The following is a 144179-nucleotide window of genomic DNA, read 5'->3' as shown; positions in this document are numbered from 1 at the left end:
CTGATCATCAGCTCCACCACGAGCGATCCATCGGTTTGTCATTCTCCTGTTTAATAATTGACGAACATCACCAAGAAAGTGGAGTGGAGCACAATCCTGTTGGAAGATGAAGTCCACGCTGTCCTCCAGTTGCGACATGAGCCAATTTTCCAGCATGTCCAGATACACGAGTCCTGTAAAGGATTTTTCGCAGAAGAAAAAGAGGCCGTACACTTTAAACCGTGAGGCTGCACAAAACACATTAACTTTTGGTAAATTTCGAATATGCTACACGATAGCATGAGGAATCTCCCCCCCCCCCTCCAGATTTGCACGTAGTCTCTGTTCACTGCACTATTAACAAAATACATTGCTTCATCACTGAAGACAAGTTTCGAACTAAACTCATCCTCTTCCATACACTGTTGCAACCGCGCCGAAAATTCAAGGCGTTTGACTTAGTCATCGGGAGTCAGGGGTTGTAGCAATTGTACGCGGTAAGAATTCTGCTTTAGTTGTTTCCGTAATATTTTCCAAAAGGGGCTGTGGTACCTGTGTTCAGCTCTCTCCTTGCTCTCTCGGTCGACTTCTGTGGGCTACAAGTGAAACTTGCCTGCACGCGATCAACTGTTTCTTCAGTCACTGCAGGCGGACCCGTTGATTTACCCTTACAGAGGCATGCTGAAGCTTTAAAATGCACATACCATCACCGAATGGAGTTAGCAGTTGGTGGATCTTTGTGGTACTTCGTCCTGAAGTGTCGTTGCACTGTTATGACAGACTGATGTGAATGCATTTCAAGAACAACAAACGCTTTCTCGACTCCTGTCGCCATCTTGGCTCACAGCGTACTGCTCACTGCTGCTGCGCTCTGACGGCAGAAATCAGAAGTGCGACTTCAGCACACGAAAACTTTTTGAGTTTTTCTAAATGATTGTTGAGTTTCATGACCACATGTCAATTCATGGAGCTACAGTGAGTTTATGAAATCGCCTCAATCATTTGTAATAACCCTGTACATCTACCAGATAGATGTACAGTATGCCTTCAAATAAATAACCTAATTGATGTCATTCGCGGTAAGCATGATTGCATTGTTGGTGAGTTTAACGGATAATTTTTAAACCCGAACAACCACAAGCCAGAGCGTGTCCACCTTAACTCCGTATTGTATTAGAAATGTTTCTAAAGCACCTTTTAAAATTTAATAGTGAAAACTGTAATTCATTACGTACATTATGAAATTATTTGAGGTTGTAGGCCTCTTTATCGTATCCGGTCAAAATATGAACGTAAATAACTTATTCCTTACAACGTAAATTGAAAATGACGTGAATTTCTGCCCTCTTTCTTTCATTATTTTCTGTCCTCATTTCAAACTCGAGTATTGCAGCAGTGATCGAGAGTGACTGGGAGAACTTCGCCCAACCTTCACGGCCTGTGACGTAGTCGCCACAACGTCACTGTGGTTGAATAGCATACGCTGCGCTCATCGCCTGCCAGCCCGCTCACATACAGTGCTGGACGCCCGCGGACGGCATGCGCAGCGTGAGCACCTCTGCTCTTCATAAGGTTCGACCATCGAGTGGGAAGTCGTCCACGATCTCTCTTGCCGGGAGCATTTCCAACAGTGATCAGTTTTCTATACTGTCATTCCCACGTCGCATAGTGTGTCCAAAGAATTGTCAAATTCTTTGTTTGCATATTGATGATAATCTGATTCTGAGATTGAGCTGGTTTATAACGGAATCATTAGTGCGAAATGCTATCCAAACATTCTTCGCCAGAACCACATTTCAAAAGAATCAATTTTCTTCAGTTGTGTATTGAATTCCGGATGCGCTGATGTATCTCTGCGACGGCGGATTAATGCTAAGGGAGGGTATTTTGAACCTTTCATGTAACAGAGAGTTGCATGTGGTAGTTAATACGTTTTGTTCCCGTGTGTTTCCCAGGATTAACGCACTATGTAGAGGTGTAGAAAATTAGTTCTAACGTGTAAATAAAGCATTTCCCGACCCATGTCCATATAACATATTGTATTCTACTACGTGTGAGGAATATGTGCTGGAAATTTGGCCTACTTTATTGTTACATTCTGTGTACAACATATTCTTCTATTTCATTTCTGTCATCAGCAACGATGTCAATGGAATTGACTGAAGGTGACGTGATCTATAAATATATCCAAATATAGTACAGACAATACGCGACACTCAGCGATATATCGAGAGACAGATATTAGAGCTCTCTCTAGCGGATTGACCTGAGAACTACTGATTCTGCCATAAGAGCACGTGTATTTGTGTGTGAAGTTTTTGGTGTTTTATGCGTTTTCAGTGAGTTGACATAACTAAATAGTCGCGTGTGTCATTCCTTGATATCACCTCTCAACCTGAGGGGAAAGGTATGTGCTGTGTTTGGCTGCAGTAACTATGAAGTAGAGAAGAATGCGCGGTCTTTCTTCCGTTTCCCTCGTGACAAGAAAATATAAGTAATATTGTGTTTGCATATATATTCTTCCAGTGGCAAAGATATTTTATAGTACTTCATAATCTTCTGACCTGCTCGACCCATATTTTAACTGGCTTAAAATATAATACGCATATTTTATTGTATAGTGCAGCAGTTAACCTTCAATAGCGATGTGTTGTTGTAAGTGTGATCTGTGGGTTTGATTTAATTAAGGAAGATACATATACATATGAGTGTGGCTGGTTGTGTTCCAAGTTACCCCATTTGAAATGTCGTAATGCGTTGTCAGGCACTGAAAAAAATATGGGTGATTTAAGAAATGTACATATTTTGTTGAAACAATATGATGATGCAAATTTGCTTTACCCTAATGTAATGGCATTATGGCAAGTATTGCATATAGGGAAAGTTTGAATGTTTTTGAGGCTAAATTTATAGATTTTCTTTCTGTTAGTATGCTTCACGTTAAAAGGAAAATTGTTCAGCTCTTAAATGTAAATTCATTGAATCAAGTGTATAAGGTGTGGGCCGATATTTTTGTTGACAAGTGTTTTAATATGATTTTTTAATTTCGTGTGACTATTTCTAGCCGAGTGCAGTCCTTGTAAGGCAGACCCTCCGATGAGGGTGGGCGGCGTCTGCCATGTGTAGGTGGCTGCGTGTTATTGTGGTGGAGGATAGTGTTATGTGTGGTGTGTGAGTTGCAGGGATGTTAGGGACAGCACAAACACCCAGCCCCCAAGCCACTAGAATTAACCAATGAAGGTTAAAATCCCCGACCCGGCCGGGAATCGAACCCGGGATCCTCTGAACCGAAGGGCAGTACGCTGACCATTCAGCCAACGAGTAGGACCTTAATATGATGATACAGTGCTTTTAAATTAGAAAAAAGAAAAATTATACCCGTGAACGTTCAGGCAGGAATTCTAAAGCTAAAAAAAGTAATGCAGAAATGAAAGATCAAGCCCTTTCACAGCAGTCTATTTCACATCTTGACTATTAGTCTAATTTCAGTCTTTAAATAATAACCTATCAAATAATTTTTCATTCATTTATCCAGAATTGTTTTAGCAATTTTGAAGCTAATATCTTAGTAACACTTTCTTTCTAGACGTAATTTATTTACTCATTACCGTATATACATTTCCATTGATATTTGAATTTAGCGCGAATTTTCAGGTCACGTCACTAGGAGCGCCACTTGCGACTTGTCTCCCATTTTAACAAGGCTATAAATCCGGAAGTGTCGCGCGTATTGTCTCTACTGTATTTGGTATATCCTAGCAGAATAACTACATATTTACAGCAATTCCTGAATTAACTGCTTTGGGCTCAAGAAAATTCTCGCAGCTAGTAGAAAGACAGGTATTGTGTGTTAATCCTTAGGAGTTTGTGTTCATGTTGAAGAGCACATCACGCTCGAAATGACAATAAATGTGATCGTAAGATATTGATATAAAGATCTCTCACCGAACGCACGGTTCGGTATAAGTTTATATGAGACAACCTTTGTACAGTATCACAATAGCGGTTCGAGAAGTTTGGTGATGTGCGTTCTAAAATGTTCAACATTACCATACCGGTAGCATTCTTTTCCCGTGGATGTTAATCCCTTTCGAGAAAATAAATTACGTCATAAGGATAAAGTAAACACTCACCTAAGCCCACCTTGTTTGTAGCGAAAATAAAGTCGTGGTGGTGGTAATTATTATTTTAAGAGAAAATAAAACTATGCAACCATCATCTATTAACATTAATCAGAGGGAAAAATGGAAGGGGTCTGACACTTCGGAAAATAAAGGTATCGGTCAAAGAAAAACAAGGGCCGCAAAGGGCGTGAAAATGAAAGACTTCCTAGCCCTCGCAGACCTAGTAGCGTCGGGGTCAGAAAAGAGTTGGCCTAGTGAGGTCGGATAGGATAGATGAAAGCGAGGAGTCTGACACAATTAAGTGGAAGCAAAGCCAGGACTCAGCTAAGGGCCATGTGGTTGCCAAACCACGCTCCCAAGTTAAGGGCCCCTGAGGACCCCTTTTTGTCGCCTCTTACGACAGGCAGGGGATACCGTAGGTGTATAATATTGTATTCTAGGAAAATTTTCTTCTCTTGTTACCGGTAATCTAAAATTTAGTGTTTGACAATAGTGTATTTTAGTGTACCATTTGCCACCGAGGTAGACACCTCATTTGCAAATAAAGAGATTTTGATCTGATTTTGATCTATTCTACCGCCCCCACCCACAGAGGGTTAGCGAAGATAAAGATGAGGCTAGAACGACTAACGTTTGCAAGATTGGTCCTGAGAAATATTCGGAAGCGGCATTCCCAACGCCTGGATTTCAAGTATGTTTCTAACAGAAGACCTGAAATTTTGTTTCAGGAGAACACGAAGACACGAATTTACTAACACTTTTTTTCGCAATTATAACATGCTTTATGGTGTATTCGCCAGTGAACAGATATTTGCGCCATATGATAGCAGTCTTGTAACTACTGGTGATAATGGTTAGAATCCATCGATCTATCCTCTATCCACCCTCTTGTAATAGGGATTGGGCTTATGATTGGCACTAGATGGACAATTCCTATGGATACTATGGACTTTCTAAGAATGAAAAAATCCCAGGCATCATTATTTTAAAAAAATCGCTGGGGGTAGTTAGACACCACTTGTTCTCCCTGACCTGAAATATCATGAACTGAATTTTCGTTTGCAGTGAAATCCGAAAGAGAAAGTTCACGTGATGGTTGAAAATTTCAATTTCAAATCATAACTCAAGTCCTGCTCGCATCTAATTAAAACAGCTGTCTTAAGACGAAGGAGGGCCGTATTTAACATGTTTGCCGCACCGGACCATGAAATTGGGAGTACATACGGGGAAGAAAAAATACACTATTGACAGGAGACAGTGGTGGTGGTGGAGGCGATTATAGTTTTAAGAGGAAGTATAAGTGGGCAACTCAGAAGGCAAATGGAAGAGGTCCGATTCTTCGAAAAATGAAGGCATCAGCAAAAGAAATGGAAGTGCCATGAAGGACGTAAAAATGAAAGATTCCACAGGCCTCGGAAATCTAATATCGTCCGGCTCGGAAAAAAACAAGAGTTGACCAAGGCAAGCACAAATAAGTGGATCAATGCCAGTCCTCAGCCCAGGGCCCGTCGTCACCAAAACACGCTCCCAAGATCAGAGCCCCTGGTGCCCCTTTTGGTCGCCTCTTACGACAGGCAAGGTGATACCGTGAGTGTTATCCTACCGTCTCCGTCCACAGGGGGATAAACCAGAAAAGGCTTCTAAAATAGCCTTAGTGTCGAGAAGTGTAAGGAATATGTGTTTAAAATAAATGCTGGCATCGTACAGCAAGTCGTGGTCCTTGTACTCCCCATCTCTGCACAATGCTGCACTTCTCTGTCACGTAACACCACCCTTCTTTCACGCACTCTGTTTAACTTGCCTGGTACCAGAGTTAAGTTTGTAGCTCAACAACATTTATATTTTTACAGGTACTGAGCTATCAGGTTCCGATAGTTCAATATCGCGCTGAGCCTTATCTATTCAGTCGAAATGAGAAGACAATTTGATGTTACTTGTTTATTAGCTGATTATTCCTATGCACAACTGTTGATTAATTACATCCCTACTATGATCAGAGATCGAACCCGCGATCCGAGACGTACGAAGCCTGAGAGCTTACTAGTCTGTAGCTGACTGGTTGACGAATGAGTAATGAGCCTTATGAGACAGTTGGTTTTATACGCTTAGCTTTCAGGTTACAATCACGTGTCAGTCCATTGGAAAACAATCTTACATGTTTTTGACAAGATGGGTTGGTGACGTACAGTTGAGCAATATTGCAACACACTTGTGAAATATTGCAGTAAGTCGTGAGTGCCACCAAATCTGAACAACACATATTTTCTCAGAAAAGGAGGGTAACCTTGTTATTGTCAAAGTTTGTTATTCTCAAGAAACCCATGTTTCTTGGAGAGTGCTTCCTAAGTGAAATAGTATGAAGCAATATAATTTTTCTTCCTTGTGAAACGACCAAGTATGGTCTTAGTTAGTGGCTTATAATATAATATATGAGGCTATTGGTATCAAAAAGAGCAATCTCCACCTTCCCGCACTTTGCAGGGGGAGTGATTTTTTATCTAATGCATTTCTATTCACTCTATCTGGGTGATTTTTGTCTTATATACACAACAGACAGGCTGTGAGCGAGTAATCAAAGAAAACCTACTATATAAATAATGGTTAATTAGATATTTTAAATTGTTTTTCGGAGATTGTCCCTTTTGATACTAACTTTTAGATTTTCGTGGATATTGCTCTTTTTGATACCAACATGTAAGGAGATTGCTCTTTTTGCTAATAACTTACAGAATTATGATACCTACACTATTTTTCTTTACACTAGATTGAAACGTCAAGAATGTCACTATAATGTACTGTACCGGTACATTCATTTAAGAGTTACAAAAGTGATGAATAATATCACCTAGACTGAAAAACGGAAGACCACCAGCAAGGAACACATCAGTTTAGATTTGCCAGTTTAGATTTGCAAACAATCTTATTACCATAAATTCAATATAGGGTACAATAAAATTTAAAAATTAACATTATCCTTCAGATAGTCAGTAAAAAGAAGGAAGAGAAGTCGGTAAAGTAAGGATAGCTGTTATATTTTTTGCTAGTTGCTTTACGTCGCACTGACACAGATAGCTCTTATGGCGACGATGGGACAGGGAAGGGCTAGGAGTGGGAAGGAAGCGGCCGTGGCCCCAGCATTTGCCTGGTGTAAAAATGGGAAACCACGAAAAACCATCTTCAGGGCTGCCGACAGTGGGATTCGAATCTACTTTCTCCCGAATACTGGATACTGGCCACACTTAAGCGACTGCGGCGGATAGCTGTTATAATAAAGCGCCCTGAGGTTATGATCAGTTCATATGGATATTGACTACACAGGAGTATATCAGTCCATTTCCCAATTGAATTTCTACCTGGTAAGAAAATATTTACTGACTGAATGTTATTGCCACTTTTTTGCAACAACTGATTTTCATTTCCTATGATCGTGAGTCTATTCCCTCACTTTTGTGGGTGACACAGGTGTCACGTTTTGGGGTAGCATGTCCATCACAGAACACACTGAAGAAAGCTACAGTTTATTTTGGTAATATAATATGTTCGTGCACGTTCATATACCTTCAAAACTCCGAAAATACCTCTAGTATTACTCTAAAACTGAAAGATAGGCATGCATAAGCAAGACAGTCTCAATTTATAACTCAGTTGAACCAATATGGCGGCACTCACATGGCGTGAGCAGAAAGAGCTGATTGGTAGTTCTGGAGATTGTCCCTTTTGATACCAACCGTTGGCGGAGATTGTTCTGTTTGAAAGTCACACTGTACTTTCGTGCTCTGAAATGATGGTATTTTGTTCTTTTTGAAAAAGACAAACAACATAGTTTTATAGACAGCTATTATTACAATACAACGGTATCAGTAACTCATTTTCAACGAAAAGTGGAGATTGCTCCTTTTGATACCAATAGCCTCATATATTTAAAATCCCAAGTTCAGGACTGTGAAAGTCCTGGACTCGACACTAGTTGTCGGGATACATAACTCCAGCATAACAAAAGCAAGGTTCGTCTCTGTTCTGTTAACGGCGAGGGAAGAACTGGCCAAGTATTTCAAGGAAGACTGTTCTCACTAGAATTTACAAGGTTGCTTTCCTGTGGAACAGGTTTCTGTTTACTCGTGAACACTGGTGTTATTGGGAATATGTTTTACGTTATTAATGTTCGTTCCATACTAAAACGTGTATTTTATAAAGGTGGACACTGTGCTGTTATGCCTTTGTGTAGTGTTTACAGTGCACTATGTCTTCTGGTATGGGCTAGAATAAATTTGTTACTTTCATTGACAAGTCTCAGTCTCATCCTTGGCTTTGACAATATGGAAGTGACCGAGGTATGAGCGATTCTAGTAGTACCGTTCCTTGTGCAGCCAGTCCCTGTTATGAATGGTGTGAAAATATCGCTCATAGGGTCGGTTAGTGCATGCATTTTAGTGGCCTTGGCAGACTGATATGTAATAGCAACTTCCGGCTTGGTGAGGAAAGCAACGGGAAACTACATCAGTCCTCATTTCCCTAGTATGCCTCTTCAGTGACACCTAGGCTATCTATGACAGCTGTTGGTGGAACTGTAGAATACCGAACATACTGTGCTGTTATTCTCCAGGAAACCAACTTTTCAAGTCTTTCATTAGAAAAAATCTTGAAATTAAGGGTTCAGGAAGGTTGGTTCTACTTCTGAATATTTCACCAGACCTATTTTGTAAAGGTAAATCGTTTTCGAGAATACTGGTATTCAAGCCTCAAAATTATTTTCGCAACAAACATTCAACTGCAACATCATCGACTTCCACATTTCTGGTTTATGTCAGCATTTATTTTATCCTCGTGGGCTGATGTTATGTTTATTTTATATCGAAACGAATTAATAGTCACTATAACAATGCAATTGTAACATTATACATGTTTACAATTAAATTAATTTCCAAGATTTTTCTAATGGAAGACTTCCTGGAGAACAACAGCACAACTCCCACAACCATGACTACTACATTTACACGAGCGGTTCCCGCACACCTAGCAACGGTCATTCTGACAAAGTGGGGTGCATATTCGTGGTCTAAGAGAATAACAGGCGAAGTGTTTTCAGGAGGTGGTGGTGATGATTATTGTATTAAGACGAAGTACAACTGGACAACCATCCTCTATTATTATTATTTAGCCTATGGCAACACATTGGAATAGACAACAATTTATAAATCATATACTAAAATAATTAGGGCGTTATTACTATTAGACATGAAACAGAGTATACAATGACAATGTATACACTTATATAGTGAGAATCAATTTGTCAATCCAGTTAACAGCATCTGGAGTCAGCGATAGAAAGTCCTTCAGATCTCCCGAGTATGACGTAATACACTGAAGAAAATGATAATTGCAACACCCAGAAGGAGTGGTGCTACATTGCTCCAATTGAACATGCAGGGCGAGTGTTCGGTTGTGATTCGATGGTTACACTTTCAGGTCCCTCTGACCGCAAGTTTGGACAACAATCAATACAGGATGTGCCCATCACGAGCTGCAATACGGTACATCGATGAATTTTCGTCGAGGCATGGAGTCAATAAGGCTCTGGATCGCTTCCTGAGGAACTGTGGCCCATGCTTGCTGCACTGCACGGGTCAGTTGTTCCAGAGTTGTGGGTGGCTGAGGACGGTTGGCGAGTTGTCGACCCATCATGTCCCACACATGCTCAATAGGACTGAGGTCCGGGGGTCTGGCGGGCCATTCTAAGGTTGTGATATCGTAGAGAGCTTCTCTGGAGATGCGTGCAGTGTGAACCCGGGTATTGTCCTGCTGAAACATCCCATTAGCAATGTTCGCCATCATAGGGACAACCACTGGATTGAGTACCCTATCAACGTACTGTCGAGCAGTCATAGTGCCATCAACAAGGACTAATTGTGATTTCACATTAAAGCCAATAGCTCCCCAGACCATAATGCTTGGTGTTGGCCCTGTGTGCCTCTCGACAATAAGATCTGGGGGGCCCCTCTCCCCGGTACGTCGGCGCACACGATTCCGGCCGATCACTGTGGGCAAGACAGAAGCGCGATTCATCACTAAAGACGACCCAGCTGCACGCAGGTGATTACCAACTGTTTGTTGTGTAGTGTGGGGTGCCACAGCTTTTCGAATTTGCGCTGCTGTTGCATGGGGTTCCATTCGGGCCATCCGAATGATGCGGCGATCCTCTCTCACAGTTGTCTGTCGCACTGGGCCTGTGCCAGGTCTACGAGTGTGGGTACCTTCATTTGACCACTGCTGCCATACACGTTGTACCGTAGATGTCTGTCGGCCAAAACGTGCAGCGACAGTCCTTAGCGATAATCCAGCCTCACACAGCCCAATTATCCGAGCCCTCTCAAACGGCGACAGCTGTTGATAGCGTGATCTCCTCTGTCATCGAGGCATGTTTGACGGGGAACACTTCATTGCACAGACTGTAACTCAACTACGCTACACCAGAGTCCGTATACTGGAGTTGATTCCTCCGCGACCAATCACGTGGGGAGACCTGTAGCAACAATCCAATGGGTCTAAAACTTTGATCGTTTACATACCTACATGGCATCGTTCCATATCTTGAAAATCAACACAAACGACCAATGCCTTCATGGTGTTGCAATTTCCATTTCCTTAAGTGTACTACGCTGCTGCACAATGTGTTGGATGGTCTGAGGAGTCGCTCCACAAACACAAGATGAATCAGAAATCTTGTCCAATTTGTAGAGGAAGTCATTACATACTCCATGGTTTGTACGAATCCTGTTGGCAGTTTTCCACGTACGTCGAGGCAGATCAAAACCAACTGGTTTATTCTGGGTATTTAAAACAGTTATAATGTCTGGTGGTGCATATTGGAATCCATTTTCTTCCTAATGATCATTTATATTGAAGCCGGTACTGAAAAGTTCAACAGCAGATTTTATTGCTGGATGTCTGGATTTTAACCTGCCAGATATTGCACTTGGAATGTAGTCATGAGTTGGAAGGTCCGGGTGATCCAGTATTTTCTTATATTCACGTAACAAAGCGCGCTATCTTCTCAGTCTAGGTGGATGAATGTGACTTAACGTTGGAAGCCAAAATGTGGGTGTAGTTTTTAGACAACCTGTGATTGTACGCATTGTAGTATTGAGCTGGATGACGAGTTTGCTGGTATGGTTGCTGTTTAGCCAGACTGGAGCACAATATTCTGCTGTACTATAGAGTAATCCCAGTGCAGAGCCACGAAGTGTTTCAGCTGTTGATCAACTATCCTTTATTAACACTAATCAACAGAGCGAGTTGGCCGTGCGGTTAGGGTCGCGCAGCTGTGACATTGCATTCGGGAGATAGTGGGTTTGAATTACCACCGTCGGTAGCCCTGAAGATGCTTTACCGTGGTTTCCCATTTTCACGCCAGGCAAATGCTGGGGTATACCTAAATTAAGATCACGATCAGTATCCTCTCAATTCTAGCCCTTTGCCCATTCCTCCGTTGCCGAAAACCTTCGATCCCCCAGTTCCCTCTGTTCTGAGGATCGTGATCTCCGAGGAGGCTATTGCTCAGTTGTCTCCATCTCTTGCGCTCCTTGGGCAGACGTTGTTCAACCCAGTTATATTCTTGATAATGTTCGACCATCGAGTGGGAACTCGTCCACGATCTCTCCTACCAGGAACATATCCAAGAATGATCAGTTTTTCTATGCTGTCATTCCCACGTCGCATAGTGTGTCCCAAGAATTGTATCGATATGCTGGTGCGACGTTAAAAGTGACGAGCCTGGCAGAAATAAGTGGAAGCAAAGGCTGCGCTAGGGCCTCCGTGGTTGCCTAACAATGCTCCCAAGTTGAATTCCCTGATGGTAACCCCCATTTTGTCGCCACTTACGATAGGCTGGGGATGCCGTGGATGCATTCTAGCATCCCCACCCGCAGAGAGGAAGGATGCGGTCCAACTATAGTGGTTATTTCTCTGGTTAGAAGCAAAAACATAACAGATTATCAACCTCATTTTGCTGTTTCGAAGTCCATACAATGGGAGATATGATAGGAGAGATATAAAAGCGGAGTCTGACACAAGAAGCTATTTCTGACTCTGTTTGGGATCCTTTGGTCGTCCCTCTATATTCCCAAGTTGACAAGTTGGATGATAACAAGAAGGAGCTGTGTCACGAATTTCTCTGCCTCCATGCCTGTTAACGCTATCTGCGTAGAAACAAGTATTGCATGTCATGAAGATGAAAATTCTTCGACGGCCACTTAGACTCAGAAGGCTGGATCATGTTACTAACAGGGGACTTTGCAACACATTTGGCATAGCACCAATCACTGACAAACCTCGTCACATTCGACTGCGACAGTACGGACTTGAACTGCATAGCGACAGCAATTCCGTTTCAAGGAAAACACTCGAACTGAACACCACTGGCCGCCAACCACGAGCTTGACGCACTACGTGACAATATGGCCATGGTGGATGTTACTACTGAAGATGCTGCCGATCGTCAAAAATAGAGGTCAGTGGAACCAGAGTTGACCAATGAAAGTCACATACGAAATACACTGACTGACAGAGCAAATGCAACACCAAGAAGGAGTGGTTCGGAAGGGATGAAAGTTGGGGAAAAAACAGAGACGGCACGGACGAATAATTGATGTTTATTTCAAACCGATATGCAGGTTACACAATGCGCACGGCATCGACTCAGTAGGATGTAGGACCACCGCGAGCGGCGATGCACGCAGAAACACGTCGAGGTACAGAGTCAATAAGAGTGCGGATGGTGTCCTGAGGGATGGTTCTCCATTCTCTGTCAACCATTTGCCACAGTTGGTCGTCCGTACGAGGCTGGGGCAGAGTTTGCAAACGGCGTCCAATGAGATCCCACACGTGTTCGATTGGTGAGAGATCCGGAGAGTACGCTGGCCACGGAAGCATCTGTACACCTCGTAGAGCCTGTTGGGAGATGCGAGCAGTGTGTGGGCGGGCATTATCCTGCTGAAACAGAGCATTTGGCAGCCCCTGAAGGTACGGGAGTGCCACCGGCCGCAGCACATGCTGCACGTAGCGGTGGGCATTTAACGTGCCTTGAATACGCACTAGAGGTGACGTGGAATCATACGCAATAGCGCCCCAAACCATGATGCCGCGTTGTCTAGCGGTAGGGCGCTCCACAGTTACTGCCGGATTTGACCTTTCTCCACGCCGACGCCACACTCGTCTGCGGTGACTATCACTGACAGAACAGAAGCGTGACTCATCGGAGAACACGACGTTTCGCCATTCCCTCATCCAAGTCGCTCTAGCCCGGCACCATGCCAGGCGTGCACGTCTATGCTGTGGAGTCAATGGTAGTCTTCTGAGAAGAGCGGACGCCGGGAGTGCAGGCCTCCTTCAACCAATCGACGGGAAATTGTTCTGGTCGATATTGGAACAGCCAGGGTGTCTTGCACATGCTGAAGAATGGCGGTTGACGTGGCGTGCGGGGCTGCCACCGCTTGGCGGCTGATGCGCCGATCCTCGCGTGCTGACGTCACTCGGGCTGCGCCTGGACCCCTCGCACGTGCCACATGTCCCTGCGCCAACCATCTTCGCCACAGGCGCTGCACCGTGGACACATCCCTATGGGTATCGGCTGCGATTTGCGATTTAACGAAGCGACCAACCTGCCCTTCTCAGCCCGATCACCATACCCCTCGTAAAGTCGTCTGTCTGCTGGAAATGCCTCCGTTGACGGCGGCCTGGGATTCTTAGCTATACACGTGTCCTGTGGCACACCACAACACGTTCTACAATGACTGTCGGCTGAGAAATCACGGTACGAAGTGGGCCATTCGCCAACGCCGTGTCCCATTTATCGTTCGCTACGTGCGCAGCACAGCGGCGCATTTCACATCATGAGAATACCTCAGTGACGTCAGTCTACCCTGCAATTGGCATAAAGTTCTGACCACTCCTTCTTGGTGTTGCATTTGCTCTGTCAGTCAGTGTATGAAAGTGAGGAGCTTCGCATAAGTAAGTAGAAGCAATATACTGTAGGACTTATCTAGAACTCCATGCTTCCGAGTTGGACTAAGGTGGGAGATGCGCCAACTCCGGGGGTGCTACGGAGCTTGAGCATCCCCCAAGATTTTTATGGGGTTCCCAGTGAAAAACAGGGAGAAGAAAGATAAAAAGAGATGATTACATAAGAAAGGAAAAAGTAAATAAAAATAAAAGGGGGAAGTCTTAAGTTTTCGTCGTAGTTCTTAACCCTTGCAATACCAAGGTATTTTTGACCTCGAATTACCAAAGATGGGGGTGAAGAGCTGAGAAGCCACTAAGCAATTTGTTTTTACTTTTTTAATCTCAATTCGTTATTAATTACGTCTTATTCATCGAAAAGTTCATAAAAAGTATTTGATTCCAAAGGGAGTTGCGTTACTAAAGATCTTTTTAACTATAGGCCCACCCCTTTTTAGATCTACATCAGAACGTTCTTTTTCAGCCCTAAGAAGATTAAAACGACAACACAATCATGCATGCCAATAATCAAGAAACAAAAATAAAATTGAACTCATACCTGTGGCGAATATTTTCATCAAAAGATGGACTGTTCTTAGAAACATCCCCTTTATGAAGGAAAATTGGAAATTCCGTAAAGATGTAAAATATTTAAAGACCTAAGACTTTCAGTTTCTCTTTTATTATTATATAATAATAAGCGCCAAATTTGAGGCGATTCACTTCTTTAAAACCAGTTTGGTATCATTTTACGAGAAAACTAGACTATTATTTTTTTACATTAAGATATTAGAGATACAATTTGTATTTCGTTAGCTTCCAACATTTTAATTCACATACATTTAAAATCCCTTACTTTCGCATGATTAAAACACACCTTTTTCCTTTTAAATGGAATTTATGACGATCGTATGCAGATTTATGTGGACGTTTGTTCATTATTGTTCAAAAAAGCGCCCAATAAAACAATAGTTTATGTTTCCTATCAAGTATTGCTCAATCAAAATTTCGACATTAAATTTCGATATTTTCCAAAGCCTTTCCCATTATTTGGACTGTGAGTTGACTCTTACCTTATTTGCTTGATCAATGTTGAGATTCTCACTTCCTTTGACGACGTTCCAAAAATCCAACATCGCGTCCTCATCCCACGCTGGATTCTGAAGGGCAATTAACATGGCAGTGTCTCCCTCATCGTTTTGTAAGTTAACGTCGGCACCACGTCTTACCAGCATATCGATCATCTCTAAGTTCTTCCGACGTGCCGCCGACATCAGAGGCGTTGAATTATCCTGTACATGGGACACATAATAATTTACCACACAGTCATCGTAATGCACACGCATATCGAATGCTATTGATTGATAGGACCTCTTTTAAAGGTAGGGAGTTATTTTGAAACAGTATAAAGACCTTCGCAGTCAGCACTAGATGCATATAAATAAAGGGCTTTGAGAAGTTAACGAAGATTTATATGATGCTATCTGTAGAAAGTAAATGTGCGATCACCCGTTGTAACTGAGGCATGATGGTGATTATTGGTTTAAGGGGCAGAACTCTATTCTCATCAATCCATCTTCGAGCAATACTAATCAAAGATGGAAAAGAAATACGTCTGACACTTTCAAGAATGGAGATATCGGTAAAAAGAAGTGACAGGCATCAAAATGAAGGAAATTCTAGGTCTCACAAAGACAAGAGAACACGAGCTAACTAAGAAAGGTTGGTTAAGAAAGCTGACTGAAAAGGACCTGCTATGTAAAAATGGAAGAAATGCTGGATTAAGCTGTTAGAATATAAACAGAGTGAACCTAAAGATGTCACAAACGTCAGGGTTGGGGTGGAGGGTGATGACTCCTAGGAACAAAACAAGAAAAAATGCCGACATGAACGTATGTTCTACAATGATTTGTTACTGAGTTACAAGACGGACATTGGCCACATTACAGGAGATGCTCGAAGAGTCCGCCATGAGCAGCCTCAACATGGACTGGTGAAGTTGCACAGGCGTTATTGATACATCCAGTTCGTTGATATCGTGAACCGAGGTAGCGTATACCATATTTTCATGCATTCTAATAGATAAAAGTCCAGTGGATTAAGGGAAGGAGACCGTGAAGGCCAATGTACTGGACCTCGAAATAGCAAAGTAGCGTATACCACACTTTTCATGTGTTCCAATGTATAAGAGTCCAGTGGATTAAGGACAGGACACCGTGCAGGCCAATGTACTGGACCTCGATGCCTCATACACGTCGTGGGAAGGTGGTGTCAAAAAACTGGCGTACATGCTAACTAAAGTGCGCTGGTGCCCCAACATGCATACACCAAATGGTGCGGCGAACTGTTAGGGGCATAAGGTCCATAAGTACAAGAAACATGTCCCTCATTCATTCGTGCGATATCATGTATTGGCTGATCAAAACATTGCATCCAAAGCGCTGTTGATGATTGCGACAACTGTACCACGGGGATTTTCTACTGCCCACGCGCATGTGTTATGCAGGTTAATGATGCCGTCTCTCCCAAATGTGGCCTTGTCGGTGAAAAAACGGACTGCGAACGACAAAAACGTCAGCATGATAGTGTCCATTTGCAACACATGTCTCCAGTACATGTTTTTCTGTTTTGCTTTTTTGATCCTGGGAATCACTCTCCGACGTTTGTCACAACTATTTAGATACATACATACATACATACATACATACATACATACATACATACATACATACATACATACATACATACATACATACATACATACATACATACATACAGGGATCTGTTAAAATTATTAGACTCAAACAGATTCTAAGGACTTGAGCATTAAAAGGGCAGAGTATGGAGCAGTTGTACCTTCTGGGAGTGTGCAGAGGATTATGTGTAAAGAGCGCATCAAATCGTGCAGACCAAGGAAAAAAGTTAAGATAATCCCATTATTGGCACAGAAGCGCTTGAAATGGGCAAAGGGACGTAAGGACAGATCTTCTGATGATTGGAGAAAGTGTGTTTTAGTGATGAATTGTATTTCAGTATTTCTGACGAGTGTTCAAGATACATACATAGTCGACGTGAAGAGGAGTTCAAGTTGGAATGCATACAGCAAACTGTGAAGCACCCTAGCTCAGTAATGGTATGGGAACCGGGAAGAATTCACATTGTAGAGGGAACAATGTAACATGACAGTGGGTTCTCCAAGAACAACTCCTTCCACAGACCAAGGACTGGTTTGGTGATGGCCCTTTCGTATTTATACATGATAGGGCACCTTGTCCTATGGCCAAAACTGTCACAAAATATTTGAAGGACAAGGCTATTAGTGTTCTTCCAAGGCCGGACAATACCCGGACATAAATCCAATAGAACATTTATGGAGCTTCATAAAACACAAAATGATGAAAATGAACATTACCAACAAACAATAGCTCATGGCGGAAATAAGGAGTCTGTGGTATAACGATGCGGAACTGAAGGGCATTTGTGTAAATGTTGTAAGAAGCATGACATGCAGGCTGAATGTAATTCAATGGAGAGGATATCATAGAAAGTATTAAAATGCTCAGTTGTATGCAGGGGTGTAAATGTAATTATTTTTGTAGTTTGGTTAGGTTGTTCGTATAAAGTACAAAAATTGGTGTTATGAAGACAAAAGTGGCCTAGATTAACTGTGCATAATTTAAAACAGCAATCAACTTATTCAAGGGACTCATATTAGACAAATATACAAGGTTCATTAATACGAGGGCGAATAAAAAATATGTTAAACTTCCAAATTATGGCCATTTATGAAACCACCCACACATAGGCAACACGGCTATGACAACATACAATGTACGTTTACTTTTTCGCATAGCCCCAAGAGACTATGAACATTTCTCGGAACGGTCAACCAACTTTTCGATTCCAGATGCTCAGAAATCCCCTCCAGTGCTATGTAACCACCCGGAGACAGCTGCTTTCACCTCCTCATCGTTTCGAAATCGTTGTCCACCGAGATCCCTTTTCAGCTTAGCGAAAACATGATAATCGCATGGCGCTAAGTCTGGACTGTAGGGAGGGTGTTGCCATACCTCCCATTTGAATCGCTGCTGCAGTTCGGAAGTTTGGCGGGCCGTATGAGGTGTTGCGTTATCGTGCGACAAAACCACACCGGCGCTCAATTTTTCCCACCGCTTTTCTTTAATTGCCTTACGCAACTGGTTCAGCATTTAACAATACGAAGCCGAGTTGACTGTGGTGCCTTTCGGCATAAATTCAACGTGCATCACACCCTACATGACAACGAACACTGTCGCCATTACCTTTCCTGCTGAAGGTTGGACCTTGGCCTTCTTTCGTGGTGGTGATGTGGTGTGCACCCATTCCATCGATGTGATCTTTGTTTCGGGGGTGAAGTGGTGGACTCACGTTTCATCCCCTGTGGTGATATGCCGTAGAAACTCGTTGCTCTCCACAGAATATCGTTGCAAAAATGCCCGTGTTGTTTGGTAACATTGTCCCTTGTGAACATCGGTAAGCAGACGTGGGACTCATCTTTGCCACAGATTTTAAGAAATCCAAGGTGCTGTTTAACAAAGGAGAACACAGTGCGATACGAAATGTTCAGCATGCTGGCAATTTATTGCAGTGTTATGCACCGATTCTCTCTAATGATCCCATCCACACGGTCAACATTTGCAACGGCACTGGATGTTGTGGGCCTGCCTTCGCGATATTCGTCCGTAAGGTCCGTACGTCCAGCGTCAAATTGCTAACATCACTTTACAATACCTGGGCGAGAATTGCATGCTCACCATATACAGCAGTGATTTCACGATGAATCTCCGTGCAATTAAGCCGTTTATCCCATAGAACTCTGATCGTTGCATGCACCTCCAATTTAGAGTGAACATCCAACTGGCGCGCTATTGAGCCTAGCCCGCTCTGCACACACAACACGACCGTATACCACACCAAACTTCCTATCAGACATTTCAGCAGTTCTGTAGCTTGCTCCGCATTGGCCACGGTCACGACACACAGCGTGCATTCGCGGCGAGCTAGTGTATCTTACTTTTTGATTCGCCCTCGTATAAACAAGTTTCCCACGATGATTTTAGGAAGAGAGATAAAATTTTAGTAAAAAGTGCTTGAGTCTAATAATTTGAAGAGATCTGTATTCTTAGCCTTTTCCTCTATTTAATGGGTTCGGCACTTGATGTGGATTTGGTTCACTTTAGCGGCCGCATGCTCTTAGGACCCATTCCTCTAGCTCGGACACCGGGTGTTTGTGTTCGATTTAACACAGACCTCTTCGTATACATGCACCACACCGCGCTAACAAGCACCTCTCAAACACTTAATAGTGAATACATTCCTCCAGATAGGATTTGCGTCAGGAAGGGCATGCACCCATAAAATTTAGCCAAATCCTCACGAAGTGTCGACCCGAAGAAATTGGTAAAGGCCAAAAAGGTGAAGAAGAAGTTGTGTAAAGACGGGGGATTAGTCTACAGAAAAAGGCGCTACGAACTTGATTCGGATAATAAGAATAAGAAGAAATAAATATGAGTCTGATTGGCTCCAACGACCCCAGAAATATCTGGGATAAGCTAAAGAAAGTTTAATAATAATATACTTGCTCTTCTATCTGAATATACTTTTGAGATGTTTTCTACTTCTCAGACGACATCCAGGGCACGTTTATTTAAGAATTTAGGTTTCACTTACATGACTAAGGCAGTTGACAGAATGTCCCTCCTTCAGTAACTTCTTAACGACATCAAACTTTCCCAGTGTTGCAGCGGCAACTAATGGAGGGACGTCGGACTGCAATAGACAATAATATCTGTATCAGAAAGGTACTGGTATTATAAGTGAATGAGGTGGTGGTGGCGATAATTGTTTCAAGGTGAAGTAAAACTAGACAACTATCCTGTCATAATTAGAGACCAGATTTTAAGGATTTTTATTTCAACACAAAGCATGAAATAATGAATTACGGTTTTCAAACCTGCCTTCCACCGACCAAAGTACGTGGTTTGAATTCCACTTTTAATTCATATTCCCTTTTTTATTATTTATTATTGTCCTTTTTGGCAGAATATCGCAGAAATGTAGCTTTTTTCGATAAACCTATAACTTCCTGAGACAAGCGAAAATGGTTTATGATAAATATCGTTCATCCTCCGATTCTCCTATTCCTGCAGATGTAATAAGCTTACCGAAATCAGAGATGAAAGTTACTTATACTTCCTGTTACTTTCATGGAAAGCTTCCGTGCATGCGCGTACAATTGTCACCCACATTATAGGTGCCCTGTGGAAATATTGTTCATAAAAGTCAGTCGTAATAGCAGCTCGACTCGTTCAGTGAGATTTGTAGCACATGTTGCATCAATGAGATCAGTCCTACATAGACAGTTAGCAGAAGCAGACGTGCTGAGTCGGGTGTGCCGGTACAGCGGGAGTGGTGCGCGAGCGGTGCGTGGAAGAAGGAAGACGGGGGTGAAGAGGAAGATGATTGGTATCGATCAATATCGGGCAGTTATCGGAAGTTGGCAGGGGCGAGGGAAGAAGGAAACAGCCAGGAGATTGAAAGGTGAGATGATATTGGTGGCAACGGTGATAATACTAATGCTAGTCATAGGGGGTGTGGAAGTAAATCCCGGACCGACCCCCAATGACAACATGAGCTGGGAAGATGTGGAGGTAATAAGGAGGGTGGTTAGGGAGGTTGTGGAAGAAGTATGCCCATTTGAGCAAATTAAAAATATGATGAAAGAACAAGTGAAAGAATTAGAGAATATCAGGCGATGGATTCAGGAAAAAACAGACGAAACAAGGACCAAAGTAGGAATCAACGAGAGAGAAATAGCGTCACTCAAGGAGAAAATGAGGGACATGGAGGAATAGGTGGTGAAGCTGAAGGCTGAAATAGAAAGCAGCTACCAAGAACGCAGGAAGAAATGCTTATTTATATATGGAGTGCCGGATGAAAAAGGAGAGGACAAAGTGTTGACAGTCTACAAGGTTGTGGATCTCATACAAAAAGGATAAAAATTAACTTCAGTGAAGTTGATATAGACGATGTAGAGAGGATAGGTAAAGCACGGGGCATCAGGCCGATAAAAGTGAAGTTGTTTTCCACCCTGATGGCGGAAATATTGATAAGAGGCGCGGAGAACCTACGCAGCACACACATCTGGATTAAAAGAGACATGGGAAGAGAAGGAATGAGGAATATAAATACCCTAAAAAACATTTAGTCTGGGCCAAACTTCAAGGTTTAAGAGCTTACATTAACGGTCAACAACTAGTGGTAACCAATGGCCGTTGGACCAGGTTTTGGACACTGACGAAACTACGGGATTTGGAAGAGAATATGAAGAGAGAAGAAGAAATGGGGAAGAGAGTGGAAGAAAGGCAAGTTATGGACAGCCGTGTTAGAGAAGGCGGACATGGTGATAAAGAAATAACTAAGGGAAACAGGAAGTTAAGCGAGGAAATGCAGGGAGATGAGCATAGTGAAAGTGCGATCGTACATAGTGAAAAGGAAAGTGCAAGTCGACAACGGGGCGAGAATAGGAAGGCTTAGGGATACAGCTATGGACATAGACAGAGAAGAGGAAAGTCGGAGAGGCGAATGCAGTGAAGCAAGGGATGTGCAGAGTGAAGAGGAAAGAGCAGCGGAAACCAGGCAGATGATAGAGCTGTATATGAGCAAAGGAAGAAGCAGGAGCTCACGAGACACGTGGGAAATGAAGAAAAATGAAGAGGGTAGAGTTACAAGTAAAAACTCTAATAAATTAGTAAGTAAATAAGGAAATAGCGGTTGAAGACAGGATGGTATTATACGGAAAGAGAGTAAAATAGTTTTAGATCGTATGTGTCTGAATTTTAGGGTTTGGTTGGTGAAGAATGATGAAATTATAGTGGAGGGAGGTTTTGATATAGCCGAGATAAAAGAAGGGTATTTTAAGTCTTTATGTTAATTGCAATTGTATGGCAATTATGAGTGAGTTATCATCAAGTTAACGATGGTATTTTATGATATTTTAAGTGTATGTATCTCTATGTCATTTGAAATTGTATGGCAATTATGAATTAGATATTAGCAAGTTAAGCTTTAATGTATGTGTAGAAAGTGGTGGGTGGATATAACTGGGGTGGTGCGAGGAAGTAACACGTGATTATGAGGAATTACGGTGAGAAAGTTGTGAATTAAGAGGTTAAATTGGTAGTATAGGCTATAGTGAGTGAAATGAAGGGTTGAAATTAATAGGTGATTATGGTTGTATATGTTTGAACGCAGTGGCGGTCCGTGGCCAAATTATCCGGCGGGGCACAACTTATAAAATAATATGGACAGTCAAGTAGATATTCAAGGTATCGGTTGCAAAATATAACAATAATGCGCATGTGAATAAATACACTAACAACTGACTTGTAAATCAGCTTATCCCGTTTACAGTTGGTGCCAGTTAGATATTAACACCAAGGAAAAAGACAGTGAAAGGTGGGGTCAAAGGAAACGGGACACGAACCCGTGACCTCTCCATTTCCGGTCAAGTGTTATTTCACTGAGCTAAATGGCAGGGGATAAGCTGATCCAGATTTCGTTTATAACCTGTTCCCCTACAAGTCAAGTAATAATGAATATACTAACCTTCTCATTTTTAGATGAAGTCTATTCTTCGATCCTTTGCTTGAGCAAATACTTCGATAACTCGCTGGTTGAAGTCGGGAATCGAACGTACCATTTTACTTTCAATTGAAAGCATCGCCAGGGCCATTAGTCTGTCTTGGCTCATCGTATTCCTCAAGAAGGTCTTTATTCGATTTAGAGTAGAGAAAAACTTTTTACTTTCCACTGTCGACATCGGGTTTGTAACAATGATGTTCAGTAACCTAACACATTCATTGAAAGTGTCTTGCATATTGTTGCGCAGGAAAAGTTGCAAAAGCGCCGCAGCACCATCTGCCGCACGCACGTCTACCCTGGAATATAACACTTCAAGTTCGGTCCTGAGCCTGGCTTTGTTCACTTTCGGGTACTTGTTTACGGTTGACGCGGAATTTTTTCCGGAAAGAGAGTACAAAATTCTCCAAAACTTGATACCCGAATAAGGTTGGCAGCTGCTAAATGGCCTATTAGAAACACGGTAACCTCATTTAAGATAACTTATTTTAATAATGAAAACATCTGAAAGCAACTAAATCCCTGCATGAGAGATATGAACGCATTTTTAAATAAACAAGACTAAAATATTATTGGATTTACTTTAGTTACAGAATTGGTGAATTGGCTACACTGATGTTTGTAAAGCGCGGATATTTCTCGTGATCTGTTATTTGCTCTATGCGCATGCGCTGCAGAAGGCCTCAAGGATCTGAGTGCCCAACCAGAAGTACTCCCCGTCGCCCGCTCACCCACACAAGCCCACAGCTGTCATGGACTTTCACCATCTTCAAATACTGTGTTCTAATGCGCAGGCGCGTCGTTTGGGCACAAGACGGTCTAGTGCCCAGAGCTGCACATTTCGCCTGCCACTCGCTTCGCGACTCCTGCAGTCATTATTGTCGCACTGACAGCAACAGCTTGTCTCTTTAATACGAGTACAAAAGGTATCCTCTCTTCGTGCTTAAAGACATGGTGGGTTTAAATACCTACCAAAATCCGTAATCCAGTTAAGAATATAACATTTTGTCGTGATAATATTTGTAAAAATAATTCTGTTGTTCGGCTGTAGCCCAACTAAATTATAAATTATTTCCTGAAATTCTGAGTGCAAAAACTTGACAGGGCACGTGCCCCTGTACCCCTAAGGGCCCACCGCCACTGTTTGAACGGCAAGATATTCATAGTGGAGGGAGGTTTTTGATATAGTCGAGATGGTAAGTGGTAGAGTGTTTATGTTAGTTGTATAAGAGGAAGTAAATTCATGGTGGAAATGTATTGTGATTTGAAAGAGATAGATTTGGTGGTGTAGTTGAGATAGAGTGATTCAATTATAGATATGGTATGGTAATTATTAAAGGAGTAAGATGTGGTGGTATAATTCAATGTGGAGGTTGATTAAGAGATGGTGTAGGTGGAGCGTAAGGAATGATGATATTTAAGGAAAGGTGAAAAGGATATAGTTGGACGGTGAGAGTTTTGGTGATAAGTATGATTATGTAGTGAGCAACGAGAGGTAACGCGAAAGTTGATAGTTTGAGATAATGGAGTGATTGTTAATAAGGAAATAAGAGTGATTAGAGTTATGTTTGTGAGTTGTATGAGATGAAGCAAGTGAATGGTGGAATTGTATTGTTATTTGTAAGGGGTGATTTGGTAGTCTGTGAATGTGATTATTATGAAGTTTGGCGTTATAATGAAGGGCAGCTGCGAGGTGGTTGTAATTTGGTCTGTGAGTGGTTAGAGGTACTGTTAAGAAGCTAAATTAGGTAAGTGTGAGTATGTTTATTAATTGTATTTGAGTAAAGAGAGAATAAGTTATTTAGTGTGTAATTTAATATGGAGTTTGTGTCATTACGGCCTGGAAGTGTTTCCGGTTTGGTAAGAGGAAAAATTTGAGTTAAGTGGTAAGACGTTGGAGTTTAGTTTGGAAATCGGAAAAGTATAGTGCACCTAGTGGTTCAGTGTGAGTTTTGGTAGATGTGATTATTCAATTTGTTGGCAATAGGTGGGTTATGGATACAATCAATGTGATGGTGGTTAGTATATGCAAAGTGTGGGTGACGGAATAAACACCAAGTAGAAACAGGAAGGTAATGTAGATCACTACTCAGCAGTGAGCAACGTGATGACTATGCATCAAGCGATAATAGTTTGTGTGAGGAGAGGTTGGAATGGAATATAATATCTTGCTGTGTCAGTCAGAAGAGGTGAGGGAGGGCATTGTCCCCCACATGGGCGGCCTTGTAACTAGAGGAGATGTGCCGTTCTGTACTATTCATTTTATTTGCCATTTTAATTTACCTAATTTTGCCTTTTTGCCTTGTTTTCATTTATTGCTGTATTAACATGACTATCGGTTCTCCGGGGGGGGGGGGGGGGAGGGAGGTTGTCCGTAGGGCAATGGCAGCAGGAACCGATAATGTTATTTTTATTTATTTTATGAGAATTATTCTATTTGTATGTTAGTACAAAAGCTGTCTATGTTAGGCGTTATTATTTTTCTCCATTAATATATCAATAAGGTAGCAATACTGTAGATCGGGAGAGAAATAAAGATGATACTGATACTGCATCAATGAGATCTGATCAGCAGCATACGGAAAAATACTTTACCGAGCTCGATAGCTGCAGTCGCTTAAGTGCGGCCAGTATCCAGTATTCGGGAGATAGTAGGTTCGAACCCGACTATCGGCAGTCCAGAAAATAGTTTTCCGTGGTTTTCCATTTTCACACCAGGCAAATGCCGGGGCTGTACCTTAATTAAGGCCACGGCCGCTTCCTTCCCATTCCTAGCCATTTCCTCTCCCATCGTCGCCATAAGACCTATCTGTGTCGGTGCGACGTAAAGTAAATAGCATAGTAGAAAATACTTACGAGAGAACATTGGCAATGGTTAAGTCTCCGATCGCGATGAATGAAAACACATGAAGTACACGTTTTTAATATGTCATCTTCAATTTTGGGTGCCGACATTCATTAGGGCGCTAACTAAGGGGCCTAAAATTTGCGAGCGGCTGTGAGCTTGCATCCGGGAGATAGTAGGTTCGAATCTCACTATCGGCAGCCCTGAAGATGGTTTTCCGTGGTTTCCCATTTTCACACCAGGCAAATGCTGGGGCTGTACCTTAATTAAGGCCACGGCCGCTTCCTTCCAACTCCTAGGCCTTTCCTATCCCATCGTCGCCATACGACCTATCTGTGTCGGTGCGACGTAAAGCCCCTAGCAAACAAAACAAAAAAATTGCATCATTTCGAGTTCCGCGCAAACAGCGATGAATACCTGCTGGCCAATGCTAAGCCGGCACACTGCCTGCCTCCTGCCACACCTCCTCCCCTCCCTCCTCCTATTGGTTCACCGCCACACGTTTCCCTTCTCCCCGCACCTGCCCGTCTGCTTAGCTGTTGAACCGGACCGGCACTATTACTTTGTTTCTTTTTGTGCTATAATTATTGAAATTCTTTTAATAACGTTCGTTTTCACACACAATAATGAATAACCTAAACTAATATTCTCATAATTTGTTCAAACTGTATACTTTCATTCCTGTTGTTTTACCAGTTCGTACAATAGCCATTGTAATTTTTATGTGTGTAACTGCCAATTGTACCCAGAAGACTGTAGTGTGATGGTTTAATATCGGTACTTGTTCTATACATAGACCTTCGTCAGCAATAATGCAGAAGTACCGGTAAAATAAGATTACAGGTCTGCCTGTGATTACTGTATATGTACTGCATATATAAATGCACATCTTTTTTTATATTTTCCAAGGCTTTTCTTATTACATCAAACTTTACTCCATTCCATGTCATACTCGTATCAAAGATTCTATGCATTAAATTGATTTATATTTGGCAACCATTGCTGCAATTGAAATGTGTTCTGTCTGTCACTGCAAAACGCACCTAAATAAATCGTTCAGTACAAGCATAAATAAAAACATTCTACCTATATTCCTTATACCATAGTACGCAATACAGAAAATACCAGTAGTTTCAAACTCGGAGTTTATAATTGTTGTTGTCCGCGATTTCGTTATGACACAACTGACAGCGTACCCAAAGTGTGTGTGTGTGTGTGAGGGGCGGGGGGTACATAAAAAGAAGGTCTGGACCTGTAACCAGGTTTTAGTATCCCAAGGTACCGAATCTCATCAAATTCATTGAGATCCTCTACCTGGACACCTAATTTCTTTAATCTTCTATCTTCTATCTTAATATGTTTATCCTCCAGGGTTGGTTTTTCCCTCGGACTCAGCGAGGGATCCAACCTCTACCGCCTCAAGGCCAGTGTCCTGGAGCTTCAGGCTTTGGGTCGGGGGATACAACTGGGGAGGACCCGTAACTCGCCCAGGCGGCCTCACCTGCTATGCTGAACAGGGGCCTTGTGGGGGATGGGAAGATTGGAAGGGATAGACAAGGAAGAGGGAAGGAAGCGGCCGTGGCCTTAAGTTAGGTACAATCCCGGCATTGGCCTGGAGTAGAAGTGGGAAACCACGGAAAACCACTTCCAGAATGGCTGAGGTGCGAATCGAACCCATCTCTACTCAGTTGACCTCCCGAGGCTGAGTGGCCCCCTTTCCAGCCCTCGTGCCACTTTTCAAATTTCGTGGCAGAGCAAGGAATCGAACCCGGGCCTCCGCGGGTGGCAGCTAATCACACTAACCACTACACCACAGAGGCGGACAATTTCCTTAAATAAAAATATATTTAATTGCACGTGTGTGTCCACTCTAAAGGACACTTTACGGCTTTTGTAGAAGCAAATAATCATTTAAGCGTAGGTCGGAGGGGGGTTCGATTCCATGCTCAGCCATCCTCGAAGTGGTTTTCCATGGTTTCCCACTTCTCCTCCAGGCAAATGCCGGGATGGTACCTAACTTAAGGCCACATCCTCGACCTTCCCTTTTCCTTGTCTATCCCTTCCAATCTTCCCTTCCCCGGACAAGGCCCCTGTTCAGCATAGCAGATGAGGCCGCCTGGGCGAGGTACTGGTCATTCTCCCCAGTTGGAACCCCGACCCAAAGTCTCACGCTCCAGGACACTGCCCTTGAGGCGGTAGAGGTGGGATCCCTCGCTGAGTCCGAGGGAAAAACCAACCCTGGAGGGTAAACAGATTAAGAAGAAGAAGAAGAAGAAGAAGAAGAAATGTCAGTTGATGTTGAGGGTTCATTAATTTCTGTTTATAAAGTTAATCTACATTCAAAGAGGAAACATCTGACTTGAAATGCTGAATGTGATCAAATTCAACACTTTCCTTTTGTTCTGAAGGGAAAATGTAAGATCCATGAACGTGCAGATGTGTGTTCTCAATTAAAATAACACCCTTTTGAACAAGTAACATAGTCCTTTCTCAAGTCCTTTTGTTGCCTATGAAGTTCCCTTTTTGTCCGTAATCAGTGAGGTCCGAACGGTAAAAGGAAAGGAGGTGCAACGAAGGACGTGGAAATGCTGGTGGTGATCGTTGTTTTAGAGGAAGTACAGCTGGGCAGCCGTGCTCTCTCACTACTAACAGGATCCGCCTCCGTAGCGTAACGGTTACTGTTATTAGCTGCCGTCCTCGGGGGCTCGGGTTCGATTCCCGGTACTGCCAGAAATTTAAGAATGGTTGGAGGTACATATTTAATACTAATAGGAAAAATCGAACAGGTCTGATCTTTCGAATGAAGATAGGGTTTCAAAGGGCGTGAAAATGAAAGACTAATAACGTCGGCGTCGGAAGCATGTAACTTTTAAACATACTGATGTGTTGAATGTGATCAAATTCAAAACTTTCCTTGATGAAAGGGGTGGCAGGAAAATGAATGTGAGGAGCCTGGCACAAGTAAGTGGAAGCAATGCCAGGACTCAGCTTTGGGCCCCGTGGTTGCCAACACATGCTCCGAAGTTCAGAGCCACCGTGACCCCTTTTAGTCGCCTTTTACGACAGGCAGGGGCTACCTACCGTGCGTATTATTCTACCGCCCCTACCCACAGAGGGGTCTTCTTTCCTGCTACTTACTCTTTCCAATCCCGTCGTCGCCATAAGACCCATCTATGCCAGTGCGACGTAAAGCAAATTGTAAAAAAAAAAAAAAAAAAAAAAAAAAAAAAAAAAAAAAAAAAAAAAAAAAATCGTTTTGTATGGCGCAATTGAGAAATGCATTTCTTTACCCTGACGGTGTCCCCACCCCGACCTTTAGTGGAACATAATGGCCGTCGAAATGCCGTCCTGGATTTTATGTTTAATAAAATAGAGTAATAGGGGTGGACGGGTTGATCATAAGCTTTCAAAAGATACACATCTCTTTCCCTTCCTACCATAGGATTCTATTTAGGTGTTGATGTGATTCTTAAACACTTCCTGAGTACGGTCACTTCGAATTGCCGCCTCTGTTCCAGAGTTTTGAGCAAACTTACGGCATGCAAGACCATAGCTCGGCCACACCAACTTGCAGAATGAATGCTAAAGCTCATAGCAGCCTAAAACGAAATATTCCTTACTTATCCGCTATCTATTCAACGACGTGTTTTTTAGGGAACTGTCTACTCTGATATATTTTCATCTTAATGATATAGAATCCAATAGAACATTTGAAGTGTACGTGGATGGTACACGCCTTACCCACCAGTGAAGAACCGCCTTTTTTGGGTGTCACTAGATAGAACTCTGTCTTATAAATCACATCTCACAAAAACTGCCGCTAAATTGAGAACAAGAAATAATATCATTCATAACTTTGTGGAACCATGTTGAGAGATCATCTGCGATAACTCTGCGGACTTCTGCATTGAGCCTGCTATAATCTGCGACGGAATACTGTGCACCAGCATGGTTAAATAGTGCCCATATAAAGAAAATTGACGTCCAACTTACTATTACAATGAGTATTACTTCAGGAACAATCAAGTATACACCCACCATCTGGTTGCCTGTCTAAAGTCACATACCACCCCCATATATTCAAAGAAAAGTATCATTGATTAGGGAACACAATAAGATTTTAGCAGACCCTGGATTACCACTGCATTCTGACATTCCTGACCTCAGAATCAACAGACTTCGTTCAAGACATCCTCCTTTCACTCTTGGATATAATCCCACTAGATTTAACATCATTGATTCCTGGAGAAGAGCATGGCTTCCAAATGCTCCAGAAACATGTCAGCTGTTACCTTGTACCTCTGAGACGGCCCCTGTGTTTGATCGACCTCGCAAGGTACGGACAACACTCAGTCGGTTGAGATAAGTGGGCATGGAAGATGTGGTGACTCACTCCTCAAGTGGGGAGTGCAATCCTCATCCGCATATGACTGCGGCACACCACGGCAAAAAGAGTTTATTTTGGAAACAGTTAAACATATACACATATTTTTTTTACAATTTGCTTTACATCGCACAGATACAGATAGGTTTTATGGCGACGATATGATAGGAAAGGGCTAGGAGTGGGAAGGAAGTGGCCATGGCCTTAAGGTACCGCCCCAGCATTTGCCTGGTGTGAAAATGGAAACCACGGAAAACCATCTTCAAGGATGCCGGCAGTGGGGTTCGAACGTTCAACATCTTAGGAAAGACTGCAGAAATGGAGCTTACGGAGTAAAGTATGAGGAATTCCTAACGGCAACCCCGAATTCCATCAGATACATCCAAGAACTAGATATTTGTTTATAATATAGTGATGGATGTAATTATGTTGATCAGAATGTATTTTAAAAAAGCCATACGCTAAATAAAATTATAGTATGTCGCCAGAGACGGCTGTGAGACTGCTTAATGTGAAGGTTATACCGACAGCCACTTAGGCCTTTATTAATACGGGATATTGAAGGCGAGGTCTCAGTGGGTCAAAATACACACCATCACGACTAGTCTACGTACTTTTGAGCGAAACGCTCTCGGTGTATGATAATGAACCACCAGGAGCTATTAGGAGCTATTAGTACAGGAGCTGCTGGCAGAGGGATCAGTGATATGGAGTGAGTTCTACACAACTCTAAGAGAATGGAACGCTGACACTATTGTGTCAATGAGTGCCAATAACGGAGCACAATGTGCACATTCCTTTTATTACCGGCATTTCTACGTCTTTTAGCGTAGTGTAGAAAGGTCATACTATTCTTTATCAATAAGAGAAAGTGCATACTTTCTTCACTTTCCAAGAACTGCTATAGGTTTATCAGAATTAGATGTGTCACACTGCGTAATCTACGTTTTGCACATTATAATTTACGTACATACCAAATCCTTTTTCTCGAAGATGGTCTGTAACTCAATCAGTTCGTCACCTTTGAATATTTTCTCTACAGGCTCTATTACAACTTGGCTCCCACTCATCAAATCTTCAGTCATGTCTTCCCCTAGGCCTATATCCTTGTGTTTCCTTAAATCCTTCTTTTTACTTTTTTTACCACGTGCCATATTTTCTATTATGTTTTCTGAGAGCAAAATTACTAACTGCAGATTATTTTGGAAACAGTTAAACTGCGTTTGATGGCGCTGCATAATAAACAATCATTTAGACAAAAGAAACTAAAATTTTAAACCGCTGCCTTCTAGAGTAAGTTGTTCGTTACCAAACAGCTAGAAATATGTCTATAGGCTCCGTGCGTTAATGGGAGAAATGCACCGCTGCACTGCGGACATTATACTGTACATTAACGTGTCACCGGACACATATCTGCTGTACTCACCATGTGTTGCTAAATAATAATAATAAACACTTTATTAATCATCATAATTAATAAAGATACAGCACACAAATTGTGCATTGTATAAACAAAGTTTGTCATATGTACTGTCACTTCTCACTATTACAAAAGTTCACAATAGATAATCCTCGGTTTTTGCATGTGATTACGTGATATCGACTGCAATGCTCATTGCACAGCTTGCAAACACAGGTTTCGTCGGGGTCATGGAAGTACTCGGTGTTGCACAGTTTATGGTGGTACCCATGAACGGCCATCGAGTTAACAAAATGTCGCATGTCTTGATTGGTCTTTGTCCATGTTCTATTCATCATCGCCTCCGTTGAGTAGAAATCGAGCCAGATTTCTTCCCTCTTCTTCACTCTGTCCTGCATTAATTTTTCCCAAGCGTCTGTGGATGGAAACCCTCGCTTCATTCGGAGGTCTTCGATGAAGGTTTCCTTTGCAAGCTCATATGCAAGCCTTGATTTTATGTATTTTGATATTCCCAGTGTAGCTTTCAGGAAGCGCGACTTGACTGCCTCAATTGTCTTCAGCTCAGCCAGACCCAATTTATTCCATATAATGTCCAGTCCATATGTGGCAATTGGCGCAATTTTTGCATCGAATAGTTTCATAGCAGTTTCTAGTGAAAGCTTGGTAATTGTTTTAATATCATATATTTCTTTGGTGGCCGCCGTTGCTCTAGACTTTATGTGAATCCTATAGGTTGTTGCTGTTGTCTGCATGGTCAGTCCTAGATATGTTGCTAAATAATAAGAGTGGTATTTCCGAATGTTTTAACGTAGACTTACAGTGCATAACAGTCTTGTTTGTACACCTCATTTAGCAGATATAATGTATTTATAATTTCTAAATAGTACATAACCAGTGCACGAGACTTGGATCAGTTATTGCACAAGGTGTTGAGAATTTGATGTTAGCGATCAACAGTCTCGGTACATCATTTTTAAAGAATAGGAGAGAAATATTATGTTGTGTAGTGGTCTACTTGCTTGCAGCAGTCTTGTTTGTACACGTTCACTACCTCGTAATCGTTCGGGAACACTCCTAGTTAGCTGGTGTGTATCTGTGCTGTGCTAGTGAGTATAGTCTCGCAGTTAGTGCACCAGGCCGTGAGTTACATAATGGGTAAAAGAACAGAGTTAAGTGACGAGCTAAAAAATGTAATTTTATCTCTTGGGTTGCAAGGGTATTGTGTGCGTGAAATTGGATGCAAAGTAAATAAACCGCATTCCAACAATACACTATGTGTTGAACAAATTTAGATATAGAGAAACCACAAAGAATTTGCCAAGAAAAGGAAAAGAAAATATACTGAATAGGCGAGATGAACAAATAAAACAGAATCCACAATTAAGTGCGCCTAAGATCCGCGTAACGCCGGAAGGAAGTACGAAGAAGAAAATGTCAAGTCAGACAATTCGTAGGGTATTCTGGAAAGAACGAAATTTTGCAGAGAGTATGAAAACAAGGATTGTACGTTCTAGAACAAAGTTATTTGGTCAGATGAGACCAAAATATCTCTATACGGTTCGTATGGAAACAGTTATGTATGGAGAAAAGTAAATACAGCCAATAAACCTGCAAATACTCTACCCACCGTAAAACATGGAGGTGGATCAATTATGATTTGGGGGTGCATGTCGTCTTGTGGAGTGCGATATATCGAAATCATCACCCAATGGCATCATGGACAGATGAGGTTATTTAAACATTTTAAAGAACAATGTCAAACAGAGTGCAGTAAAAATGGATTTAGGGGTCTCGCTACATCTTTCAGCAAGACAATATGATCCCAAGCACACAGCTGATATTTGGAACGTACCAACGCAACTACGAACTCCTGCCCAATCCCCTGACTTGAACCCCACAGAACATTTGTGGGTCGATCTTAAAAGAAGGGTTCATGTAAGGAAACTTCAATCATTTGAGCAGTTACGAAGTATATTTAACAAAGAATGGGGTAAAACCGACCCAGAAAGATATGAAAAACTGGTTCATTCCATGCAGCGAATGTACAAGGCAGTGCTCAAGGCCAGAGGATACTCATCGGGGTATTAAATTCAAGAAAACAAGTGTTGTTGAGTGATTTTTTTTTTTTTCTTCTGTAAATGTACAAACAAGGTTGCTGCACAATGAAACGCCGGGTTTTGGTACATTGCTTGTATTTGTAAGATCACAGATCTGCTTTTTATTATTCAAATTGTTTATTAGTGTATCTATTACGATATGGCCAATAATAAACAACACAAGTTGTATACAAAAGTTTAACCGTTATTTCGTTGCAATAAGTTGGTGTACAAACAAGACTGTTATGCACAGTACGTCCCTCGACAATGGGTACATGGAAAGAAAAGTGGGTCGGTGGATGCAGAGTGGGTTGTTGTCCCATAAGCTCTGTACTCTGACCGGCCAACCGAGCAGAGGAAAGCTAGCCACGGCTCTACCGTGGCTCTACGCCTCTGCATTCGGGAGACGGGCGTGGGGCTCAGTGCCGGACTTCACGCCTGGCCCCACCCGTCGGCTGTCCTGAGAATGGTTTTCCGTGGTTTTCCATTCTCCTGCACTAAGGCGAATGCCGGGACAGTTCGTAGTATAGGCCACGGCCGCCCACCCCCTCACCTTCTCCGCACATCTCCTTCACCGTAACAAATCTCCCGGCTTGAGAGACGGTGAAGCCGTCTAAGAGGCCCGCCTCCCACTTCAGGGGAGGAATGAAAACGTTTAGTAGTAGTAGTAGTAGTAGTAGTAGTAGTAGTAGTAGTAAGAAAAGTGTTTGGGTAGAACGCGTATATCGCCGAGAGTACCTACGATTATGTTTAATGTCTCAATTGACAGACAATGGACATATTGAAAAAAATATTGAAAATATGAAACGTTCGAACCCCACTGTCGGCATCCCTGAAGATGGTTTTCCGTAGTTTTCATTTTCACACCAGGCAAATGTTGGGGCTGCACCTTAATTAAGGCCACGGCCGCTTCCTTCCCACTCCCAGCCCTTTCCTATCCCATCTTCGCCATAAGACGAGTCGGTGAGACTGAAAGCAAATTGTAAAAGTGTTATTTATGCAGTTTTTACTCAGAACGAATCAACCCTGTGAATGATCTCGGCCTTGCATCTCAAACGCGGGGAAAGAGAAATTTAACAATGGAAAGAGATTAAAAGATCTTTTTCCGATTTATTATTATTATTATTATTATTATTATTATTATTATTATTATTATTATTATTATTATTATTATTATTATTATTATTATTGCACGAGGGGTTCACTTTTTCCGTACATTTGAATGGCGCACCTTCTAGAAGGCCATGTGTGTTGGGAAACGTAAACTGTGTATCTGGAGAAGTTTGGACCTTTAATCTCCAGATGTCTCTACTATCGACTTATGTGCCCCCTCTGGCGGGAGGACAGAAAGTAAATTTTTCTAAGGGAATTTGCTAGCGTTTAAGTGGGTAGACCTTAGGTGTTTGTAGATTGTTTTTATGTGCTGAGGTTGTCAGCACTTCTGAGCTTCCTTCTTCCTTATGTTATGGACCAAGCAAATTTTTTGTGTATATTTTTGTAGCCAATTAAAACTGGGGGGGGGGGGGGGCGTGCGTGTACAGGCATTCTGCCTAGAGAGGTTTGGAACTTTCCCCTTTCCTATATAAGCTGGGCGTTTTCGGCCATTTTGTCTTCTTCATCGCTCCAGTCTAGAGTGCATACGGTGTAAGTGGAGGCAGGGGCAGTCTTGACCGTCATCGGGAGGCCCACCAGCTCAAGGTAATGACAGACATCTTTTAAAACTATGATAGTTCCAGAAAGTTAACTTTCTTAATGTAAATTTCTAAAGTTTAATATCACCGTTTAAATGTAATTTTTCAGGCAAGTCTAAGGACACTATTCAAATCCCTGCTGGGAAAGATGTATTTTTTTGCTAGTTGCTTTACGTCGCACCGACACAGATAGGTCTTATGGCGACGATGGGACAGGGAAGGGCTAGGAGTGGGAAGGAAGCGGCCGTGGCCTTAATTAAGATACAGCCCCGGCATTCGTCTGGCTTGAAAATGGGAAACCACGGAGAACTATTTTCAGGGCTGCCGACAGTGTGGTTCGAACCTACTATCTCCCGAATACTGGATACTGGCCGCAGTTAAGCGACTGCAGCTATCGAGCTCGGTGGGAAAGATGTAACTTAGGTAATAAAGAGTGTTCACCCTCTATTAATTACCATTCAACTTGGTATGAGGGTGACTATGATTTTCTAAAACTTTAAATTCTTCAAACAATTTTGGAACTTAATATTTCGCCATCTAGTCATCCTCTGTAGTATAGGCTTAGTCTCTGCAAACTTAGGGCCATACGCCCTTGTAGGATTTTAAGTGTTTTTCAAAATGTATTTCAAAAGGAGTGCAAGTGCTTCGCTTCCTAGCATTTTGTTCATGGCCGATTTCTTAAACCTTTTCTTTGTACACTAAGGCCATTTAGAATGAGCACTTATTGCCTCTGTTTAAAGGATCACTAAGTATGGATGAGTGTGTAATATACTGTCTAGCTGAAATGACAGAAAAACACTGTTTTCAAAGTTTATCTAGTGTAAAATTTGGGTAAGAAACTTGTGTCTTTGAGAAACTGGACTGTTGTAAATTTTGGAGCTCAGTCTCCTAGAGTGTAACTGAGTGGTGCATAAATGCTCTTTGAAATGAAGTACCTTTAGAGCTACAATGCTCAGTCATTTGTATACTATTGTGTCGAAAATCTTCTACATTGTAACTGATTATTGACTCTAAGTCCTTATTCCATTCAACTGCTATTTGTTGTTGTTCATTCGGATTATTTATCAATGTTAAGTCAGAAAAAAAGATGGAAAGAAATAAAATTTCAAATTTTAGTGTTTTTAAATTATGCTTTGATCTTTTCTCTGTCCACTCATTCACCTTGGCACATTCTTACACCACTGGAAACCACAATAGTTCCGTAACAATTATTATTATTATTATTATTATTATTATTATTATTATTATTATTATTATTATTATTTGCGTATGGACCCTGTTGGATCACGCATTACATTTATGATTCGCCTTTCTAACAGACCATATTGCTTTCATTCTTTCACTGTGTGCCTGTTTTTCTTTCCTCTGGCCACTTAGTCCCCGATCTTTTAGGGACTTCATTCTCTGGCTTTACTACCTAACTATTTATCTTGTGACGGTAAATGTTTCTGTCCAGTATTTCTGATGTTCCTGTCTGGGCCTTTTCCAGATCATTTTTAACATCTTGTACCCATGGTACGTTCTTCAGTTTTTCAGTATATGTCAAAATCTTGTGGGTTAGCCTTGAAGACGATAGTCTGTGAACGTGTCCATAGAATTTCAGTCTTCGTTTCCTAACGTCTGGGGCAAGGTTGGGTGATTTCCGACAAAAAAGTAGCTTCTTCTTCTTCTTCTTCTAGAATGGTGTGGTTGGACTCATTTGTTATCGTCCAGTCACGAAACCAGATTAATAACATCAACACTGTATGATAGTACATATATCACACCATCTGACTGTATGTAGAAGTTAGAGATATCATTGTCAGTATTCGATTTATTATTATTATTATTATTATTATTATTATTATTAGTATTATTATTATCAGTATTTCATTTGTATATTTTGTCATTAATCTTTGTAAGCTGGAAAGTAACCATATATGTAGTATGAGTAATTTGTTTTGCATGAGTGGGAAAACATTGCTATCTTGGACTCTGGTAATGCGTATGACTCATGCGGCCATTCCAGTGTCTGATGAGATGTGTTTGTTGATGTTGTTGTACTAGGAAAGTTCTACGAGTCATGTGATATACCCCAGCGTTTGTTTATATCTTGGGAGCATGAAGAAGTTCAGGCCAACCCTGAACGGTGGATCACTCATGATTGGCTGGCAAGGACCAATCCAGACGTATTATGTGAAAGGAAGGGGAATGCTGATGCCTATAAAGGTTGATCAAACGGCGGGAACCACTACTGACACTCGGTACGGACATGAAGGAGTACTGACACACTGCACAAGAAGGAAGTAGTGCGGACAGACTGTACGGGAAGGAAGTAGTGCTGATATACGGTACGGTAGTGACACGGTTGCAATATACTGGACTGGACTTCAAACATTCGTGGAACGTAGTCTTGTTATGTTCGTGGAAAGTGGATGATTGACAAATTGTGGAGTGATTACGCATTAAGTATTGTAGCACTTGTGGCGGCCTGGCATTATATGTTGGTGAAAGCTATCTCAGACTTCCCATAATTTATGTTCAGGATCGATAAGCGTGTGTTGCTCAAATGTATATATCTTTGCAACAAGTGTTAGTCTGTGAACACAGTATTACGAGGTACAGTATCTGTGTGATGTTAGAAGTGCTGATTATGAGAATTGGCAAGTAGTATTGATACAGAGACAGTAAAGTGTATTTATCTACATATATGTACATTGTTCATCGGACTATCTACAAATGGCAGTTTAGTTTTCGCTTTCGTTTTCCCACTGTTTTCATTGTTGTTGTTGTTGTTGTAAATATGGAGTCTTCCAGCAATATTTTATGTGTGTATTATATGTATAATTTTGTGTGTTGATGAGGTGCTCATGCACGGATTTTGTTAAGAATATAGTTAGCTATTTTAGAATCAGTGGAGTTATTGATGAACCTAGGTGCAGTTCCTACCTATTTAGTCGTTTTCAGGAGGTTAGGTAAGGCCTGCAGCAGATGTACCAGTACGCAGCATTATGTACACGCCCTGGAATATAAAGTTTATCATAATCTATCAAAATTCGAGGGATCCATTCTGGTGAACTCTGGCGCCCATACTACGGACATTTCGGTTCATTATGTTTATTAATTTTATTAAGTTTTTGAGTAATATATTTATATATTCTCATTCATGATTTTATTTATCAGTAATCATCAAATTGTTGCAACTGACACATTATATTATATGAAACGTTAAAGGTATAGCTGATAGAAAAAAACATAGGACTCGCACAAAAACATGATGACCTCATATAAGACACAGGTTAAGGTGATTTATATCCCACCAAAAATATGACAAACATTTTGCAATCGAAGAGTGACAACAAAGAGGCTTTTAAAGGATTATAATACAATATGTGCATCATCAAGAAACTGATTTATGCTGTGAACAAGAGTAGGAGTTAGAGAGGATAGTAAACACGAAATACTTGTGGGGAGACAAAAGAGTAGCGTTACAAAAATGTTGCAAAGTTTGGGCTGGGAAGAATTGGGAGAAAGAAGACGAGCTGCTCGACTAAGTGGTATGTTCAGAGCTGTCAGCGGAGAGATGGCGTGGAATGACATTAGTAGACGAATAAGTTTGAGTGGCGTCTTTAAAAGTAGGAAAGATCACAATATGAAGATAAAATTGGAATTCAAGAGGACAAATTTGGGAAAATATTCATTTATAGGAAGGGGAGTTAGGGATTGGAATAACTTACCAAGGGAGATGTTCAATAAATTTCCAATTTCTTTGAAATAATTTAAGAAAAGGCTAGGAAAACAACAGATAAGGAATCTGTCACCTAGGCGACTGCTCTAAATGCAGATCAGTATTGATTGATTGATTCATTGATTGATTGTTGTATCATTTTCATGCACTTACTTTAAAAGGCAGAATGTAACAAAAATATTAACTAAAAAACAAACAAATATTACTCACATTCGGGAACCTCAATTGCTTGTACGTTAAATCTATTCATCGGTCATTTGAAGCAGCGAACTTGTCAATGATATCATCGTAAAAGGGCATTGTATCCAACAAGTCACTGAGGAATGACTTCTCCAGGGATATGGTTGCCAGGGCACTCAGCATCTACTGGGATTTTGAATTCCTTAAGTAGGTTTTTAAACGCTTAAAGCACGAAAAGCTTCTTTCTACTGAGGAGCTGGTAGACGGTATGGTAACTATTAAACAAAATCATTTATAGACTTCTTTGAACACATCCTTGAGTTCATTTTTATTGAGCGACAGAATTTTTCCCTCCAAACTCGTACGTTTGTAGGTAGAATCAGAATAGATCTACTGAAGTTCATTTTTTAACCTGTGTGTGTCAAATGTCGTGGGATAAGAAATTTTTAAGTTCTCTAGAGCACCAAGAGGGAGAACTTAAGAAAATTCTTTAAACTTAGAGCTATCTCCTAAGCAAAGAAATTGGAGCTTCTGCATATCTTGAAATCTTGTATCAATTTCTACGGAGACTGAATCCAGTATCTGAAAATAAAGCACTTGATACTTCAGAAATAATTCACTTTCTGTTTTAAACCAGAATGTCTTTTTAGTTCAATTTTGGTTTTCTTCTCAGCCTATGAAAGTAGGTTTTAAATGTTTCTTCATTCCTTTTACCTAGTATCAGTTGCTGTGTGGTGCTTATTTTTGAGAGGCAGATGTAAACGTCCAGAGACTACTTTTGGAACACGTTAATAAATATATTAGCAAGCTCAAAATGCCATCGAATACTATTCATAAAATTGTGAACTGGAAGCAATTGAAGTTATTAAACAACCCATCTGATTGACGAATGTTATTTTTTCGTCTGACTGAGCATCGTACATAAATCTCTCAAAAATTTATTTCAATCCCTCCCACTCCTCGACAACCACATTCAAACGTTTCCCATGTGACGACCAACGTGCATCCACACCAGATGGTATTCGCTTCGCAATTACTGAATCGACGACCAAAGTTCTTTTGGCTGATGAATGAAAAAATACCACCAAGACTCACAAAAAATACGGCACTCTGATATGTTGGTAATACTTTGCTTTCCCACTAGATTTAATCGGTGTGCCAGACAATGTCGCTGCCTTCGTGATGCAGAGGCCGTACTGTACCTCTGATGACGTCACACAAAGAGGCGAACTGTTTCCTCCGTCCGACCCGTGTAATGCAAAGACATGATGCGTCTGTACCTTTTGTAATTGTGTAGTATTTACAAATCTAGTATTAATATTACACGTGAGAACACTAAAACCTGTAATCGCATCATAACTCGTAAATCAGGTCTATGTAACTTTAGGAGAAGTAAGTTTGAAGTGCGATCTTCGCGGTCAAAGCTTCAGTGATTTACTCGACAATGTACCCAAAAAATAATTATTATGAATTAATACAAATATGGAGACAACAAACGTGCAACAATAAACTTTACTTCCACACCTCTAGATTGCCATAAATACAGTACCGGTAGCTTTCTTGGTTTTTTGTTATTGTTGACACTTCTGGCACTATCCTTCGAAGACTTTCTTGAGACCCTTTCTTCTATACATTCTGTGTCATTTTTTGTTTAGGAATAGCCCATGTTTTCCCAAATATTAATGCACTGATCATCCAGATCTATTAGTTACTTCCCCCATTCACGGAAACAGCCGAGGAATGGTTTTTACTCGCATTAATTTTGGGGAGAAAAAGCAGCGCGTACTCAACATTACGAACCCAAGAAATAACCATATGTAGGTTCCATTGGTTACTGTCCACTTTTATTATTGTTCTGTACCAACAATAAAACGCTCTGCTGTAAATCTGTGAAAAAAGAAAGTTAAAAGCAGAACTCATCACCAGGTCTGAAAAATTAGTGAAACATACACCTTTATTCTTCGTAACAGGTATTTTTTCGGTTGGGATTTTCGTTTTTCATAAAGGTAACCTGTCCCCATACGAAGTAAATGAAAATATTAATGTCTATTTACTTTATAGTTCTATTTTCGCCGAGGTACGAACAAGTTCTTAGCATTGTGGCAAATGCGAACTTTCACACACTGTATTTAAATTTGTAGCACATTATATTTCCACAAAAACGTGTTATGCGATAACAATTAAATGAATAAATTACACGAGAAGTATTATGTCCCTTGAATTTCCATTACTCACCACGTGAAGATGCCATGCCTAACCTAAACAATGAGGTCTCATTACCTTAATAACAGCTGTTTACGTAAATCCTGATGTGATAAATTTAAAGAAAAAACATGCAGTATACTTAAATATAAATTTTTGTCTCTCAACGGTCACAATTATCCTAAGAATGCCCACAATCCTTATGGATTACATTCACAAGTACAATGTGTAACATTCGCTTAGCTCGCCTCAATTGATCAGCTGATTGGCTTGGCGCGCTTTCTACAGTACGGCCTGTATATTACAAAGGCAGTGACAATGTACAAATAATGCTTGAGGGGCATCTTCTTTGACCTTAGTTTGAAGACCATTTATATGACCTGCCATGACACTAGCTCCGTCATAACACTGGGCAATCAATTTAGTTTTGTAGAAAAATTCACTCAAAAAAGTCTGCAGCAAGTTAAATAAAGTAATCACCGTAGGTCCGAACTAACGTCAAAAGTCCAAGAAAGCGTTCAACTAACGCCCCTTTGTGGGTAACATACCGAAATATCACCGAACACCGCAATTTCTTTGTGATATCAGTTGTATCGTCAACCTGAAATGAAAAGAAAGAGGTTCCCGGTTTCTAAAATTTCTTCTTTCACAGCATCCCTAATGATGGTGTTGTAACCAAGGTTGAGATTTACAAAACACAACTTTATTATTCGCTTCAAATGCAAAATACACTATTTACACAAATAAAACTGAAATTTAACTTGAAGCAAAATGAATTAAGAATCTTGAGAAAGAGTCTATCTTTTGTACACTATATACAGGTTTGCAGTATTTACATCCACTTCTATCTCGAAAAGATAGTCCTTGATACGAAAAGTCGATAGTCGAAAACTATCCGAAGTACTGACATAAATGTTTGGAAAGTCCTTCCTTGCTGAGTTCATAAAAGCAAATTCAATGTTGGAAGAATTCTTACTTGGCGAAACCAAGGGAGCTTGCATTAATTAGGGAAATATAACGGTATGTAATAGTATGACTGGATATGGGCAGCGGAATTTTTTTTTTTGCTATGGGCTTTACGTCGCACCGACACAGATAGGTCTTATGGCGACGATGGGATAGGGAAGGCCGAGGAGTTGGAAGGAAGCGGCCGTGGCCTTAATTAAGGTACAGCCCCAGCATTTGCCTGGTGTGAAAATGGGAAACCACGGAAAACCATCTTCAGGGCTGCCGATAGTGGGATTCGAACCTACTATCTCCCGGATGCAAGCTCACAGCCGCGCGCCTCTACGCGGCAGCGGAATAAGAGGAGCGGTGACCAGAGGTGAGACCTCGTACTGCCAGAAATTCAGTCCACCTGGTCGAAGCACATTTTCAAGAGGAGTAGCCTCCGTGCTCGACGTAGGGTGTATTCTGGAGCTGGACACCGGGGCAAGTGGGCATCAGGACAGGCTGGGAGTTCCTCTTTATAGTACACACACGACTGTTCAGGCACGCGCACTGAGGGCTGCGCGTCGAGGCTAGAAGAATGACACCAGGCGCGCGTGTAGCTGGCTGGCGGAGCGAGAAGGGAGCGCCGGACATACAACAGATGGTATAGATGCAGTCTATTAATTAATAATAGAATTTAATGGAGCCAATGGTCAATAAATAAATACAATATCGTACATTGCTCATTCACTACAAAATGAGGTCAACGACGTTTTTCTTTCCTTGCACTCCCGAAGATGGTACCGATCGCATTGCTTCTTGCACAATTTGCAAAGTACAGTCATTAGTAGGGTCTTGATGTCTTGCCTTGTCGTATATTTTGTGATGGAATCCATGCACAGCGAATCGCGTCATGATATGTCACAGATCGTAATTTGGACGTTGCCAGTCTTGAGTCATCATAGCATCCGTGGTGTAAAACGTGCTCTATATTTCTTTCTTCTTGTCGTATAGTTCTTTTAACGCTCTGTGATACACAGCTATAGAATGTAATAGCATTCATTCTCGAAGATCCTCTATAAAGAACCTTTCTCTCACCAGCTCATATACTAACTGTGAGGGGGTAAATTTAGATACGCCGAGTACTCTTTTTGGATACATTGCCTTGATCTTTTCCAATTCCAGAAGATTGCTCTTAGAAAGATGGCCCCGTATTAGATGTAATCCGTAACTCATAATAGGCGAGATCTTCACTTAGAATAGCTTTATCGCTGTATCCACCACACCTTTAGCGCTCACACGGCTATTACTGAAATCGAGACTCCTTACCGCTCCTTACAAGCATTCTCTTTGCTTACAAGTTGTGCAGAAAAGAGGGTGTGCAGCGAGGAATCCAGGTGGCCGAGTGTTGGACTCGTATACGCTACTGGAGCCCGCATGTGTTCAACCTAAGCAGAGAAGCCGGGTTACATATTCGGTTGTGTTCGGATAATATCGTCCCAGCTCGTGCCAAGCAGCTGAATATCCCAGTGCCCCGATGGGCTGCACCAAGCAAATTACAGCCGTATACGTACTGATGGCCAGTAGCGGCGACTGGGAATTGAAAGTGCGGGGGCAATATATATATATATATGGGTTTGTGGGATGTAGCGGACCGGGTGGTGATGGGGAGTATATACATCAAAACTTAAAAAAAAAAAAAAAACGCTAGAAAATGGTAAGTTTTAACACTTTGAGCGAATTTTCACAGAGGGGTAAAGGTTCTCAGTTTACCAACTTAAGTGCGGTAATAATAGTTTTTGGAGATTTTGATTCATTACTATACAATAAAACTTTCACCAAAGGAACAAGATTACACATGTATTACAATTAAATAGAAGTACGGCGTGATTATACAATTGAAAAGAACCATTTAGCGTTTGATTACACACTAAGAAACTAACAGGTGCTAAAGGGACTGCCAGACTGACGAATGCGCGGCAAGCGGCTGAATCATACCTCAATGTTCATGACCTTGGAAAATATATATATACACTGACTGACAGAGCAAATGCAACACCAAGAAGGAGTGGTCAGAACTTTATGCCAATTGCAGGGTAGACTGACGTCACTGAGGTATGCTCATGATGTGAAATGCGCCGCTGTGCTGCGCACGTAGCGAACGATAAATGGGACACGGCTTTGGCGAATGGCCCACTTCGTACCGTGATTTCTCAGCCGACAGTCATTGTAGAACGTGTTGTCGTGTGCCACAGGACACGTGTATAGCTAAGAATGCCAGGCCGCCGTCAACGGAGGCATTTCCAGCAGACAGACGACTTTACGAGGGGTATGGTGATCGGGCTGAGAAGGGCAGGTTGGTCGCTTCGTCAAATCGCAGCCGATATCCATAGGGATGTGTCCACGGTGCAGCGCCTGTGGCGAAGATGGTTGGCGCAGGGACATGTGGCACGTGCGAGGGGTCCAGGCGCAGCCCGAGTGACGTCAGCACGCGAGGATCGGCGCATCCGCCGCCAAGCGGTGGCAGCCCCGCACGCCACGTCAACCGCCATTCTTCAGCATGTGCAAGACACCCTGGCTGTTCCAATATCGACCAGAACAATTTCCCGTCGATTGGTTGAAGGAGGCCTGCACTCCCGGCGTCCGCTCTTCTCAGAAGACTACCATTGACTCCACAGCATAGACGTGCACGCCTGGCATGGTGTCGGGCTAGAGCGACTTGGATGAGGGAATGGCGGAACGTCGTGTTCTCCGATGAGTTACGCTTCTGTTCTGTCAGTGATAGTCACCGTAGACGATTGTGCTTCGGCGTGGAGAAAGGTCAAATCCGGCAGTAACTGTGGAGCGCCCTACCGCTAGACAACGCGGCATCATGGTTTGGGGCGCTATTGCGTATGATTCCACGTCACCTCTAGTGCGTATTCAAGGCACGTTAAATGCCCACCGCTACGTGCAGCATGTGCTGCGGCCGGTGGCACTCCCGTACCTTCAGGGGCTGCCCAATGCTCTGTTTCAGCAGGATAATGCCCGCCCACACACTGCTCGCATCTCCCAACAGGCTCTACAAGGTGTACAGATGCTTCCGTGGCCAGCGTACTCTCCGGATCTCTCACCAAACGAACACGTGTGGGATCTCATTGGACGCCGTTTGCAAACTCTGCCCCAGCCTCGTACGGACGACCAACTGTGGCAAATGGTTGACAGAGAATGGAGAACCATCCCTCAGGACACCATCCGCACTCTTATTGACTCTGTACCTCGACGTGTTTCTGCGTGCATCGCCGCTCGCGGTGGTCCTACATCCTACTGAGTCGATGCCGTGCGCATTGTGTAACCTGCATATCGGTTTGAAATAAACATCAATTATTCGTCCGTGCCGTCTCTGTTTTTTCCCCAACTTTCATCCTTTTCGAACCACTCCTTCTTAGTGTTGCATTTGCTCTGTCAGTCAGTGTATATCTATCCCTGCTACCCTTTCTCACAGCACATCAGGCCTACCAGAAAGGGCCTGTTACCCGGGCGCAAACCAGGAAAGCGCCCGTGATGGTGGAGAGCAGCACAGCAGTGGAGAAGGACGCCCCTGGCGTTCTGAAGCTGCTGCCCAGGCCCAGTCTGCCTGCATGTCTGTCGAGCTGCAGACCTCGATGTACGCCCCACAGGACAGGGAACGCAGTCGAGTGTTAGAACCGACCGACGCCGCCGCCGCCATCCAGGAGAAGGAAGAAGACGGCGACGCAGCGAAGCCACCAGCTACCCCGGGGTCACCAGGCCGGGAGGAGGGCCACCAGGCCGAGGCCTCTTCCCCTGCCGAGAAGCAACCCCCGGGAAGAAGAAGAAAACGACGCCGGACCAGGAAGCAGAAGGCGACGCCGGCCCATGAGAGGGCCGCCCAGCTCCAACCCAGGACTGCTCCCAGGACAGCAGTCTACCGAGGAGCCAATCAGGAGAGGACCTCAGCGGGTGGCGGCAGCCAGGCCCATCAGGAGAGGGCCGCCCAGCCGCAACCCAGGAATGCTCCCAGAACAGAAGTCTACCGAGGAGTCAATCAGGAGAAGACCTCAGCGGGTAGCGGCAGTCAGGTGAGAGTGAAACGTCCCCCTCAGCAGCTCTTGCAGTGTTTCCGCTGTCTGAGGTGGGGCCACCGTCAGGTCAGCTGTGGGCTCCAAGTGAGGTGCAACCGCTGTGGTGGTGATCACCACTACACGGCCTGCGCAATACTTAAGGAGGCGCTGGTGTGCGCCAATTGCGTGGGGGGCCACCCGGCCTCCCACCGCAGTTGCCCAGTCTACCGGGCCATGGCGCGGGCAGAGAGGAAGGAGGTCCGGCGCCATGACCCACCCCCTTCCAGGAGGCTCCCGCCTCGGCATTCTTGGCCTCATTCTCGGGGATTGGAGACTGGGTACGAGGTACCCCAAGGAGGTGGAGCCGTGCGGCAGGCCCTAGTGGTACTCGACGCATGGCTCCGCAACCGGCAAGGACCGCGCTAGTCACAGCAGTGCCCAGACGGACTGATCCCCTGGCAGATGGAATGGCGAGGAATAGGTTTATGACTTGTGCATGTTACCTGTTCCTAACTAACACAACCTCTGTGGTCTTTTTCTCGCCCACATCCTTGCATGTGCTGTCAAAAGATATCAGGTTTTACATGTAGGCTCTTTCTTCTTTCTGCCTATGTGGTTTTCCCCTGACCCTTCAATACCATACATCAACACCACCTTACCTAACACAAACTCTTGCCGTGGTAGCGAGTCTGACTCGGAAACCGCCAGATACTCCTTGTATCACTTCCCACTCCTCCCTGCTATCTCTTCTTCTTAGAAATAATAGCTTGTCGGAGGCCATGTAGATTGAGTCGATGGTCACGCGGTGGGAGCGGCCTTCGCGCCCCGCCCCCCCCCCCCCAAGCCCCCCGAACAAAAACAATACATACAATGTCTCCACTCCTTGCTGTGGCGCTGTACAAATCGGTTAGCCGCGACGAATGGCATTTTGTGCGTATTTCTGCTGGTCATTTTGTAAATAATCAAAGGAAATAAAGGAAAGAATTAGCTGATAGGGTTTGTACAAATTGCTTTAAAAAAATCACATGACTCCTAGTTTCAGCCGGCCGAAATGGAATAAAAATGAAATGTTTTCTCCACAAAGTGGGGGAATACTCCCCCTCGCCCCCGCCCCCCCCCCCCTAATCGCCACTGCTGCTGATGGCAGTCTTGCGCGTTGTCATGGCAACCGTTGTGATACACGTCGCAAGTGAGCCCGCACCGCTGTGAGCATCGAGGGGGCTGCACTCAGACCGCAAGGCGCACTCATTAAGAAAACGAACTGCAGTGCTTGCCTAATTAACTATGAGCGCTTCACCGGTTGAGTAATCATAATATTTAAGGAGCAGTCTTCGGTATTTTTAACGAATATGTTTTAAAGAGAAAATATAGGGATGCAGAAAATGATAGACAATTGTTTTGAGAAATGTTAGTGCAGCCGGGCTGTACCTGATGCACTTGAAAAGCCGCTACTGGCTTAGCCGTTAATCCACACAGGCAGTGAAATAAAACTTAAACTTTAATTTTTAACAATATTGTAATAACGAATAATCTCTTATTTCATATAACTCAACAATATATTGCATTACTTCCACCAGCTGCAATTAGATTTATAATACGTTATTCATAGGTTTTACATTGTATCCTATTGGAGGGGGTTGTATTTTTATTTTAGCAGGCTAGCCCGAATCACATTCGTTACGCCATTGCCCTCAGCCATCCCGCTCTACTAGTGCATTCCTTCTCATCTTTCCCAAGAACGTTTTCTTTTTTCCATCGTGTTTACACTTTTGCTACTAGGCTTGCGTCATTAAATGTGAAAGCTATGCTGGGTAGGACACTGCCTTCGTGATGTCCAGGCCGTACTGTAACGAGCGCGGGAAAGCAATCAGCGGATCGTTAGGGGGGAAGTTTAGCACATGAGTTAGTAGAGTTAAACATAGATTTCCGCAGTTTTATTGAAATTTTTAACGATGGCCGCGTGTTCACTCAGATATATGTGAGAATGAGTCGTCATTGACTGCATTATTAAGTGGAAAGTCGTTAATTAGTGAAGAAAACTTGGTGTGAGCGTGTATTTATGTTAAGAAGATCGTTCTTCAGTGTTTTAACTTTGTAGTTCATTTGTGTACAGTTATATTTATAATGTAAAATTAATTGAGTTAGTGCATTCTGTGTTTTATTATTAACAACGAATTGTATATACTTGAATTAAGATGATCAGTGAGGGAAAGAGTTGCTGTGTGCCTGGCTGCAAAGCCAATTATAAACAAGGAGAGTACACTCCGGTATCTGTGTTTCCTTCTGATGAAGAACGAGTTAAGTTATGGAAGAAGGCTATTCCCAAGGGGAATTTAATAGTTAATCACATCACAGTTGTGTGTATTAAGCACTTTCCTGAAAATCACATCCTGAGAGAAATAAGAGTGTCCCGTCCAGATGGTGAGTTAATTTTTTTATTATGTCATAAACATGGGTAACATTAGGTAGGCCCTATATTTTTATGTAATCAGACCTACGGCTTACCTGAATTCGGTGTATTTGAAAATGCAAGTCTTATTTATGAGTATCACCGAGCTCGATGGCTGCAGTCGCTTAACTGCGGCCAATATCTAGTATTCGGGAGACAGTGGGTCCGAACCCCACTGTCGACAGCCCTGAAGATGGTTTTCCGTGGTTTCCCATTTTCACGCCAGGCAAATGCTGGGGCTCTACCTTAATTAAGGCCACGGCCGCTTCCCTCCCATTCCTAGACCTTTCCTGTCCCATCGTCACCGTAAAACCTATCTGTGTCGGTGCGACGAAAAGCAAATAGCAAAAAATAATAATAAAAAATAAACATAATTAAAAAATAAATAAGTTATGAGTATCAAACAGCAGTGTGATTTATGTAAATCTTATCTTCTGACAGATTCAGTTCTTATTTATGAATTACCTCCAGAAGTAAGATATCTGAATTTCCTAAATCGAGGGGGCTTAAAGTATCCATCAGACATGTCAATAGAACTTGGAATTAAGGTGTACAAAGTATTTTGTGTGTTAGTGCCAGACACATATAAGATAGTATTTTTGAATACAGACGATCCTAAGTGTGTCACAAAATCCTTGGCTTTGGAGTCAATGCAGGTGGCAGATTCCCTAGTCATTTGTGACTGCGGCAAGAAATTGGAAGACCTGGCCGGACAGTGTAGGCCTATATATATTTGGGTGAATATATTTTTAAATAACTTTTCCAAAATTCACACCGACTTGTGTATTCAACAAAGTGCTTCAAAGAGAGCAGACCTACTCCATACTGGTGTAACTTCCTGCAAGAGATCTAGGAAAGCTGCAGTGTTCATGGAGTGGAAACAGTGAGGTACAGAAATAATTTATATTTGTAATAAATAGTAATGGTAGTTGGCTGCATGTTTTCTGTCAGTGTGTATGATGTGAATGTTCCAGTTGACCGAAAAATGGATAAAATCGCGAGAATGTGTCTCAAAGTGTTAGGCTGTACTCACGCAAACGAACGTATATACGCGAGAAATAGAACGTTACGGAGAAGGATATGCATTGTATGTCAGAACTAACAAATATTTGAGGATAGGTTTTATAAGGTGTTAACAGTTCTTTAAGTAATTTAAACGAGTGTGTTATTCAAGCGGAGCGTATGCATATCGCCTTCAAGTCCCCCCAAAGCGTGACGTCATCAGAGGTACAGTACGGCCTGGACATTACGAAGGCACTGGACCACTGGAAAGAACTGTATTAAAACTTTGTTACATAAGAGCCATTTTAGATAGTAGTTCTTATAGCTATTATTAATGGCAATCTGGAGCATTCTTTTCTGTACACAGACAGACGCAAGCATCTTAGGATATTGTCGTCTGCAATATTTGCTCGTAACCTCGATTCATTAATTTTCATAACTGAAAGAGTGACTCTAACAGTAGAAGCGTTCGCCTTCTGAACCTCTGGTGGCGGGTTGGAACTCGGCTCAGTTCGATGGTATTTCAGGGTGCTTAAATACCCTGGCCTCGTGTCGGTAGATTTACAAAGTTCCAGCTGCTTGGCGTCTCCGAAAACCTTTAAAGTAGTTACGGTACTTACCGATGTTACACTACTAATATTTTTATTGTTAAAACTACGGTATCGGTATATTTAGAGTGGAATATTTCTTGGAACCTCCTACACACTTCCGCTGATCGCATAGCAAATACTTGGAATTGTCGGGTTTTTGTATACTGAAAAAACCGACCTCTCGTCATTTGTAAATGGCGGCGAGGTCAAACCTCGTCCCATAGACGTTCGTGTCATCGCCGGCCTACAATGGCTACAGCAGGTGGTTCGATCAGGCCTGTGGTGCTAGAAACGGAATGAGTGCAACCGACTGATGAATCGGTTGTAGCAACTGAAGGGCTACTACGGGCTGAAAGTTGAAACTATAGAATGTGGGAAGGATACGCCGCTTCGGTCGGCGAGCAGAAAACAAAAGTCCTTCTAGCGGAAGAGCGCGCAACGTTCCGGTTTAATGCGACCGTTAAGGTCATGTTCCGAGCGTCAACAAAACCGGAGCCTCATGTTTGACTATTTTCACATTCTCTTTATTTATTTTTTACTGGCGGGCCGTTATTCACTTTTGTAATTCTCCTATCCATGATAGTGAAATGAAATGAAATGGCTTATAGCTTTTAGTGCCGGAAGTGTCCGAGGACAAATTTGGCTCGCCAGATGCAGGTCTTTTGATTTCACTCCCGTAGGCGACCTGCGCGTCGTGTTGAGAATGAAATGATGATGAAGACGACACATACACCCAGCCGCCGTGCCAGCGAAAGTAACCAATTATGGTTAAAATTCCCGACCCTGCCGGGAATCGAATCCGGGATCCCTGTGGCCAAAGACCAGCACGCTAACCATTTAACCATGCCTTCAAAAAAGAATGTCGTATTCGTGGAAATTCTTTTGAAACCATTGAAGATAACAGAAAGCCGGCACGTCGCAAAAGTTGTGGGTGAGAATATGCGAAAAATTAGCAAGTTATTAGTGACAGGGGGAATTCTGTCACCAGAAGAGGCAGAAATGTTTTTTTTAAAATTGGTAATACTTCTTTTTATTGAAGTTGGATTGCCATTCTGAAAGGTGAATTTTGTTATACAAAACTGTATAAAAAATACTTTTTGTTGCATTACACGAAAAATTATTTAGTATGCACACCTTCTTCCTTCACTGATCAGGAGCTCAGATACAATGTTTTTATAATACACAAACAAAAAATGCCATTGATTGCTTATAAAAAATTATGCTTTCCTGCTGCCATCCTCAAACGTCTAAAGAGTACTGCTCTATGCTGAACGGTTATAAAAAGCACTTATTTCCAAGTTCTCTAAAGGCAGTTTCGACTTCCGATTGGAGGCTACCAGTTAAATGTGTGTGAAATAATTCCCCCAGAGATAACTGCTCTGTTTGCAGCACTAGTGAGCTAGTGTGGTTTTGCTCATGAGCACTGTTGTCATGTAACTCTGTGTGCACTCAGCATTTGTCCATCCCTGCAGTTCATCATTGGTGGCCATGGCTAGTTTGATAGCTCTCCTGCAGTACCTGTTTAAAGTTATTCCTTTTTCTAAGTTCTCTCCCTCGACTTCGATGGTGCCATCACTCAGATTATTTTCCAGGTATTCCGTCTTCCTTATGTTCAGGAGGAGACCACACAGGGAGAAGCAGTTGTTCTAATCTTCAACTTGGTATTGCAAATGCGCTGTGAGCACGACATCTTTAGCGTATGGAGGGTCCAAGAAACACGGCACTTTAAGTCCCGCGTGATTGTGTTCATGACAATGACAGGCAGCAGTGGTTAGCCTTGGTGAGCACCGACTTTCCCAGGGAAGCTGCCTGAGGTGCTGACAGCACTACTTACCCAACTGCTGGTGTTCATATAAAACATTTGATCCAACTGATAATCTGCACTGGCACACCAAGTTCGCGAAGTGCATTCCACATCAAGTAGTTAGGAACATGGTCGAAAGATTTCTAGAGATCGAGGAAGGCATTATGAAGTGTCAGTCATTTCTCTTGATGTCTCTCCACGAGTATTTGAGCTTGCGAAGATAGCGTGCATTGTCCCAGCGCCCAAAATGAAGCCGCATTTGTTGGTACTAATTTCAGTGATTTTGCATAGGTGACAGTTGAAGTTTCTGGCAAAGATCTTCATGGTCTTTGAAAAGAGTAGTTTGGGCGGTAGTTAGAGCAGTTTTCTGTCTCACCTTTGTTTTTAAAAATTGGCACAGTGATGCTTGTTGCCCAATCAATGGGGGCACGTCAGAGATTACTATAGTGTTAATAAAGATGGTCAACCAATCAATTGCAGTGTCTTGTATTTCCCGTAACTTCTAGAGTCAGAGGATCGGTCATTCAATCCTGGTGCTTTTTGGTTCTTCATGCGACTGATGGTGACTTGCACAGATGGGTTTTTTTTTTTTTTTTTTTTTTTTTTTTCTGGAATGGATCTACTGTTGGGATACCTTCAGGAATCTGTGGATGTAGATTACTGTATGATAGATATCTCATAAAAATGTCGTTGCCAGTATATTTAAGGATCTGGTGCCTGTCCTGAAGTCTTTGATTGTTCTTGATTTTATGCACACATAGTGCTCACTATCCTGTGATTTGGTTTTGAGCTTTGTCCAGTCCATAAATATTTCTATCGCCACATACTTATTTCGTATGCCACGACATTTCTTTGTTTGATGAACATCGTACTCATAGGTCAAGAATGAAGAGATACTGGAAATCTTGTGCAAACTGTTTTCAAAAACATGATTTATTATTCAGTAGATATGGTACCTATTATGAAAAACGTATCATTGCTGAAAACAATGTTTTAGTTTTAGAATGATCTGTAGGACACGTACATCCTGCTACCATATGCGAAAGTCGACAGTACTACCTGCGACTGTCTGGCTATGGTTGGGCTGCTGTTACCAAACCTGACAAACTACGGGAGAACCAATGGCTATGGGCAGAGGAGTTCACCCTTAGGGGGCTTGTTGAATCCATTGTGTAGGAAATGACACATAAATTCAACTGCAAGCTGCTGCCTTACAGATGTGGCAGGGTACTGCTAAAGGCTAAGGGAGATAAACCTGACAGAAAATCTTCTCTAACGTTAGGCCTACCAAGTCAGTTGGAGAGTAACTGCAGTAGCTTTCAACACTTATACGAGCCTCGGGTGCAACCAAAGAGCTCAGAGTAAACAACAGCACTCGCAGACCCATGCCAGGCATGATAGCTTACAGGCTGATGATAGGCCAAGCCGTGCGATTGTGCAACCCCAGAGAAGAAAACACACTCATATAGGAACAATCAATGTACTGAGTTTGACTGGGAAATGTGAAGAGTTAGTGGAGATCATGGAGAGAAGGAAAATATCAATCCTAGGACTGAGTGAAACTAAATGGAAAGGTAAAAGGAAGAAAGATTTGAGGAAAAACTATACCCTCTACTGGAATGGTAACGACAGAGAGATGAGAAATGGAATAGGATTGATATTGTCTAAAGAGTTAGATGGTATTACAGAGATCCAGTACATCATTGAGAGGATTATAAAGGCAACAGTTCACCTTGGGAAAGAGAAGCTGACACTGGTGCAAGGTGCAAGTGTATGCCCCTCAGACTGGTTGCAGTCCAGATGAAAATGAGAAGTTCCTCGAAGACCTAGAAGAGACCATCAGTGAAGAGAGGGCAATCATCATTGGGGACCACAACGCACAGCTCGGGACCGACAGGAATGGCTATGAGAAGGTTATGGGACCACATGGCTATGAGAGAAGGAATTCAGAAGGGGAACATCTCCTAGACTATGATGATGATGATGATGCTTTTTGTTTCAAGGGACCTAACATCGAAGTTCATGGGCCATCCTAGACTTACGCATAAGAAACTGTTTGGTAGCAAAAACAGTTGGTTCAACAAAAGAGTCAGTCACAAGACGGAAAGAGCAAGACGGTCATTGACTATGTCATTACAGATGAAGAAAGAAGTAGACTTGTGACTGATGTCAAGGTGATTCCAAGTGAGAACCTCAATAGCGATCACCAGTTATTAGTAGCAGATCTGAAATACGTTAATGTCCCAAAGATAACAACCAGGAAATTACCCAAGGTTAAGGTGTGGGAACTACAACATTTGGGAAAAGGACTGACTATCAGGACTGTATAAGAGGACAACTGCATACAGGAGAAGTGGAGAGTGGTGTGGTAGCATGGACAAGATTTAAAAACACCTTGATAAAAGAAGCAAAAGAGGTTTGCAGATGACAATTGCGAAAGTAAGGGAAAAAAGAGACGTGGAATGAAAGAGTCAGACCCTCAATAAAGGAAAGGAACATAGCACAAAAGGAATAAGATAGAGAGAAATCCAAGCCAGAACAGGTAAGGGAAGAGGGGGAATCAGAGTCCTCGAGCAAGTTTACAGGGAAAAGAAATTGAGAATTTAAGGAGTAGTAGAAGAGGAGAAGATAAAGTGCTGGAGAAATCTACTCAAAAACTGAAAGTAGACAGCAGAGGCAATATGTAACTATTGTTCAGAATGATCAAAAACAAAAGAAATTCAGTTGAAACCATCAAAGCAATTGAGGATCCTAATGAAAACCTGGCCAGGAAAGAAAAGGACATCAGAGAGGTTCTGAGGAATCTTTTTGATCACCTATTGAACAGAACAGAAACAGATCAGAGAACAACAGAACCAGCTGTTGAAACCTGCACAGAGGAACCTCCCATTACATGGGCAGAAACAGAAGCAGCCCTTAAGAAGATGCCGCAAGGGAAATCCCTAGGAATCGATTAAGTCAGCCCGGACATGATTAAAGCAGCAGGAGTCCAGGGTTTACAGTGGCTACACAGAGTGCTCAATGCAGTTTGGAAAGATGGCAAGATACCTACTAATTGGAGCAAGGGTGTCATTATCCCCCTGTTTAAGAAAGGAAATAGCCGAAAATGCTCCAACTATCGGGGATTAACACTCCTTTCTCATGGGCTTAAGGTTCTTGGGAAAATATTAGACAGCAGATTGCGAGTCATCCGAGAGCCACAGTTTGAAGAGGAACAACATGGCTTCAGGCCTAACAGGTCTATAACAGACCTAATCTTCAGAGTCCGTATGTTCATGGAAAAATATTGGGAAATGGCAAAGATCTGTTTATGGTTTTCCTTGACATTGAGAAGGCATATGACAGCATTGCAAGAGAGAAGATATGAGAATCCCTGAGAAATAGGAATGTGCCAGAGGGACTGGGGAGGAAAGCTCAGATGCTGTATGAGAACTGTACCAGCTATGTGTGATTGGGTGACGGACATTCATCGTGGTTCAAGACCAAAAGTGGAGTCCAGCAAGGCAGTGCACTATCCCCATTATTGTTTATCACCATCATGGATGACATAATGAAGACCATCAAGAAAACCTCTGGTGAACTAAATGCAATGGCCTTCATTGATGATGTTGCCTTCAGTGATGATGTTATGTTCTGGGGAGAAACTGAGGAACAAGTACAGTCAAGGCTCAATGAATGGAAGGTTAAGTTGCAGGAGTTCTATCTCAAGATAAGCAAACTCAAAACAGTAGTGATGGCAATAAACAGAGAGGGACGACCAGCGAACATCATGCTAGGAAACCATCCACTAGAAAGTGTGGAAAGCTTTACATACCTTGGCAGTGTAATATCTTGTGATACACTAGCCACAGAGGAGGTGGCAAATAGAGTGCAGAAGAGCCCTCACTTTGACCAACAAGTTGTCTTAATTAAGGTACAACCCTAGCATTTGCAAAGCAAAGTAAAAACAAAGCAAAAGCAAAGTTACCTCCGTACAGACCATGAAGGCCGCTGGAGGAGTGGAAGGTAAAGGCTTCCACAATTGTTAACCTCGGCACGTGATGGGGTAGAGTGGTCAACTCTACGCCTGGCCGTCTTTGCCCCCAGGAATTAACCTGGTACTCATTTTTGGTGTAGGCTGAGTGAACCTCAGGGCCATATGCACCTCCGGTAGTGGAAATCACGTTTCTTAAATTTTACGACTTCCTGACGGGGATTCGAACCCATGTCTTTCCGGGCGAACCGAGTACGCCTTTACTGCCTCAGCCAGGCAGCCCCTACCCCAGCATTTTCCTGGTGTGAAAATGGGGAAACTACGAAAAACTATCTTCAGGGCTGCCGACAGTGGGGTTCGAACCCACTATCTCCCGGATGCAAGCTCATAGCTGCGCGCCCTTTACTGCATGGCCAACTCGCCTAGTGGGGTCTCTTTTGAATATAGAAAATGAGCTGTCTGTAAAGAATTGTTTAGTTTTCTATGTAATCTGACTTATTCATAATAACAGTGGAGTTGCCTTCAACGGCTTTTGTTATGATGAGATCATTGTCAGCGATTTTCTTCTTAAAATCTGAATAATATCTTCAACTCTATATCTAACAGAAACCCTTCCATCCCAATAATCAATGTCAATAGTAATAATATATGCCAAACTAAACTCCAAAAAAAAAAAAAAAAAAAAAAAAAAAAAAATTGAGAAGAAAATTACTTATAATGATCTTATCATAACAAAAGCTGATAAAGGCAACTACACTGTTATTATAAGTCAGATTAAGTAAAATTCTTTCAAGAATGAAACTACTGTGTCCACCTAATTCATCATCATCATCATCATCATTTCCCTTTATCCAGCTGTAGCCGGGTAGGGGCAAATATGGTTCCTCTCCACTTTCTTCGGTCTTTCCACCACTCCTCTTCCAACACTGTGTCCCAGTCCAGGTTCCTTTCTATAATGCTGCATTGGATGGAATCCTTCCATCTCAATCGTGGTCGTCCACGGCCTCTCCTTCCTTGAATTTGCATTTCCATCACCTTTTTTGGCATTCTTTCGTCGCTCATTCGCTTTATGTGCCCAAACCATCTTAGTCGGCTCTTCTCTATTCTATCATTCATTTTTTCCACTCCAATTTCTTCCCGGATTTTCTCATTCCTTATTTTGTCTCTTCTACTCTTCTGTATCATACTCCTCAAGAATTTCATTTCGGCTGCCTGTATTCGACTCTCATCCTTCTTTGTCATTGTCCAAGTTTCTGCTCCATAAGTTGTTATGGGTACGTAATACATCTTGTACATAGTATCCTTTGCTTCCATTGGCACATCTTTGTCCCATAACATATTTCTTACACTATGATAGAAACAACTTCCAGCTTGAATCCTTTTACTAATCTCAGCATCCAGTCGAGCATTCTCCATTAATTCACTCCCCAGGTATTTAAACGTTTCCACTACTTCCAGGGACTTGTCTGCAAGTCTAATCTGACCTTTCCCTTCTTTCTCCCCTCTAGTCATAACAAGAGTTTTACTCTTTTCTACACTTATTTTCAATCCACATTCTTCAATCTTCCCATTCACCACATTCAACTGTTCTTGAACCTTCCTGTCGTCTTCTCCCCAAATCACAATATCATCTGCAAATAACATCATGTTCATTTCTCTTCCTCCATATGCTGCTTTTGCCATTCTCATGATGTCATCCATTACTATTGTAAACAGGATTGGTGATAGAACACTTCCGTCTCAGCCCACTAGTTATTTTGAACCAACTTGTCCTGCCAACTTGTGTTTGCACGCAACTACAACATTCCTTATACAATGCCATGATCATTTTTATCTACGGCGGAGAAGGTGGACTTCGGTACGGCAGGGATGGCGGGAGGGGCATACCTGTAGCGTTTGTACTCCAGAGGAGCGGCTACGAAAGGCGTCTGTCTCCATGTTAGGGGCGGCCTAATTTTGAACCTGGCAGTAGGTGTAAAATGCCTTTGGGTGTGGCGAGCCCATCGTAACAATAGCCTATATGGACAAAGCAAATATGGTGCCACCTAATTCAATACAATTATATTTTGTAGTGATTAAATCCTACATGAATTATAAACACGACTTAGGAACATGTTTCGCCCTAATTTTGGGCATCTTCAGCCTAATACTAATCTTAAGATCAAGTCTTAAATCTTAAATCAGATTACGTAGGAAAGACTAAACAATTCTTCACAGACAGCTCATTTTCTATAATCAATGGAGACCCTACACTAAAAATTCAGCATCAGCTTAAACAAACACTAAAAAATGCATCATCTCTATTAACAAAGAAAGAGAGAAAGAAATTAATTAATATGAATCCAGGCCTGCCAACTGCCAAAGCACTTCCCAAAATATATAAAACTGAAGTTCCTATCCCACCTATCATTAATTACAGACCCAGACCTTTATATAAAATTTCGCAGTTCATCCAACATTTCCTCAAAATAAATTACCATTTTTTATCTGGGAATTCCATTAAGAACACTAATGAATTGGTTGAAAAACTAAATCATGTTACTATTCAACCCAACAATTCTCCCCATACCTTCAAAATTGTTAACATGTATCCAAGCATCCCAATTTCAAAAATTTGTCCCATTATTTACAAAAATTTAAATAAATACAGTGGTCTGAGCCCACTACAAATTCAAGATTTCATCTCTATTCTGAAAATGGTTTTTAATAACAATTATTTCACATTTGACAATACTATATACCAGCAAAATGGGTTAGCTATGGGATCGCTGATATCAGGTATCTTATCTGAAATCTATCTGGATCATTTAGAACACACCAAAATTAATAATAACAACATCTTTAAGGCCCGGTTTCATCAACACATGTTAAATATATACTAACAAGTAGTTAGTTAATACGGAGTTAGAAATTTAACATCTTGTTAGGTTTCTTGCGTTTCATCAAACTTTTTTTGTGAAATGTTAACTAATCGACTGTTAACTCTCCCAATATTGCGAACTGGTGCGAATCAAGGAGGCAGTGGTACGAAAATGCTGTTTTACAACGCGCTCCGATGCGCTTTTGTTTGAGCACAGCTGTAAAATATGGCGCGTGAAGTGAAACGGAATCGTAGTTCTAATCTTTCCTCCTTCGAAAAAGAGTTGTTAATTGAATTAGTAAATATATATAAGTTATTGAGTGCAAGCGCACAGATGGCTTGACGATAAAATAAAAGGACGAGGCGCGGGAAAAGTCCGCGAGGGTTTCAATGGCGTAAACAGATACCTTTTTTAGTGGGTATCCGCTGTCACCTAACAAAATCACTTCGTTAATTGTCCTACTTCAAACTGTGCTCCGATATGAGAGTTATTAAATATTGTATTGTCGTGTGCAGAACCTAGCAAGTATATCCCTGATTTGGAGGTTAGGCTCACTAATCACCTGAACATTAACATTAACTGAGATATATCCCTTTCGATTACGATATATTTCGGCCGAATTGCCTCCAGGTGATTGGATTCTTACATGTGTGCAATATATTGCACGTAGAACAAACACCAGGAAAACGGCTTATTTCATAGAAGTGGCGGATAATTTGCTGACGCTCTTCTACTGAAGGGAATGTTATATACCTTCTTCTCATGGATGCTATTGCTGCAGACACTCGACAAACAACTCTATTAACAGTGGCTTTAGAAATTCCAGCATTGTCCCGGCCATTATGCGAAAATAGCCAGTAGCAAAAACTCGTAATATTATCAGTACCTGTAACATTGGAGAAAGAGGTAAGTTTCTCTTCGTAGGATATTCTAACCTCACTTGAATTTCGTCAACAACCTTAGCAAGGACTGGTTTCGATAACCTGTATCTATGAAGAAATTTCGGATCCGTCAAATTTTCAAAGTCATTACGTCGCTGAACTCTTCTTCGATCAGGATTGTTTTGTATAAAAGATCTAAATAGAGCAATTCCGCCTCGAAAGCGAAATTCACAGCAGCCATTTTGGAACAGGTTGCTAAATGCTAATGTTAGCCATTTAACATTGGAAATGGCTGATGTTAACTTTAATACGCAGTTTAACATTTGTTAATGTTAACATTTGTTGATGAAACGCAAATTTTCTTAAATCGTATGTTAAAATGATTTAACACCTTGTTAAGTACTAACATGTGTTGATGAAACCGGGCCTAATAATATTCTTTTTTGGACAAGATATGTGGATGACACATTTGTGATCATGAATGAAAGTGCAACTGACGCCATCACTACTCTATCCAACCTTAATCACATTGACCCCCATATCAAGTTTACACTAGAATCAGAGAACGATAAAAAACTCAATTATTTAATTATTTAGACCTAACGATCATCAGACAACCTGGTTCATGGAGCTATAAGATTTTTAGAAACCCAACACAAACCGCTAACACAATCCATCAAGATTCCATACACCCACACGCCCATAAATGTGCAGCATACCATAGTATGGTACACTGTGCTTTAAGCATTCCGCTGTCTAAAAAAGAACTTAAAAAGTAATTAGACACCATTTGCAGTGTAACTAAATTTAATGGCTACACCAGCTCTTTTATAGAGAAAATCATTAATAAACATAAACACCAACCTTCAACCACCTTAACAAAAGAAAAAACTCGCAACAATTTTTTTATCTACTTTTACGTTGAATAATAAACAAGTCTACCAAATCACAAACATATTTAAAAAACAAGATGTCAAAATAGCCTTCAAAACTTGTAACAGAAACAATACCAATTCTGTCAATCATAGCAATAAGTTCACCAAGTTTATAGACTCAAATGTAATAATTGTAACGCATCTTATGTTGGTCAAACAGGTAGGAGCTTCCATACAAGATGCTTAGAGCATGTTAGCGCTCTGAAATAGAACAGATTTTCGGCCACGGGCCAGCACAGGGGTGATACTAACCATAAGTTCACTAATATCAAACATGACATGAAAATTCTCAAAGCTATACAAAAGGCCCCCTGCTCAATATTACGGAAAATTATTTTATCCACCTGGAACAGTTTTTCAATCCTAACTTCAATCTAAATGAAATTTCAGAAAAATCTTTTAATTCCTATCTTTAGTAAGCATGTCTCAGACAAAAATAATTCTTTCTTTTATAATCTCTTTAAATTCCCCTATCAACAGCAGCCTTTCTTTCCACATCCTTCAGCCCCACCTTAGACACCCCTTCTCCCCTCCCTTCTACTTATACTTGCTTCTTTGTTTACACTGCCTGCTTCCTACAGCACATCTGTTCTTGTTCCCTGCCCACACTTTTGTTACATGGCCTGCCTGCTTCTTCCAGATTGTTCTACATCAGACATTAGAGGTCAGTCTCATAAATTAATAATTTTTTTCCTTTTTAATTTATTTTCTGTATGTTTATTCATTCATAATTCTGGCTATCATTTCCAGATTCACTTCTTTGCCTGACGTCCTAAGTGAACTCCAAGACATCATATCATAAGAAGAAGATCATGACCATAAGTTTTGTTATTATATGTAATTTAATGTTATAATTATTCCTGCAACATTGTCTTTGTCTGTTATATATATGTTTTAGTTATCTCATAATCTGTTAAATGTATTTGGCTGAAGATGGCCACTAAGTGGCTGAAACTAGTCCCAAGACTTATGTAATATCATTTACAGTAGAACCTTGATTATACGTTCCCGGAAACTACGTTTTCCCGTAATGTTCATTCGAATTACGTGGTCCGGCGAACATCCTAATTAAAACACGTTGTAAAAATCCTGTATTATCCATTCCTCGAAGAAAAGATTTCCCGGATCAACCGTCCAGAAATTTCAATCCCATCAACACTAAATACAAGATGGCGACTACTGTGTGCGAGTCTGTGATATCCGTAGTGGATAATGGTGTAAGATGCAGTGAAAAATGTGGCAAATGCAGAAGAGTAATTAAAATGGGATTCTGTGTCGTAAGCGTGATGAATGGTAACATTTTCGTTGTGCAAATATTGTAAATAGGGCTGATATTGAAGAAAGTGTGTGGCTGTGTCTCGAGTGTAAACAAACTGATAGTGAGGCAGAACAACAAGAAAGAGAGACTTACGAAACTATAATTAAGATTTTAGGAGTGCTACAAGAAGACTTATGCGCTCTGAAACATGAAAATGAAAGCTTAAAGGACAGAATAAAGAAACTGGAAGATAAAGAAGACATTGAAGAAAGATTGCCGTGGATGGAAGTGACGCGTACCGGTAGCCATTTTAGGCCTAATGTTACACATACGGGAGAAACGACGTACAACTTAAAACCGGGAAAAACTCTTTGCAGTGCCAAAATAGATTTCAGTTATTGCAGCAAGTTCCAGAAGAAGACACACCAAGTTTTCCAAATAATTTTAAATCCAGTGGAGGTAACCTACAGAAGAAGAAAACCAACCGAAAGTCAAGATTGCCAAAAATTCATCTCTACGCAGACAGTCAAGGGTGGGGTATGGCAGAAGGCATCAAGGGTGAGCTGCAGAATCCAGAAACAGAGGTTTTAGGACTAATAAAACCAGGTGCCAAAACTGAAGACATCCTTTCAAGTTGTGATCCTGTGTTAGAGAAGGACAATTATGTGGTGATTGTGAGTGGTACAAATGACATTGCTGCAAATGAAGGTGAGGAACTAATTACAACCCTCAGAGGTAAGATTTCCAAACTACCTGACTCAAAAGTAATTGTAGTTAATGTGGCACCCAGGTATGACCTTTTAGAGGACTCGTGTGTGAACAAAGCTGTACATGATGTAAACATAAAAATCAAGAGATTATGTAAGAATTTTAGAAATGTCTATGTAGTAGATACTTTAGGTCTTGGCAGGCAAATGTTCACTAGGCATGGGTTACATCTGAATGGTAATGGAAAAGCAACTCTCTGTAGACAAATTGCTACAATTACCAACAGATTTGCAAACTAATCAAGATCTATGTACAAGGATCTGGGTTCCAGGGAAGTTCTCGACTCATGAGTCAAACGTTACCCAATTGCAACAGTCAAGTTTTAAAGAGGAAGGGGGTCTGAGATTGCTCTTGGTAAACTGTCAGAGTGTAGTAAATAAACAATTAAAATTCGGTACATTGATGGAATCTTATGAGACTGATGTGGTGATAGGAGTGGAATCGTGGTTGAAAGAAGGGGTGGGTAATAGAGAAGTATTTCCAGAAGGGTATACAGTCTATCGTAGAGACCGAGGAGATAAAAATGGAGGGGGGGGGGTGTTTATTATGGTGAAGGAAACTTATTGTTCACATGAATGGTTTACTGATGAAAGGGATGAAATATTAAGGATAAAATTAGTTTGTGATAATATGAAGGAGGTGGGAATTATAGGAACATATAGGCCTGGAAGAGAGGAAAGAGACATGGGAATATTTGAGAAAATAATAGATTATACTCACAAGAACAATAATGATATGGTAATAATTGGGGGAGATCTAAACTTGCCTGAAGTTGAATGGAATGGAGCTGCAAGTGAAGCCCATGAACAGAGACTGGCACATAAGTTAATTTGGGAGGGAGGATTTGCACAAGTATTACAAGAACCGACTCGTCTCAGTAACTTGCTAGATGTATTCTTGGTTAAACCATGGGAAATTGTTGATAAAACTGAGGTAATTAAAGGAATAGGTGACCATAAGGCTGTAATAATGGATGTAGGACTCGTACCAAAAATGCTTAATAAGAGGGTCACACAAGACAAGAAATTATACAGAAAAACTGAAGTTGATGAATTTAGGACTTACCTTAAATCACAATTCAGTTGTTGGATAAGTGAAGGGAATAATGTGGATACACTTTGGGCTAAATTTAAAGGAATCATTTGGGAAGGAGAGAAGAGATTTGTACCTGTTAAGAAGGGTAAAATGACCTCCGACCCTGTTTATTATGCAAGGGGAATAAGAAAATTAAAAGGAAAATGTAGAATAGTAAACAGGAAAATCAAAGATGGTAGGGAGAATAAAGAAACTACAAAACAGCTAATGAGGGAACTGAATAGAGTGAAAAAGGAAGCAAAAGAGTTTATATGAATGGCATACTTCAAGAGGGTACTGATCACAAAAAGAAATGGAAAAAGCTGTATTCATATATTAGGAATCAAAAAGGAAAAGGAATCTAAATTCCTACAATGGTGGGAGAAGGGGGTGAACACTATTTAACAGATACTGAGAAAGCAAATCTGTTTAGTAGGGAATTCAGAGATTCAGTAGAAGATTGTCAGGAGTTGGAAACCGTAACAGAAGATAGAGAGGGAGGATACGTAGGGAAACAAGAAGCTTCTCATTTACAAATGAAGATATTTTCAGAGAAATCCAACTGCTTCAGCAAGGAAAAGCAGCAGGAAGTGATCAAATTACCGGGGAGGTATTAAAGACAATGGGGTGGTACATAGTGCCTTATTTAAAATTTCTCTTTGATTATTTCATAAATAATAGTGTAATACCAAAGGAATGGAAGGAATCTATACCAATTTATAAAGGAAAGGGTGATAAACAGAAACCAGAGAACTACAGACCAATCAGCCTTACCAGGATAGTTTGTAAAATACTGGAGAGTTTAATAGCAAAGTACATCGGAGGGATATGTGATAATAAAAATTGGTTCATGAGGAGCCAGTATGGATTTAGAAAGAAATTTTCTTGTGAGGCACAACCGGTGGGATTTCAGTAGGACATATCAGATCAGTTGGATTCAGGAGGCAAGTTAGATTGCATAACCATAGATCTTTCCAAAGCCTTTGATAGAGTGGAACATGGAATATTATTAAAGAAATTGGAGGGTATAGGATTGGACGTAAGGGTTATACGTTGGATAAGAACATTTCTAAATTCAAGGGTTCAGAAAGTCAAAGTAGGAAATAATATATCACAGGAAGAGAAAGTTTGGAAGGGAATTGCATAGGGTAGTATAATCGGTCCGTTACTTTTCTTAATATACACAAATGATTTAGGGAACAATATAACATTGAAAATAAGATTGAATGCAGATGACATAATTGTTTATGGGGAAATAAATAACATTGAGGATTGTTCACAATTACAAAGGGACCTTGAGAGTATCCAAGAATGGGTTGAAGAAAATAATATGAAGGTTAATGGAGGCAAATCAACTGTTACAACATTTACAAACAGGAGCTTTAAAACTGAATTTGAATATACTTTGGATGAGGTAGTTATCCCAAAAGATGGCAAGTGCAAATACTTAGGTGTGAGATTTGAAAGTAATTTGCACTGGAAGGGTCATGTTGATGACATTGTTGGGAAAGCATACAGATCGTTACATGTCATAATGAGGCTACTTAAAGGATGCAACAAAGAATTAAAAGAAAAAAGTTACTTAAGTATGGTTCGTCCATTATTGGAATATGCAAACAGTGTTTGGGATCCTCACCAAGAATACCTAATAAAAGAACTAGATGGTGTGCAGAGGAAAGCAACAAGATTTGTAACAGGGGATTTCAGGAGAAAGAGTAGTGTATCAGAAATGTTAAAGGAACTTGGGTGGGAAACTTTAAGTAAGTGAAGGGAGAAAACTAGACTTATAGGATTATATAGAGCCTATACAGGAGAAAAAGCATGGAGAGAAATCCGTGAGAGGCTTCAGTTGGAAAATAATTATATTGGCAGAACTGACCACAAGTACAAAGTTAGAAGGAATTTTAGCAGAAGCGATTGGGGTAAATTTTCATTCATTGGGAAGGGCGTGAAGGAGTGGAACAGCTTACCAGGGGTAGTGTTTGATCCTTTTCCAAAATCTGTACAGATATTCAAGAAGAGAATAAACAGCAACAGAGAAAATAAATGAAATGTTAGAGGGCATTCGACCAGTGCAGGATATTGTAAATAAAAAAATGTGTGTGATTAAATTAATTCCATCCCCTGGTCTATGGAGTTTGGACAGCCCAAGTGGGGGACTGCTTGTAGTGGTGAAGTACAGTGGGGACTTTGAGGGCCCTGGGACCGCTACAGTAGCTGTAAAGGCCCTTCAGGAACTCTGAAAAGTGATGGCAAAAGGGGCTCTGGTTAAGACGCAGCAGGTTGTTATACTACTTAGGTACCAAAATGGGTAAAATATAAATATGTAAATAAATACAATGTTAATTTTAATCTTATACCAGTTGTATAGTATTATTAGAAGTAATTTCACATACTGTATATGAGTTGACTATGTTTGTAAGTACAGGAGATATTACAAGTAGAATTTTGTAAACAATATAAATTTATTAAGGATGATGTGTGTGTTTAATAGAAAAAATTATTAGCGTAAATTGTATAAGATTGTATTCTAGGAAAATTTTCTTTGTCTCATGTTAATTTAAAATTTAGTGCTTGACAATAATGTATTTTAGTGTACCATTTGCCATCGAGGTAGACACCTCATTTGCAAATAAAGAGATTTTGATTTGATTTTATTTGATTTGAAATCCTCGATCACACGTTTTTCAAGAAACTGTATCTCACGAAAGGACGGCTAAGGCGTACTACGGATCTTGATGTTAACGTCTCGTCATTGCGCTACCTACCGGTAATTTGAGGAAGTACTGAACTGGAAAAGCGATCAGCGGCGAACTTGCATAAGGAACCATCTTAGCATCGCATTCCAGTGGTATTGTTTAGAGAATCTGTGGAAATCATAAAGCAGAGAGTGTCCACAACAACTGGAAGGAGACAGAGTGCATTTCTTCGACAGCTCTACTTGAACACGAAGCGAATTTCGTCAAATGTTCGTACTTGTAGAACGTCTAAATTATGTCCAGGGTTAGATGTTTATTTTTTTTACTTTATTCGAGTGTATCGCCGGACAGGTTTTTGGCATTTCCCTCAGGGCACTATATAGTCACTGGGCTTTCAGGCAGGAATCGAAACTGCTCCTTCTTAAGTAACACAAATTTAAAGCAGTATTTTAATATTATTGTACACGATTATGTTATCGAGACCAGAACGGATGTTGCACCTTACATACATAAAGACATGGGAGGTTTTGAGATTGCCAATTACTGTTTTCGTCCTCTAAGACTGGAAATATCATGTTTTTGTGTTAAAATGTTGTGAAAACTACAGTCGTTTTATTTGTGCACATTACATTTAAAGCTTTGTACCATTTCGCACTCGTACCAACTTGTACAGCGTGCACGCTTTCCAGCTGAGCTCAAGGTCGCGAATAATCATAATTTCGGAAGTATTAATGACATTTCTTTTCTTTCCAATTTGATTATGGTTAGTGATGGGCAGAATTGAATTTAATGCATTTGAGAACTTGAAGATCGATACTTACATTCAAAACCATATTCTCAAGTTCAACGTAATCTTGAAAAGCCGATGTAGGCCTAATTTAACCGGTACAAGATTTCTATAAACTGACTATGAACAATAAACCGGTGACCAAATTACAATGGAAGTTAAAAAAAAAAAAGAGGATTTCGCCATCAAGTTGGGTGCTTTTGTATGTAATGTGCTTTATTTTATTAGATCAGAGATAGAGAATTAAAAACTACTTGTGGTCGATTGTTGTTTGGCTTGCTGTTACGAGTACCGTATTAGATTTTTCAAAGAGTCTGGCTCTGGCTGATCAAAGTTGCTGAACTGAAAGAAGTTTTCAGAGGAAACTGACCAAGTTTTTCCGGTAAAACTTAATGTAAAGTGTCGAGATTTTTAAGTCGCGTACCGGTAATTAATGATTGAAGCTGGCCCCGCGGTCTAACTTGCCTGCCTCTCACCCGGAAAGTCCGGGTTTGGTTACCGGCCAGGTCAGGCATTTTTACCTCGATATGAGGGCTGGTTCCAGGTTCACTCATTCTACGATTACCTTTAATTGAGGAGCTATGGCCCCAGTCTAGAGAGCCCAGAATAACGGCCAAGAGGATTCGTCACCACTGACCATGCGTCAACTCGTAATCTGCAGGCCTTCGGACTGAGAGCAGTCGCTTGGTGAGTGGAAGGCCCATTGGGGCTGTAGTTTGGCTTGGTTTAGGGGTGTTTGTAAGATTTTAAGTATACATACTTCTTTTATGTGATGTTTAGCCAAATTGTTGATGGTTCACTCATTCCTGGATTTTCCGCTTTCCTGTGTTGTTAGTTTTTTTTTCCACGGTCCCTCCAAAAACGGAGAATCAAGGTTCCACTGTACTTGATATATTGTATTGAAAAGGTGGAACTTCTTATCAATTTATTCTTATAACTGCACTTCAATACGGAACAAAAATGAAATTTATAGCTTATAATAAGTTCTAACTACCATCAAACTGATGTCCTGAGCCAAGTTTATCATTACAAGATATCAGCTCTACACAATACAACGATAGATAATATTTGGGTGCATCAAGATCGGGCTTTCAGTGACACCTTTGCTTCAACCCATCACTTTCTGGCATGATTTGAAAGTAACCAGTGGACTTCTGTGCATTTGGACTCCACAAAAGGACACTGGGAAGCAGATAACCTCGTACCACAGATGGGCTTTGGAAAATCTGTCAAGTAGAGTAGCATAATCTCGACAAGACTGTACTTTACTCGAGTCTCTTATAGTGGAAGTTGCAGTGTACAGCGATAGCTGGGATGCATGGTGGACCAACAGAGCATCACTGATGGTGGCAAAAGGATTTTCAAGCATTATACAGCCCTGAAATCGTCGCCAAAGATCACTAACAACCCTCTATATTTGCCATGCCCTTCTATTTGGCATCTACCTGTCGCACATGACATGCTCTTTCTTCTCACTGAGCCTCTCTTTCACATGCGATTCCTTCTTGTTTTGTCCAGCATATTTTGAGGGGAACTTCAAATCACTTGCTTGTGATTTGCTTTCCTGGATTTTAGTGATCGCACATATCTCAGTTCCATATATCATGAAGGTGTGATTTAGTTTTTATAAAAGGTATGTTTACATTTCAAAGGCACATCACATCTTATATCAGACCTCATTCAATCTGAAAGAGCTCCAACAAACTATACTCAACAGCAGATTATACCTACAATAATAACAGATTATTCTCATGAATCTGGGGCATTTTTTAGCGTTTCCTTTAGTATACATTCCTACAATTAATTACAATGATTTGGATTTATCTGCAGGAGAGGAGAGAGAGAGAGAGAGAGACAAAAAATTGGTTTTAGCAGGAATTATACAAGATTTTTGAATTAGCTGAACTAAAATGAGATCACTTTTAAAAGATTATGAAGAAACATCTATGCTGAAAAAAAGGATCCATCTTTTTCTTTTCTGAGGTTAGATAATAGTATTTTCAAATATACTACCAACTTGTCAAAAGAAAACGATGACATAAGTGATAGTGATACTGTAATACCAGATCCATATGCTTGTAAGGCAAAAAGAAGTGTAGCTTTGGACCTATAAATACTTAAGAATTTCTTTATTAGAAATTAGCAATAAGTTAAAAACTAATTTTATCTATGTTGTCCATTAGAACAAAACCCCAAAAATGTTCTGAACACTTCAGGATTATATCCTTCCAATACAGGCACACCTTGATCATAACAACACTTGTCAAATAATGACATTGCAGGCAACATCCAAAACAAATTTCTTGTTCCTTCAACTCCATTTAAATTCAAAGTGTTGAGCTGGAACAGCGAGAAGTAGAACAATTTCCCATCAGTCTGTATACACTGGATTGTAACTGGGGATGGAAGGTCTTCATCAGCAATCTGTAGAGGAATAATGCACAAATCTATTATTACCAATGATAAATTTGAAAGCTTATACATAAATTACAGTGACCAAACAAATGTATAGTCAAATAAAAACCTTAATTATTTTTTGTCAAATTATTTAACTGAGTGAAATTGGTACACAACTGTACCATTACATTCAGTGCAAGTCCTCCAGCACCTACAAAGTGCATGGATTCCTCTAGAAAAAATATCTTGATGCTTGTTGTTTAAAGGCACCTAACATCTAGGTCATTGGCCCAGAAAAAATTATCCTTTGGTTTTCTGTGCAGCCATTTGTGCACCACCTCCATCCTTCATCTTTTTCTTTTTCCCCCTTCCAAACTGAACATTTTCGCTCCCAATGCCTCCTTGAAAATGGTAATCACTAGGAACGAGGTCTGGTAAATACGGTAGATATGACATTCAAAATACAGGTCTTGGATGGTCGCGAATGTTGCACGGATAGTATCGGGTTGAGCACTGTCAAGTTAATGTTGTGAAAAAACATGCATCACCATAATGAAATATCATTTGTCTATGCATTTCTATTTCACACCTTCACTAGCTCACTTGCTGCCCATAACTGTTAAGTCTTCGTGGTTTGACATCATGATTAGCTGGTTCAAGTCCCATTGGTGAAAAAAAATTTCATCAACATCATCATCATCATCATCATCATCATCATCATCATCATCAAAATGTTGACTGGTTGGGTAGGAGAAGGTGGTGGTATTCAATTTCTAATCACTGAACTATGTGCCAAGAGCCTGGGTTCAATTATAAACTTTTCTACAGCATTCATATAGAGTGAGGGCATATGACTTTGTTGATGATGGTGATTCTTCATTCGGATGGGGACATTAAGCCTTGAGCAATCCCTTGGTGTTATTCGACACAAGAAGGCTATGCACCCACACTGGGTTTTACCCTCTTACTACCTCATTATTATCCATAATCATCATCATCATCATCATCATCATCATCACGACCATCACCACCACCACCACCACTCACCCAGATGCACTGGTCACCCAACGGCATCAGCTAGAAAGACCTGCACCAGTGCTCTTCTGAGGCCACATTTCATCACATCTTCACTACTCAAAAACCAAATAGACCACTGTTCTTCTTTCGCACATGTCTGAAGTGGGGTGGCCACTGTTCCACTAGCACTTTGATGGCATGGTACTGCCACCTACAGGATATTTGAAAAAAAAATTTGTAACAGTACCGCCAACAGACAGAACCGTGGTATGACATTTCAAATTTTTATTGCACTTACCATAACCCTTTCCAACGAAATTATTTGACCCACTATCCTATCATCCCTGGAGTAATACTGTTTTTACTGGCATAATTCTCACAATTTTATCTTTGACTTCAGCAATTATAATGTAACCTACCTCATTACCATATTCGACAAGTTTGCACTTCCCCGGCATAAGCATTATAAAAGATATCAAGTGTTCCATTAGTAACACACCAGGACCTTTCAAACGCAGTTTAACCATGAAGAAGATATAGAACTCCAACACAAAAGTGTAACGAACCTTATAAGGGATCTATGGACATGACAATCAAATTTTATTGATTTTAACTTGTTATCAATGTTGTTTACTACGTTTTTTTTTTTTTTTTTTTTTTGTGGCTTTACGTCGCACCGACACAGATAGGTCTTATGGCGATGATGGGATAGGAAAGGCCTAGGAGTTGGAAGGAAGCGGCCGTGGCCTTAATTAAGGTACAGCTCCAGCATTTGCCTGGTTCTTCAGGGCTGCCGACAGTGGTATTCGAACCCACTATCTCCCGGATGCAAGCTCACAGTCCACAGTCGCGGGCCTCTAACAGCACGGCCAACTCGCCTGGTACTACGTTTTCTTTTTTCTTCCTCTTCTTCGTTTTTTTTTTGCTTTACGTCGCACCAACACAGAGATAGGTCTTATGGCGACGATGGGATAGGAAAGGCCTAGGAATGGGAAGGAAGCGGCCGTGACCTTAATTAAGGTACACCTGGTGTGAAAATGGGAAACCACGGAAAACCATCTTCAGGACTGCCGACAGTGGGGTTCAAACCCACTATCTCCCGATTACTGAATACTGGCCGCACTTAAGCGACTGCAGCTATCAAGCTCGGTACTACATTTTCTAACTACATTCTTAGATTAAGTGATGTTCAATGATATGTATATGTTATTTTACCTTGTGTTCTCAAGCAGATGAGGGTGATCGATTGTATATCGAAACTGGTTCTGCAGACGGTGTATTTTTAATGTAAATATATTGTACTTGTAACAAGAAGTATTGATTAGGTGGAATTATCCCCATTATATAATTGTGAGATTCATCAATACGGACATGAAAATAATAAACTATAATGACACCAGTAATTCAATTGATTGAGGAATATTTAATCGCTGTTCAGCTTGGGTGATGGCATGAAATTAAGTTTGGTATTGCATGATGTTTTAAATTTATTAACCCGGCAATGCCGTGCGGTACCAGTGTGCCTTACTTCAGATTTTCTCATACTGATTATTACTCACGACGCAAATCTGGCAACTCTGCTTTAGAATGTCAAGGTGATACTCCCTACAATGCCTGAAATCAACAGAGGGTTTTATTTGAGTGTTTGTTTGTGGCAACAACTGCTTGGAATTTGAGATCGTGTTGAGAGGAATAAAAATGACTGCCCGTCTAAAGTGAGTTGCTTTATTTTGTTTATTAACTTGGTTGTTTTGGTTTATTATCTTCAAATATCAGTCCATGATTTGAAATAACAAGAAATTGGTCAGCAATTCTGTGTTTGCTGTAATGATACTAATAATTCGGTTGGTATCGTATGGTACCGCATGGCGTTTACCGTACCTCTCGGTTCCTTTTCTCCTCCTTGCTTCTAAGGATGATTATAGAGAAAAAACTCATACTGTAGTTACTAATAATGATATATGTGTCATTCAATTGTATAATTACAGTTTTACTAAAAGATCCACGTCATAACATACGTGGAGAGTGTGATGTATCGCGTCCAATGATACGTGAACTTCATTCGAGTGGCTTGACACTTGAGGAGGTGCTACATGTTATTGGAGAAGAGGATACTGATGCCGAAGCCATATACATTAAACCACCGGAATGTTATGTATTACGGTATCAGATGAAGATCCGGGTGAAGAAAATGAAGGGGGTCTCGCAGATAACCTTATGGGAGGTGAACTCCGAGTACCAGCTGAAGTAGTGCTGAAACAGCAAATTCCGCACAGGAGTAGAGAATCCATGTCTGATAATGATACATGGCCCACGAAAAGAGAGAAATCATATCCTCCTCCACCAGCTATCTGGACGGCGGATAACCTAGTTCCCACAACAATCCACTTCCGTAGTCTGAAATTTTCCACGTTTTGAAATATGATGTTGACCGAAATATTTTTGAGTTTATAATAAAAGAATTGTTAAATATGCTGTTCCAGAGAGGTTTTACTAGGCTGACTCCTACTTTGCACTATAAAACACAAATCAAACTACCTGTTTAACAGTTATATTCATATAGGCCTATGCTTAATATTCAAGCTCCTTTATCTTCTGCCTTATATGAATCATAATGTTCCTGTAATAGAAAAGTTAGAACACATTTTCAATTTTAATTTGTGCTCAGAAAATCTTCTTTCAGTTCGAGTTTATAAAATAAGTAGGCCTAATATTTGTATTTAAGATGAGAATAGTATGAGAGGGAATTTTGCATCCTAAATGATATATTTTTCCTCTCTTAAATTTAACCAACTGGTAAAAATATATTTAATTCAGAGAAACTTAAACTAAGCTAGGTATTATTTTCATTGTTAGATATATTTAGAATTATGAGGTAGAGTAGCACTAGTGTAATGAGTTTTTTCAGGAAGATTTTCAAAATGTAAAATACTGTAGTGAAATGTGAATGATTGCTGGCTCTATCACTCTGTTCTGAAATATATCACATGAGGTTCTATTTATGAAGCAGAAGAATACTGTATTTTGTGATAAATCAATGGGAGAATGTTCTGTCATTGTACCAGGAATGGTTGAGGAAAAAAGGAGGAGATAGAAATATATACATTTCTTTGATTTCAAATACATGGCTATTATTTTTAAACATATAGCTTACAGGTTTCCATTGAATAAGCCTAATCTTCTGTCGAAGTGGCTTCTTGCTGTTAGAAGAGACAAGTTTGTTCCAACTTATTCCCACAGACTATGTTCAACTCACTTCACAGAAGCAATTTTTTGGCAATCTCAAGGGAACAAAATTCTGAAAGGTGATGCAGTGCCAACACGGTTTGACTTTCCAGATCATCTAAAAAAAGGTACTTATAGGTCAAGTAATTTGGATTAGATATTGTATTACTTCATTTTATTTTTATTCTTTCATCAATGATAATGTTTTGCATATGGTAGACCCAATAGGCCTATATATTTTTATTTTTCAGACTGAAAGGCTCCCCATAGGATTTAAAAAAGGAAGATTTTGGAGGGAAAAATCAACAAAATAACATCGTAGATCCCAGTCCATGTAGCAGTTCAGTCAATACTGTTACAAAGTGCATTTCATCTGAGTACAATTATTTTAGTGCAGAAAGCCCCACAAAACATATAAAAATCTTAGTATATCTCAGTAGATTTTAGATAGCTATTTTCCAAACCATATAGAAATCATAACTCAAGGTATACTCATCCTGATATACTATTTCATATCCTGGAAATAATAAAAAAAAGAAAAAAAAATATTCAGATGGGAATTAGTAATCAGGAAAGTATCTGCCATGTAACTTTCACAGAAACCATTCTGTTTCACAGGTTTTCTTTTTGCCAATATTACAGATTCTTGCTTTTGATACAACTGTTTGTAAATACTGTAAATATTGAAAGAACTGATGGCTCCAGTCTCCTCAGTCACAAGTAAAAGATTGTTTTTCTCTCATGATCTGTAAATCATACTGAAGTTATGAACTGCTGTGATTTGAAAATGACTTGGTATTTCCATGAAAGCTTAACTGCCGAGTCTAGGATTTAATTGCATGTGTCTATTCCGAATATGCAAACAAATCAGTTACAAACATGATCATTATAGTGTCCCTAATGTGAGCTACATATTCTTTCTTGAAAATTATTAGTTTAATCTACTGGTAGGTGTACAATGTTTTTCTGTTTTTGGAGAGTGTTCTCTAAATTTAAGGCATGTTTTTATCTACGTAGGTATATATTTACTATCAATAGTAGTGTATTTTGAAGTCTTCTTATCCAGTTTTCTAAATGTTGTTTTATTACGTCTGTTACTTATAGGCTAGCTATCCAAATGATTTGTGGAGATTTGTTCAATAACAAAGCAAATGTGTTCAGTTTGTACGCATAAGTATAATTTTCATGTTATTACCGCCTTGATTCTTGTATATTTATTGCGTGTATTCACGTTAGTCAGTGTAGGCTGTGCCATTTATTATTAATGAATAGCTAAGTTTCCCTGATGCTTGGAATGCAACATTTTCGTACAGATCTTCTGCTTTCTAAAGCGGCACCTTTTTAACATTTTATTTTGGATGTATCTAATGAACATCCTTTCTTACCATGTTTTCCTGTATTGCAGGAATAAAAATAACCTGTCGACAGGTGTTTTCATTTGTGCGTAATTGAAGTTAATGCATGAATTCCATACTACGATATCCTCGGCGAGATGTGGAGTGCCCGCAATATGGCGATACGCGCATGGACAGCTCTTCCCCAGTCACACGCTACTGCGCAGCCAGAGGTGTAGGGCCTTGGATGAGACTGCCAGAATTACTGCCAGATCAGTCTTCAAATCAGTCAAAAGCTGCTTTGTGTTATCTGCTAAATGTCTAAGAAAACTGTCCATTACAGGTAGAGATGGGAGATGAAGCTATGACCCAGATCGATTTCTTCAAACAGCAAAAATCCAATCATTTACCAGTGATATGTCCATCCAGCCATTCTCTTGAACACAAACATGTATCCCACCTGAAAATTTAACCCTCAGCATTATTTTTTGTTTAAATATACCATACGGATGTAGATTCTTTCCATCCGCAGTTACCACAAGCATGACTATGCGTCTTTGTATCTCACTTCCTGAAGTCTGCAGAGTAATGCTTGATTTTTTCCTTCTCTTCAATGGTTTGATTCTGAAACATGTCAAAATTCACTGGCATCTCGTCAACACTGCCTGTTGGGAAAACAAGTATGCCTTCTCTTTACTCTTTCTCTTAACATTTCAATGAATGTTGTTTGTTGTAGTAGTTTTCTGGCATTCTTTACCACAATGATGTTCAGCATCTTAATTCATAAGTCTAGTCATCCAGCACCTGCTCACTTCAAAATCTGGGGAACTGATGCCATACCTTGTAGCCATCGTGCGTGCTTTAAATTGCATCATTTCATGGGTAAATGTACATCCATCGCTACGTAGAGCCTACAGTTCTTTTCCACCTTTAGGAAATTTTCCTCTCTTTGGACCGTGGAAAACTTCTTTTTGAGTTTTTGTTTCTTGAAGTTCATTCTTCTGCTTATGTCAGTATCATACATTAAATTCAGACAATGTGAATTTATGACCTACTGCCCTGTTACCATGTTCTGCATGATGTACTACAGAGAGTTTAAATCCAGCTATACTGCTTGAATATTTCCCCATCACACTTGAAAGAAGAATTCCGCACCAATTGTACATTGTTTTATATTGCACTGACACACACAGGTCTTATGGCATGAAATAAATTTCATTTTGCATCCGTACTTACAATCATGTTATATAAGTTGAAAAACTAGTATACTGGTTCCACATCATTTTAAAACAAGGGGATATGTTTTGGTCGCATTATGCCATCTTCAGCTGTCTAGAAATAACTTAAAATTAATACATTAAAAGTTACAAAACATGAATAAAATTTACATTCATATGATATACTTATAAATTAAAATAAATGCATGTTGAAACATCATCAGATGAAAGAGTCGTTTGATGTAATCTGATGAAGTCAGAATGAGTTTGACATTGAACATTTCTATGTAGTAAATGACGATGATCTAATTAAAAATTTCTTCTGTTCCTTCAATTTTGTTTCACGTAAAAATATTGACAGTTGATTCATTAAAACTGTTGTTCCACTTCATATAAATACTTCTAAAATGTAGATTAAATTAATTTAATCGCAGCCAGACAACTGAGTGAAAATGAACTGCCGTCAAGTCATGTTGTGCGATATGATGTTTTTACAACTTTGAATTGTAAATAAACTTATATGTATTAACTAGGTAGAGCCAATATACTAGGTTTTTAACTTATATAGGTCTTATGGTGATGATGGGATAGGAAAGGACTAGAATTGGAAAGAAATAGTAAACCACTGAAAACCAAATTCAGGGCTGCTGACAGTTTGTGTTTGAATCCACCATCTCCCAAATGTAAGCTAACAGCGATGGAACCCTAAATGTGTGGCCAAATGCCACAACCAATACCTTCCCATTCCTAGCCCTTTCTTATCCCAGGTCCTCATCTACGATAGCCCACCCTGTGGGATAAGGCTTGGAAACAGAAAGAGTTACAATTGACAAATTTAATAGTAATGGTCCATATTGATATAATTTGATTAAGAACTTTATTTTATTTAAAGTTTTCACCTAATCTATACACATCACATCACAAGTGAAAATACATGCAATTTCAATGTCCAAGCATGATACGGTACATGTTTTGTTGCACTGGAAGACTTCTTAAAAAATTATTTAAAATAATAACTTAAAAGTAAAATCACAGTGAATGCCACTCTTGAATACACTGAATACTATTGAAGACATCAAACTGTCTTCTGAGAATCTTTAAAATGCACACTTAAAGGAACAACTAGAGTACAATCATTCTCTGTGAAAACTTTGTTAAAAACAATTGATGATGATGCTTCTTGTTTAAAGGGGCCTAACATCTAGGTCATTGACCCCTACTGGTACAAAATGAGACAAAATGTAATGACACATTAAAAGTCCAAAATCCTCCACTGACCAGAATTCAAAACATGAGGGCGAAGAATGAATAGATGGATATGAATTTAAAACAATCAGTGGATCCGACCCGCAATGCCTTACATTCACAGAAACTGACGTAAAACAATAGTATTACTGACCAACGGACTGCTTCTATAGCATAATACTGAATGGATGATATTTGTAGTCTAAAAAGAGTCCAAAATGCCGGGCTGAGTGGCTCAGACGGTTAAGGCGCTGGCCTTCTGACCCCAACTTGGAAGGTTCCATCCTGGCTTAGTCCGGTGGTATTTGAAGGTGCTCAGATATGTTAGCCTCGTGTCGTAGATTTACTGGCACATAAAAGAATTCCCGCGGGACTAAATTCCGGCACCTCGGCTTCTCCGAAAACCGTAAAAGAGTAGTTAGTGGGACGTAAAACAAATAACATTAATAAAAAAAGAAAAAAAAGAGTCCAAAATCCAAGTCATCGAGCCCTCATAATGGTACTTATCGCTAGGAAAGTAGAACCATGGTATTTGCCATGTTGCGGTACTAATCAAAAGTAGCGTAGACTCGCGGTATTCCACACATTATGGTACTATTTACAGGTAATGAAATTCGCACATGTAATACAGACCTATGGTGTTTCACACATTGCAGCACCATTTACAGGCAACGCAAACCTATGGTGTTCATCACATGTGTACTAACCACAGGGACTCGCACTATCCTTTGGTGTTCCTCATATAATGGGTACTAATCATAGGCAAGCCAGAACCATGGAGTCACTCCTACAGTGGTACTAATCACAGGTACTGTAAAAGCCGGCAACGCACTCTGTTGCTACTAATCACAAACCTATTTTGTACCTAACATAGTGGTACTACGCACAAGAAAAAGCAACCCATGGTGTTCCCCACATAGTGATACTAATCGCCAGTAGTTTCATGGTTCTAATACAATCATCCCTTGTTCAAAAATGATAAAGGTGTTTTAATTTATTCCACCTATTCAATACTTATATTATCACGTATAGTTGTTACATAATTAAATTCTTAGTTACATGGGACATGTTTCGCCCTCAATTAAGGGCATCTTCAGCCTAAATACAATAATCAAAAATACAACTAAATTAAAATTAATGCCGAAATTATTAAAGTCAGTTAGTTCGAATAAATTTAGGATACCTAATATATTTAATTCTTCAAACCCTAATACTCCTCCCATACCTACAGATATTAGGCCTACTTCCAGCAATGCAGTTGACTCCGCCCCTTTGTCAGCCTCGTCACATTTGACTCCACCCATCCTCTCCTCCCTTCCGCACTCCCCTATTCCTTCCCCTCCGAGTTCGCTACCGCCTCTGCAGCACAGTTATAACACCAGACTTAGAGCCAACAGACGGGCAGCAACCAACTCAACAGTAGTTAAGAAATAACAACTTCCACTTACATGTAAGTCCTCATCTGTTTCAAAATTATGTAAGACTGAATTCTCTCCTTACGTTCAATTTCTTATTTCTTCTTTTCCTTTTCTTACAGAAAACTTATTTCTGCATCTGTTGACATTTTCTGGCAAGGATTCAGCCATTTTATTACCTACCGGTGCTAACGGCCTCTTACAATTTTTCAATAGATGCTTCTGCCTTACTTACTACGAATTTCATCAATGGCCTTGAAAAGATTGTATTCATGACAATCAAGTTTATGCTTGTGTACACGCCCTCATGTCGTTGGCTTTTTATTACTACCACTTTGATTTTCCAATATTTTATATGAACTGTTTTAATTCGAATTTTAATAGAAGTTTTAGTCTCTGACAAGATTATAGTTTAATCATAAGACAGTTTTCCATTAGCATCTTTTTATTTTATCATTTTTCACTATTTTATTGTTCTGAATTTTAAGAACAGACTATAACTTTTAACTTCCACTTTTTATTTTAGTTGTATTTTTGATGATTGTATTTAACGTCCACTTTTAATTTAGTTGTATTTTTGATTATTGTATTTAGGCTGAAGATGCCCTTAATTGAGGGCGAAACATGTCCCATGTAACTAAGAAATTAATTATGTAACAACTATACGTGATAATACAAGTATTGAATAGGTGGAATAAATTAAAACACCTTTATCATTTTTGAACTGTTAAATTTTCAATACGGACCTAAAATGAGGTGTATAACATGTAATCATCCCTTGGTCGCCCCTTTTAGTCACCTCTTACGACAGGCATGGGATACCATGGGTGTATTCTTCATCTGCGCCCCCCCACCCACAGGGGGTTGTGTGTTTGGTCCCGAGAGATATTTTATTTCCCTCAAGTCTGCCGGCAAGCCGGTTAGGACCCCCCTATCCGCCACATGAGACGCGCCACGTGAGAGTATCACCTCTCCCCCTGCTACGCCAGTGTAGTAGGTTCGTGGTTAAAAACAATTAGTGGGTGATTGTAGCTTGATTAGTTTCAGTGTACTGATTGTGTGTGTGTTGAGCTATAACTCAGGGGGTGGAAGAGGAAAAGGACCTCGCTGTCAGTTGGTTTCAGCTTTCAAACAGAAATCTGGTCAATAACAAGGTCTGGAAAGAGAAAAAATATCTTGTTGATTAAAAGTGCTGGAGTGAATTGCATTTTGCATTCCCCCCCCCCCTTTCTTCTTGTTGTGAATTTTAAAATATTCTTAAGATATTTTGTAGAATGTAACCAAAACAAACTGTCGCACAGACATTTTCTAAAGATTCCTCAGAAGACAATTTTGATGTATTCAATAGTATTCAAGAGTGACATTCAATGTGATTTTACTTTTAAGTTATTATTTATAATAAGACGCTATGGCTGAAGAAGTCTTCCAGTAAGACGGAACATGTATCATATTATGCTTGGACATTGAAATTGCATGTACTTTTACTTGTGAAGTGATGTGTACTGATTAAGTGGATACTTTAAATAAAATAAAGTTCTTTAACAGAAACGAGCTTGTAAGGGGCTGGAAAGTAGTAACTGTGATGTTGGAGACCCAGAGGCCACACTCAACCATTGATCTACAGTGGGAGTCTAGGACGATACCAAATGATAAGCAGCATATAAGTGGAGGGAAGGCGGTAGGTAGGAGTAGACTGGATGTAGACAGCACAGATAATTTGGTGACAGATAAGTCCAGCTGGATAGTTCTTCGCAGAGAAGACTTGGTGAGAGTCCTGTCTTGTAACATTATAGGAGGACAGGTCTTTGGAGATGGAATTGATGTGTTTACCTCACATCCAGGTAGAGAGTATACAGCACGATCAAGAGTTTGATGGCTTTTCTTCTTCACCACTTAACATGGACATACCTGCAGACTATCTGATCAAAGATCAACCATTAATTATTTAAATAATACACAAAATTGTAAACATTACAGAAATAACATAATAATTTGGGGATATTAGGTTGCATAATGTTAATAATCTGCTGACATGTTTCGATCCTACGACCAGGATCGTCTTCAGAGCAATAACAAATAATCTATTTGCAACTGTCACTCCATACTAACCACACACAAGGTAGAGAGACCCTGTTAGAAATATAGTTCATTCCAGGACCTCCAGAGTCAAGGAGACAGTTGTTGACGAGTTAATATGGAGGGTAACCATCATCTACTCAGAATATAGCCATCACCTTTGTTAAAATTATTCCGATGTTTAACCATTTCTATCGGCTCGTGAATGATTCTAGGTATAAAATGTTTATCATTATAAATGACAGAAATAGCCTGCAGAAATCTTGCAGTATAAAATGAATGGTTCCAAATACTAACAGAGTAACAAAACAAAGATACTTCTGACAAGCAACTTACTCCGAAAGTTTGTCTGGCCTGTGCTGAAGCCATGGTAAAGCTGTGCATGAGCGATCTTCCCAGTATCTGGGTCTCAGTCACTGGAGTAGCAAAGAGATTCTGAACTTTTTCCTTGTCATAGAACACCACAGCTGTGTGGATGCTGGGGAAGTCACCATCTACATCAACAGCTGACAAACAAAGAAAATATCATAGCAAGAGGAAACAGAAAAAATTCTGTGAGAGAGCTTCATTTCCTAGTGCACAAAGTATATCGTATTATAAGATTACAAAACAATCCTTAATAAAGTTGAAGGAATTCAAAAACCACATTATAGACCTTCATTACAGACTATTGCGTTATGACTTTCAACAATCAGTCTGCACGCCTCTGTGAATGAATTAAGCACCTCCGTGATATTCTATCTGCAAATACCTCTGGCGTCTTGTTTAGGTCCACATCTCTTAAAATGATTCATGAAATAATGTTTGGATTGAACTTTTAACCAACTTTGCATATAAATGAGATTTGTAGTATAAACACTGTAATGTAATGAATATTTACAAGATTCTTTTGCTGAAGTGATTTAATGACTTACATCAACAATATACTCCAGAATCTTCAAGATATTGCTTCAGAATATATTTTCTTCTTAATTTAAGTAATAAAAAACAACAAATATCTCAAATCAGTCATATACAGGGCCTCTCATATAAACTCAGACCGAATGCACGGTGTTTGTACTCTACGCTATGGCAGTTGCCTCGGCCAAACTTACGTTGCGCACAGCCGCCCTGCTTTAAGCGTGTATACAATCTTACATGAAATCTTACCTTATAAAAGATGCTGGAAGTGTCGTCCTTCCTGGGTTATACAGGCATTGTATCTGGCAACCACATTCTGGCTGACACGAGTGAGTTCTGCCACTGTAATGTTTCTGATTTCATTCGTAATGTTTTCTTTCAGTTCCTCCAATGTGTGAGGATTTGTTCGATACACTTTTTCTTTCAGTTTACCCCACAAGTAAAAATCACACACTATTAGATCTGGAGAATGAGGGGGAAATAGACTAGCACTAATCACTCTGTCTGCAAACACTTCCGAGATTGTAAGAAGGGAATCTTCTGCTGTATGAGCAGGGGCTGAATCTCACTGAAACCACCCACATGATTCTTCTTCCATTAACTGATAGAAGAATGGCATCAAAATGTCATTTTGGTACCTCTCTGCAGTTACTGTGGTCATTATTAAAAAAATCAATTATTCGTCTTGCACTAACAGCACACCAAAAACCAATGTTCCCATCATAATGAGGGACTTCATAAACACCATTAGGATTTTCTGCACAGCAACAGCATGAGTTTTGACTGTTCACATGACCATTAAGATGAAACTAGAACTTTTAGATATGAAAATATGGTGATATGGATGTTGATTCCCATATGGAAACCAAAATATTTGTCCTGAATGAGTAAATTTATAATACCAATATAAATGGTCCGTTATTGGACATTATAAATTTTCCAGTTAACTCATTCCTGGTTGCTAGCATTTCACCCCAGTGTGCTAAGTTGGGCAACCAGGAATGAGTTAGCTCGAAAATTTATATTCTCCAATAACGGACCATTTATATTGGTATTATAAATTTACTCATTCGGGACAAATATTTTGGTTTCCCTATGTGAATCAACATTTATATCATTTGATGGCCAGGCAGGCATCAATTTTTGGTAATGAGACAAAGTCTCTCATAGTGAACTGGCACTGCCGGTAAGTAGCCTGCGCAGTGGCCTCCACGCTATGCATTAGCCATGTGTCTTGGTGGGTGTGCTATTTTCCAACTGATGAGCCCAACTTAGCACACTGGGGTGAAATACTGGCAACCAGGAATGAGTTAGCTGGAAAATTTATAATGTCCAATAACGTACCAACTATATTGGTATGAAAATACGGTGTTGCAATGATAACTGTCTTACCATGTTAACAGCTAAGATTCAGACTGGCAACTCATGCTTTCCAGGACAAACACACGCAGGCTGTTTGCAAGGTCAAGAACTATGCGTGTGCCTCCCATACTGCAGCTGCCGTAACACAGAGTACAAACACCGTGCGTTCCGTCTGGGTTTATATGAGAGACCCTGTATACTGTTTATCCTAGTATGTGAACTCCCACAGGGTTTTTTGCATGCCCGTTGAACTCAATAGCTGCAGTCGCTTAAGTGCGGCCAGTATCCAGTATTTGGGAGATAGTGGGTTTGAACCACACTGTTGGCAGCCCTGAAGATGGTTTTCCATTTTCACACCAGGCAGATGCTGGGACTGTACCTTAATTAACGCCGCGGCCGCTTCCTTCCCATTCCTAGCGCTTTCCTGTCCCATCATCATCATAAGACCTACCTGTGTCAATGCAACGTAAAGCAACTCCAAAAAAAAAAAAAAAAAAATGCTCTTTCCCCATTGTTTTTCATATTCTACATCACTGATATGCCTGCAACCACATCAAGGAAATGATGGACACTAACCATCTAGGACAAAACATAGGAGGTCAATGAAACCATGCTAGCTAAAGACTTGTCTGTCACGAATAAATATTTTTGAGAATGCATAGTCCTTAAAAAACCAAGGTATTCTGCTTTTATTTGAATAATAAAATTACAAGACAGGGAAGTAGAAATATTATTTGAAGTCATCCGTCATTTAGACAACACCTCACCTAGACTGCAGCTAAAATAAATATGGGGATCATCATCCAGAAACTGTGCAGCAGAAAATGGCAATCCTTGGCCTCAACACTAAGATGTTCTGAACTCCATTTGGTTTACTCGGTTGTAGAAAACTGTCTCTCTGTAACGCTGAATAGTCCCTGCTCAAGTTTGGTGGAGGTCCAACTGAACAGGGCAATACAGATAATAAGTGGGGCAATAAAGCAACCTCTACCAACTGGCTTCTGATACCAAGTCATATTCTGCTAGCACAGCTTAGAAGAGAACAAGCTTTAATCTAAGAATACTATATGATTGTGCAGCTCCCTCAACTCCCATGTCACTTAGACATTGCAGATCTTAAGAGACATACATAATGAGCCATTGCATTATGACCAGGAACATTTAGCATGCCAGGAGCAGGGAGAGTAACATGTGACATGCAGGCAGCATGGCATATGTAGGGCAGGTCTACAGGCTTGCTGTTAGTAGTACTTCCAGTATCAGAATGGGAAAAGCGGCCAATCTATCAGTGTTTGACTGGGGGCAAATTGTGATGGCATGCTGACTTCGTACTAGCATCTCTCAAATGGCATGACTTGTGGGCTGCTCTCATACCACTGTTCTGAGCATGTATCAAAAGTTGTGCAATGATGGGCAAACGACGATGTGTCATTCAGCCATGTGCCGACAGTGGCTCATTGATGCCAGAGGCCACCAGAGGCTGTCACACATTATGCGGAGCGACCATGGGGCCACAGTTCGAGAAATTACTAACAGGTACGACAGTAATGACCAGGCCAATATTTCCCAGCACACAGTTCATCAAACACTGCTGTGGAGCAGACTGCAGAGACAACAACCCAACTGTACCCCAATGCTGAATACATTCCACCAAAAGCAGTTCATATGGTGGGCACAAAATCATCACCACTGGACTATGGATGATTAGAAATAGGTCAATTGGTTGATGAATCCAGATTCCTGGTTCATCACATCGATGGTATATAATGTGAATATTCAGTTAATTAATTCATTAATTAATAATAAACACACATATATACTGTATTTCCTAATACTAGACGACCCCCCCCCCCCCTTTTTTTCCTTCCAAAAAATTAAATCAGGCTTAAAAAGTGCTTTGTGGTATCATAATTTTATTTATAACAAATTTCAAATTTAATTTGAGAAAAAATAAACACACACAAGTATCATGTAAATCCTACCTACTTCCCTAAGCATTCCATTAGAAGTACCTGATACTGTCTTTGAAAGTTCACGGAATTCCTCTTCCCGAGACCGCATTCGTATCACATCTCATGTTATGGCCATTCCGACCTTGTGTTTTTCGGGCACATATTTTACAAATTCATGTTCGTCTTCTTTAAAGTGTTCTTGTTGCGGGCCATTGAATGCCTTTCTACTACAGTACACATTTTTAGACTATCTTTGTCTTCATTCCACGCCAAACATATGGCTTTAGTTATGCTGTATTTTCTTGTGGCTGCATTAACTATTAACTTAAAATTGCCATCATAATAACTAAGAGAACCCGTTGAAAATTTGGCGGCAATACTTGTTTCACGAGTGTCCACAATATTCAGAACTAAGTAATTTTTTATTTTCCACCTCGTCAATACATTAGTTGCTTAAGGCAACGTGGTACATGTTTCGTATATTATTAACATCTTCAGCCACATAACACTGTTTAGATGAAAAATTCATATATTGACAAAGTATCAATGCTTTGAGAGAAAGTGTCCTTAAAAGTAGCATATGTCATCTAAACAGTGTTATGTGGCTGAAGATGTTAATAATATACGAAACATGTACCACTTTAAAAAAATAAGTTGCCTTAAGCAACTAATGTATTGACAAGGTGAAAAGTAAAAAATTACTTAGTTGTCAATCTGTTAAAGTGCCATATGGACCATGAAGTTGATTTTGTGTCCACCATATGACGATCCATCACAAAAATATTCCTGTTGTCCTGTTACTTTTATTAAACGTTAGGTACAACCAGCTGTCACTATATGCAAGTCTCCCTTGCCGGCTTCGGCCGCTAGGGATGTACAGTATAATGAAGATGCGGACGTTGAAGGTTTACGGGTTTTGTGTGCTGCGTTATGGCCATTCATTCCTTGAGTTTTTCGACTTCTTTAAAGCGTTCTTTCTGAATGTACAGAACACATTTTTTAAAGTTATCTTTGTTTTCATGCTAACACCGAACATTGGCTTTAGTTATGCCATATCTCCTTGCGGCTGCACAATTATTCTTCATTTCCATGTGTTTAATAACCATTAACTTAAAATTGGCATCATAATATCTAAGAGAACCTGTTGAAAATTTGCCGGCAATACCTGTTCCACGTGTGTCTACAATATGATGAACCATCACAAAAATATTTCTGTTGTCTATAAAACTGTTATTTTTATTAACCGTCAGGTACAACCGGCTGTCGCTATACGCAAGTCTTGCTTGCCGGCTTCAGGGGCTAGGAATGTACAGTATAATGAAGATGTGGACGTTGAAGGTCAACGGGTTTTGTGCGCTGTGTTATGGCCATTCATCTCTTGCGGTTTTCACACACATGCCCCACAATTTCATCTTCAACTTATTTAAAGTGTTCTTACTGCGGGCTACTGAAGGCATTTTTTGTACAGTATGAATTTTTTAAAGCTATCTTTGTATTCACGCTAACGCCGAACGTTGGTTTTAATTATGCCATATTTCCTTATGGCTGCACAATTATTCTTCATTTCTGCATGTTTAATAACCATTAACTTAAAACTGGTATCATAATATCTAAGAGAACCCATTGAAAATTTGCAGGCAATACCTGTTCCACATGTTTACAATACGACGAATTATCACGAAAATATTCCTATCTATAAAACTGTTACTTTGACTAAGCGTCAGATACAGTAGACGCGTTATAACTCTGGGACTGAGTACAGGTAGTCGTGGCTATTCTAAGAATTCCAAGGGTCGCATCCTTGCTATTCCAATTCGAATGACATTTCCTGCGCAGCTAGGGCTCGGAAGTACGGTACATTATGATCGACCTCGCAATTAGTTCAAGAGAGTAATGTTTTGATGCCATTCTGTAGATGTGAGAAACTTTTTGTAGAAGCTATTAGAATATCATTCTCTCTTCACTATTTTCCAAGAACCAGTGACGTTACACAGAGGAACTGCCGCGGCTAGCAATGTATAATGAAGACGCCGACGTTGAAGGTCAACGAGTTCTGTGTGCTCACGCGGGGTTAAAGGGAAGCAGCGTGGTTACCGTGGTAGCTGCTGGTGGTGTCCACTACTGTTATGTTGCAAATGCAAGATGACCCTTGATTTTTCACATGAAATTCTGAGAAAAAAACCCATTGTCTTGGATTCAGAGAAATACGGTATATTTGTCCTCAATTATTTCTTTTCCACTATGGATATTTATCTAGTATGACCAGGGTTATCTGCTATGGCATGGAATAAACCATATACCCAGGGACTCATTGCCAAATCTTGGATGGTGGTAAATAACCAGACTATTTATAGGGGTCAACAACTTCAGACAGAGGAACTGCTTCATTTGGATGCTGGTTTTCCACTGGAGGAAACACCACTGATCTCAAGAAGGAAGTCTGTGTTTTCCATGCTAGGGGTAGCCTCATTGAAACATGGCAGTTAGGTATAAAATGCCTTTAGGTGTAACAAGTCCACTGGAATAATAGAAAGCATGAAAGTGGATTAGGTCAAAGCACTAAGAAGTACCCCAAAAGCAAAGCACATCTCTTGTCTCTCCAGGAAGGTGCGCATAATGGATAGAAGTCAATGATCCACTGCGTGCCCCAGGAGCTCCCTGGATAATGACGATGATAAAGATGATGATGATGATGATAAGAATAAGTACAAGAAGAAGAAGAACCAACTTTATGCAAATATGAAGAAAAAAAAGGAATGAACAGGATACTTACGATACAGATCCTTAATCTCATAAGCTTCTTCCTTTTCCAAACTAATAACAGGCATGATAGGATGTAAATCTGGTAGAGGAATATTCTGTGCTTCTTTTACAGCTTCTCTGTCTGCTATAGGGGACAAATAACGTGATGATGTCAGAAGTAAATCTGCTGTAACCTCAAACTGAAGTGTGTTGCCATCTTTCTCCAGGGGGACAGCAAAGAAGCTATCATTTACTGATGACATTCCCAGCGATTTCCCCATAATAGCTTCACTCAGATGAAGGAACTTCATATAAAGTAGGGAACTGAAACAGTTTAAAAATCTATATAAATATAATTATAATTTTTTTCTATATACAAATTTTTGCCTCAGCTTTGCATTTTCTTTTCCTGTATTAGGTTCAGTTTAATTTTGTCCTTCTGTCTGTTTGTTATCACATCATAGGAAAATGGTTTAACAGTTAAGGGACAGCTTGGCTGGACACCCTTCCTTCCAAAATGCCTGGCAAACTGATCAATGAAATACCTCAATAGTTGTTGCAATTCTTCCCATTCCCTTGCTTACAGACAGGTTGCTTTCATCCAAATCAGAAGGTAACTTACTAATCTTATCACTCTATGAAGCATTTCATCCCTGCCTTCCCACTATATTCACCAATCAGGTCTAATTTTGTCTATTCCTGCTGCTTTATGAAAATCCTTTCCACTTCCTTAAGCGTAATTTCACTGATGTCATTGTCCTCTTCCCCATGAGCTCCTTTATGGATCTTGTACCTCTACCCTCCCATGAGTAGCAGTGAATAGCCTGATGCTTGAAGACCAGCACCAGGATTAAATATTTGAACAACTTCAAATACCACTGAACCGCACCGAGATTGATGCTGCTTACTTGAACTCAGAAGGCCAGTGCTCTACTGGGCGAACTTATCAGCATGTGAGGAATGTAGTTTTCTGAACTTTCATCTCAAAAAAATTTTCCTTATGAGACAAAATAACAGAGATATTTATGAATTTAGATTTTTACTGTTGACTCTATCAATGGTTTTATGATATGCTGTAGTACTGGAATTGTATTTCTTAATATGCTGGCATAAGGTTGGGAGAACCTTCAAATACTACTGGACTGAGAAATCAAACTCACCAACTTGGACTCAAAAGGCCGCTCAGCCTGACAGAGTTAGATAAACTATGGTCTAAAAATGGGGACTCCGAATTCTTTAGTGCGACAATGTGTAGAAGAGGTTTAGGTAAAAAATTCTTCTCAGGAACACTACAATCAGAGGATTTGAGAATGCAGAATATCCACCCAACTACAATAGTGTCACATGCCCAGTCACCCTTTACAGATCTGAAAGTTGGCTGGTCACCATCGAACATGAGCAACCTCTGCATATTCTGGAAACATGCATGTTATGATAGGTGCGGGGCTACCTTACAAGCCGGCCCCACGGTGTGGGGGTAGCGTGCCTGCCTCTTACCTGAAGGCCCCGGGTTCAATTCCCGGTCAGGTCAGGGATTTTTACCTGAATCTGAGGGCTGGTTCGAGGTCCACTCAGCCTACGTGATTACAACTGAGGAGCCATCTGATAGTGAGGTGGTGGCCCTGGTCTAGAAAGCCAAGAATAACTGCCAAGAGGATTTGTCGTGCTGATCACACGATACCTCATAATCTGCAGGCCATCCGGATGAGCAGCGGTCGTTTGTTAGGCCGTGGCCTTTCGGGGCTGTCGCGCCATGGTGGGGTGTTGGTTTTTTTTTGGGCCACCTCACAAGAAAACACGGCATCAAGAATGAAGATGAGGCATGAGTGGCATCCATCCAAGAGAAAATGCGACAGGCCCATACAGGTTGGTACGACTATGTTGTATGCAGTAATAAATAGTCTATGGCCAGAAGGGCTTTCTGCTTAAGCCCAGCCTAGAAGCACATCGGCATGGCCAACCTAAGAAACACCAGCTTGACTTGCTGAAAGAGGACATGAAACTTCCAAGTGCCAGCCCCAATAATGCCCTTGATTGGCAGAATTGGTGATTAGCCTGTAAGAAAGCCAGGCATTTTGGAAGAAAGGACGTCCAACCAAGCTGTTCCTGAACTTAAATATGAATTTCAGGACAAAACACTATGAAGAGGAATCGTGCCAACGAAGTGTTAATGTCAAGCTGCTACTTCAAATCTGCTGAAAAGTGTTGTCCTGAAACAAAGTTTAAATAAACATGTAACTAAATAATTTCCACCCAGATTAATTTACCTGAAAATGTTTAAAACCAAACATTTGCCTTTAAAGAATCAACACTCAAAACTGCAAGATACAAGCTGGGAGAATGAACAGGAGGAGGATACCAAAACTAACCATACAATAGGTGCTCACTGAGAAGAAATCTATTGGGCATTTGATTAAAAGATGGAGTAATAGACCACATGGTCTGATATTTGGCTGGAAGATGAAGGATTAAAATGTGCAGGAAAAATTTATTTCACTCCTAGCAACCATTAGTATAGAAAATCGAGGGAATGGATCATAAGTTTTAATGCCGTATGTACATTAATTTCTCTTTTTTTATCAGGTCGTATGTCATATTTGTATACAAAGGAAAGAGTGATAAACATGTGTATGACCACCCTTATCCCGTTTCTCTAGAGGGTCGGGTATGAAGTGAAGTGAATCTTTGTAGCAAGCTTTCACGAATAGAAGCCCTTCCTGATGTTAACCTCATCAGAGGAGATAATGAGAAGAAATTAATGATAAAGGGTGATAAACATAAAGCAGATAATTACATGCCAGCCAGCTTGACACATGTTATTTGTAAGCTCTCGGAAAGTGTTCTTTCTGATTATATTAGACATGTTTGTGAAATTACTAACTGGTTTGATAGAAGGCAGTTTGGGTTTAGGAAAGGTTATTCCTGTGATGCTTAACTAACAAGATATAGCAGATACCGTAAAATCTCGAATACCACCCGCACTGTTTTTTTGAAAATATTGCTTCCAAAATTGAGTGTGGGTCTTATTTAAACTTTTGGGAAATTTATCTTTCTGAATGTGCATAAACCGGGCATCACCGCCGGTGCGGCTTGGCAACAATGCTCTTTCCGCTCTCAGTATACGCTACTTCCGCGCTTGGTGTCAGTCTCACGCACGTTCTCAGAGTATCAACATGAATTCCACAAAGCGTTTGCGATCTTTTACTGCGAGTGAGAAACTGAAAGTAGTTCGGGAAGCCGAAATTATTGGAAATCATGACGCCGGTAGGAAATACGATATTGACGAGTCGTGTATTCGCAATGGGGGAAAGAAGAAAAATGTGCTATTAACATGTAGTGGTTATCGTAGAGCTTTTCGTGGACTAAGTGTACAGTTTCCAGAAATTGGAAAAAAACGTTATAAATATGTGACAGAAAGGCGGGAATTGGGATATGGTGTGTCAACCGAAATGTGTCAGCTAAAGGCATTAGAGATCGCAAAGGAACTTTCATCGGAAGGGTTTAAGGCAAGCTGAGGATGAGTTTGTAATTTTTATAAAAGAAATGGGTTGAGCGTACGAAGGCGTACCTCAATTTCACAGCGTCTTCCTGGTGCCTACGATGAGAAGTTATTGTCGTTTCAGTGTCTCATAATTCGGTTGCGGAAGGAAAATGCGTATTTGCTTTCCCAAATTGGCAATGCAGATATGACACCAGTCTACTTTGAAATGCCAATGGACAGGACTGTGAATGTTAAGGGTGCGAAAAGTGTTACCATTAGAACAGGTGGTATGGCTTTTAGTGCCGGGAGTGTCCGAAGACAAGTTCGGCTCGCCAGGTGCAGGTCTTTCTATTCGACACCCGTAGGTGACCTGCGCGTCGTGATGAGGATGAAATGATGATGAAGACAGCACATACACCCAGCCCCCGTGCCATTGGAATTAACCAATTAAGGTTAAAATCCCCGACCCGGCCGGGAATCGAACCCGGGACCCTCTGGACCAAAGGCCAGTACGCTGACCGTTCAGCCAACGAGTCGGACAAAGAACAGGTGGTAATGAAAAACAACAGCGTACGGTAAAGTTGTGTATTCTCGCCGACGGAACCAAATTGTGGCCGTACATTTTTCTCAAGCGAAAGACGCTTCCTAAAAATCTACCCGCTGGTGTTATCATCAGATCTCAGAACTCCGGCTGGATGGACAGTTCACTTGTGGAAGAATGGGTAAAGTATGTCTGGCAACGTCACCTTGGTGCATTATTGAGACAAAAGAGCTTGCTTGTTCTCAACAGTTACCGCGGCCACACAACAGACGCTGTGAAGAAACATATCAAGGATGGGAAAACCGACCTAGCAGTCATTCCGGGTAGGATGACATATATGTTACAGCTGCTGGATGTCTGCGTGAACTGTCCATTTAAAGCAGCCTTGATACAGCTCTATACAGAATCGATGGTGGCTGATAATCACACACTGACGCCAAATGGTCGCATTCAACGCCCGGAAGTTCAGCTGCTGTGTTCGTGGATTTTGACTGCATGGAATCGTATCCCTGGAGACCTTATATGGAAGAGCTTCAGAAAATGTAGCATTTCTAATGCTATGGATGGCAGCAATGATGACATTTTGTGGGAAGGTAATGGTGATGAAAGTTCCGAAGTTGGTACTGATGATGATGATGATGATGATGATGATGATGATGATGATGATGAATGAACTCATTGGATATCGTTCTGGAAATGTTTGTTTACTTTTATTTGTATTTTCTAATCGTTTGATGTGTGTTAGTAAAGATTGTAAATAATTTTGACTTCACTGTTTTTTTATTTTTTTTATTTTGTCCTTTCAAAATAAGGGTGCGGGTCTTATTCGGTGGCGGGTGGTATTCGAGATTATATAGTATTTTATATTCAGAGATCAAATGGAATGTATCACTATTGACCTATCCAAGGCCTTTGTTAGGGAAAGTAATGGATAAAAATGTCAAATGGCACCACATATATGAGCAGCATCTGTGGATGGATAGAACAAACTGGAGGAGGCTCGTACACAACCGCACCCGGTTTGCTGGAGAGAAGAAATGATGATGATGATGATGATGATGATGATGATGATGATGATGATGATGATGATTGACTACATGAAAGAGTGATTGAATGTGTTGCTAAATTTCTAGAAAATTGAACTATGAGAATTAGAGTAGGTGAAGCATTACCTAATCCTGTAATAATTAAGAAATGGGTCCCACAAGGCAGTATAGTAGGACCTATGTATTTTCACATATATATATATCAATCAGTGGAATTGGTTCTAGTGGAAGCCATTTCTTTTCAGTTTCGACTCAGTTAATTTATAACTGTTAGGTTCTTCAGTCTGTTGAAACTAATTTATGAATAAATAAAATTTAGAATAACCCACTGAGAGCCCTGGAAGTGCAAGAACGGAAATTCCTGAGAAGAATAATAGGGCCAAGGATCCTACCAGATGGAAGGCGATGGTACAAACCCAACAATGAGCTCTACCAGCATCAAGAAAACCTCATAGATGCCATCAGGAGAAAACGTCTGACTTTCTATGGACACCTATACAGAATGGATCCTAATAGATTATCCCATAAGATCTTCAAGATTGCTAACAAAGGCAAAGCTACTGGATTCCCCTGGACCAAACAAGTGGACAAAGATCTTGCAGAGCTTAATATTAATCAAGCCGCCATTACTGACAGAAATGCATACCGTTTAATGATCAAAACTAAACCTTTCCTAACATCCCTTACATCAGCTAGCCACAAAGGAGCCGGGAATTCGTCAGAGGAGCACAGGAAATAATTCAGCGAGAAAATGAAGGAATATTGGGCCAACAGGAAGGCTCAAGAGGCCACTAAGAACACAATCCAGTATGCCAAAAGGGGCAGACGACGACAAAAACACAGCTAGAACACAAGCACCATGGTCCACAGATGGCCGAAACGCAAAGAAAAAAAATAATTTAGAATATACCTGGAAGGAAAACCCCTTAACAGATTATACCTGAAAAAGGAACAATTTAATTAAAATAGAATAACAGGTTTCCTTATTGAAAGAACATCATCAAATTGTATCAAATCACACACTTTTTAAATATTATACAGTAACTTATGAATTGACTAATACAGCAGAAGTCTGCTATAGCGAGTACGGCATATAACGAAAACACCACTATAATGACAGTTTTTGTCTGTCCCTTCAAAATTCCTATATTAATCCTTTAACGCCGAAATTATTTTTTCGTCCGTTTTCTTTGAAATTCGTCTAAATCACTTCAGGTCCATAGTATAACATAACTACAAAATATTAAGCTCATACTTTTCACGGTTTCGTCGTTAGGTGGCGTGTTCATATGATCACGCTAGGCGGATGTGTTAGCATTTCGGTCTGTATAGCATTTCTTTAGTATTTATAGATTTTATGTATTGATATTGATAAATTACGAACAAAATACACTAAAATAAACTAAAGATGGTAATTTATGAAGAATATACATTAATAACAATATGTACATACATAAATAAAGCAATAGAAGTCTCAAGATATTCGTAATATATTACATTCAAGTTATCTAATTCACAGAAATTACCGAATAGGAACAAATATAAGAACTTCATAAGAAATGCTTCACATTGTATGAAATAGGACAAAGCATGGAACACAGAGTCCAACATTACATTTTATGCACTCGGTGCGAACAGTACTAGAGCATTCCTTTCCAGCACAGCGTCGTCAATTGCAGGGCGCTACGAGGTGCCCAATCCCGTCAAGTCGTACATCATCAATGACATTACTCTGCTGGATACTGTATCTTGAGGTGATGGGGCGGCCTCTTCCTACTGGCGTTATTTTGAACTTATGTAGATATGTTTGCACAATGTGGCAACAAAATTCTAGATGTGACAAATCACATCCAGACCTCCTTAGCAGTAACAATGAATTGTGAATGGATACATCCAGGAGCCATGTGAATAGCGACCACCACCGTTTCTTTCCACGTATGCCTACTGTGGCGCGGTCCCCTTTAGTATGAGTATAGTAATAAACAATATATAAATTATGGTATAGTCTCTAGTAGTTGCAGTTGAGCAGGCCTATACAAAACAACACTTCAACTAATGTGGAAGCGAATCTCACAAATCAATCCAAGGTCAAATGTGCCCAGGAGTAAGCAGAGCGCAGGGAAGTGTAAAGTACTCTAATATTTACACAGTTCGAAGGCCGTGTTTAAGTCACCAGAGATCCCAATACATTAACAAAGCAACGTGCAAGGAGTATTTTGGGCCATAACCCTAGAGGAAATCTGAAGTAGGTACATGTAAGATAATGAAGAGGAAGGGATCATGTAAGAAAGAACTCCCCAAACAACAGGTTTGAAAATAACAAATATATTGAACAATATCAAAGGTAATGACAGATAATTCCACAGGAACAGATAAAATGTATCATCTTCGGGTACATACAAGTATGAGTTATGTGCAAATCACACAAGTTATTATTATTATCGCAGGTGCATACAGATACTGGAAAAAGGGAGAATACACTACTTATTATCGTTGTCTTTGGTATGCATAGCTGAAATTCACAGATATCTATCATTGGCAAATAGGAACACGAAAACAAGGGAAAAAATATAAGTTACAATTGCTTTGAGTAGTCTATGTACAAGGACACAATGAAAGAGGAATTATACTCGTTATTACACTCATCTTTGGTAAGCACAGGTACAAAAGGAGAACCATGCGAGCTCTTCTTCTTCTTCTTCTTCTTCTTCTTCTTCTTCTTATTATTATTATTATTATTATTATTATTATTATTACATTTGAGATTCAAAACGGAGACTTGGACAAGAATTGTGACCCTCAGAAAAAACAAGTTTTGAAACGAACATTCCCAAGGCTAGTGAACAAGCTAGTATAATAACATCTGATCCCCCAAAGCTCTAACACGCTTACTTGAAAGGGGCAAAATCCTAGAATGTTCAAAAGGTAAACATTAAAATTACAATCGAATAGGCAGACCACAACATTTCCACAATCACTTCCTCACTATGATTAAATCTAACTGATAAGAAATCGGGAAAGGAGGGAGGAAAGGAAGTAAAAAAAAGGAAGGAGCAAGAAAGAAAAGTAAGTAAGCGAGAACGATGGGATGGGAAGTCCTGAGAAGATCAGGCTGCCGAGTCCCCAGCTCAAGATGACGGAAAGCAATGTTCATTACACCACCCGAGAAGTTTACAAGTTACTATTTCGTTGCAAGTCCAGCACTCCTTTGCCTCCACATTCCAAATAATAAAGTCCAAATGGAAGATATTAGTGCATCACAGCTACGTCGAGTCCTGATGGGACTAGAGTTCAAGTTTCAGCAGTAGCAAAGCCCATGCAGGGGAAAAAAGGGCAGTTATGAAAACATGATAGTAATAATAAGTATCTGCTCACCCAGTCAGTAGAGAAGAACAAAGTGAAATTAAAATTCACACGGTCTAGCCGTGTACACTACTACACAACTCCCACTGCCTATTACAGTGTCCGAGATCACAGCTGATCGCCCAACGAAGGAAAGCGGCGAGTATATATACAAGGCAGGGAGCGGAATCTAGAAATTACTGGGGGCAGATGACGTCAGGGTGGATGCGCAGAGAGGGGCAACGGCCCAAGCAGTAGTAAGACAGACTAGCAAGCAGACAGTTCGTAGAGTCGCGCAGTATAACGTACACCAAATCGAAGCGGTGAAATCATATAAGGTAAGAGAAAAGAGCTTGTAACACTACTCTGTAGTACGACACATTCTGGTCCATCCTATCTGTTCCACCCATTCCACTGTTGTAAGCTCCAAACACAGCTGGCCAGTTTATACGCACTTTCCTTTTCTCTGCCTGGGAGTATCGTGTTACCTTAGAAACTGGTTCAACACCATGGCATGTTGATGCTATGGTAACCACGGAGTTATCAACCCACTGAACAATACTTATACCCTCCGAGTTCGTTGCCATGTCGTATGTCCCACGAGCCTGTCTCTTCATTTCATTTGAAGGTGTGATCGAGCAGTCTTTGAGAATTCTATTCTCTCGAATAGTTCCTGTAGCGCCATATCCGCAATGTTTTAGATGAGCCAAAAGTGCCATTACAGTAAAAAAGATTATCGAAATATAGTGAAAGGGTAAGTGTGACATATCATCAGGTATGCAAGTATGAAGAATGAGATTTCCACCTAATCAATACTTTATTACAAATGTTTGAAGTTATCTACATTGAAACAGTACCGGTTTCGACCTGTAAAAAGGTCATCATCAGCTGTTGGTGACCCTGCTTAATAGCGATAGTACGTAAAACATTACTAAAACGAATTTAACAAGAATGCCTTATTCTAATATAATATTACTTAAGATATATACATATGGTACAATATGGGGCTTAGATTCATTGGAGTTCCATTCAAAAACCTGTGCTGTTGCCAACATTATGTCAAACAATATACATATATACATATGGTGCAATAAAGGGCTTTGGCTTGCTGGAGTCCCTTGAATGCCACACACTCCAAAAATTGTATAACAGAGGTTGAAAATACAGTTCCTATAGAATAGAGGATCACTGAGGTTTCGGTGTTAAGTTGAAACGTCTTTGCAGCATGTCGGCACTGAGACCAACCGTTGTGAATACACAATCAAGGTGCTTTGTTGGGCCGCAATTTTGCGGGGAGCGTAATCGACTGAGGTTCTGTAGCTTGTTCATTCTTATTGTATGATGTTGCTGATAAATACTAATTTCCAGGTTCCTTGTTGAGGCATGTTGTGCTATGGATGAAGTTTTGAAATTAAAGAAAGGTTGATAGAGTCCCCTCTTCACACTTGCATTTGTGCTCAGGTAAATTCAAAATCTGAGAAAGAAAAAGGAAGTGGAATTAGAATAACTGATAGAGAGTGCCTGCTAAATGGAAGTAGGAATTGGATAACTGATAGAGAGTGCCTGCTAAATGGTTTGTGTGCTAAGGAGTGTGTGTTACTTACGTGTGGGCTGGATATGTCTTCAAGTGTAGCCGGGAGTGTGCTGCACCTTGTTGCGTGTGCGTCGTGTTGCTGTCGTAGTGTTCAGATTGAGAGGTGGTGGGGAGGGGGAGGCAGCTTCTGGAGGTGGTGGGGTGGAGTGGGTTGTGTCTTTTGGGTTTTGTGTGGGTTTGTGTCTGCTGATTCTTTTTAAATATGTGTCTTTTAGAATGGGAATGGCTGTGTTGAAGAGGATGTTAGTTTTATCTGTGATTTCATTTAAGTTGAGGTTGGGATTAGCGTATTGGTCCATACTGATATAAAAATCTTCCATTATGTTGAGCAATGGGCCTGTGGGGTTGGTCTCAGTGCCGACATGCTGCAAAGACGTTTCAACTTAACACCAAAACCTCAGTGATCCTCTGTTCTATAGGAACTGTATTTTCAACCTCTGTTATACAATTTTTGGAGTGTGTGGCATTCAAGGGACTCCAGCAAGCCAAAGCCCTTTATTGCACCATATGTATATATGTATATTGTTTGACATAATGTTGGCAACAGCACAGGTTTTTGAACGGAACTCCAATGAATCTAAGCCCCATATTGTACCATATGTATATATCTTAAGTAATATTATATTAGAATAAGGCATTCTTGTTAAATTAGTTTTAGTAATGTTTTACGTACTATCGCTATTAAGCAGGTTCACCAACAGCTGATGATGACCTTTTTACAGGTCGAAACCGGTACTGTTTCAATGTAGATAACTTCAAACATTTGTAATAAAGTATTGATTAGGTGGAAATCTCATTCTTCATACTTGCATTCTTAATACATCAATACGGACAATGAAGCTGATAGATTATAATATCATCAGGTAGTTCTTCCAGCATCAGTACCATTGGAGCAGCACACTTACCAAATCATTGCTCATATTCAGTATTACCATGAGGATTCTTTCCTTGATATATGTCAAAATTTATGAGATAGCACGAGGGAGTGTTCAAACACCAGACCTTATAACCAAAGCGGATGGGCTTTCTGTGGATGAATTGCTTGCAGCTGTGCCTACCATAATATTCCACCATGCATTCGTCATATTCTAAATCCTTTTCAGGCCGGAAATTCGCAAGGAATCTTTTCTTCAGCATGTTTATAAAAGGTCGTAATTTCCACATTTTATCATTCATATCAGGCTGAGTATTATCCCCGCAATGAATGAAGCGACAAATTTCCAGAAAGCGGTCTCTTCTCATAGCATTTACAACAAGAGTATTACGTACATCACCCACTGCTTCCCAATACGATCGTTTGCTACACACACTGTTGTAACCGGAAAGAATTAGCACAGCAAGAAATACTTTTAATTCCTCCTTAGATATTTTTGGGTCGTCACAATTCTTAAACAAGGCAAACTTGCTTGATTTTTGAATCATGAACTCCATCACTTCGTTGTCAAACATTAGTTCAAAGCACTCTGTAGGAGATTTGCTGGATAAGGTGGAAAAATCGGCTTCCGGGAATATGCCAACTGAATCTCGGTTGTCATCCTTACTCCACACAGGATTTATTCTTTGAAGTTTAGTTTTCTTGCTAGATGACTGATCTAAAATACCTGCTGAAACGGGATCATCGTCTGCGCCTCCTATACGATCGTTGCCAGCAAGTACAATTTCTGCCTTACTTGAAAGCTGGCGACCTGTGAGGTTATCAACCAAACCACCAACATCTTCATCTCCTGAATCTTCGTCGGAGTGAATATTAGCTTCTGGAGGTTCAATAAAAATGCTGTTAACATCTCCAATTGGTTCATCCGATTCAAGAATATCTAATACTTTTTGGAGCGTAATGTCCCTGTAAAAATAGAAACAACGTTTTGTAGCTGCATGTATGTTAACATGTCGCAATTTATTTAAATGTACAATAGATGACCGTAAATCGAATAAAGTTGTTCAATGAAAATTGACGTATAACAGTAATCATAACAGGTAGCATAACGTCCACCATCAAATACACGCACACGGTGAATAGCTAACACAAGCGCCTAGCATGATCATACGATCACGCAATGTTTTAAGTTCCTACGGGAGTAATATTTACTGTTAAATGTAAATTATCTGCATCATAATGTGAACATAGATCACTTCCAAACTTGTTAAGCATACAAGTTGTGTAATCTAAACATAAATATATGTGAAATATCAAACTTACTTGAAGCGCGCCATCATGATTCAGCTGCTGTGACAATGACACGAAACAAAAGTGCGCCGAAACAAAGAGTCGATATGTCATCATCATCATCATCATCATCATCATCATCATCATTTCCCTTTATCCAGCTGTAGCCGGGTAGGGGCAAATATGGTTCCTCTCCACTTTCTTCGGTCTTTCCACCACTCCTCCTCCAACACTGTGTCCCAGTCCAGGTTTCTTTCTATAATGCTGCGTTGGATGGTATCCTTCCATCTCAATCGTGGTCGTCCACGGCCTCTCCTTCCTTGGATTTGCATTTCCATCACCTTTTTTGGCATTCTTTCGTCGCTCATTCGCTTTACGTGCCCAAACCATCTTAGTCGGCTCTTCTCTATTCTATCATTCATTTTTTCCACTCCAATTTCTTTCCGGATTTTCTCATTCCTTATTTTGTCTCTTCTACTCTTCTGTATCATACTCCTCAAGAACTTCATTTCGGCTGCCTGTATACGACTCTCATCCTTCTTTGTCATTGTCCAAGTTTCTGCTCCGTAAGTTGTTATGGGTACGTAATACATCTTGTACATAGTATCCTTTGCTTCCGTTGGCACATCTTTGTCCCATAACATGTTTCTTACACTATGATAGAAACAACTTCCAGCTTGAATCCTTTTACTAATCTCAGCATCCAGTCGAGCATTCTCCATTAATTCACTCCCCAGGTATTTAAACGTTTCCACTACTTCCAGGGGCTTGTCTGCAAGTCTAATCTGACCTTTCCCTTCTTTCTACCCTCTAGTCATAACAAGAGTTTTACTCTTTTCTACACTTATTTTCAATCCACATTCTTCAATCTTCCCATTCACCACATTCAACTGTTCTTGAACCTTCCTGTCGTCTTCTCCCCAAATCACAATATCATCTGCAAATAACATCATGTTCATATGTATCACGTAATAATATGCTCGCACACAGTTGCCACATGCTTCTTGAATTGATCTACACAGCCAGCAATCAATTCCAGCGTTATACAAAGCACTGAGAGCAATCTAAATGAAGGAATGCAGGCCGTGATCATATGGACACGCACGGCGTTAACTGGTTAAACTGTGTATATCCTTCAGTTACAGCGAGAGTTCTATCACTGACGCATCCGTTATTATGAGTGATTAAGCGCGCACGATTTTCTGTTACCAATGTTTATGCACCCCAGCGATTATGTTGCATGCAATTGATCATCTTCAGTATCGTTTCCTTGCTAAGTCCACTAGTGAGCTCTCTCGTCGGCATTCGAAGGCGATGTCAGAGTTGATTAGTACCTGTCGACTGCTGTTGCGTAAAGAAAATTTGAAATGAAAAAGGAGAACATGTTTTGTAATAAATGCGTAAATAACTTGTCCAATGGCAGTTGTTAACTCATTGAAAGTAAACACTCTATAAACGATCGCTTTCTTTTGATGCTAAATACTGCAATTAAGTAAGAATGGGATACACCTGAAGATATGGCAGAGTGTATCATTGACTTCAGAGAATAGTTTATATTTTCTCGGGTCTGGTTACATTTTGGAAAGGCTATTATCATGTAAATTTATAGCAAGAAGGTTATCATTTCTCTACTGGCGCTTGAAGTATATTTTCATCATATATTGAAAGGGTAACACCCTACGAGCATTCACGTTTCATTCTTTTATTAAGAGAAGCTCGCTAACACCCGGCCGTAAGCCTTTAAAACTTGCGCCGAGCGCACAGGCATAATGGGAACTGCGAGCAAGTTCGCGACGTTCCAGAACACCGGCCAAGGACAAGCGACGTCACGCAGAAGGTTCCTTCGTGTTCCATTGCTGCATGAACGAAATATAAGCGAGTCGCCAGCCTGGGGTAAGGCAGAATGTAAGCAGAAAGCCTGCAGTAAAGCAGAGGGAGTGCGCGGTATGCGACGGCAGTGTGCTGAAGGCAGAGAGTGGAGTGAGTCGGCAGTAAGCCGTGAGTCAGCGAGTGTGTGCAAGTAAGTCGTCGCGACATAATTTGTCTCTCGGTCCGGCTGTATATTGGAATTCGTTTAAAGACTGTGTTCTTGCATTAATTGTGTCAGCTTTGAATTCGTTTAAAGACTGTGTTCTCGCCAGCTTGAATTCATTTAAAGACTGTGTTCTCACATAAACTGTGCCCGCTTTGAATTCGTTTAAAGACTGTGTTCTCGCCAGCTTGAATTCATTTAAAGACTGTGTTCTCACATAAACTGTGCCCGCTTTGAATTCGTTTAAAGACTGTGTTCCTGCATTAATTGTGTCAGCTTTGAATTCGTTTAAAGACTGTGTTCTCGCCAGCTTGAATTCATTTAAAGACTGTGTTCTCACATAAACGGTGTCAGCTTTGAATTCGTTTAAAAATTGTGTTCTCGCATTAATTGTGTCAGCTTTATTTCATTTAAAGACTGTGTTCTTGCATTAACTGTGCCAGCATTGATTTCGTTCAAAGACTGTGTGAAAGCAGCGGTAGTATTTCTAGTCAGCCTCAATTTCCTTTAAAGACTATGTCTAACCGTTGAACTGTGTTGCATTATGATCTTAAGTGCCAGTGTTAATCTGAAAATCACGACGTACGGGAATTTGGACTGTCATTTATTTCAACAAATGTATTATGCTGGTGGAGTACAGTGCAGAGACTGTACTCGATAAATTTAATTTTCTTTATGAAGTGCTTGATCACCGCACCTCGGAAGGTTCTAGATTGTTTCATTTGCGTATTATTCCAAATACGAACTGTGACTCTAACTTTATCCTTGCTACTGTGGGAACTATTTCGGCGTGCTTCGCCATAGGGAAGTGTCACACCAGTACCCCACGACGTCAAATGTGGAAGCTCCACATTTCCCCGTTCCTGCCTCTGGTTCGAGTCATCGACGGAAGACAACGCCGACGCCGACCGCAAGACGACGCAGCCGCCGCGGGACAACGTCCTCTTCACGCCCTCAGGGACAAATCTACAATTCAGCTATAAAAGGTGACGTAATTATTTGCCTGTTTATTGAATAAACTGAAGGATCCACTTAATCATGAATTTTTCTTTCACTACCCTTCTCTCTTACTCTCTTAGCATGGGCCGTACACGCCTTGTCGTTCCTCATGCTCTCCGATAAACTGAAGTACGGGCGTTCCTGTTACAGAGAGAAGGTAGTGAATAGTGGCGCCCGTGACGTTGGGGCCAGATTAAAGAGAGTAAAGTGATAAAAATTAACTTTGAAATCAGTGATATCTTAACTTACCAATTCAAATAAAAGTGCATAGTACGTACGTTAATTCCAGTTCAGTGAATGTGTTAAAATTTTACGAAGTTCAATTCAATGACTTTGACGAAATTTTAAACTTTTGGCACAGAACTCTGATCAAGTTTATGGCACAAGTGATTATTTTTTTTTTTTTCTTTCTCTGTAAAACATTTCAGGCATAATGTTCATGCACAGGCTTATATAAATTTTGATATTTATGTTGGTGAAATTTTGAACTTTACCATTGGACAATAATGGTGATATTTAATTTTATGCACAAGTGTTTGATATTTTGTGTTGGTGAAATTTTGAACTTTACCATTGGACAATAATGGTGATTTTACGTATGAGGTGAATGATTGTATTTTCTGCATTTTGTGAAAATAACGACATTAATATGGAAAATATACTAGCTGCCATCGAGGCTTTGAAACTCAGTCTAAATGATAGGATTACGGAAAGTAACACTAATCTCGGGCGTAGAATTGCTGAATCTAATAACACTTTAGGAGCTCAACTTAAAGAATCTAACAATACTTTAGGAGCTCAACTTAAAGAATCTAACGCGACCCTGGAAGCCACTAAGGCTAGTATAGGTCAACTTAAGGAGGCTAATGAAGCAACTAATCGTAGTATCACTCAACTAAGGGAGGCTAATGAAGCCAACATTGTAAAATTGACAGAATCTGTTGATCAAAAATTTGCAGAAGTTAATAATAATTTGGAACGTAGGCTCAATAGTGCAGGTGCCGAAATTGAAAAAAGATTTAAAGAATCTAACAAAAGAATGGATTCTAAGTTTACGGAAATAAATGAAAGATTAACACGTGACTTAGAAACCATTAAGCAAGATATAAAATCATAAGTGGCGGAGGACTTAAAACTTGCTTTCCCGTCTTCTTCTCAGGAGGTCCTTAAAGAAGTAGAAAGCTTAAAGGAAGAATTTCAAGAGTCCCATGCTCAATTATCTCTTGCGCAAACTAAAATCGCGTCTATTCAAGACAAACTTCATGAATCTGTTAAAAATAATTTCATGAAGTTGGGAAACGAAATTACTCTTCTGAAAAGTCAGCAAGAGGAGGCCGATAAACGTGTCAAGACTCAGTTAGATAATGCTCACACGCAGATTACTCGTATCTGTCGCGATGTAGCAGAAGTCAAGACCGACATAGAGAAGGAGGTCAAGGAAATTGAGAATTCCGTACAGGGGAAAATTAAAACCCTAAAACTTGAACTCCAAGGGGGTATAGAAGCTCTCAACAGCAAAGTATCGCAAATCGAACAGGATGTTTCATCATCTAGCCTTCACAACACTAGTGGAGAATCCATGAATGTTTCCACAATTTTTAAAATAACTGAGGAAAAACCAGCCAAATTTTCGGGGAAAGAGGAGTATACTGCTAAGGAGTTTATCCTCAACCTCGAAGAATTCTTTCAAGAAAATCACGTTAAGACCGACCGTCGTTTACGAATAGCATCTCGATTGTTAGAAGGCAAGGCGTTGATGTGGTTTACCGCTTTTAAATTCAGTATTAACACTTACGAAGAATTTAAGGAAGCCTTACTTAGACGATTTTGGAGTGCTGAGGCTCAGCACCTGATAAAACTTCAATTATACTCTAGAAAGTATAACACGTCCGTCAATTCCTCGCGATATTCAGATTATCTCATATCTCAGCTTAAAAAGATGCAGTTTTTCGACCCTCCTTTACCGGAGCAAGAACTTATTCAGGTCATAACGCTGCAATTTCCACCAAATGTTCAGGAAATATTGGTGGCAGCAAACGTCCAGGACTTGGAGCAGCTCGATGATGTCCTGAGGAAACTCGATACTGCGCACACTCAGAGCGCAGCAAAAGCAGGTCGAACCAAAGAAACTACAACCAACTTTACGGAAATGAAAACTCCGGTTCAAGTAAATCCAGAACCGCGAGAAGAAAGAGAAACTCGCCGAGATATTCCGTTTCGGTATAGAAGATCTAGGAATCGCCCCTACGAAGGGAGGGCTAAGTTTCAACCTGGACCTTCATGGAGGCAGGCAGCTAATCAACCCAATGATAATAGGAACTCCCAGCGGGAAGAATTAGAGAAACGTTGGAGAGAGACTACGGAGTATGTAAGGAATAAGAACAGGGAAGAGGGTTTACCTGGAGCAGCTTCTTTGGAATACCAGGCAGAGATACAGAGAAGAAATGAGAGAACGGAAATGGATCCAAGAGCTACGGGTACAAAAAAAAAAAAACTTTGTCGAAGCAATAAAGAGACTGCCTGAAAACCCGGAGGGAGGAGAAGTAGTATGTAGCGCACTCATTAACCATTGGTATTTAGAGGATGCAGATTTACTATATGAGGATTCAACACCACGACAGCCTCAGATACAACGCGGCTTACCGATCATTATCACTAAGTTAGGCAATATGATTGTCCACTCTCTAGTAGACTCGGGATCGCAAGCCTCACTAATTTCACAGAAATTAATAGATGTGGCGCAGGAGACGACCTACATCTCCATCTTGCCGGTTGCTCAAGTTAAGGTTAAAGGCATAGTTCCTGACAAAGCTATTAAATGCAAATTCCAGGCGTTTCTTGAGTTAGAAATTGGTGGTGTTAAGTTCCAACATCTATTTTTGATTTTGACGCAAATGAAATTTGACTTAATTCTTGGATCAGACTTTCTCATTCAACATGGGGGAATCATTGATTATCCCGCTAATGTGATTAAATTTTTCCACGTCGAATCTGTAGGGCTACAGTTGGTTACTTATAATGACGTGAAGAATCCGGAATGTGAGACCCCGGTGGGCATAGTAGAAGGCAAGATGAGCGAGGCTCCGCCTGTCGAAGAAAGCGCCCACGAAGAGGGGCGACCCGAGGAAGTGGGACCCGTAGAGGACCAGATGGCGTCCATTATCGATGATGAGTTTAACGAGGACCACTACAACTTCACGCTTTTCGCCAATGTAGCTGAAAGCCCAGATTACGATGATGATAAAGTAATAAAGGCAATCCAAGAGCTTTTTAAGAAGTTTCCAGGTGTATTTTCTGAGAAACCTGGAGTCATTAAGGGTTTCAAGCACCACTTAGATGTTACTGACACATCACCTTATAAGAAACGGCCTTATCCGATACCCATGAAGTACTTGGAAGAAGCACGGGTCATCATTAAACAGATGGAGAATGATGGAATCATATCAAAATGCGTCACACCTTACATTAATCCTCTGGCTATAGTAAGAAAACCAAATGGTAATCTGCGCATATGCCTCGATGCGAGGGCTTTGAACGATAGGCTTGTGTTAGAATATGACCACCCTCCCCTACTCCGGGATGTAATTAGGAGATTTCATAGCATGAAAGTATTTTCTGCTATGGACATGGCTTCTTCATATTTTCACATTTTATTGGATGAAGATAGTCGGAAATTTACCGGATTCATCTTTGATAATGTCACTTATGCCTTTAATAGACTCCCTTTTGGCATTAAGAACTCTGGTGCAGTTCTTATCAGAGCCTTAGAGGAACAACTTTCCGATGAAGTAAAGGCAATCACCACCATTTATGTGGACGATATCATCATCGCGTCCGAGTCCCTGGAACAACATGTACGAGATGTTCATAAGGTGTTGGAGGAATTACAGACCAAGAACTTTAAAATTAACGCCAAGAAAAGCCAGTTTTTCAAAACTGAAGTTTTGTTTTTAGGTCATCTTATTGGAGGGAATGGGATCAAACCCAATCCGGCTAAGATTCAATGTATTCTAGAATTTCCTAAACCCACAAGAATGAAACACATCAGGCAATTCTTAGGCCTCTGCCAGTTCTTCGCACAGCATTGCCCTAATTTTACTGAAACGGTAGCACCCCTGCAGCAGTTGTTGAGGCAGAACAACAGGTGGAAGTGGACTGATGTCTGCGATAAAGCATTTGTGGCGACAAAACAGATGTTGAAAGACAATGTTCAACTCGCCTATCCTAATTACGAGCTACCCTTTTATATTGAATGTGACGCCAGCCACGTAGGGATCGGTGCCGCTCTTTTCCAAATTGATCCAAGGGAACCTGAAGTTCGCATCTTTCTCTCGTTCATGAGCCGCAAGTTGAGACCCCATGAAAAGACTTATACGATAACAGAGTTAGAAGCCCTTGCCGTAGTACATTCTCTCGTTTACTGGAAGAAAATAATCTTTGGATATCCGGTGATTATTTGCACAGATCATCAAGCTCTGACGTTTATTCTCAAGTCAGACATTACAAGCAAACGGATAACCCGATGGGCGCTGTTTGTACAGCAATTTGATATCACTGTTGTTCACAGGCCCGGAAGGAAAAATATCCTAGCCGACGCATTAAGTCGGAATCCGACAGATGAGGTTTCGATCCATGCGATTGAAGTCATGAATGTGGAAGACGAAGAGTTCTTGCGACGACTAAAGTATCTAGCGCAAGCTCAAGGAAGAGATCCTCTAAGCCATAAGCTGATTCGTTTTTTAAAAGGATTTATCCCTCAAGACGACGACGAGTATCCTCGTATATCTAGGATAGCTCAAAATTTTTGCTACCATGATGGCCTACTTCGCAAGTACGTCGACCTCGCTAGAACAACAGATCGTATTTATGCCCCTCCTCAAATAAGGACTGCTATTATATGGCATTGCCATTCCATTTCTGGACACGCCGGTACGGACAAGGTCCTAAACCTGATTAGAGAAAGGTTTACCTGGGAATACTTACGCAGTGACATCCGTAACACCATTAGGACTTGTGATATTTGTCAAAGGATCAAGCCCAATAACAGGCTCCTCCGGGAATATCCACGACCTCTAATACCTGAAAAACCTGGCCAGATCTTCGCAATGGACCTATATGGACCTTTGCCCAAGGCGTTACGTGCCAACAGATACATTGTTGTCACCATAGATGCATTTTCTAAATACACTATGTTGCTTCCAATTCAGAAGGCAAATACCGGGAACATTCTCCGCAGGATTCGTCGAAACATCATTCCCGAGATGGGCAAGCCGGAATTTCTCTTAACAGACCATGGAAGTCAGTTTACCTCCATGGAATTCCAAGTTGCACTGGAAGAACTTGGGATAAGGCATATCATGAACTCCATCCGACACCCGGAAGCCAACCCAGCCGAACGGGTTATGCGCGAAATTGCCAGATTCTGTAGATTGTATTGTGGACAACGGCATTGGAAGTGGGTTGAAGTTCTGCCCATTATGCAAAGGATCGTCAATACCACCATGCATGAGTCTATTCAGGACATCCCTTTGAGTGTACATAAAGGCCTCACCCCTGACAGACCTTGGGATCGAGTTTTGCCTGATCAACCTGACGCAGCAGTGAGCCAACAAGCTCGCATTACCAAGGCACTTCGGCAATTACGACATGCTGCTCAAATCCGAGAAAAGAAGTTACGACATCACAAGTTTCGACAACCCTTACAGGTGGATGACCTAGTATTAATACGCAAGCCTGCAGTTTCACACCCTGACCAGGGAATTTACGCCAAATTTTGTCCCTTGTTCATAGGACCCTTCAGGATACTTACCGCACTAGATAATGGTGCCTACGAAGTAGGAAGGGCAGATAGCGACGTTGAGGGGATCTTCAACTCGGCCAATCTCAAGAAATACTTTACTAGGAGATGAGCGAAAAGAAAATCGCCCAGCAATTTTCTTTTTCCCGAGCAGGGGGGGAGATGAAACGGTAACACCCTACGAGCATTCACGTTTCATTCTTTTATTAAGAGAAGCTCGCTAACACCCGGCCGTAAGCCTTTAAAACTTGCGCCGAGCGCACAGGCATAATGGGAACTGCGAGCAAGTTCGCGACGTTCCAGAACACCGGCCAAGGACAAGCGACGTCACGCAGAAGGTTCCTTCGTGTTCCATTGCTGCATGAACGAAATATAAGCGAGTCGCCAGCCTGGGGTAAGGCAGAATGTAAGCAGAAAGCCTGCAGTAAAGCAGAGGGAGTGCGCGGTATGCGACGGCAGTGTGCTGAAGGCAGAGAGTGGAGTGAGTCGGCAGTAAGCCGTGAGTCAGCGAGTGTGTGCAAGTAAGTCGTCGCGACATAATTCGTCTCTCGGTCCGGCTGTATATTGGAATTCGTTTAAAGACTGTGTTCTTGCATTAATTGTGTCAGCTTTGAATTCGTTTAAAGACTGTGTTCTCGCCAGCTTGAATTCATTTAAAGACTGTGTTCTCACATAAACTGTGCCCGCTTTGAATTCGTTTAAAGACTGTGTTCTCGCCAGCTTGAATTCATTTAAAGACTGTGTTCTCACATAAACTGTGCCCGCTTTGAATTCGTTTAAAGACTGTGTTCCTGCATTAATTGTGTCAGCTTTGAATTCGTTTAAAGACTGTGTTCTCGCCAGCTTGAATTCATTTAAAGACTGTGTTCTCACATAAACGGTGTCAGCTTTGAATTCGTTTAAAAACTGTGTTCTCGCATTAATTGTGTCAGCTTTATTTCATTTAAAGACTGTGTTCTTGCATTAACTGTGCCAGCATTGATTTCGTTCAAAGACTGTGTGAAAGCAGCGGTAGTATTTCTAGTCAGCCTCAATTTCCTTTAAAGACTATGTCTAACCGTTGAACTGTGTTGCATTATGATCTTAAGTGCCAGTGTTAATCTGAAAATCACGACGTACGGGAATTTGGACTGTCATTTATTTCAACAAATGTATTATGCTGGTGGAGTACAGTGCAGAGACTGTACTCGATAAATTTAATTTTCTTTATGAAGTGCTTGATCACCGCACCTCGGAAGGTTCTAGATTGTTTCATTTGCGTATTATTCCAAATACGAACTGTGACTCTAACTTTATCCTTGCTACTGTGGGAACTATTTCGGCGTGCTTCGCCATAGGGAAGTGTCACACCAGTACCCCACGACGTCAAATGTGGAAGCTCCACATTTCCCCGTTCCTGCCTCTGGTTCGAGTCATCGACGGAAGACAACGCCGACGCCGACCGCAAGACGACGCAGCCGCCGCGGGACAACGTCCTCTTCACGCCCTCAGGGACAAATCTACAATTCAGCTATAACAGGTGACGTAATTATTTGCCTGTTTATTGAATAAACTGAAGGATCCACTTAATCATGAATTTTTCTTTCACTACCCTTCTCTCTTACTCTCTTAGCATGGGCCGTACACGCCTTGTCGTTCCTCATGCTCTCCGATAAACTGAAGTACGGGCGTTCCTGTTACAATATATAGTACGGTTAGATTAGATGATGCTGTTTGAATGAGAAAACTGAAATGTTTGCCACAAAATGCGATCGAACGTCTTCAGTATCGTTTTCTCGCTACGTACACTTGCGAGCTCTCTCATCGACATTCGAAGGCGATTTTGGAGTCGAAAAGTAAAACCCATCGACTGCTGTTCTGTAAAGAAAATTGAAAATGAAAGAGGATAACACGTGTTCGTAATAAATGCATAAATAACGTGACTGACAGCAGTTGTTAACTTTTTAGAAATAAAAGCTGAAGTGTATTACATTTCCTCAACACACAACTTTATGAAGCACATTTAAGAGCCTCACAAGACCTACCACGAAGCTACTGGGATAACTTCCTAACAATGACACAAGAAAATATAGCAGACATAGCATAGATGGCGGACGGTTGCAGGCGTGTTCCTGATAATAAGCGTGTTTCTTGTGGTCCAAGTGCTTTTATCGCGGTTACGTGTGAATGAAATTGAACCGACTAGCGTATACTTTGATGTTAAGTGCGGTGTAACTTGTTGGGAAGATATACTCTCCAATAATAAGCTGCAAATAAGTGCCCACGTGTTGTGTGTTAACGGCAAGCAGCAGAGAATGGCGTCCAGTCAGCGTGTAAAGCACAAGCCTTCGGCCAGTGACACATCCATCCTGACGCTGAGTGTTCTACTACAAGCAGTTGCCGACGATGTCCAGCTGAACCCAGTCCGGAGGTAAATACCAGCCTTAGCATCTACTACCAGAATGTCTGTAGTCTTAAGAAATCACTCGTGGACATTTACGTCGCTCTGAGTGACATGCATTACGACTGCGTGTGTTTAGCGGAGTCCTGGCTCGGCTCTTCAATCGACAATAGTGAAATACTGAATGACAATTATGTTATTTTCCGCCAAGATAGGCAAAATATCATTACTAGTAAGAAAAAGGGAGGTGGGGTTTTAATAGCAGTGAACTCTGCGTACGGTCCAGTGCAACGACCTGACTTAACGGGAAACTGGGAATGTGTTGTTGTGAAAGCCACCCCATCCCCTGGCCGAGCGCTATACATAGTCTGCTGTTACCTGCCCCCGGACGAGGTGAAAGTACGGCTCGCAGACTTCCGAGAAACCCTGGCTCGAATCAATCGCGTAGCAAAACAAAATGACACTATTATTGTATGCGGAGATTTCAATATAAGCCAATTAGCCTGGGCGTCAGACGATTCGGGATCTATTAATCCTATTCTCGCCCATGTCAACGAGGAAGCCTGCTTTCTTTTAGAGATCACTAACGAATTTAACCTTCGCCAAGTTTGCGGTTTTCCAACACGAGGAAATAACTTCCTGGACCTTGCTTTCGTGTCTGAAAAAGTCACTAATAATACCCTGTGTGAAGCAACAGAACAGTTAGTACAATCAGATCATTCTGCGCTTGAGCTCAGACTTCATATTTCCCGTGTTCCTCGTTTACCACAGACTACAAAATCATTATTCGTTTGGACAAAAGCAGACTTTCCCCATCTACGAAATATCTTATCCCGTTGTCCGTGGAACTTGCTCGAATCCTGCCCATCTCTTGATGCCGCAGTTGACTTGTTTTATGACTTACTGCACAGCGCTCTTCAGGACGCCGTACCTTCCCGCATCATGAAGACCAGGCGTCTTCCCTCTTGGTATGATTCCGAACTTACAGACAAAATGCGGGCAAAGGAAAGAGCAAGGAAACGAGCTGCAAAGTCTTCACTTCCTTCAGATTACATCGAATTCGCGGCGCTAAGAAAGGAATACAAACAAATGCAGCGGAGAAAGTACAGGGATTATGTCGGGTCTGTTGAGGAAGATATTATCAGACACCCACAAAGATTTTGGAAATTTATTAATTGCAAAACAAAATCTAGGCGGCTACCATCTATGATGATTAATGAAGACAAGGAAATTAGCTCATTGAAAGAAATTCTGGATAATTTTGCTGACACTTTCAAAACATTCCATCCACCCAGTGTTCCTTGTAATTCTCACACCGAACAATTAGGCGAAATTAATTTATCATCAGTAGTAACTTCGGCATCGGAAGTCTGCAACATCTTGAAGTTGATGGATACGAAGAAGTCTTGTGGTCCAGATCAAATTCCAGGAATTGTGTTACGTGAGTGTGCTGAGGAGCTGGCAACCCCACTAGCTACGATAATCAACTGGTCTCTTCGTACAGGCAATTTCCCGTCGGAATGGAAGAAAGGCTATGTTATTCCAGTGTTTAAGAAAGGTGACAGATCTTTATTTGTCAATTACAGACCAGTAGTTCTTCTTTCACTCATATCCAAAGTAGCGGAAAGAGTCGTATACAAAGCCGTGTACAGTGCAGTCAGTGGTTTAATTAATATTAACCAGCATGGGTTTGTCCAGAAACGCTCAACTACCACCAATCTTGCTGTGTACTCCCACTTCATATCTAGCGCTCTGGACAATTGCAAGCAGGTTGATGCCGTGTACACGGACTTTTCTAAGGCTTTCGACTCAGTGCAGCATAATGCTCTTCTGACTAAGTTGTCAGCATATGGGATTCATGGAAGCTTGCTTGAATGATTTAAATGTTATCTTAACGAAAGAGGGTATTCAGTAAAATACGAGGGTATCATTTCTCGCCCTTATCAGCCTATGTCTGGCGTCCCACAAGGTTCACTACTGGGACCTTTATGTTTCCTTCTATTTATTAATGATCTGCCATCACAAATCCATTCGAGCAACTACCTGCTTTATGCTGATGACCTTAAAATCTACAGGGTAATTGAAAAGATGAGTGATTGCGAATTGTTACAGTCTGATATAAATAATATTAGTGATTGGTGCAAAAACTGGCATTTAACCCTAAATATTTCAAAGTGCAGTGCGATATCCTTCACGAGAAAAATGCAAGTTAATGTATTCAATTATAATGTAGGGAATCAAGAAGTGAAGCGTGTTAATAAAATTAATAATCTTGGTATTATTTTTAGTAATCAAAATGGACTGTCTTTCAATGAGCATGTGTTAAATATCGTTAACAAGGCATTTAAAACGTTAGGCTTCCTCAAAAGAAATTGCAAGAGTTTTAAATCTGTTGTCCCATTGAAAACCCTGTATTTTTCGCTTATACGATCTAGTCTAGAGTACTGCTCTGAAGTGTGGATCCCCTCACAGCTATACTTAGTTAATGCCTTAGAGCGAGTACAGATCAGATTCTCAAAATGGATTAGTAAAAAGTGTTTGGGTATCAAGCTGTCATCGACAGAGTATGATTTGTTTTGTACAAATATGTGTATTGAGTCGCTTAGGACTAGGCGCAGGTATGTCAACGCACGTCTCATACACAAATGTATCGGTAATTTCCTTGACTGTCCCAATTTACTCCAGTTGCTACCAATTCATGTTCCTTCCCGCAATACCCGACAGGCTGTCACCTTTCACTTCCCCAGGTGCAGAACGGAATCACACAGGAACTCTTGGTTTATGCAGGCCCTAAGATCCCTGAACGAAATTAGCGGGATAGTGGATATATTTCACTCGTCAGCTAGTGAAATTCGCAGACATCTTATGGACACTTCATAGACAGAGTGTTCCTTGTATCTTGTTCTGCCCATTTAGTAACTGAAAGTTATACTTCCTTCCTTCGGTCATTTCAAAACATGTCTTTTATCCTTCGTAATGTGTTTTGTAAATATGTATATATTATATATTGCTTATTTATAATTAGTGGTAGTAGTAAGTTCTGTTAATATTGTTATTATTTGAATGTATTATATCATCTGTAATTGGAGAATCAATAACTCTGTTGATGATAAATAAACAAATCAAATCAAATCAAATCAAATCAAATCAAATCAAATCAAATCAAATCAAATCAAATGAAATCAAATCAAATCAAATCAAAATGCATTAGACAGGAAATTAAATGCACTTAGACGATCACATGATCAAAGAACACAGGACAATTCTCTCGATGAAAACATCTCTCACAAACCTAACAAAGCGGATAAACACATATTTCACCCACCTATAAAAAACTTAACTAACATGAACTTCAATGAAATAGAAGCCGATATATTGAGTAGAGGACCCAAACACAACTGGGGGAATACTTCAACTTTTCAAAACATCGTGACCATCATCACGGAAACTGAAAACGCTCTGAACAAAATCCCGCATGATTTACGAGACGAAGTCCGATACGAAATAAAGAAAAAACTTCCACAATACATCAACAAGATTAATAATAACAACAACAGAAATACCGTCAATACCGCACTTATAAAAAACTGAAAGACTAAATCAAGCAAAATAATTTAATAGTAACAAAAGCAGATAAAGGCAACACTACTGTCATAATAGACAAAAATGAATACATAACCAAAACCAAACAGTGTTTCCTAGATAGTACTTTCCAAATTAAACGTAAAGACCCCACCACTAACATCTGAAAAAATCTGAAAATGTTATTGAAGAATACTCACTTTCTTTTAAACCAACAAGAAATCGCGGAGTTAACTATAATGAACCCTAAACTACCGATCGCAAAAGCATTCCCGAAAATTCATAAAGAAAATGTACCTATGTGACCTCAGAAATCTACATTGATCATTTAGAGCACCAAGAAATAAGCAAAATTGAGAACATATTTTTCTGGTGCAGATTTGTAGATGACATTTTTGTTATTATAGACAATAGATTCACCAATGTGACAAATATTTTAGAACAACTACATAAAATAGACCCACATATAAAATTCACAATCGAAAAAGAAAATCACTGCACCTTGAATTATTTAGATATATCTGTCACTAGACACCACGATCACCTGACATATCAAATATATAGGAAACCCACACAAACCTCCAATACAATAAGAAAAGATTCTATCCACCCTAACTCTCACAAAAAAGCAGCTTATCACAATATGGTACCCGGAGCATTCAATATACCTGTATCCCAGGAAGAGCTGAAAAAAGAATTAAACACGATTTACGATATAGCCCATCAAAACGAATAGAATAGGTCAATAGAATCATTCAAAAGATAAAATATCAACTCAAATCAAGACTAACCAGAGCTAACGACTCCAAGAAGGATTACGCACTTTTCACATTTAATAATACCCACGATCATTCCATAACTAATATTTTTAAAAAACACAATCTAAAAATAGCATACAAAACCACACACAACAGTGCCAACAGTTTACACAACGCCAAATCTGTTAATGATAATAATAGATACAGTTGTTCAGGAGTGTATAGAATGAAATGCGACAATTGTGAGGCTAGCTGTATCGGACGTACTGGAAGAAACTTCTTTATCCGTTACAATGAACACATTGTCCGACTCATTGGCTGAATGGTCAACGTACGGTTCAGAGGGTCCCAGGTTCGATTCCCGGCCGGGTCGGGGATTTTAACCTTAATTGGTTAATTCCAATGGCTCGGGGGCTGGGTGTTTGTGCTGTCCCCCACATCCCTGAAACTCACACACCACACATAACACTATCCTCCATCACAATAATACGCAGTTACCTGCACATGGCAGATGCCACCCACCCTCATCGGAGGGTCTGCCTTGCAAGGGCTGCACTCGGCTAGAAATAGCCACACGAAATTATTATTAATGAACACATTAACACCTTAAAGCATAATCACTTTTCGTCTATAGCTCAACATAACAAGGATTATAAGCGTAATTTTACAAATATTGAAAACGATATGCAGATTCTAAGTATGATCCCCAAGGGCCCTCTGCTCAATATAACGGAAGAATTTTAGATCACTATGGATGAATTCGCAAACCCAAATTTTAACTTAAATGAAATTACAGATAAAGTTAATATCCTCTTCAATACAGTCATCTCGTTTAAAAAACACCTACATAAAAATAGTTAAAAAACAGAATCCAATACATATCAAAGAACCTCCTGAACACACGCCCAGCCATACCTCACCTCCCCCAATCACTGCCCCTATTGTACCTCCACTTCCCCTCTCTACCACCTCTACCTTACATTCCCCAATCAATACCCCTCATGCCCCTCCACTTCCCCTCTACGTTACTGTAAGTACCAGCCCTAGACGCACATGGAGCAGTGCACGACGTGCTCCCTAACTGTATGCATTCGACCAGCCAACAGTACTATGCAAGTAAACACTTATTACACACGTTCATTAGACATTCCATTGACAAAATTCTTATACTCCACTTTCTTCTCTGTTCTCGCAGATTACTGCATGTCCAACAACAAAACTACAAAGAGGGAACATCTGCACCTACTCAATATCTTTTAACGAGATTAGTACCAAGGATACACCACAATATTTTGATGTAAATCATCCAACATTCTTAACTATATGAACTTACAAGATAAACAATACGCATCGTTGAACATTCTTGAATATTCTTGAATGCTTGGTACAAACATGTCTGTGAACGTACATAATGTTTTACCAACATTAATATAACTCCAAAGCATACCACAAGAATACTGTGAACATTTTATCGTATTTTAATGTATTATATGTTATTAGTTTTTATCACATCCATATCCTAGAATGTTCTAGAATGCTTAGTACAAACATACCAATGAACGTATGCAACGATTCACCAATATGAACTAAACTTCAAAGTGTACCTCAAGAATGCTATAAACATTTTCAGTGTAGAAATTGTATTTCACCACATTATCTATTACTCACGAACAGTACACCAGAATTTTATGTAACATATACATGTCATAGAATATCGACGCTTGTTTTTTAAACCAGAAGACACATCATATCATTGTATATTTTATTTATTGCATATTTTAATATTATCACTCATATCATGTGACATTCTTCATTAGATTTAGTAATGTTTTTAAATTATATATTAAGTCAGCTTTAGACCTCATGACCAGCTGAGGATGACCTCTGTGAAGGTCGAAACTGGTACTGCATAGTAACAAGATATAATAAAGTATTGATTAAGTGGATGGTACCCATTCTTTGTGATTGTGAATATCAAGTATCAATACGGACATGAAACTGATAGATTACAGTGTGGAAATCATTCGTGAAAACACAAGTTTCAAACAAACGATTGCCGATCCATACCGAATTTCATGTGTATGTTGTTTTTCCCGACTTTTACAAAAAATTGGATATAACAATAATGCACTATAGTGAGTAAATTTTGCGCCGTTATGAATTCTCGCTATAACGGACTTCTAGTGTATTAATGAGTAGTGTAAAACCATTTATGTTAAAACCTGTGTCCACTCTTCCAATGTGCTAATCTGATTCAAAATTTCATGTGGAATTCAAAAATGTGGTCAGAATGTAGAAATAATAACTCCAACTGTGATAAAAATTCAAATTAAAGTACGAAAATGTCACGTGATGCAAGTACGCGATCTCATTGGTCCGACGTCATCATACATGTTGACTGTATTAGCAGACGAAGTAACACATAGTGTGCTGTGAGAAGCAGGATACCCTTTACGTATTTCTACTTTATGTTAGTGTCTGGTATAGTTAAATTTGATGTCTACACATTGTGTTAAAAATTAAATAATCTGAGTGTTATATTTTGGACTTCAAACAAATGCTGCGCAGACAGTGAGGCAGAAAACTTATAAATGGTGTATAGTTCCAATGTGCACTAATACATCGCATACTACCCCAAACAAATTGTTTATAAATGTGCCAAAAGGACCTTAAAACTAGGAAGAAATGGATTTTGGCGAGCCAGAGAAATGCCGGTGATATATCGGGAAAGTCTACAGGTTATAGCTGTGAAGATCATTTGCGTAAGTTCAATTTGTTTGAATTTTCAATCACTTTTCTATGTCAGCTGTTATAGTGGTAAAACTTTAAATTTTAATGTATGATGCTTTAATTAAATGCTTCAATTACATCTTGGAATATGAAAGTAAAAATCAGCGCATAAGTTAATGCTGATTATTAAAGCATTCTCCAAACTTGACCCAAGTTTTGGGTGATCCATGTAATGCAATAAGTCAAAGGGTTTATAAACTAAATTGACACCTGTTAATTATACCAATTTATCCTGGCATGAGACAATTTTTTCTTGGCATGAGACAATTATTTATTTCTTTATTGAAGAGCTTACATTTGTAAACAAATTTAGGCTACAGCTAAATACCATATTTTCTCGCATAATTAACACCCTTGCATAATATACGCATCCCAGTATTTTTGGGTCCAAAGTGGAGAAAAAGAAATGTTCACATATTTGAACATCCATCAAACAGCTTGGATGCATTTCAAAATAAAGATGTCAACTACTCAAGTAGCAGCCTTCCTATTGCAAAATCAGACATTCCAAATACTGAACAACGTGCTGTTACCAGTCGATAGGAAATACCACTGCATTAATTCAGTGAGAGAATCAACGCAGCAGTGACTAGTGATGCTCTATTCCAGTCTGGTACAAACTATTTTACAAGTGTTTTGGGAACGGGCCATGCATTTTCTGTGATCTCAAAATTGTTTGTTAGTCCACAGTGAACAAGAATTTGAGTAATATTGCATCATATAAACTCGCGGCAATCAGTTACGCCAAAACATACGGGCATAGGATAGCGGGCCGCAAGTATTTAGTGTCCCAATGCAACCTGCGCTACCGCGGTAACAAAGAAGTGCACTTCAAGTGACCAACAAGTCTCGCAAAGCATTTCACGGACTAAACGGCAGCAAGTTTCCGAAAGCAGAGGAGGATCTGCTTAAATACATGATTTTGTTACGCAATGTTGGATATGCCGTTTATCATGAAATGCTGTATTTTAAAGGACGAGAAATAGCTGCTGCACATGGAATCAGTGTCTCGGATTTGAAGGTTAGTTGCGGCTGGATGATTAATTTTATGAGGAGAGATGGAGTTTCTCTTCGACCAAGAACAATATTATGCCAAAAAATGCCAATTAATTCAACCAAAAAGTAATTGATTTTCATCGCTTTGTGATTGAGAAGCGCACAGTAAAGGAATATTTGATCTCCCAAATAGGAACCGCAGGTCAGACGGCCATCAGTTTCCATATGCCACAAAGTCAAACTATCGACAAGAAAGGGACATCGAGGGTTGTCGTAGGTACGCACTAACCAAAGCGAAAAATAACGATGTATTGGAATGCTTGCTGTAACAGCTGATGGCAGAAGCTTCCATCTTACGTTGTTCTAAAATGGGAAACAATGCCTAAAGTAAAATTTCCACGTTCATATTCAAGAAATAGTGTGGAGAGCAGATCAGTAGCGGACCAAGCACCCAGAATGATTTGGAGGTGGAAACTACTAGAATCATCTACGGGTCTTTTATAAAGAGCACAACTGGCACGCACTAGTCAGTTTTGAGTAAGCCCGTCTAATCCCAAGTGTAAGTAAGCAGTTAGTCACAAGTACATGACGAGTCATTCATCGGGAGTTAGTCCATCAGATGGCTTGCTAGTTGTAAACTATTCTGGAATATCACTGCACTTTGAGAAGCTGTGTGGAGAACAGACGTTGAATGTACTGGTTGGCATTTATGCATTTGAATGTGTGTTAGTGTGTGTTCTGATCATCAGTAAAATTGTGTTGAGTGGAAAATGATATAGATTTCGATTCCCATAGGGAACATGAAATGTTTGTCCTGAATGAGTAAATTCATAATTCCAATATAATTGGTCCATTATTGGAAATCATAAATTTTCCAGCCAAATGGTTTGTGTTATGGTCTTTGGTGCAAGGGGACATAGGTTCGATTCCTGGTGGGGTCGGTAATTTTAACCTTAATTGGTTAATTCCTCTAGTTCGCTACCCCCCCCCCCCCACTCTCTCTCTCGTTCTTTCATTTACATTCTCAACTTCAGCTACTGGTTCAGCATTTTAATTCACTAAAAATCCCACTCCATTTCTTTTCTCTGTACTGTTACCCATCCAGTATAAAGTGTACCCCTTTCTTAGTTTCTTCATTCCTTTCCCTCTCCATTTTACTTCACTTAATCCCAGGATGTCCAGTTTCCGTCTCTCCATTAGGTCAGTCAATTCATTTTCCTTCCCGTTCATTGTTAAAATATTTATTGTCCAAATCAGGTTTTGTTCTCTAATCTAATTGCACGAACATTCACATTACCATCATTTTGTGCAATTGTAGCCAGAGACTTGTCAATTCCATTTCCATTTTTAAACTTCCATCTGAGGCTTGTATTATAGTTGAAAGCAAGCACAAATTTACTCATCTGTTGACCTGCTAACCCTAACGCATCTGAGGATTTTCTTTCAGGGTTTACTCTCTTAGCCTTTAAAAATCCCTCTTCTCCACAATCTCTTCTAATTTTCCCCCGAGAGGATGGGTTGCCTCATCCACCGTCTTTGCCATTCCGAAGGTCTCCTTCTCTGCCTCTCTCTTTTAATCTTGATCCTAAAAGTTCACTCTTCTTTAATGAGGCCTAGGTCACGCACCAAATCATTTGAGTCACACTGATTATAAAGACGTGGAGTTTTATCCTCAATATCCGGTACAAAGGTATCATCAGCATCATCCTCCGCACTTGAAGACACACTCTCTCTGATAACTGTATTGGTGGTTTTGGGACAGGAATATCAGCTCCATGTAGTATAGGGTTTATGGCAGATGTAAGGCAGGGATACACAATGTGCTTTTTGTTTTTTGTATTGAACCCAGACATTTTACATACACAAAAATAACATTCATCAGGTAGCAAGTAGGGACCCTCTTTGGAAGCAGCCCTACCCAGGGAATGGCGCCCCTGCCTACGTGAGTCCCAGAGCACACAGACCCGGTACGTAACATCTGGTATGGGTCCCAGCTCAGGGTTACAAGTGAAGACCTCAGCAGCATCTATGGCGGAGAAGGTGGACCTCGGTACGGTGGAGATGGCGGAAGGGGCAAACCTGTAGCGTCTGTACTCTAGAGGAGCGGCTACAAAAGGCGCCTGACTCCATGTTAGGGGCGGCCTAATTTTGAACCTGGCAGTAGGTATAAAATGCCTTTGGGTGTGGCGAGCCCATTGTAACAATAGCCTATATGGATAAAGCAGATATGGTGCCTAGGAAAATGTTAGGGCGTCCCCTACCGAAGAAAGTGGAGAGGAACCATATTTGCCCCTACCTGGCTACAGCTGGATAAAGGGAAATGATGATGATGATGATGATGATGAGACATGCCACTCATACAAGACTGGATACGAGCGGTTTGGTGAAATCTAACAGGGTCCCTCCTTCAATGCCTGGCCCTTCTCGTGTTGGAGAGTTTTCTGTTTGTTTTTTTGGCGATATGACATTATTATGTACTTGCATGAATTGTTCTTTTATTAGTTCAAGTTTATTTCACTTCAGGTTGTACTGTCAGCTCGTAACGGGAAGAATATTTTCCAGTGTCGGTACTTCAAACCCATGTGTCCAATGTCCCTGATGTACCAGTACCTTATTTGACTTTTCAGAACAAATCTCACACTGGAATTATACGCCAAATGACGATAACCGCAAGTGAGCTGAACCAATTGTGTTTATATTTTATTTGATGTATCTTTTAAATGTAAACGAATTGTAAATAATTTTTAAATATCTGAATTCCTTGAATAATTTATGCATCCGAAGTTTTCGCCTGTATTTGTCGTCAAAAATGTGCGTTAATTACGCGAGAAAATATGGTACTCTATAATATAACAAAAAGTGGGCATGTACATCATGAAAGAAAACAACGTGAATTTAATAAATGTATATCCCTACAAAACCAATGTTTGTCAGTTGGGGTCATCTCGGTCTTATACATAAGTTAACTATTCTCAATTATAATAATTATCATAATATTAATGAAATAAATAACATAATGCACACTGCAGTGAAAATATATTACTGGTACTACAAATAATAGTGATGTTGTTGTTTAAAATATTGTCCAAACTTACCTTAAGTTTTAGGTTATACATGCCAAATCAATAAATCAAAGGGTAAACATTACAGCATCCAGCATTGAGTGACTAAAATGTCACCAAGACACTGTTCTTGGTTGATATGCTCTGCTTGTGAAAAACTATATGTAATTAATGTTATTAGTTTTACGTCCCACTAACTACTTTTACCATTTTTGGAGATGCCAAGGTGCCGGAATGTAGACCCACAGGAGTTCTTTTATGTGCCAGTAAATCTACTGTCACGAGGCTGATGTATTTCAGCACCTTCAAATACCACCGGACTGAGCCAGGATCGAACCTGTCAATTTGGGGTCAGAAGGCCAGCGCCTCAACCGTCTGAGCCACTCAGCCCGGCTTGTGAAAAACTAGATGAAGTCATATTTAATTTTTCCCTCTAAAGGGTCTACTCATTAGCAAAAGACTTAAAGTTTTAGACCTAGATGTAGTGTTTGCTAAGTTTTTTTACTCACCAGAAGATGCAGCACAGTCATGACATTCTGCACTGTCTATGCAACACTGTTCCTCATCGACAATTAGCGTGTCTGTATAGTTTTTGGATCTGACCTTGTACTCAGGACATATTTTGTATTTTGTTATGCATTTTCCACTTTGTTCCTTCACTTGAACATAACCTATAGCACTATTTTCTATGCCAGCAATGTAATATGAATATAGTTCATTGTTCAATGTAAGTGTAGAAAAATGAACTAAAGATATTTAATGTTTCTCTTTCATGGGCCTGGGAAGTGGGAGGCCAGTTGGCCCAACCATAAATCTATATTTTTCAGAAAGTATGGGTTATAAAACTTTTTTTTTTTTTTTTTTGCTAGGGGCTTTACGTCGCACCGACACAGATAGGTCTTATGGCGACGATGGGATAGGAAAGGCCTAGGAGTTGGAAGGAAGCGGCCGTGGCCTTAATTAAGGTACAGCCCCAGCATTTGCCTGGTGTGAAAATGGGAAACCACGGAAAACCATTTTCAGGGCTGCCGATAGTGGGATTCGAACCTACTATCTCCCGGATGCAAGCTCACAGCCGCGCGCCTCTACGCGCACGGCCAACTCGCCCGGTGGTTATAAAACTATAGTACTATAATGCTAGCTGCATTTTTATGTTAATGCCGAAGTCCAATTTGTTGAAGTAAATGGCAAAGGTGATTTAAGCGATTTCTGTCCATGTTCATTGTTATCCTAATACTGAGTTACAGTACACTGCACGTATATAAAAGATGCCACTTACCAACTTGCTTTTGATCTGCGAATTTCTGCAGCCACAAAAGAGTCACCATTTTTCACGAATGATGGCATCCTCACATGGTAGATTGTCCGACTGCTTTTTCTGAACCCTTCTTATGTCATTTTGAAGTTATTCGCAATCACGAATAATAAATATTTGGGCTTTTAGTAACAGCTGATGCACAACGGCTGGTAGAGCTGCATGCAGTACTGGATCATGACGTCACAGCCCGCCGCTTACATCAGACGACGTTTTACTCCCCTTGCGGAAAGAGACTTTTAAATAATTTTTAAGGGTAGAAAACAGGGCAACTTACCACAATGTAATATGTTTACGTACTCTTTCACTGGTGTACGTTTCAAATTCTTTTTTGAAAATTATGCATGTTCTCGATTGTTGAAATGTTATGACTTATTAATATGAGTGTGGCTGGCTACAAACTCCATTTAAATGACATAATTTATGAATTTGCTAGTACTCATTAAACAGCCCCTAAAATATTTACACAACAGTCAATAATAATAATAATAATAATAATAATAATAATAATGATGATGATGATGATGATGATGATGATGATGATGATGATGATGATGATGATGATGATGATAATAATAATAATAATAATAACAATAATAAAAGCAAACAAGCCAATTAGTGCAATGCCAGAGCCAACATTTCAACACTTCTCAGAAATATTAATCAATTCATAAGTTACTGTATATAAGAAAAAAAGTGTGAAATTCGCTAGAATCTGATGATGTTCTTTCAAGGACGAAACATGTCATTCCATTTTAATTAAGTTGCTCCTTTATCAGGTATGTTCTACATTTTATTTCTTCATAAATTAATTTTGACATACTGAAGAACCTAACAGTTATTAGAAATTTTTTTAAGTCAGTGGAATATCATTCCCAGATAGCCAGTGTGAATTTAAACCCAGTCTTAAAACTTATTATTTCACATAAAATAAAAACTCACCTGCTACGAGAGTCAGGTATACCCATCACTCTCGGAAAATTGAATGCTGGTCTTACTGGATCATGGATACGTGGGAGGAATTCTTGAGTTGCATTGAAGACATGGGATGTTAACACATACCTTAAGAAAAAACAAAAACAAACAACATTAATTCATATATGACTTGAAAATGTCATTTTTTAATAGTAGAAGCAATTTCTTTTCAAATTTGACTTAGTTAATCTAAGTTTTATTAAATGTTTTATTTTTCAAGTGTTTTCTCATTTTACTTTTATTAATTCTGCACTGGTTTTGACAGACTGATAAATATCATGCAATAAAATGTACAAAAGGCATTCAATTATTGTTAAAAAAATGGCAGAGGAAACAAAACCTTTGCACAGACATTTTATAATAGTGACCCAAGAATTCAACTACGTCATTACCATCATTTACACTTACGCAGGTACAGCCAAGTTGGTTAAATATGGTTCCTCTCTATTTTATCCAATCTTTCCAGCACTCCTCACCCACAGTTTTCCAATACAAGTCTCACTGCTTTAGACTGTGAGGTCCATCTATTATAATCTGAGTCCCCCTCAGCCACTCCTTCCTAAAGAGGCTGCCACCTGTGGCCTATGTAAAGTCTCGCAGAACCATACTAAACCTCATGGTGCACCAGCCCCAAAGGATCATGGCCTACCGGGTGACCGCTGCTCAGCCCAAAGGCCTGCAGATTATAAGGTGTTGTGTGGTCAGCACAACGAATCCTCTCGGCTGTTAATCTTGGCTTTCTAGACCGGGGCTGCCATCTCATTGTCAGACAGCTCCTCAATTGTAATCACGTAGGTTAAGTGGACCTCGAACCAACCCTCAAATCCAAGTAAAAATCCCTGACCTGGCCTGGAATCGAACTCGGGGCCTTCGGGCAAGAGGCAGTCACGCTACTTCTACACCGTGGGGCCGGCAAAGTCTCGCAGATTCTACTCATATACAGCTGCTTCCAGTTCTGGGAAGCTTGTTGACCATTCAACATATCTCTATGACAGAACTAAAGAGATCTTGTCCAGTTAATCAGAATTTGAGAGGGGTCACATTATTGGAATGCACAAGACTGAATGACCATACTGATGAATTACTTGCCACCTACGTCCTTCCATCCAAACTTGGGGTATGTTGGGACAAGTAGATGCGTAACGGCACGCAAATACAACAATTGGGCTCAGGACGCCATCAGCTGACCATGAAAGAAGATTAGCTGATGCTACGACAAGCATGAGCAGATCAAACTGTTACGGTCTGCTACCAGATACATTACAGGCATACTGAATCTACCTGAACTGTTTCCAGGCACTTGACTGAAGGAAATTTCTCACAGCGCCCCTTACATGTCCTGCCATTGATACCCAACCAATGTCACCTCCATTCACAGTGGTGTCATGAACGACAAACCTGGACTGCTATGGGTTGGAACCAGGTTGTGATGAATCCATGTTTTCTTTGTGCACTGACGATAGTCATGCTCATGTCTTTAGGCCTCCTGGTGAGCACCTCAAACCTTGCCTGTACTGTGGTGCAATATGCTGCTGGTGTGCTGGTCTGGGGCGGCTACAGCATTTGACACTCTGTCACCTCTAGTAGTGATACGAAGGACACTGACAGCACAGTGATAAGTATAGAACATCCTGTGGTTGTATGCGTTGCCCTTCATGGCAGGGCTTTGAAGAGGCATTTTCCAGCAGAATAATGCTCAGCTGTACACAGCATCGGTATCACAGGAATGCCCCCATAACACTGTCACATTTCTGTGATCTGTCCGATCCCCCGATTTATCGACTGTTAAATATATCTGGGACCACCCGGGCGCCAACTTCAGCAGCCTAAGTATTTGCTGATCTAGAGGACAGGTCACAGCAAATATGGAGAGACATGACATAAAATACCATATGAAACCTGTATACTGCCATGCTCAGAAATGGATCTCATAATTTAAAGCACTCTTAAAGGTTGACTGACTGTGCCAAGATCTAACTCTGCAATTTTCGTCAAATATTGTCACAGCCGGACAAGGGAAATGGATGATGATGATGATGATGATGATAATCTGTCACCGAGTCAAATGATGTTGATGATTTTTTATTACTGCTTTAAAAACCGTAGTTAGTCCGGACTATTCCTGAGTTTTCCTGTGTTAAAAAAAATGCAATTTGTTCAGGGCGCTGACCCATGTGGATCTTTTGCCCCTACTGGCACCATATTGTATGAACCTGCATGTAATTGGAATGGTAGTAATGTGAAATGTTGTGAGTGAGGAAAGGAAGATTAAGGACGCCACAAATGCCCAGTCCCCAGGCCAGGGATATTAATCATTACAATTAAAAACCGCTGACCCGGCCGAGAATCGAATCCGGGGCCGCCGGGTGACAGGCAGACGCGTTGCCCCCTACATATACCAAAGTGATGGCCGAGTAAAGGTGTGGAGACAGAAGAATACTGAGTGGGATCCTAAAAATACGGTCAAACATGGGAATGGCATCATAATGGTATGTGGATGTATGGTGTCAAGTGGTGTGGGTGAGCTAGATTTTATTGATGGCAACATAAACAAGCATGATTATAAGAACATACCACAAGAACATCTGCAGAAAAGCGCTCAAAAACTATATATTGGAAATAATTTTTATTTTCAACAACGATCCTAAGCACAGCTCAGAAGTTGCTACCTTATGGATCATCTACAACACACCCCAAACATTCAAAACACCACCTCAATCACCTGACTTGACGCTGATCGAGAACATATGGCAAGAATTGGAAGATAGGATCAGGAAAGAACACATTACAAGCAAAACAAGACTGAAAGACATTATTCTGCAGGAACGGAATGAAATTGATTCGGACTTAAGTAGCAAGCACAATGCCAGGGCCTTTGGCAGCAATGATTCATAGAAAGGCATGATAACTAAGTACTATAGTGCTGAGTTTTGTTTATTTGAATATTTATGTCCAACTGTTGGGAGAACATTTTTCATTATGAATATGTATTTATGTCTAATTTACATATATGCATGGGACATTAAAATGAAATAAAGGTGTTAAAAACATAGAAGAGATTTGCTTATTTCATTGTGTATGTTTTGGTAATTAAATGTCCTCTTGAAGCAGCATAATGTTGCATTTGAATACTTCTGTCTGCCTCTGTACATATGAGGACATAATATGCAAAACCCGCGAAGTCCAATTTTGTATACGCAATTATGTGCACAATGGAGAATTCTTTGGTTATATTTTATTACTCATAATCAAAACTTGCCATTTTATGTTATAAATGCATGTAGAAATTTGCAGTTTCAAGCAATAACCGCCAAGTTCTTCGGGTAATGGCAAGCAAGAACTGCCAAGTCCACAGGAGCCAATGAAACTGCTCATCCATCTCACGTGACAAAGTTCATAGGTTTCATTTCACAGAGGTGTCTGACTCTTTGGCTGAATGGTCAGCATACTGGCCTTCGGTTCAAAGGGTCCTGAATTAGATTCCTGGCCGGGTCAGGGATTTTAACCTTCACTGGTTAATTACAATGGCTCGGGGGCTGGGTGTTTGTGCTGTTCCCAGCATCCCTGCAACTCTCACACCACACATAACACTATCCTCCACCACAATAACACGCAGTTACCTACACATGGCAGATGCCGCCCACCCTCATCGGAGGGTCTGCCTTACAAGGGCTGCACTCGGCTAGAAATAGCCACACGAAATTAAATTAAACTTCACAGAGGTTTATCAGGCCGTAAGATCACATACATTTGTTTAAATTACCTAGCAATATATTAATAACATGGAAGATTGTTCTGTTGAAAAAATTCCATGTCAGATCAAGAGAATAATACTGAGAAAAACAAGCAGTGGAGTTACATTTCAGGGTGAAGCACATTACTGCACTTATCTATATATCCATAAAAGTATTCTCAAGAAGGGAAAGAGATTAGGCAACAATATTCTTCCAAACAGTGTCCAACTGAAAAAAGAAAAGCTCAAAGACATAGACAACCTACTGAAAAAGAAATAGAATGGAATAGCAAGAAATAGAGAGCCTCAAATTCTACAAGGACCTCATCGATGCTTCCAATGAAAATCTACCAGAATTAGTGGAAGATGAGCCTGCCTGTGAAGGGAATGGGAGTGAATGTTTGCCTGATCTGAGTGATTAAAACAATGTGAATATTTTTCGATTGTCAAGATCTATTTGGTGAACCATAACTAATTTAATTAAAATGTTATTCTTGAATTTACACTTGTAAAAATCTTTTTATTATTGAAATATGTCATTGTTAACGCAAAATACTTGATTGCAGAGACTTAGCATCTCATTTATCTACATTTATCTCCATGACAGAATTTTGAATTGATAATTAGTATCATGTTCCAACCAAAACCCTCCAAGTCCAAAATAAAGTCCACATTTACAGCGAAAATAATAGGTGTATGCTTATTTTTCTTTGCTCATATTATTCCCAAACCCCTTACATATCTCTTGTCCAATACACACACAATAAGAGCAAATTGTAAAGCAGAGGCACATTTTTCTCAATTTCTGAAAATTTTGTCAATGTGGACTTGGCGGCTTTTGCATCTTATGTCCTCATATATCTTATTGTCACTCTGCACGGAAATGATCAGGATGGTTTTGTAGAATCAGTCGAAATAGGGTTTTTTTCTTCACGGTTTATTCACAGAGGAACTGCCACTTGGTTGTATCTAGCAGCAGTTTATTATGTTAAGGGTAACACAGCTCAGCTGTCTCTCACAACACTGGGACATACTCCTCAGGAAAGTCCTGCACCAAATTATTTTAAAATAATTACAGCAATGAAAATTGATATTAAAATATCATATTTTAGTTAGGAAATGATACTTTCTTGCTGCGTAGTGCACAAATTTTGCAGATCATTTAACTTTTGTCACACATTTATTCTACAATAGTGTATAATGCCAATGAAAAATGAAAGCAATTAAAGTACAAACATCTAAGTAGTGCTTGGTTGGCAGTTCAACAGCTTTGCTGTTAAACCACAGAGGTAGTCAAATAAAACCTATTAAACATTACTTTTTAATTATCTTACAACAACGAATACTCCTCTTGTTCATACAACTTGAGGGGGCCCGAATTTTTATTTTGCCAGGCAGGCCCGTATCACATTTGTTATGCTCCTATTATTTTTATTACTATTGTATTAGACAATTATTATTTGTCCTCATAGTGTTCAAAATTAAAATTAAAATAAAAATCACAGATGAAAAAAAAAAGAGTAACTTCTTCTTCGTCTTCTTCTTCTTCTTCTTCTTTTAAAAGATTAGTTTTCGGGACAAATACAAATACAAATACCCAGTTTCCGAGTCAAAGGAATTAACCAGATGTGACATATCAGAGGCTTGTAACTGTAGTTGAAAGCAAGTACAAATTTACTCATCTGCTGACCTTCTAAGCCTAACACATCTGACGATTTTCTTTCAGGGTTTACTCCCTTAGCCTTTGAAGATCCCTCTTCTCCACAAGGCAGTGATTTCCTCTTCTAATTATTCCCAGAGAGGATGGGTTGCCTCATCCACCATCTTCGCCATTCCAAAGGTCTCCTTATCTGCCTAAGATGCTGTTAAGGTCTTCACCCGTAACCCTGGGCATGGGTTCCACGTTATACCCCGTGAAACTGGTTCCCTGCCTGAAGTTAGCTCTCCTTCACACCGGCCTAATGATGTGGAGGATACCCACCCCCGCAACGTGGATGCGCCAGACAAGAATTCCTCAAGTGAATGATAGGGAAGATGACCCTACCTCCCTTGAGCCAGGTTAATGGTTGTGTATGATGCCACAACCAAGTAAAGGCACAACATTTTATCATCAAGTCAAAGAGCTTTTATGGGATGACAAAGTACCCAAGAGAACAAAATTAACATTATATAAACAGTATTTCATACCAATTGTAACATACAGACTAGAAATGCTGGTAACTAATAAGAGACAAGATAGTAACATCCAAGCAGTAGAAATTAAATGTTTAAGAACATTGGTTAAAAAGACAAGAAGAGATAGAATTCAAAATAATAAAATCAGAGAAGAGCTAAATACAGGCAGCCGAATTGAAGTTCTTGAGGAGTATGATACAGAAGAGTAGACGAGCCAAAATAAGGAATGAGAAAATCCGGGAAGAAATTGGAGTGGAAAAAATGAATGATAGAATAGAGAAGAGCCGACTAAGATGGTTTGGGCACATAAAGCGAATGAGCGACGAAAGAATGCCAAAAAAGGTGATGGAAATGCAAATCCAAGGAAGGAGAGGCCGTGGACGACCACGATTGAGATGGGAGGATACCATCCAACGCAGTATTATAGAAAGAAACCTGGACTGGGACACAGTGTTGGAGGAGGAGTGGTGGAAAGACCGAAGAAAGTGGAGAGGAACCATATTTGCCCCTACCCGGCTACAGCTGGATAAAGGGAAATGATGATGATGATGATGATGAGCAGAGAAGATACAGAAAACAAGACTGAGATGGTTCGGACATGTAAAAAGAATGGGAAAGGAATGGGTTGCAAGAAGGGAATTGGAAAGTGAAGTTAAGGGAAATAGACCAGTTGGAAGACTGAGAAGAAGGTGGATGGATCAGATTTGGAAGGACATTAGAGAAGCTGGATTGGATGTGGCAGAAGTAAATGGAGCAGGAAAAGTGGAAGGAGAGAAAGGAGTGGAAAAAGTGGAGGCTTGTTAATCACACCCGGGCGACTGGAGTGGGACATTGATGATGATGGTGATGATGATGATGATGACTAATATCCCCAAACTAGCTGGAATTGAACCTAGGACTCTCTGTATTGCAGGCCTCAATGATGATCATTCAGCCAAGGAGCCCAATAACACATGTAATATATAAATAGGCATATTTTTCACAATATGAAATTATACTTAGTAAGGATTTATGGTAATCCTGACCATGGCAGAGTTCACACATGTACTATAGGGCCTACAGCTGTTGATAACACTTTCCGTGTGCCGCTTTTACCTCAGTAAGTCCACGGCACAGCGTATCTATGTTGCAACAGGGATAATTAAAGTCTTTTAGGTATTTTCCTACCATTCAAATAATGTCAGTGTATTCTCGGCTTGTAGGCCGCAGTCTAGGAGCATGTGGCTGTCCTGAAGGACTGAAGGAGCATAACAGACATAGCCGGCTGGGACAAACAGAAAGATGATCAGCTGCTGAACACTAGCTGCTAGTAGGCTATGATATCACCAAAGTACTGTCAACTACTATGTCTTATTATGCCCAGCTACAAAGGGAAGACATTGAAATCCTGAAGCACACCAACAGCTTCAACCGTACGGAGGACTGGTTTCCTGTCCTGAAAGCCTTAAATCCTGGAGGACATGATGGCCGCAGCAGACCAGAAAAAAGCAAGGGGTGATCAGTTGCCTGTCTCTGCCAAGGCAGGTCGATGTACATCGGGCTCCCTAATGCTTCAATCATTGGCCAAAGAACAGCCAATCAGTGACCGCCCTTCCAGCATGGTGGACCAATAGGCGAGCAGCACACCGTAGCCTGCACTATATGAGGTGGTATTGCAACACCACTCCATTCCACTGTGAGCTTCGCAGCTATTGAAGTCAGTCAGGACCTTGATAATGCTAAACGCAGTCTTCGGTTAAATGTCGGGACCATCATGTGCTCCAAGACCATGGCCTACAAGCCCGGAAAACAGGGATAAGATTTGTAACGCTGGCCGTGAAACCCTCATTGTTTGCTTCAGTATTAATTCTTCAATTTTTATATTCATTACCTTAAGTTTACATCTCACTGTCAATGTTTATATCTTCAAAATAGAATCTTAATTAATGGACTAACTTACCTCTGCACTAATTCATCTAAATCTGGCAAGTGATCATTTGCTGGGGGATTCTGCAATGCTTCAGGAAAGCTATTCTGAATTTCAACAGTTTTTGTCAGAAGTTTTGCTTGCTCCAGGCCCTCCAGTAATACGTTGTGATCACGATATACATAACATGTATTCTCATGCCGAGGTACATGTTCTATTTTTGGTGGTTGATTTCCTTCAAATCCAATGATCTCGATTCTGGAAAGGAACAAATCACAATTAATTGTGTAGTAGTTACAGAGGTTCAAAAAAGCTGTAATCTTTTACCCTTATTTTGTTTTGCAATGTTAAATCGACTCAGTTAGATTCCTCGTGATGGTAGGAAGGGCTAGGTCTGGAAAGGAAGTGGCCATGGTCATAATTAAGGTACATCCTGGTGTGGAAATGGGAAATCACAAAAAAAAAACATCTTCAGGGCTGTTAATGGTGGGGTGTGAAGCCACTACCTCGCAAATGCGAGCTGTATCATCCTCATAACCAACGAGCTGTGGCACACGTCATATGTTTTGCAGCAACTTGGTTTTCACCATAAGATCTGTATGGCAAGTGTTACATTCTTCAGATCCTGAATGCATTTGTGAGCTGTGTCATGGACAATGATACATCACGCTCTTCTGTACACCAAGAGAACAACATCCTTGACAGAATTCTGCAGTGAATGACTTAAATTTTTAAGGCACAATGTGCACATTTTTCCTATTATTAAATGAATTACCAGCTGAATGAAGGAATAAATATAGTATGCATCAATCACAAAACAATTAAATAATTAGCTCTAGTAAATATTTTAAAGTAAAATGATTCTGTTACAAACTTTTCTTTTTTGATTTTTTCTCTGAGCACATCTTCAGCTTGTTGTACAGAAATTCCAAGTTTACTTAATTCCTTTTCAGCACCAGTGTCCAAGATAGGTTTTTGTCCTTGTATTTTCCAATGCTTCTTGAACATCCGCCCCAGGTGTTGCCTGCATACTGTGAGGGTCAGCCGCATTACTGCTACAGGCTGAAAAGGAAGATTATATGTATGAATAGAATACTCCCATCCCATAGTTCCAGATCGCCTGAAGCTAGGGAGAGAACATTTGTTTATTGCAATTCATTAAATTCGATACATGCATTACATTCTCCTTCTTACAATAATCTATTTTATTTTTATTTACAAAACTTCCCTCAGTTGAAGGTTACTACAATGGACAAAGCATAACAAAACAAATGAAATTATAATTTTGGTTTACAGTAATTTTGTTGATTACAATTCTCATAATGTTTTCAAACTATAAGAGTTATAACATGTAGCAATGATTTCTCAGTAATGAAATGGGCCCCCGTAAAGCTAACAAAGACATAGTTTGTAGTCCTGGAACCTATAAATTAAACTGCTTCCAAAAATTCACCATTAATTGAGGAATATTCCTCTGAGCTCCTATCATTAATCCTATCACTTTAATGTCCTTCAATCAAAATTTATCTTTATAATAAATTATGGTCGGTTTTAGATAAGCTTTTTTTCCCTATCAATGTCTTCTGGCTGGTCTGTGGAGATTTCAAAATGAACTGTGGGGTCTATTGTATATCCCATACCCTCTGATTCCTTGTAGGCTATGATGTCAATTCTCCTACTGCTATTCTTATCAGCAAGTCCGGATACCCCTTCGGCGACCCTATAATTTTTCTTTCTGAGGGAATTTGCTATAAAGAACCATATCTCACTATGCCTGGCATTTCCCAACATCTCTCCATGAGGGCTAGATCCCAAAACATGAGGAAGTGTTTCTATCTCTATTCGGCAATGCCTACAGAGGTTTCCGTTCTGGGACTTGCCAGTAATAGATTGAACAATGCACACGTTAGCAGCCATTTTTATTCCCTCATGCCATTCACTAAATATTATTTACTTTGTCCTAGACGTTAATAATGTTATACAGTCTAGGACAACATGTTATCTTCCCCTTCCTAAGCTTTTTTAATAATTTTCTGTCACAAGTCTTATAGAGTTATCCTACCATTACAACATACATTACGACTGAACTGAGTGAGTGAATGACTGCATGAATTGGTTAATTACATTGCTGAATTGTGGTCGTGCATGAATGAATGAACAATATTCTCACCCAGTCATCGATAGCCACTAACTGGGGAGAGAGCATTCATTGATGAATGAGTCATTGATTGAGCGAATGAATGACTTGATGGACTGAATTTAACATTCAATTATGAATAAATGAAGTACTGACTGCCTAAAGGAATCATGCCTGAATGAATGAATAAACACTCTTCTCCCCCAGTCATGGATAGCCACCAACTGGGGAGAGAGCATCCACTAATGAACGAGTGCTTGAATCTATGTGTGATGAATTGATAAAATGAACAATGCTGAATAAGGATGAAGGGTTTCCACCTGTTCAATACCTTGTTCGATTCAATACGGACCATAATGAAATTCTTAACATTAAATTGATGAAATGAGTTGAATATTTCATTTTATGGATGAATGAAATACTAACTGCCTAAATGAATGAATAAATGAATTAGTGTGTGAATGAATGGACTGGATATCAAATCCTCTCTCCCAATCTCGGATAATCACCAAGTGGGTAGAGTGTTTCATGAATGAATGAACAAATGAATGAATGAATGAATGTTCTTGTTCAATTCAACTGCACTTAATAATTAAATTAATGAAAAGATAATGGCACGACAATACAAAAATTTATATATTACTACATTTAATATTATATTTAACCTTCTAGTAATTATATTCATTATTCTAAGACAAGCATATCTCTCTCTTAGCCGGGCTGAGTGGCTCAGACGGTTAAGGCGCTGGCCTTCTGACCCCAACTTGGCAGGTTCGATCCTGGCTCAGTCCGCTGGTATTTGAAGGTGCTCAAATACATCAGCCTCGTGTCGGTAGATTTACTGGCACGTAAAAGAACTCCTGCAGGACTAAATTCCGGCACCTCGGCGTCTCCGAAAACCGTAAAAGAGTAGTTAGTGGGACGTAAAACAAATAACATTATTATTATTATCTCTCTCTTGCTTATCATAATCCTTCATTATTTTTGTTAAGGCTTGTTTTGTTTTTTCATATCTTCTTTTGCCACATACTTTTTTAGATACAAAATATTTTTTCTATTCTTCTCAGTGTAATCCACTCTTTATTTAATAGTTTAGCAATGGTATACAATTCTCTTTCTAGTTTTGTTTTACATTCATTACCCACATATTTAACTCTGTGTGTCTGTTCAGCTACATACACTTAATAGAGGCACCTCTTCTATTTTTTCTCCACATAACAAACACTGATTTTTGTTCTTTCTTTCTCTCTCTCTCTGACCCTTATTTTTATATAATTCCATTAGCCACCACACCATGCCTACCAGGCGAGCTGGCCGCGAGGGGCGTGCAGCTGTTACCTTGCATCCGGGAGATAGTGGGTTCGAACCCCACTGTTGGCAGCCCTGAAGATGTTCCGTGGTTTCCCATTTTCACACCCAGCAAATGCTGGGGCTATACCTTAATTAAGGCCACGGCCGTTTCCTTCCCATTCCTACCCCATCACTGCCATAAGACCTATCTGTGTCAGTGTTGACGTAAAGCAAACAGCAAAACACACCATGCCTCTTACTTCTCTATTTGGAAGCCCCTCTCTCCTTATTGACATCTTTTGTATCATTTTTACAAAATTCTAGTAATATCTTCTTAGCACCACATTCTGCCATAATCATCTGTTCCTCGTCCGACTTGTTGGCTGAATGGTCAGCATACTGGCCTTCGGTTCAGAGGGTCCCGGGTTCGATTCCCGGCCGGGTCGGGGATTTTAACCTTCATTGGTTAATTCCAATGGCCCGGGGGCTGGGTGTTTGTGCTGTTCCCAACATCCCTGCAATTCACACACCACACTATCCTCCACCACAGTAACACGCAGTTACCTACATATGGCAGATGCCGCCCACCCTCATCGGAGGGTCTGCCTTACAAGGGCTGCACCCGGCTAAAAATAGCCACACGAAATTATTATCTGTTCCTCAATATTCTTCACTCTTACTGAATTCCTTATCTTTATTCTGAATCTCTTTACCCCAGTAAATTCCCATTCCTATTCTGTCGAGCATCCTTTTCACTTTCGTTAGCCTGTAATCACCTTTAAGTGTTTCATCTGTGTTGGTATGTAAATTCAGTATTTCCCTCCCTTCTGCCCTTCTTAATCTTAAACAATACTTTATTACTTTCCTGGCTATATCTGCTTGAATGCATATGTCTTCACAGTCTTCCGACTCCACTATTGGCTGTGCAGTCTGAAAGACCCTCAATTATTTTACAGAATTTATTACGTCTAATTCTTTTGTCTTTACTTCAATGCCCCATGTTTCTGTCCCACACAATGTTCTTGATATCACCAGTGCATTTAAAATATTTTTACATAACTTGTATTATGTGTTACACATCTTCATCTCTAAACACCATATGCTGAAGAAAGCGGCCAACTTTTTCATTTTAGCACATCTTATTTGCTCATTCCACATCCCATTCCATTATAATTCCTAAGTATTTTATTTTATTTACAACTTCTAATTCTACACCCTCTAACCTCCAACCCCTTTCATTTTTCTTTATTTTAATTCCTTTTTTTTTTTTAACATATCATTACTTTTGTTTTCTTATATGTTCAAATTTCATATTCTGCAACATTTAGCAGTTTTATTAAGACTGTTTTACATACCACCTGGTGTTAGAGAGAGCAGAAGGATGTCGTCCGTGAAAACTAGGCATGGGCATGTCCTATCTTCCTTCCCTTGACTATCCAATACAATGTTAATGAAAAGTAAGAACAATCATCATCATCATCATCATCATCATCATCATAATCATCATCATCATCATCATCATCATCATCATCATCATCATCATCATCATCATCATCATTTCCCATTATCCAGCTGTAGCCAGGTAGGGGCAAATATGGTTCCTCTTCACTTTCTTTGGTCTTTCCACCACTCCTCCTCCAACACTGTGTCCCAGTTCAGGTTTCTTTCTCTAATACTGTGTTGGATCTCAATCGTGGTCATCCGCGGCCTCTTCTTCCTTGCATTTGCATTTCGATCACCTTTTTTGGCATTCTTTCATCCCTCATTCGCTTTATGAGCCCAAACCATCTTAATCGGCTCTTTTCTATCATTAATTTTTTCCACTCCAATTTCTTCCTGGATTTTCTCATTCCTTATTTTGTCTCTTCTACTCTTCTGTATCATACTCCTCAAGAACTTAATTTCGGCTGTCTGTATTCGAGTCACATCCTTCTTTGTCATAGTCCAAGTTTCTGCTCCGTAAGTTGTTATGGGTACGTAATACATCTTGTACATAGTTTCCTTTGCTTCCACTGGCACATCTTTGTCCTATAACATGTTTCTTACACTATGATAGAAACAGCTTCCAGCTTGAATCCTCTTACTAATTTCAGCATCCAGTCGAGCATTCTCCATTAATTCACTCCTAAGGTATTTGAACGTCTACACTAATTCCAGGGGCTTGTCTGCAAGTTTATTCTGACCTTTCCCTTCTTACCTTTGGGTGTGGCGAGCCCATCATAACAATAGCCCATATGGATAAAGCAGATATGGTGCCTCGGAAAAGTATGAACAATATCGGTGATAATTTACAACCCTACTTAAGTCCGATATTTGAGCGTTTTCCTTTACTTCAATCATGCATGTCACCTCTGTGTAGAGTTCTTCTATAATAATAATGCTACTTGCTTTACATCCCACTAACTACTTTTATGGTCTTCGGAGACGCCGAGGTGCCGGAATTTTGTCCCGCAGGAGTTCTTTTACGTGCCAGTAAATCTACCGGCACGAGGCTGACATATTTGAGCACCTTCAAATATCACCGGACTGAGCCAGGATCGAACCTGCCAAGTTGGGGTCAGAAGGCCAGCGCCTCAACCATCTGAGCCACTCAGCCCGGCAGAGTTCTTCTATGGCCCTGATCATTTTGATTAAATACATATGAATTAGGCCTATACCATCATAGATTATCACAACTGACTTTAAATAAAGGAATATTTATTAGAAAATGTGTAGGCAGTGAGATAAATTTTGACAACTAGAGCAAGAACAAGCATTTATAGTAAAAACTCTGAAGGTTACCAGGGATTTATTATCAGTACTCTCATCACAGCCCAGAAATTTGTGACTGGAGAAGGACAACACTTCCACTTTTGCACACACATAAATAGAAATGAGTCCAAGCAGAGAGGCAGGCTATAAAATAAGAAAAATTAAGATAAAATAAGTGAAGAATGGACATATAGGTAGTAAATATTTTAAATGAAGCTCAAAAACTCTTAAACATCCAATGTTCATCTTTATTTTTATTTAGGCTCTATTCTGATGCTGCCGGACCTGTGGTGTAGGAGTAGCGTGCCTGCCCTTACCCAGAGGCCCCGGGTTCGATTCCCGGCCAGGCCACGGATTTTTACCTGGACCTGAGGGCTGGTTAGAGGTCCACTCAGCTGACGTGATTAGAATTGAGGAGCTATCTGACGATGAGACAGCGACCCTGGTCTAGAAAGCCAAGAATAACGGCTGAGAGGATTTGTCATGCTGACCACATGACACCTCGTATTCTGCAGGCCTTCGGGCTGAGCAGCAGTTGCTTGGTAGGCCAAGGCCCTTCAAGGGCTGTAGTGCCATGGGGTTTGGGGGTTCTATTCTGATGCTAATCCACAAAGAAAGGCTCTAAACTGGTATATCCTCAGAAACACCAGACAAAAAATATCCTCTGTTAATGCTACGCCCTTTGTGACCCTGTTGGGAGTGGGATTCATGTGAAGGGATGCATGTAAAAATAATTAAAAAATAAAAGAAAATCATGTGGCTATTTCTAGCTGAGTGCAGCTCTTGTAAGGCAGACCCTCCGATGAGGGTGGGCGGCATCTGTCATATGTAAGTAAATGCGTGTTATTGTGGTGGAGAATAGTGTTGTGTGTGGTGTGTGAGTTGCAGGGATACTGGGGACAGCACAAACACCCAGCCCCCAAGCCACTGGAATTAACCAACGAAGGTTAAAATCCCCGACCTGGCCAGGAATCGAACCCGGGACTCTCTGAACCGAAGACCAGTACGGTGACCATTCAGCCAACGAGTCAGACCATGTGAAAATGATAAGTCAAGGATAATGGACATGGCAGCTAGAATACATGAAATGTCACAAACTGGATAAAAATCTGTATTGTTTCTCAAGTTGTTCATTAAAACTTAAATATTTTAAATACTATTAAGTGTATTTAATTATGTAAGAGGAACAAGCTAAAGTGTGAAACTACTACCGGAGAAAACAAGTTTAAATTGTGTAGCATATATGAAGGACTTTTAAACCATACGTAAGCAAGTTTACAGTGGACTTGCTGAATCCACTATTAGCCATTTTCAAGCAGGCCTACATTAGTCAAGGGTTATGAATTTCATGTATCACAAAGAAGGTAGAAATAGTAGCATTATAATCTTTATCTCCCACCCTGTTCAATTTTTCCCTTGAGAAAATTATGCGTGAGATTTCCTGAGAGAACTTCAAACCAATCCGAGTCGAAGGGAAGAACCGAACCTGAAGCCTATGCACATATCTGTTTACTCACCAGTTCTGGGGAGGAGTTGATACAAATGATCAGAGTACTGGAGACAGCCGCTAGCAGATTCAGACTCCTCATAAACAAAGCTAAAGCTAAAACGAATATCTCATCGTGAATCGATGGCAAGGTCAAGTTGCTTTTCACTGAGGACTTGTCATGCGAGGCGGAAATCAACGCCAAGATCCCGGCAGGAAACAGGTCTTTCTACAGCTTAATACAACTACTCTGCTCCAAAGGTCTCCTGAAAAAGTTTAAGATTCAGCTGTACAAAACCTTGATCCATCCCGTTGTACTATATGGCTGTGAGACGTGGAGTATCCAGAAGCAGAACTTTCATAAACTCCCTTGTTTTTGAGAGAAAAGTTTTGAGAACGATCTTTGGTCTAAAGTTGGACACAAACAAGGGTGAATTGGAGGATCAGACACAATCGTGAACTAGAAGAACTGTGCCAAGATGAAAACACAGCACAGACCATCAAAGCAAGCAACTGCAGCCTCGAAGATGGTTTTCCGTGGTTTCCCATTTTTACACCAGGCAAATACTGGGGATGTAACTTAATTAAGGCCACGGCTGCTCCTTTCCCATTCCTAGGCCTTTCGTCTCCTATCGTCGCCATAAGATCTATCTGTGTCGAAGCGACATAAAACAACTAGAAGAAAAAGACAAAGATGGGAGGAGCTCATACAGCACACTCGGGCAACTGGAGATGGTCAACAATGATGATGATGATGATAATAATACCAACATACGACCAGTGTTGCAATTCTTGAATAATTATTTATATTTCAATGTATTAAAAAAGAATATATGAAGAAACAGTGGACTTCTATAAGCGAAAGTATACGCTCTCATCCATCTCTGTAATTGGCTTGATGTTAGGTGCTCGAGGAACCATACCTACATTTTTTGTCAACTTCTGCAATACCTTTGGGCTGAATAGAGATTTCATCTATAACATCGCGATTACCACACTCAAGAAGTCCATCACGATCTTCAAAAACCATGCTTGCGGAACTCAAATTAATGTTTGACATGCCTCACTCAATTGCCTACACTTAACATCATACACATTATCTACTGTATCCATATCCATTATTGTTGTTAAGGTACCGGTACTCTTTGTCTTTGGGCAACCTGCAGCTGTTGCAGGAAGACTGTATAATAAATAATATCAGAAAAGCAGGTTAAAGAGGAATAGCTCGATCTAATCCCCTTTAAACTAAACTTCTTGTCATTTAGTCCAACACTTCCTTAACCTCATTTTACTTTGGTAAATAACCACTACGCAACATTTACACGATTGGAAATGTACCATACTTAGAGCTGTACTGTACTTAAAAAATAGGCGCGACAAGGAAAGATAAAATGCATGAGCAGTTTTATCAACTTCATGGATTTGCGAGGAATAAAATGACCTTTTTTCCTTCTTTCTTCAGGAAATTGTCACACTTCATGCTAATTCTTTTGGACCACGAACCTGCTACGCAGGCGTAGCAGGCGGAGAGGTGATACTCCCACGTGGCGCGTCCCAGGTGGCGGATAGGGGGGTCCTAACCGGCTTGCCGGCGGACTTGAGGGAAATAAAATACCCCCTGCGGGTGGGGGACGCACATGTAGAATACACCCGCGGTATCCCCTGCCTGTCGTAAGAGGCGACTAAAAGGGCGACCAAGGGCTGACTGAATTAGAACCATGAAACTAATTTTGAATCGTACCATCACGCGGGGAACACCATAGGTTGCCTGTACTTGCGAGTAGTACCACTAAATTCGGTACGAAATAGGTTTGTGATTAGTAGCAGTTAAAGCCTGGCCTGGTGGATTCCAGTACCCGTGCGTCGTACCCATGTGTGCAACACCGCGGGTCTGGGCGTAGCCTGTGAGTTGTACCACTATATGAGCAGCACCGTGGGTCTGCGTTGCCTGTGATTAGTACCCACTATGTGAGGAACACCACGGGAATACCGGCGCCCGTGTTTAGTACACCTAGGTGGGGAACCTTCTCGGTTTGCGTTGACTCTTGAGTTGGGCCATTGTGTGAGACACACCATAGGTCTGCGTTTCTTGTACGTATTGCAATACTTGTGAGTAGTACCATCTTTTGTAGAACACCGTGAGTCTTCGCTACTTCTGATTAATACCCCAACATGACACATACCATGGTTCTATTTTACTCGCGACATGTACCATTCTGTGGGGCCTTCGACGTGGATTTTGCACCCCCTTTAGACACCAAGCATCATTGTGCTTTATAAGTGGTTCCTTGGTCGGTAATACTGTTATTTTCGATCTGTATTGAGTCCGATCCACTGGTTTTTGTTTGTTTGTTTTGTGTTTTGTTGAGTTCCTGTCCATCCATTCATTCTTCATGCCATATTTTATTTTTATTTTGGTCAGTGGATGCCTTTGCAATTTTTGTTCTTTCATTTCGTACCATTAGGGGCCGGTGACCTTCGATGTTAGGCCCCTTAAAACAACAAGCATCATCATCAGCAATTCTTTTGGATAACTAACCTCTTTGATGAATTCTCGTCGTCAAAATGAACAGCAAAGTCAGATAATTCGATTATATGCATGAACTTCAGAAGTTAATTGAAATGTACTCACAGTCTAGTAATGTGGACGACTTAATACGTAGTACGAAATGTGAATTATAACGTTCTTCTAATATTATTTACAACAAGTTTACAACGCCGGAGCCATGTTAAAAAATTGATCCTAATGTCAAAGCGTGCCAACATTCTGTTGAGGTACCGATTGTATTAATATTCATTCGTTACTGAATTAGAAGACTCGGTGGCATTTTTTGAGGAAGAATGCATGTTTGTGTCATTGAAATGTTATATTATAAATTTATCCCCATCATCAAAGTCACGACACTTTCCTGTCCATTCAGCAGTGAAAATGATGTTTAACGTGACGGTGTTGGATAAGATGATATAGCAAATACAGTAGAGACAATACACGACACTTACGGATTTCGTCTTGCTAAAATGGGAGACAATTCGACGGTGGCGCTCCTAGTGACTTGACCTGAACAAATCGCGCTAAATTCAAATATAAATGGAAATGTATATACGGAAATGGATAAATAAATTACGTCTAGAAAGACAATGGTATTGAGATATTAACTTCGAAGTTGCTAAAGCAATTCTGGATAAATGAATGAAGAATTATTTAAAAGGTTATTATTCAAAGACTGCAATTAGACATATAAACAAGGTGTGAAATGGACTGCTGTGAAATGGCTTGATCTTCCATTTATGCATTACATTTTTAGCTTTAGCATACCTGCCTGAAATCTTACGGTTGGATTTGTCTTTTTTCCTCATTTGAAAACATTGTATCATCACATTAAGACATTTGTCAAAAAAATATCGGCACATTCCTTACACATATGATGCAATGAATTAACATTTAATAGCTGGACAATTTTCCTCTTAACATGAAGCCTCCTAACAGAAAGAAAATCTATAAAATCTCGGCTTTAATCTGAGAAGAGGGATAAAAGAAAGAAAAGTTTGAAAATGTTGTCGATAGTGATGCTT

At 40.4% G+C, this 144179-nt stretch overlaps 1 protein-coding gene across 2 annotated transcripts; it reads right to left on the bottom strand.

Annotated features, from left to right (window-relative positions):
• Positions 1 to 69506: 69506 nt before the first annotated feature.
• On the bottom strand, positions 69507 to 143369 carry mRpL37 (mitochondrial ribosomal protein L37). 2 transcript variants are annotated; one of them, XM_067153964.2, is made up of 8 exons: positions 143239 to 143369; positions 133817 to 134004; positions 132976 to 133200; positions 125096 to 125215; positions 88306 to 88598; positions 81655 to 81824; positions 70837 to 71017; positions 69684 to 69816 (listed from the first exon to the last, which is right to left on the bottom strand). In XM_067153964.2, the coding sequence occupies exons 2-7, from the start codon at positions 133990 to 133992 to the stop codon at positions 70850 to 70852; spliced, it is 1152 nt and encodes a 383-aa protein (XP_067010065.2). In that variant the 5' UTR covers positions 133993 to 134004; positions 143239 to 143369; the 3' UTR covers positions 69684 to 69816; positions 70837 to 70849. The 2 variants fall into 2 exon arrangements, with proteins under 2 accessions (XP_067010064.1, XP_067010065.2); XM_067153963.2 differs by lacking the exon at positions 70837 to 71017 and having other exon boundaries at positions 69507 to 69816.
• Between the last annotated feature and the right edge of the window lie 810 nt (positions 143370 to 144179).

This window comes from Anabrus simplex, chromosome 9, assembly GCF_040414725.1.
Source record: "Anabrus simplex isolate iqAnaSimp1 chromosome 9, ASM4041472v1, whole genome shotgun sequence".
Classification (NCBI taxonomy): Eukaryota; Metazoa; Arthropoda; class Insecta; order Orthoptera; family Tettigoniidae; genus Anabrus; species Anabrus simplex.
The sequence above is the reverse complement of the archived record's forward strand: the minus strand, read 5'-3'. Positions and strand labels throughout refer to the sequence as shown.

Coding starts and splice junctions, on each gene's coding strand:
- mRpL37 (XM_067153963.2), bottom strand. CDS start 133,992: ATGCGGCTGACCCTCACAGTATGCAGGCAACACCTGGGGCGGATGTTC. Junction 81,825..88,305: donor TGAGATTAAGGATCTGTATC/GTAAGTATCCTG, acceptor TTTGTTTGTCAG/CTGTTGATGTAGATGGTGAC. Junction 69,817..81,654: donor AGGCCAGACAAACTTTCGGA/GTAAGTTGCTTG, acceptor ATTCCTCTACAG/ATTGCTGATGAAGACCTTCC.